At 56.3% G+C, this 130,300-nt stretch overlaps 11 protein-coding genes across 24 annotated transcripts; 7 read left to right on the top strand and 4 right to left on the bottom strand.

Annotated features, from left to right (window-relative positions):
- The first annotated feature begins 25,667 nt into the window (after positions 1-25,667).
- NHSL2 (NHS like 2) lies at positions 25,668-43,969 on the top strand. Of its 8 annotated transcripts, none has more exons than XM_015860211.2 (8): positions 25,668-25,950; positions 37,256-37,408; positions 38,007-38,143; positions 38,303-38,507; positions 39,275-39,406; positions 40,433-42,544; positions 42,643-42,775; positions 43,245-43,969. In XM_015860211.2, the coding sequence occupies exons 1-8, from the start codon at positions 25,713-25,715 to the stop codon at positions 43,546-43,548; spliced, it is 3,414 nt and encodes a 1,137-aa protein (XP_015715697.1). In that variant the 5' UTR covers positions 25,668-25,712; the 3' UTR covers positions 43,549-43,969. The 8 variants fall into 8 exon arrangements, with proteins under 8 accessions (XP_015715697.1, XP_015715701.1, XP_015715699.1 ...); XM_015860215.2 differs by lacking the exon at positions 25,668-25,950 and adding an exon at positions 28,401-29,566; XM_015860213.2 differs by lacking the exon at positions 25,668-25,950 and adding an exon at positions 31,557-31,678.
- A 1,329-nt stretch (positions 43,970-45,298) lies between these two features.
- On the top strand, positions 45,299-46,040 carry PIN4 (peptidylprolyl cis/trans isomerase, NIMA-interacting 4). Its single transcript, XM_015860061.2, has 4 exons — positions 45,299-45,433; positions 45,528-45,586; positions 45,661-45,780; positions 45,859-46,040. The coding sequence occupies exons 1-4, from the start codon at positions 45,394-45,396 to the stop codon at positions 46,015-46,017; spliced, it is 378 nt and encodes a 125-aa protein (XP_015715547.1). The 5' UTR covers positions 45,299-45,393; the 3' UTR covers positions 46,018-46,040.
- Positions 46,041-47,507: 1,467 nt separating this feature from the next.
- On the bottom strand, positions 47,508-52,107 carry ERCC6L (ERCC excision repair 6 like, spindle assembly checkpoint helicase). Its single transcript, XM_015860048.2, has 2 exons — positions 51,995-52,107; positions 47,508-51,771 (listed from the first exon to the last, which is right to left on the bottom strand). Exons 1-2 carry the CDS (start codon positions 52,030-52,032, stop codon positions 47,970-47,972), a joined length of 3,840 nt encoding a protein of 1,279 aa, XP_015715534.1. The 5' UTR covers positions 52,033-52,107; the 3' UTR covers positions 47,508-47,969.
- On the top strand, positions 52,016-72,150 carry OCRL (OCRL inositol polyphosphate-5-phosphatase). Its single transcript, XM_015860049.2, is given in 25 exon segments — positions 52,016-52,083; positions 52,085-52,155; positions 52,158-52,351; positions 52,353-52,468; positions 52,694-52,773; positions 53,549-53,587; positions 54,229-54,339; positions 54,906-55,026; positions 55,115-55,276; positions 56,137-56,238; positions 56,663-56,777; positions 58,269-58,385; positions 58,536-58,723; positions 60,159-60,270; positions 61,345-61,454; positions 62,392-62,527; positions 63,023-63,133; positions 63,414-63,579; positions 63,786-64,021; positions 67,416-67,439; positions 69,285-69,404; positions 69,632-69,716; positions 70,158-70,285; positions 70,675-70,786; positions 70,886-72,150. Coding segments are annotated over 25 exon segments (2,934 nt in total). The 5' UTR covers positions 52,016-52,030; the 3' UTR covers positions 71,011-72,150.
- Positions 72,151-74,085: 1,935 nt separating this feature from the next.
- APLN (apelin) lies at positions 74,086-75,612 on the bottom strand. The gene is made up of 3 exons (XM_015860062.2): positions 75,236-75,612; positions 74,569-74,740; positions 74,086-74,493 (listed from the first exon to the last, which is right to left on the bottom strand). Exons 1-2 carry the CDS (start codon positions 75,522-75,524, stop codon positions 74,574-74,576), a joined length of 456 nt encoding a protein of 151 aa, XP_015715548.1. The 5' UTR covers positions 75,525-75,612; the 3' UTR covers positions 74,086-74,493; positions 74,569-74,573.
- Positions 75,613-77,646: 2,034 nt separating this feature from the next.
- Positions 77,647-82,475, top strand: XPNPEP2 (X-prolyl aminopeptidase 2). Its single transcript, XM_015860055.2, has 22 exons — positions 77,647-77,709; positions 78,319-78,517; positions 78,598-78,671; positions 78,764-78,874; positions 78,943-79,006; positions 79,113-79,217; positions 79,287-79,373; positions 79,457-79,603; positions 79,674-79,775; positions 79,860-79,941; positions 80,177-80,369; positions 80,453-80,542; positions 80,621-80,730; positions 80,810-80,887; positions 80,962-81,033; positions 81,110-81,170; positions 81,257-81,326; positions 81,409-81,513; positions 81,591-81,650; positions 81,811-81,887; positions 81,997-82,095; positions 82,181-82,475. Exons 1-22 carry the CDS (start codon positions 77,647-77,649, stop codon positions 82,379-82,381), a joined length of 2,250 nt encoding a protein of 749 aa, XP_015715541.2. The 3' UTR covers positions 82,382-82,475.
- Positions 82,476-82,585: 110 nt separating this feature from the next.
- SASH3 (SAM and SH3 domain containing 3) lies at positions 82,586-86,851 on the top strand. Of its 3 annotated transcripts, none has more exons than XM_015860058.2 (8): positions 82,586-82,969; positions 84,060-84,155; positions 84,283-84,438; positions 84,510-84,648; positions 84,721-84,872; positions 85,100-85,306; positions 85,547-85,697; positions 85,783-86,851. In XM_015860058.2, exons 1-8 carry the CDS (start codon positions 82,697-82,699, stop codon positions 85,971-85,973), a joined length of 1,365 nt encoding a protein of 454 aa, XP_015715544.1. In that variant the 5' UTR covers positions 82,586-82,696; the 3' UTR covers positions 85,974-86,851. The 3 variants fall into 3 exon arrangements, with proteins under 3 accessions (XP_015715544.1, XP_015715543.1, XP_015715542.1); XM_015860057.2 differs by having other exon boundaries at positions 84,507-84,648; positions 85,786-86,851; XM_015860056.2 differs by having other exon boundaries at positions 84,507-84,648.
- A 1,259-nt stretch (positions 86,852-88,110) lies between these two features.
- ZDHHC9 (zinc finger DHHC-type palmitoyltransferase 9) lies at positions 88,111-98,902 on the bottom strand. Of its 2 annotated transcripts, none has more exons than XM_015860060.2 (10): positions 98,794-98,902; positions 97,934-98,200; positions 92,351-92,511; positions 91,626-91,784; positions 90,567-90,704; positions 90,385-90,433; positions 89,985-90,087; positions 89,723-89,826; positions 89,038-89,203; positions 88,111-88,739 (listed from the first exon to the last, which is right to left on the bottom strand). In XM_015860060.2, exons 2-10 carry the CDS (start codon positions 98,098-98,100, stop codon positions 88,635-88,637), a joined length of 1,152 nt encoding a protein of 383 aa, XP_015715546.1. In that variant the 5' UTR covers positions 98,101-98,200; positions 98,794-98,902; the 3' UTR covers positions 88,111-88,634. The 2 variants fall into 2 exon arrangements, with proteins under 2 accessions (XP_015715546.1, XP_015715545.1); XM_015860059.2 differs by lacking the exon at positions 98,794-98,902 and adding an exon at positions 98,462-98,548.
- Positions 98,889-103,846, top strand: UTP14A (UTP14A small subunit processome component). 2 transcript variants are annotated; one of them, XM_015860053.2, is made up of 14 exons: positions 98,889-99,065; positions 99,219-99,289; positions 99,389-99,453; positions 99,613-99,755; positions 99,920-100,075; positions 100,580-100,699; positions 100,782-100,876; positions 101,086-101,209; positions 101,299-101,376; positions 101,478-101,889; positions 102,322-102,701; positions 102,772-102,959; positions 103,032-103,131; positions 103,437-103,846. In XM_015860053.2, the coding sequence occupies exons 1-14, from the start codon at positions 98,916-98,918 to the stop codon at positions 103,707-103,709; spliced, it is 2,355 nt and encodes a 784-aa protein (XP_015715539.1). In that variant the 5' UTR covers positions 98,889-98,915; the 3' UTR covers positions 103,710-103,846. The 2 variants fall into 2 exon arrangements, with proteins under 2 accessions (XP_015715539.1, XP_015715540.1); XM_015860054.2 differs by having other exon boundaries at positions 98,916-99,065; positions 99,222-99,289.
- A 5,555-nt stretch (positions 103,847-109,401) lies between these two features.
- On the bottom strand, positions 109,402-110,916 carry LOC107312485 (translation initiation factor IF-2-like). Its single transcript, XM_015859953.1, has 3 exons — positions 110,596-110,916; positions 109,931-110,457; positions 109,402-109,813 (listed from the first exon to the last, which is right to left on the bottom strand). Exons 1-3 carry the CDS (start codon positions 110,914-110,916, stop codon positions 109,402-109,404), a joined length of 1,260 nt encoding a protein of 419 aa, XP_015715439.1.
- Positions 109,660-129,301, top strand: BCORL1 (BCL6 corepressor like 1). Of its 3 annotated transcripts, none has more exons than XM_015860173.2 (14): positions 109,660-109,830; positions 116,142-116,281; positions 118,572-118,662; positions 118,933-121,503; positions 121,810-121,975; positions 122,184-122,264; positions 122,429-122,860; positions 123,911-124,140; positions 124,253-124,459; positions 124,551-124,717; positions 125,199-125,344; positions 125,945-126,022; positions 126,858-127,011; positions 127,761-129,301. In XM_015860173.2, exons 2-14 carry the CDS (start codon positions 116,196-116,198, stop codon positions 128,035-128,037), a joined length of 4,686 nt encoding a protein of 1,561 aa, XP_015715659.1. In that variant the 5' UTR covers positions 109,660-109,830; positions 116,142-116,195; the 3' UTR covers positions 128,038-129,301. The 3 variants fall into 3 exon arrangements, with proteins under 3 accessions (XP_015715659.1, XP_015715660.1, XP_032300219.1); XM_015860174.2 differs by having other exon boundaries at positions 109,661-109,830; positions 122,429-122,851; XM_032444328.1 differs by lacking the exon at positions 109,660-109,830 and having other exon boundaries at positions 115,530-116,281.
- Positions 129,302-130,300: the final 999 nt, after the last annotated feature.

Raw genomic sequence — 130,300 nt, 5'->3', positions numbered from 1 at the left:
ACTGGCACCGCTTATTGCCAGAGGACTCAGCGCATCCAGTAAAGCACACGAGCCATTACCGTGACATTTGCACCTGATGAAATTGCACTAATCGCTGCGGGATCCCCGCGCGTCTCCTTCCCGTGGCGTCTGGGTCAACCACGTTGTCTTCTCCTGATTGAGGAAAAGCAAAACCCAGCACTTGCCAGGGAATGGGAGCTGTAGCCCCTTCCTGCTCCTCACCCCGCTGCAGCCTGTGCCCCCAGCCCATGTCCCACTGACAAAACCCGACTGGTGTGTGATGGCACATGGGCAGTTGTAGCCTATCTGGGCTCTGCACCCACAGTTATGAATGAGCACGTTTCCCACGGGTAGCGGGGTTGGGGTCCCATGGGACTGAGGGTGCTGCCAGCCCTGTTCCTCCCAGCGACCCCACTGTACAGACTGGGGACGTGGGAAAACCCTGGCTGCCATGTTCTCTTCCACATGTAACATACTTGTTTCAGTTCTGGTTTGGGGGAGGGTTGCTTTTCCTTTTTATGTTTTCTTCCTTTTTTTCTTTCGGGCGGGGGGGGAGGGCAACTTCTTTGTTAATGTGTATATATATATATAAATATAATATATATACGTTACTGAATGTGTCTGTGTGGCAGAGATTGTGCAGCGTGTGGCATCTCTGTTCCAGTAAGTGCTCCTCTTGGCCATCCCCAACCCTCTGACAACACAGTCTGCAGACCTGGGGGTTCCTGGGCCACGGGCACAGCAAGGAACCAGGCCCAAAACCAGAAGGGGCTTTGCTTATAGAATCATTGAGGTTGGAAAAGACCTCTAAGATCATCTAGTTCAACCATCAGCCTGTCTGTGTTATGAGCATTATGACCCAGGATGGGAACAAGGAGCTTGGCACAGCCCCATGAGCATCACACGCTCCATGGGGCTGCTCAGCTGGGGATGCTGGGGGTGTCTGTTCTCCCTGGGGACAATGCCACGTGTCCCATGCATCCCACAGACCACATTTCTCATCCTGGAGTGCTGCCCAGGTTTGAGAGCTCCCGGGGGCGGCAGGATGTGTGGGATGCTGGAGCCCCATCCCCAAAAGACTGTCCATAGGGATATTTTGAAGCTGGGGAATGGTGCAGTGACATTTCCCACTGGTCCCAGCCCAGGGGATGTGAAGGCACTCGAGCTGACAGCCGACAGAGAAAGCCTTTGTGGAGCAGAAGTGCCTAAAATATTCATGAAGGGGAAAACATATGGTGCAAACCAACGCTGTAAAATTAAATATTTCTTACTTTATTCCTTTGCTCCAGGCTTTTTCACATTAAACATTCAGTGCTGGCACATGGAAACTGACCTCAAGATTGAGGAGCTGCTTTCATTGTGGGGCCAATTTGCAGTGTGTGCAGCACCTCAGACCAGTTTAAATACAGGAGTGACCATGAAGGGGTAGGTTTAACTGGGCAGAATGTACAGCACTGTGGGGCTTCAATAATGATAAAGCTGTGCCTTTACAGTGCTGCTGGTGGGGTTTCCAAACAGCCTCCATAGGAAATGAACCTAATGCTTCTTTCCTGAGCATCCCCTGGAGCGGTGCTCCTCACATCAGCAGGGCTGGAGAGAAGCCTTAGCCCTTGAAAAAATATAACCCTTCCTTCATTTTTAATGGCTCCTCAGACTTTCAAGTTCAAGCGAGTGCTTTGCAGCCATCTGGGAGGTTCCAGCGGGTGAAATCTTCAGTGCATCTTCAGTCCTCCTTCTGGATGGGTAATTCTAAAGGAAGGGCGATGCTGTGCTGGGAGTTGGGGTGCTGTGGGTCTGGGGACACAGCTCAGCCTTCGGGTGACCAGGGGACTTCCATGGGGCACCTGAAGCAAGAGGAGGAGGAGGAGGAAAACTGAATATGGGCCACTGCAGCTTGGCAATACCCCAGCTGGAAGATTGATCCCACTGAAACGCTGGGTTCAGAGCCCACAGTTACACACCAAGGATGGGATATGTGCTGCAACCATCAAATGCTTCCAGCGATCTCCATAGAAAGAAAGGCGTTTTCTAATGGCAAAGACAACACATGAATAAGGAACACAAGGGGGTTTTCCATTTACCCCCACACTTCCCAAATTTCCCTCCAGACTGTACCCAGTCGGATATAATGTGGGTTTTCTCTTTTTCTCTCTTTTTCTCTCTTTCTCCATTATTTTTTTGCTTGTTTCTAAGACAAATCTTCACGTGGGTGCAATAACACCTAAGGTAAATCCCAGTCCCACTGCAGGTAATGCTGCATTCACCATTGCCATCACGGCATGGCTCCATGGTCCCATACCCACAGAGGGCATCTCTTCCCCAGGAGTAAAGCTGTTCCCTTTAGCAGTGGTGATTCCTCCCTGCGTTAATAATAGAAGCGTGGCATAGGATGGCCAAGACACGCTGCCCCATCACCATAGGGAGCAGATCCTGCTGGTGAGGCCATCCCCAGCAATGAGCAGGGCATGGCTCTGTGCTCCCCTCCTCATCTCCATCAGGGCAGAGGATGCTCTGCCCACCAAGCAGTTGTAATTGCTGCCTTTATTCCCACCCTGCAGCTGCTGCTACATAGGGCAGGAAAGAGATTTTTCTCCCTCCTTGCTCTCTTTGAAGCCTTTCTCTATTAACCTCTGGTTTCTAGGAAACAATATCTCTTGTGGATGGGCACCTGCGAAAGTCAATTTAAAACCATTACTGACGTGGCAGGTTGCTTCATAGAAAGAAAAAGATTTTGCTGAGCAGATGAAATCGGCTTCGCCGCTGCTTTCCAGGAACCTGCTTTGAAGCACACAAGGCTTCCATGTCACAAGCACAACAAATCGAGCTGGAAATTGCTTCCTCAGCTGGCCAGGAGTTCGTGAAATAGGAGATGCAAAAAAGCTTCATCGGCAGCATCCCCCCACAGGGAAGCTGCAAAGCACAGAGACAGCACAAATTATGATTTCTATATGGTATGTGACATCAAAAGGCTGCCTCATCTGCGGAGGTTCGCTAATGACAGCCATTGCACGGGGATGGGATAATCCTGCTTGGGAATATAAAGCTGCAGTCCTTCAAAGCACGAATGAAATTCCTTTAGCCGATGAATTAACTCCTGGTTGGGGGGAAGGAAATAGTTCACTGAGAAACGTGGTTTTGCAAGGGGTTGGAATGGAAAATTACGCCTTGGAGCAGCTGATTGACTGCAGGGGGTTAATGATTGGTGGGATCTGAACCGGCCCCAAATTAGTCCTCTTTACTCAAACTGTAATTGGGGTTTTAAATGCTCATTTGAAGTAGCAGCCCTAAAATAGTCATCTCTTGACCCATGAGCCATGTGAAAGCGCCACTTTCTTGCATGGCACAGGAATCATCCCTTGGCCTGGCCATGCAACGATGGACTGAGCAGAGTGAAGGTGTGAGAGCAGGCAGCCCCTCATAGAGGCATTTCAGGGTGACAGAGGGCTGTAATGGGGCTGACAAAGGTCACCACCTGGAGCCTGTGGTGCCTGGGAAGTGAGTGCAGGGAAATCGTGGGGCACACAGAACCTGTGTCCTCTGCTGGGGACAATCCCAACCAACAGGATTGCTGTGCAATATCACGATGGATAGCCCTACACAGATGTCCATGTTCCTCTTGTGTCCTCAGGGCAGCTCCAATAACATGCTGAATGCACCCCAAAATCCACCAGCAGTGCAGGACATGCAGAGACACTTCCAATCCCAACCAGTGCCACCAGTGCCAGTCTCCTGGGCACGCAACAAGGCTGGGAAACCACAAGCAAGCCCAGTTCTCCATGGCAACAAGGAAGAACTGGGTCAGATGAAGGCTGGGAGGAGGCAAGCGCTCCCTGGAGCTTTAGAAGCAGCCAGAAAGTCACAGCCCAGGGATGGGGATGGGGATGGGAGCAGAGACATGGCCCATGGCCATCCATGTGCAGCCTGGAGACTGTACTCTTTGCTCTGCAGCATCGATGCAGCTTTAGCAGGTGAATTAAGCACCAGCTGTATAGTTTGAGAGCAAAGCAAAAATTACCTGCAGGACCCACTGTGAATTCACCAGCATTATGTGTAGGCACCACCACTTTTTGGTGGGTCCTGTGTTTCAGGGGACAGTTGGGTTCTAGTGTGTATGGGAATGGCTAAGGCAGAGCCTGAACCAATGACTGAACACCTGGGGAAGGGACACAGCCAGCCCTAGGAGCACAGGTGGAAGCAATTCACCTTTGTGAACCAGTTTCCACCCCTCCCTGAGCCTCATTAAAGGGCTGGCTGTCACAGGGGAAGGCTCTCTACAAGGTGATCCCTCCTTATGAAGTGTTTAATGAGCCATGGTCCTTGGGGCAGGTAAGCTAATCTTTCTTTAACTGCATTGTGGCCATCACCCCTTTTCGGGTAATGTAGAACTGGCTGTTTGCCACTGCCTTTCCATAATGTCTTTAAGTACCTGTTATGTGGCAGTCACTTGTTGGATCTTTGCCCTTCAGTAGTCACTAGAAGTCCTTTGTTCTGTTCCTTGCTCTTTCCATATGTGACTTCGAGACAAATAACTTCTCCTGCTGGTTGGGGTACATCAGATGTCTCTTAGATCATTATGGGGAATAGCTGTATCCTAGAATCATATAACAACCTGAATTGGAAGAGATGCACAAGGACCGTTTAGTCCAACTCCTGGCTCCACACAGGACCACCCAAAATTCATACCTAGTGCCTTGAACTCCAGAAGCCTTGGGGCCATGACAGGGCCATGACTGTCCTAGGGCTCCCCAGTGAGGTGGAACCCTTCTGGTCTGCAAGCAGTGAGGGCAAGGTAAGCAGATCCTCCTATGCATGCAGTGATTCCCAGTGCTTCTTCAGCTTAGAAACAAAGGTGAGATGAAAGGAGCCTTTACCAAGACAGGAAAGAGAGCCAGATGTCACCGTTCCAAGAAATATTGTTGTGATTGCACTGTGCCCCTTTGGATGGGTTCTTGACCAATGCAAACAGCCTCCATCCCAGTGCAAGTGGAGGGAACAACTTGTTGGTCATCCTGAAATCCCACTTCTTGGGTCACGCTGTGTTTGACCCAAGAGATGCCAAACTACAGACCAGAGCAACCGGAAACAAAGGTGATGAAGGGATTTGTAATTAAATTGCCATTAGATGGATAACAGATTGTCTGACAGCTGACAGTGAGTGAAAGCGCTCTATCCTGTCATGTTTTATCAGCATGAAAACCATTTGCAAGTGCTCTAATTACATTCCTAATTGCCAGTGTGATTAGGGACCTGCAGCTGTTCATTAAACGTGTGTCACCCTCAGCCGGCAATCTGCAGGAGAGAATATTTAATTAATTGAATAGCACGTTGGATGAAAGCTGGAGGTGGACAACCTGGGAGCTGGGTGAGGAGCAGAGGAACCTTGCACCAAAAAGAGCTGGTGTGGCAGGTCTTCTTACACCAACAGAGCTGCTGCTGTGCAGATGTGCCCCAGAGAATCAGAAGGCTGCGTTACGGGTCAGAAATGAACAGACGTTAATAAGGAACAGGGTATCATCCATCCAATTTACCTCCTGCTTTTGGATGCTTGCTCCCTTGGCACCTCCATGCTTAGCAGTGCTGCTGTGAGGGCCTTGAGCACATCAGGGAAAGTTTCAGGAGGTGTCATCTTAGCCTCTCTTCCATTTCCACTCGAGAAAATGTCACTGTGCATACAGACCTGTACCTGGTGGATGTGTATCACCATTGGCTTTCATGTCCTTGCTCGGAGAGATGAACCACCCGGCATTGCTTCATGGGCACATACATGGGTGAGGACAGCAGCTGGCCACACTGCAGCCTAGAATAAGCAGAGAGTTGTGTTTATTTCCCCATTTCATACCGGCATTTTCAAGGAATTCCTGTCCCCCAGTCTCTATATATGGGCATGATTACTGGGGATGGGTTGATGGCTGGACTTGATCTTAGAGCTCTTTTCCAATTGTAATCATTCTCAGATTCTATGATCTGAACATAGAAGAATGAAGGCACTAGGCCAGAGAAGAGAGACCCTGCTCTCCTCCTTGTTGCACTCACAGGTTTTTCCTTCCAGATAATCTTCCTTCTTCCACATCCAGGCTTTACTTTCCTTGCCCTCTCCAGAGCCTGACTGCTCAGTGAAGACATCTCCATGGAGATGCAACTCTGGGGCAGCCACCCAGCTGTGAAGCAAGATGGGAATATCTTTGATGTCTTGCATGCTCTTGTTACCAAGCCTGACAGAGAGCAGCCCTAAACCTGTCAAATCGCATTGAGAATGCAGGGCAATGAAAGGCAAGTGGCTCTTGAGGTGCTCAAACCCTCCTTGTGCCTCTAAGGAATCACCTCTTCTCCAACACCTCTTTGGAGTTCCCTTGCCATGAAACCACTCTATTCTGCCTGTGCCTCCTTCCACTGAGTCTCCCTTCCAGTTCTCCTCCTCCCTGCAGCTTCTGCACTGAGCAGTGCAGAGCTTTGTCATGCTTCCGAATGAAGGGCGAAGCACAAAAATAAGTTGTGTGTTATTTACGCTCCTCTGGATTGTGTGTGAATGGGAGCCCTGCAATTTTAAAGCCTTTTAAAATCAGTTAAAGATTTAGATTTCTCTGTTGGCGACATTTGCGACTTGATGTTGCTAAACACTCGAGCGCGGCTCATTTGCAGGCATTAACAAACACATCAGAGGACTCTGAAGCACTAGCAGTGCTGCTCATCTCCTGTTATTTATAATACTCTGTCTCTGGATATTGCCCAGCCAAGAGCTGTTAGCCTGCAGCTGGAGCATCCATCTTCCTTCTGCAAAGCACCAGCAGCACATACCATGGCTGGGGAATGGATCCCTATTGCTGGCTCCTTGGGGGCACAAATCAACAAGTTCTCAGCTTCTGTGATCATAGCTTTCACCACCCAGCTCCTGATGAGGATCACCAGAGCCAGACAACATCCTCTTCACAATGGGGCCAATGTGCAAAGCAGCCTCAGAAACCTGCAACTGTTTTCCTCTGTGTCTGGGACCCAATTAGAGCCCGACATCTACCTGCAACCCAACCAAAATGACTGTTTTCTTCCACGTTAGAACGACTGCAGAGATGTGAAGTGGTGATTATTTCCTCTAATTAATGGTCAGATTTTCAGATCTACCCAGCAATTCACAGATGAGAGACTCCACCATCAGCCATAGCGCATGGCAGAGTCATCCCCTGTAAATAGCTCTAAATGAAGCTCTTTGAGCCACTAGTTACATGGGAGGAAATGAATTACTTGCTGTGTTCAAGACAGACGTGTTATTTACTGAACTCAGAGAATTAAGGCTTTCTGGTTTATTGGAGATGAACCCAAGCAGATGTGATTTAGGAGCCTGGAGTTGCTGGCAGCTCCTGGCATGGCGTGCAGCACGGGGCTGTGCCATTACATGGGGGACTTACAGCTCTTTGTTGCTGGAATATGATGCATTATTAATCAGTCATATTTTAGGAGATCCAAATTTACATTGGCTTTAATTAGACTGCTCTCTTTAATCTTGGAGTATGCACAGGGCTTAATGGTACACAGGAACGTAACATGGAGGGGTGTGTCCTGGGACACCATTACCTCCTCTGCTCTCAGTTCCATCTGCAGGTTGCCATTAGTATGATGACAATGCCATGCTGCATCCCTTGCATCTCCCGAGCCATCAGCCAGGTCTCTTTGCTTTGAACAGGTAAAACCAGGGCTATTAGAGAGGAGGCCTTGAGCTGAATGCATGGAGTGGGAAGCAGCATGTTGGTATGCAGCATGGGCACAGGGCTCTCCTGTGCAGGAAAATGAATGCTGAAATGGACTGAGGCATGTGGAATAAACATTGTTGCTATTGCATGGGAAGGAGCAATGCCTCTGCTGTGTCCCTGGATGAACCCTGCGCTGCTCAGTGCCAGCTCCACCAGCTGCTGCCTTGCTATCCAATGGGGGATGATCAACCAGGTCCTTTCCAGACAAGAACAAGCACGTGTGGGCATCCTGGACCAGCTGATGGGAGCATCCCTCTTAGTTGGGCAGCAAAGGAACCTGAGCAGGATTTGGCCCCAGGGTCTGCCCACAGCCACATTTGCTTGGCAGAGGAACCAGAGTCCCACAGCTGGTCCCCACGGCTTGTTTCTGCTGGAGCAGGGACAGCAGGAGGAGGTGGGAAAAGTGTTCTGTAAGGCACAGAGCTCAGGGAGTGTGTAAGGCACACACAGCAGCCAATGGCTGGGAATGTAGATGGAGGTATGCAGAAAGAAGCAGCTGATGGTGAAATGCTTCAGGACAGCATCGGGATGGTAAATAGAGCAGGGCTGTGCAAACGGAGCAGCTGTGGGAGGTTCCATACTGTGGTATTATCTCCTTCCCATTTAAGAGCCCTATGTGAGGTTTAAGCAGCATACCATGCTGGCTGCTTGGGAGGAAATGGGCTTTGAATGGATACAAACCACTGCAGTGCTGCTCCTTCTGTGCTCCCTGTGCTACTGCAAAGTGGAGGAAGCCGTATCCTCATCCCATAGGCACCTCCAAAGAAAAGGGGGTGAAACCTCCTCACAGAACCTAATGAGAAGTTCAGACAAAGCTCATTTACACATCGCAAAAAGAGGAAAGAAAAAATCAAACCAGCTTTCTCATTTTCTCCCTTTTTTTTCTTCCTCTCCATACAGCCATATGCATATATATATATATATATATATATATATATATATATGTATGTACTTAGAGGACTTCAAACAATTTTGCTGCTGTTTCCACTGATCTCCTCACTCACTGCTGAGCACTTCTTCAAATGGAAAAGCATCACAGCTCCTCCTCCTCGGAGCGCTGGGCCCCAGTTTTCCTATCAGCCATTTCAAACCACTTATCCACTCAGCAGCTTTTTGGATGCAGAACTCCCTGGAACTGCGCGCTCATCTCTGAGCACCTGTAATTCTAAATTAAAGGAAAGGGAAAGGCTCATCCTCCTCTGAGACTGCATCTCCCATCTGCAGTAACCAGGGCTGTCTATCCAGCTTGGTGCTCTCCCTGCTGTGCTCTGCCCATGGATGCAATGAACAGCAATGGCACAGAGAGCAAATCAGGGTATGATTGCTGGGTGATCTCATTGCACTGGCAAGCATGGCCTGGATGGATTGGAAACTGCTCCGGCTTCTTCTGATGTCATTGCACTGGGGCACTGTAGTTAATGCAGAAAAGCACAGCTAAGGAAGCACTGTCTCTTCTCAGGGATAAATAGGAGACATTTTTTCCATGTGAGCATGTCTGATGAGCTACAGGCCGTTGCTGACTGCTGGGTGCTGGTTGGATGGCTGTGGGATGCTCTGGGGCTGGGAAGGTGCCTCCAGCACAGTGAGTGCTGCTGAATAGCAGAGGAGCATTGAGAGGCCCTGCAGAGAGCACCCAGCCTGGTGGCATAGCAATTAGTTGGCAGCTGTGCTGAGTAATGGGCTCTGTTACCGATCTATTATTGAAAGTGATGGAATAATAATATACTGTAGGAAAAAGCGGCACCACGGCACAGAAGGGTGCAAAGTGACTTGAAATTATCTGGTATAAATACTTCAGAAGCCCCAACAGGTGAAGTCTGAATGTGCAGGGAGAGCCTATGGGAGGTGTTTCATAGCAGAACCCTGCAGGAAGCAAAAGCTGTTCTCTGTGCTGAGCATCAGCCATGGAAAACTATGTGGTGTGGGTGGCCCTGGGGGGCAAAGCAGTGATGCAGATAAATGCCCAGACACATTGCTGTGAGGAGGGAATGAAAGGAAGCCTTGTGTTAATGGGCTGGTGTGGGCTCATGGATCATATAGTAGAGAGAGCAGGGCTGGAAGGCCATATCTCAGAATGGTATGGCCTCAGAGCTGAGGGCTTTGTGGGGCCGCCTTTGTTTTGCTCTAAAAACAGTGGTGGTTCAGGAGAAACCCAGAATTAGAACCCCCTGCCTCCACAGATCACAGACCATAGAATAGGTTGGGTTGGAAGGGACCTCAAAGATCTGGTTCCAACCTTCAGGAGCTCTTCTTTGGGACAGGACCTACCAGGATCCTTCATGTGGTTTAAGAGTGCTTGTGGGGCCATTGGAACACGGCGCAAACATAAATACGACATATTAAATAGACAAAGGAAGGAAAAGTTGCTAATTACCCACAAATAACAAGCTGTAACCACGTAGCTCACTTAATTAGAAAAGAAATTAATCACAACATGGAAGGCACACTTTAATTATAGTTAGGCACTGCACTGAGAGATAATGAGCATCACCGGAGCTGGAAAGTGCTGCTGTTTGCAATCTCATTAAGGTCTTTCACTGCACACTCACGTGTCCCCTGCACAGCAGATAGCCTCGCTCTGAGCAAGGAATGGGACCAGAGACCTCCAGAGACCTCTTCCACCCACCCAGAGCTTCCTACTCATCACGTTAGACCAAACACAGTCTGCTCCAACCTGATTTGTTCTGTGATTCCACTGACGCAACGCTGTGGTTTCATCTTAATGCCTGAGAACCTCCTGGATCTTTTATTCCTTCTGCTTTCTGCATTTAACATTTTTCTATAGGGGAGAGAAAGAGGAGGAAAGAAGCTACCAAAATTTCCCTAAGCCTCTGAACACATCTCCCTCTGCCCATGGTCCCTTTCAGCCCTCAAATGTCCTCCATCACCCATCTCACACAGAAATGCCATCTCCTCCTTTGATAACCCACAGTCCTCGCACCCAGCATCTCTCCAATTCCAATGGATCTTCTTCCTCTAATGTGCCTGAGATGTGGGCTGTCCTGGTCCTCCATAGGGCTGACACTTCCCTGCTTACAGTGGCTTTGGCCAGCCCAAGGCTGGTTGCTCACTTTCCTCAGCATTGCTCTCCAGTTCACATCCATCATCTTCTCCATCAAACCTGCTTGCATGGCCGGGGCCTGGCAGTCTCTTCTCTTCCACTGACACGTTGCTACCACCTTGATGTGGCCATCAGTGTCCCCTCAGGTCATAAAGTCTCCTTACTCTTTGCTTCAGCCCCTTTCTATATGATCAGGGTACATCACTGCAGTCTCAGTGTCTGCTTCCCTGCATGGGAGGTTGTTCCTCCTCTTTGTTTTTCTTCCCTCTCTTAACTTACCAAAATCCACTGGGAAATGGGCAGTTTTAGAAAAGCTGAAGGGATGTGTCACTTCTGCCTCTGCTGACTGGAGGTTAATTAGATAATTACTCACACGTTGCCAGTTTGTCAGGCACGAGCGACGCTGTGATTGCCAACTGGGAAAGCCTCATTTCCCTGAAAACTCACATTGCTGGGAATGTTTTCCTGACACACTCACACAGGTTATGCCCTTCCACAAGTCAGAATTACCCTAATTTCAGTTTGGAGGGGGGTAACTTCTTACAGCTCATCATCTCAGCTTTTTGATGCAATGAGGGCCATGTGCACATCCTTGCAAAGATGCAGGTGCTGCAATCTAAGACTGGAAAAAACCTCCAAGGGTCCCAAATCCAACCCCCAAACCCAACCGCAGCCCACCCCACTGTGCCCATCACTATATCGCTCAGTTCCACACCCCCACGGCTCTGGAACCCCTCTGGGGAGGGTGACCCCACCACTCCTTGGGCAGCTGTGCTGTGCATCACAGCTCTTTGAGAGGTTTGTCCTAATATCCAATCTGAGATGTTGTTTCAGAATATGCTGTGTACTCTGTATTACCATCAGGGTAATGCAGGGCCACCAGCACTAAGGTCAACGGCAGAGTCTTAACAAATGGCATCACTGAGCCAGTGTTTGTGTTGGGATGGCCAAGCGGAAATGTGGCGTGGGAAGCCATAGAGCTGGTGCCATTGGCAGCATGCTGCCCTTGCAGCAGAGAAGCAGACACTGGAGAGCCCAGTTCAGGCTCCTCCTGCTCTTCCATCCCTCCTCCCATGAGGTCTGGGCATTGTTTGTCACTCAACACAGTTGATTCTCTTTGCTGCATCCGGTGGGGAAGAGCACAGCAATGCTAAAAATACCCACGTTATGCAACGCTGGCTGCAGACAGCTCAGCCCAGAGCATCCCAGCCAGGGCAGCTCGTCTGTCCCTTACAGCTCATTAACACAGAGTTCCAAAGGTGCAGCCTGAAGGGGATCATTGGGCTCAAAGATACCCAGAATCCAGCACGTCCCCAGGGACAGGGCAGGGCTGAGCATTGAGCAGGGTGCATTGGGGCCATGCGGGGTTAGGAGCTGGGCACAATCCCCCCATTCATCACAGCTCTCACAGCCTCCCTTCACCCTTTTGCCTTTGCATGGGCACAAAGCAGAGCCAATTTGGAAGGCTGCATTTCAAGACCTCTATTAGCTAGCTCTGACCTAGGCTCATTAATGCTAGAGAAAGCCACAGCATGCTTGGCATGGGGACAGAGGAAATGCTTTCAGTAATGTGGTGTACAGGAGTGCTTTGGAGAAAGAAAGTTTGCAGGGAGCCAGGCTATCTGGGATATTCAAGTTCACCTCAGTTCAGTCCTGGGAGAGGGGAAACAACAGAGCTGACATTAAATTTAACCATGAAGGACTCCAAGAGGCTGATTTGGGCACCTCCCTGTGGTCCAGGGAGAAGAAGAGGTGCATGAGGAAGGAAAATATTGTATGGGGGCTTGACAGATGCTGGCAGGCCACAAACCACAGCATGTTTATATTGCATCAGTCTGCAATATAAACATGCTATGCTTATATTCTTATTATATTTATATGTGTTTATAACCCAACCTGCAATTTCTGCTGGTCCCCAGCAGAACTCAAGTGGCTGCTTCCTTCTACACAGTGCTTGTCTTCTAGGTCTGGGCCAGACCTAGGGAATAGCTGGGCACAGCGTGCTGTGTGCTTTGGGGCTGTGCAGTTTAAAGGAGCCCATCATCAAAGCCATGAGCAGAAGAAATTCCCTCTGGATCTACATGGGTTGTGGTCACCCCAGCAGAGCTCTGGTTCCTGCAGCCCTGAGCACCCTCTGAGATACCCATTCCTGGGTAGCTCTGCAAGGGGAAGGCATGTATGTAGAAAAACAGCTTTTCCATGAAGACTCACACTTTCTCCAGCTCCACCGTGATGCAGGCTAAGTACTTGGTTTATCTTTAACAGCATCCATGCAGGGGATGCAAAAAACAGCGTGCTGCTGCGCACAGCGTCTGCCCAATGATGGCTGCAGCCCGCCCAGCCCTTCCCACAGCTTTATTTTCCATCTGACAGGGTGAAATCCCACTCATGCAGCAGTTTGCAATCATTTTCTCGCTGAAAACCATTCCCACTGACAGCGAGATACCCGATCCCAGGCCTGCTCTCCTCCCCCAGCTCTTCCCCTTTCATTTCTTTCTTCTTTATTTTCCTTTCCTGGCTTTGCATCAGAAAACAGAAATCTCAGTATAACCACCTCACCTCCTCCCAAACATTACCTGATTTACGAGCAGCCCTCCCCCTCTCCATAAATCACCGCCTGCTTTATTTCCAGCCCCCATCAACCCTCATGGCCCCGCACCACACAAAGAATGAGACTCCCAGCAGCAAGCCCACAGCCCCTGCTCCCCTAAGCCCCCCCAAGAGCCATGGGACACCCCGCTCCTTCTTCCACCAGTGTGACCCCAGCCCACCCCACCGTGCCATCCCCACATCCCTCAGTGCCACATCCCCACAGTTCTGGGGCAACTCCAGGGATGGTGACCCCCTGTGCAGCTGTGCTGTGCATCACTGCTCTCTTGGAGAAGAAAGCCCATTCCTTTTTCAAGTCAGCAGTGCTAATAGCGGCACCATTCAGAGCCCTTCTGCTGGCCACGCTCACACTCCATTCTCTCCAGACATTTCTAAGGAAGCTGATGAGCAGCAGCAGCCCTGGCTGGTTGCTGTTTTTGTTTTCTTTCTTTTTTTTGCCTAGCATGTATAATAAATGTGCTTTTGATTAAAATTTAACACATTGCCTAATGCATGAAACGGGGACCCGATATCCTGCCAGCAGCACAACCCCCCCCCCCCCAACACAATGCTCCTTTCCCAGACTGTTTCTGCAGCAAGTGTCACTTCCACACTACCAAAAGACGCCTCTGACAGTTTCCTGGGGGACGCTCCAACATCTGCTGTAAGGTTTTCAATCAACATGCCTTCGTTTTCACGACTCCAGAGCAAACATATTTATAGTAAATAACCCATCTCAGATGGAGCGAAACCAGGTAACCTCTCCAATCTGTGCAAACATACATTTGGTTCTGGCAGAAGCTTGGAAGCCGTTCCCTCTTCACGCTGCATAACGAAGTGAAAGCGAGGAGCTGTCTGAAACAGCTCCATCCAAACCAAGGGCTCGTCCAAGGAGATGGAGCTGTAGGGAGCATGGAGGGTACCCATGGCTGCCCATATCCTGCATAAGGACTAGGGATCTCTATGCTCACCTGTGAGCCACCTTCCCAAAGGCCAGTCACCAGCCTAAGCTCCTTCCAGCCAGGTTTTGTTTGCCAGAGGGGTTTACTACTGTAAATGCAGGCAGAGCTCCTGGGGAGTCAAGCAACATAAATGTATTTGGATGCAGAATGTCCACCTTTACATGGGACAGAAGGGAGTGGAGAGGACCGGGGGGGGGGCAGGGTGTTTGGGGGGAGGAAAGCAATGCCTTGCTGTGACCTCATTGCAGGTGGGCACTGAGGCTTTGTCTCTGACCTGAGATGAGCAGTCCCTGCAGCTGCACCCCCATCTGCAGCGTGTCCTGGGGCTCAGATGGTGGTTTGTGAGCTAAAGCCATAGAGCTGGAAGGAACAATGCCATGGAGATGGCTGTGAGCGCTTTCATTGGGAACAGGGGAGGCATTTCCATCAATGAATCACCTGATGGTCTTTTATTTCATATAGGTTTGTTTTTATGACTCAGGGCTTTGTGATTAACCTTGTTAACTCCCCCTGGCAATAAGCGCCAAGGCAGTAAATTTCATCTCACTAATGTTCTGTGCCAGCGGGATGCTCTACCCCATCAATGGCACAGCACACAGGGCTGCAGCAGTGAGCTGGGGTGAACTCACTGGCTGCGTGTGCCAGCAGGTCCATGGGGAGGGCAGCATGGGAAAAGAGTGGGAAGAGCTCAAGGGTTGGCACGTGTGCCCAAAAGCTGCGTCCCACCCTCTGACCTCACTCCCTGGAGCCATTCCCTGGCTCTGAGTCTTGTTCCCACTGGGAAGGTTTCCTGCAGCACCAGGAGCTCCATGCTGAGCTGTGTGTGGGAACTGCTTACCCCAATGCTTGGGCTGGGTCTCTCCAGTAGCTTTCCTCAGCCCAGCTGCCCCCAGGACCTCTCCGTCCCACTCCATCCCATCATGCAGTTTCCCACTGCCTGGGGAGCCCCACACCCCACCTTGGGCTGCAGGGGTGCTTTACAGGGGTCTGATGTAGCAGATGTTGTTTCTCCCTCCTACCAATAGACAGAGTCTTGGTCTGGGAGGAGATCTGCTCCGAGGGCAGCTTATTCTCTGCCACCCCTGAGGCTGGCCCTTGCTTTGTGGTGCAGCGTTGCTTCCTCCACCTGAATTTCATGGCTTAAAGGGAGTAGGAGAAATAGCAATCTGTAATTTAGGACCTGGTGATGGGGCACCAGTGGAGACAAGGTGGGGACTGCCCCCTCTGCCCATCCTCACAGTTCCCCATGCCCTGCCCTCTGCCAGCATTTTCCCCCAGCCCCACAGCTCTGCAAAGCCCTGAGGTGCACAGAGTCCAACCCCAGCCCTGTTTTGGAAGAGCCTTTATTTCCCCAAAGAGGCTGCAGCAGGAGCTCTGAAGGAAGAACTGTTAATGCTCCATTTAGTTCCACACGACCTAATTTGCTACCACTTATCCAGCAAGGGGAAAGCCAGCAGCTTGGGGTGTTCTAGGATTCATGATCCTGTGACTCCAGGGCTCAGGTGCTTTGTCAGGACTGTGGTATCATGTATCCTCCCTAGAGCCAACCCCTGGGATTGCTTTCCATGGGCATCTTGCAGAGCTACCTGTTGCATCCCTGCTCATCCCTGCTGACCTCAACTGATGGAGAGCAGCATATTTTAAAGAACCACAGCACCACTGAGGCTGGAAATGACCTGTCAGATCCCCACCATCCCCATCCCCACACCCCCCGGTGCCACATCCCCCCAATTCTGGGGCACCTCCAGGTGATCCCCTTGTTCCCTGGGCAGCCTGTGCCAGTGCATCACCGCTCTTTTCTACCCCCAAACCTTTAAATGCAATATTTCTGTGCAATGATGTAGCCACGCTTGCTGTCTGCTCCCACTCCCCTTTACACGCGCTCCCCAGACTGACAGATTTTTACACCTCTGAGGAGCCCAGCACTTACTGCAGGCGATGACCTTCTGCCTCAGGACCCACTGAGCTTCAGTGCTCAGGTAATACTGCTGCCTGCTGCGCTTGGCCATCCTGGCACACACCATCTGTCCTCTCGCCCAGACCACGGGAGGAGATACGTGTGACACACCGTCCTGGTGCCACCTGCCTGCCCCTAACCCCCCATGCCCTGGCCCTGGTTCACACTGCAGCACTTTGGCTCAGCTCCATCCTGTCCTCAGCTGTCACTACACCTCGCTCCTCCCATCCCCTTTCTAGAGGGGCTTTTGGACACCTGCACTTCCATTTGCATTCCAAGATGTTCTGTTACAAACCTCTTCAGCCCTTATTTTCCCCTTCCAGGCTTTGTTTTCCTCCAGGCTCAGCGTGGAGATGGAGAGGTGCATTGCCACAGTGGGAAATGGCTACGTTGGATTTCCCCTTCCAAAGAGCCAATGCCCAATGCATCACTCCTCCAACACACAGAGTGTCATCTTCTCATTTAAGCCAACAAGGAGGCACATTTGCTGGTAAACATTTCAGGGCAATGTGCCAGCGAGCGTATCCTCCTCTTCCTTACAGGAACACCAAACATCAGCACGCTGCCAACCGCAACCATCGCAATGTTTTCACTTTCCGACAGAAAAATGTCTGACTAATTAATCATTCTCTCACAGTAGCCAAAAATGAGGCAACTCTGCCATATGCTAATGTGCTGCCGGGGCTCCGCGAGCTGTGAAATATTCAATACTGAGCAGTCAGAGAGAATATCTTTCCCCCTCTGCTTCCGCACTGTGCGCTCCATTGCCTCAAAACAGAGGGCCATGACCGTGGTTTTCAATCCTCTGCCCATCTGCTCGGATGGCACAGGGTGCTCCGTGCATGGGATGTCTGTGCATGCAGCACCTGCTGGCTCACTGACAGCCCCAGGTGAGCTGATGTGAGCAAAGCAAGGCATGAGGTGAAGGTGGAGGACGTGTGACCCCACAGATTTGCTGCCTTGTGGGGCGTGTGAGAGCGCTGCTTGTGGGGAATGCATTCCAGAGCATTGCTCACCCTCCCCATGGACATCCTAAGAGGACAGGAGTGAGTCGTGACCCCACTGTACAGAGAAGAATGGGAAAGCCAGCCCCAGCAGGGCGAGCACTGAGCTCTTCTCATGTGGCCATGGGAAGAATAGGAAACTCCATGTGCTTGGGAAATAGAATTGCTTGAGTTGGAAGGGACTCTTAAAGCTCATTGCATCCAGCGCCGCAGTAGATGGGTCTGAGCTCCTTATCCCTTAGAGCAGAGCCATTCTGTGTTGGAATCTCCATATCCTGGTGGGTGTTTGTGAATAAATGCCTGAAAGTGCTCTTTTCTTAATTACCTCCATAAAGCGCAGAGGTATATCAGTCACCAGCCTTCCATTACAGCTATAAAGAGCATCACAAGCAAACCATTAATACACATAAAGATGGCAGGTCATTAATGTTCATATTAGCATAAATACCATCGTGTGACTTTATTATCAAGCCGACCTTCAGGAGGGGACATCAGTAGTATTAATTCAATAACATCATTCAGGTCAGTTACAGCCAGAGGCAGAAGGTGCTTGTCGAGGGCTCAGGGCTAAACCCAGTGTAGCAGAAATGCTAATTCATGGCCTGAAGCAATGATGGAGCACATGGTGGGAAGGCAGAGCCAACCCAGGGGAGCTCTGACTGAAAGAGGTGGAACTAGGATCCTCCCCTTCCCAGACCTCATTAACGGGCTGGCAGTGGAGGTGAGGGTTTCTTGTTGGAGATCGCTGTGTGCCTCAGGCCTTTTGGAGGTAAGTATTTTCTTTTCCTTTATTTCTGTGGCTGTTGTGTTTGAGCACATCCTCACTTTCTATAGCCTGGGGCCTTGCTGCTCTGCTGATGTTGCTGTGCTTTCAGCTGTGTTACACCCAGGGACTGTTGGGGTCTGTGCCCCTCTGCCCTCCTCCTGAGGATTAGACCCCTCCCAAAGGCAAAGCAGGCCCAGATTTGTTAATTGAGTGGGCACTAGGTGAAAAACAGAAGAAAAAGCCATCAGATCCCCATTAGAGAATAAGGGGAACAAGGGGAAATCCATGGTGTTCATCACTTAACTTCAGCAAGGTGCTGGGGCATGCATGGGATGGAAAAGCAGCCTCTCCACATCAGGCATGGAGAGATGGGTAATTACTTCTCCTGCACTGGGGAGAAGCAGTGCTAAAGAGGAGGAGGGCAAAGGGCCTTTTCTTTGCTTCTTGGCTTTGTGTGAAGGGTGGGAAGGGCTTTCTCCATGTGTCTCCATCTGCTGGGTAATGCCAGCCCAGTGCTCAGCAGTGAGTGGGCACGATGGCATCTCCTGCCTCATCCCATGCCCTCTGCATCACATGTCGGTGCTGGGTATGAAAGTGCTGCTGAGAGGTGACTTGAGGTGACTGACCTTGCGTGGGGACAGCTTGACGGAGAGCCAACACAGTGCCTCTGTGCACAGTGCTCCCACCAGGGCTCCTCCATGACCAGGTAGGTGGAAAGGAGCATCAACCAAAGGACCACAAGCCCACTCGTGTGTGGCTCTGTCTATTGCTGCAGCTCCAGCTGAATGTGCACACCTTCCTCCTGCTGTGCTCAGTCAGTCCAGTTCTAACACAAATAAATGGCAGACAGTGAGCGCTGGTTTGTTAGCTGTAAGAAAAGGTGATGAGGATAAAATAAAAGCAGCTCTTGGGCAGGAAAACAGAAAACCGTACCTGTGAGGCCCTGAGCTCCCATAAATCAGTCTGTGATGGAATGAAGTGTCATGAAGGCTGACAGCAGCTCAATCCAGGAGCAGTTATCCCGTGTTCAGGTATCAATTACAATCACTAATGTTAAAAGCGAAACCAGCTAAAGCTAACTGGGGACCAAGCATCAAGCTGCCAAGAGTTCAGGCACCACATGCACTCTATCCAGTTGTTTTTAATGGGAACACTCAGTTTGAAGGGACCAAAAGATGCTGGGCTACAATGTGCTTCAGGCATGGGGTCTTCAGCCCCCAGCTGCTCCAGCCTCATCCACATACCTGACCTCATGGGAGGGTATCGCACCCACTCCCATCAATGTTGGGCCCACTCGTGTAGGCATTCTCAGTCTGCGTGGCCCAAAAGAACTTGTTGCCCAAGGAGCTGTTGTTTTCAGGTAGGCAGGAGTGGAGTGAGAAGGAGCTGAGATGTTGTGCAATGTGTGGCTGGTGGGGTCAGGGCTTTTGTGTCTGCAGTGGTGAGGGGCTGAAGGTGGCTTTGTCTGGATGCTTTTCATGTGAGCTCTTCAAAAAGCAGGAGCTTTGAAAGTCAAAAGTGAAGCTGTATCCGAAGAGAAACTGGAGCAAGATCCTTTTGAACGCATGGGAGCCTCAGAAGCAGCTGAGTGCGTCAGAACAGAAATGAAAGGCTTCAGAAATAGCTGCCCCTGCCCTGCAGCTCCTCTCCCCACACTGCTTCCAGCTCTGACTCTTTAAAGCCCACCCCTGCCAGGCTCAGGGCTCCCAGGCTGTGAGAAGGGCACCATTGAGTGACCCCTGTTTTCATGGCAGTGAGGCACGAGGTTCAGCTTTCCCACCCCATGGGTCTCCCATCCCCTGTTAGGGACCCCCATGCAACCCTGCCCCTGGGAGGGGATGCTCCAAAGCCATATTGCCAAGGTGCCACCTGCTGCCATGGGGCTGATTCAGGAGCACCGTGTGATGTTTTATCCTGTCTCCTATTTATGAAACTTCAACAATTAATCTCTAAGAGCACTGATACATGGGCTGCTTAAGGAGCTGGGGTGGTCACCATCCCTGAGGTGTTCTGGAGCTATGGGGATGTGGCACTGAGGGGTGCAGTGGGGCTGGACTTAGGGGTCTCAGGGGCTCTTCTAACCTCCATGATGCTGTGATCTATGGCTCTTAGCAGCAGGAATAGCTCTGCACAAACCCCGGTGGATTCTCCTGGAGCCCTTCAGATGAACAGTGGGTGGCACTCAGTGTCAGCACCCAGCAATGCCACCACAGAGTGAGACCCACAACCAACACTTCCCCTCCTCTCCCCCCTTAAGCAGCCCACCCTGGTGCTGCCCACGTCTTACAGCAGAAGGGTAAATAAATAATTCATTTCCGCTCCAGAAATGCGTATTTCAGTCCCAAAAAGTAATGCTGTTTATTTCTGGGAGAAGCAGTTCCCCCCCCCCCCTCCTTGGGCCCTATGAATATTTATGTGAAGCCAGGCAGAAAATATGCTGGTAATTTAATACGTTTTTATAATAAATGTTGCATATAAACTAGCCCGAATCTAATTAAATACGTCGCCGAGCTGTGCACTGCTGCTGCTCGGCCATTTGCAGTCACAGCCACACATCAAAAGTTTATGTTACAAGAGGACTTAAAACACTGAATTTCAATGTGAGGCAAAGCTTGGGCAGGGGGGCTTTGCTCAGGGTCCCCCCCCCCCCATCTGCTCTTTAGAGTGATGTCTTCCCATCTTGGTAGAGCCCAGGTGGGGTGCATATGGCAAAGAGGGATGGGGATATCTCCTGCTTGGTTTGGGAGAGCCACAGCTTCACGCTGACCCAAGGTAAGGTGTTGAGTGCTGTTCCCTGCCGGGGGTGTCCTCAGCCTCAAGAACTCTTTAGCTTCAGTGACACCTGGTGGTGCTTCTCCTGCATGGGAAGAGTCCAGAGAGCATCGCTGCTGTGGGTGTCTGGAATTGAGGGCTGTGGGTGGTGACTGAAGTCCTCCCATGATGGAAGCTTGGGAAGCCAGGAACTGCTTACACCTCTGGGAATGGGGGGGATACTAAGAGGAGATGTATCCCAAAGCAATCTTGGTGCTCAATGCAAGCTCTGCCTTGAAATCCTTCTGGAGTAAAGCAGAGTTTGAGTGAACTCATTTAAAACTGGCCACAATTGGGCACTTGGGGATCAAACAGCCCATCCTGATGGAAAGGATGACATGGAAGGTCTGCATTAATGAAATACTGGGTTGGGTGTTCCAGACAGTGACGTGCACCGAGAAAGAAACTCCTTTTGAGCACTGAGGAATAACTACCAACATCAGTCAATGGATTGATTCTGAAACTCCCACTTAAGCAGGGCGTTAATTGAAGTGCTGCTGCCAGTCCTGCTGGTTGTGGATCTCTGTCAGTGCTTCTTGGGTCACAGCCAAAGTGCTGTGTTTGGTTTTTGTCCTTCAATTAAAGAATGGCACAGATGGTGGGGAGAGGGTCCAGAGGAGGACCATAGAGACAAGCAAAGCTCTGGATGACACTGAAGGAATTGGGTCTTTTCAGCCTGGAGCTGGTGGGGGCTCGTTGTGATGTTCCACCACTCAGAGTGTGGCCATGTGGAGAAGGCTGAGCAATGGGTACGAGCTGCACCAGCAGGGTTCGGGTCTTGGTATAAGAAAGTGCAGTGGGGACAAGGGGGAAGTTCTTTACTAAGAGAGGGGTTAGGTCCTGGAACAGGCTGCCCAGGGAGGTTGTGGATGCCCCGTCCTTGGAGGTGTTCAAGGCCAGGTTGGACGGGGCCATGGGCAACCTGATCTAGTAAAGGTGTATGTTTGGTGGCCCTGCCAGGCAGGGGGTTGGAACTACATGATCCTTGAGGTCCCTTTCAACCCGGGTCATTCTGTGATTCTGTGACAACCATTCACCAGCACAGGGCTCATGGGGCTGTGATGAGTCCCCATCACTGGAGAGGTTCTCAAGATGCAGTTGGGTTGGGTGCCCATCCATCTCACCTTTGATCCTTTCCCACAGCATTGGGCCCAACTGGTGAGGTGGTTTCCCACTCAGGCTGTGCTCCCATTCTGTGTTTCTATGCATATAGGAATGGCTCTCTGGCCCTATGTGCTGTCACACGTCCCTCCATCAGTTTCCCCTCCTCTCTGGGGAACCCCAGCTGCTGCTGAAACACCGATCAGTAGAAAACCAATAGGAGCATCCCAGCAGGATGGATCCAGCACCCCACTGCAGGGCTCTGGGGCTGCTGGGAGCCTTCCTGCAGCAGCCTTGGCTGGCACAGAGTGCTGGGCTGTGAGAGCTCTTCACTCCCCATGTTTTCCATGTGATCTCACTTCAGAAAGCACACAGCCAGTGACTGCTCTCATTGACTTGGCTGTAGCTCATGGCCCAGGTCCCGGAGTTTTCTGCTCATGAGAAAAACAGCCAAAGCATGCGCAGCCATAAGCAGCCTTATCTGCACTGATGTTAGCAACAGAACGTTGGATCTACCCCTCAGCCCCCCCTGTTCCCACCTCTCTGTGAGCTCCAGGCAGTGAAGGAGCAAAGCAGCTTCTGAGCAGCGCGTTGTGATAAGGAGAAGTTCTAACTGACGTTTGCTTAACTTACTGGGAGCCACTTAGCAAATGACACAGACAGTAATGACAACATTCTGTGTGTGTTTGATACGTGCAGGGAGCACAGCCGGGGCTGGCAGGACCAGAGAGCAGATTATGCAGCAAGAGACGTTTATTATCCTAATGGGAAGTGACAGTGATGGATCACACGGTGTGACGCTGCTCACTGATGGGAGAGGATGAGCTGCTGTGCCCCTGCTGGAGCCGCATGGCCGTCCTGCTCCTGTTGGCCCCATTGCTGGGATGCTGAAGTTGGGGACAGCAAAACTACCTCCTCCATGGTAGGAAGCAGCATGGCCACAGCCCTTCTTGCAGCCCCAAAGTGCTCACAGGGCAGCTCAGGGACTCTGCAGACTCCAGCAGCATAGCTTTCACTGTACATCTGCCTTTAGGAACACACAGCCTTGGCAGTGGGTTGAGGGCCTGGCCCCGGCACACCCCTTTGGGTCTGAGGGGTTGCAGCCCAGTATGTTTGTTCCTGGAAAATGGTTTTCAGTTGTGCTTAAAAATAGATGAGCGGAGTGCAGATGGGCTCTGCAAAGGGAAGACAGTCAGCCTGCCTGAAAGGTCTGTGGTGAGGATGGAGCTTGGCCGTTCAGACCTCTCTCTGTGAGGAGCAGCACAAGGGGGTGGGAGAAGAATGTTGTTCCGGAAAGCAAAGGCTGAGATGGGACAGAGGGGATCTCGGTTTGTCATGAAGGCAGCAGCCGCTGTCCCGTGGCAGTGCTTAATGCTTTCAGCAGCCATCTGGAAGGGGAAGGAGCCGGGAAGTGGAGCCCAGTTTGTCGATGACACAGAAGGGAGCTGATTGAATCCAGACAGACTCGTAAGCATCGCAGGGAAACCTCACCGAGCCAGAGAGTGGGGTGAAGGCTGGGGAGCCGCTTCAGCAGACAAACACCGTGACGCAACGGAGAGAATGTTTGGGTGGGAAATGGCATCGGACCCTGCAGGAGCCAGACCTGCCGCTCTGCCCGCTGAAGGGGAAGAGCTACAGCAAAGCTTGGCAGAGAGCACCCTCCAGTGGGCACCGGGAGCCCGATGGGAGCCGCTGTGCCAGAGGAGAAGCGCGTCCCGTTTGTCGGCCGGGCGTTGGGTGGGATGACCCAGCACCTGGTGCCATGCGCTCCGTGTTGGAGCCTCCCCAGCACCGGCAGCACCGTGTCTGTGCGTGGGTTGTCTCCGGGTTGCGGCGGTGCTGGAGCAGCATCTGGTTGCAATCAGGACTCGCAGAACTGGCCACGCTCCTGCCCAGCCAGTGGCCAAGCAGGATGTTTCCCACAGGATCCCCAGCCCGTCGCTCCATGTGCCGGCATCCTGCACGTCCGCGGCAGCCGGCTGCAGCCGCGACCCCATCGGGTCCTGTACGGAGCTGCCTGCGCCCCATAGAACCCCTAATGCTGCCCCACAGCACGCAGCGGGGTTTGCAATACACAAGCCTTAAGAAATGGAACGAATTCCTGAGAACAGGATGAGCACGGACCAAACCAGGGTCGGAGCCACCCCTCGCCCTGTGTTGCCCTTGTGGGTCAAACCTTGCGGGGTTTGCCCTGCAGCTGCTGAGCATGACTGCGGCTGCTCCTGTCCTGGCCAGCCCTATGTGGGGTGGACTGGTGAACCCCCAGGGCTCATCCAGCAATGGCTCAGCCCCACCACCAGCCCCAGCCTCAGCACGAACCACTGGTGCTCGTGGCAGCTGACAAGGAGCACGGCTTTGCTCAGCCTCTGTAAAGATACCTTGAAACAAGCAGCTCTCAGCTGGAAACAGAAATGGGCATATTGTCGTTGTGTATTCTCCCTTTTCTGGCAGCACAGAGGTCGGTGCTGGGGCAAGAGGGACTGGAGGAGTGTGACAACACACAGCGGGCTCCCAGAGCTCAGCACAGCCCGTTCCTCCCTGCCACACCTGCATGAGGGATCTGATGGGCTCCAGATGCTCTCCGCACCCCACAGGTGATTCATGGTCGGGGACTGACCTCACCCTCATGGCAAGACGTGAGCCTGTGCCTCAGTTTCTCCATCTGCAACATACAGAGCCTGGAAGGGAGGCACCACAACGAATGATCTGGGGTAAATATGTTGAACCCCACAACTGCAGTGCTGAATTTACCCTCTGCAGTTTAAAGGAGAGCTGAAGGGGAACCAAACTGGGAGTGAGGAGCAAAGGGAAGGGGCTGGGTTTGGATGAGTTCATGGCCAAGTAGAGTCCAGCACAGTGAGGCTCAGCATGCAGGCAGGGCGGCACCCAGCCCAGGATATTCCCAGCGCTGGAAATATTTGGATGCTGCAAGAGTGCGTGGGGGGAGCGGCTCTTTGTGCTCACTGCAGCCGTCCCCTCCCCCCAGCAATGATGCTGGGCTCTTCTCAGCTTTTGGGATGCATAGAAATCCGGTCCGTGCTGCCCTTGAGCTGTGCTTTACAGCCGTGACCCCACAAGGACGCAGCCGTACGGACATGCTGCCAATGCACTTTGCTTTCTCCTGAAGGAGGAGATAAAAAAAATCCCAGCATGAAGAGGGCAAACAAAGCTGTGGGAAGCCCGATCGGGGCTGTCACTGGGGTTGCACACGGGGTGTGTGGGTAGGGGAGAGGTGCACAGGACCCTCACGGCCATAAATGAAGCGTTAAAGTCCAGAGAGCCGTGTGAAGGAGCAGAAGCCTTGGGGGCTGCAAAGAAATCCCACTCCAGGTGCCCATCGCTGCCCGTGGGGCTCTGCCCTTCCATCACAGCACGTCCCAGCGGCGCTGCCCCGAGGCTCCCGACGCACAGAGCCCGCAGCTCTCGGAGAGCAGCACCCCGGGGCGGGCGGGGGACGGCTTCAAAGAGGAGAATTTCTGCTCCTGGGCCAACACAAATATTTGCTTTGGTGTGTGCTGGTTAGAGGGGACCCGCGGGAAGGTTTGCAGGGAACAACCGGGGGCTCCCCGAGCATCCCCGAGCGCGGCCGCCCCTCCCTCCTCTTCTTCCTCCTCCTCCTCCTCCTCCCCCCATCGGCCGGCCCAGAGCCCGAGCAGGCTTGGGGCTGGGGAAGCGGGGCCGGCCAAGCCGTGCCGTGCCGTGCCGTGCCGTGCCGTGCCATGCCGTTCTACAAGCGAACCGTAGTGGCCCGGCCGAGCCGCGCCGTGCCGCTGTCCGAGCTGCGGGACGTCTGCAGCCTGGCGGCTCTCACCCTGCTCCGGCAGCTCGCCGAGCTCTGCGGCCATTCGCTCGCCTTGCTGGGGGACATCGAGGGACACGTCGAGGCTTTGGGGCGCCGCACCGGGCGGCTGCACCGCAGGGCCTCCCGCCTGCAGGAGCTGCTGCGGGGACGGCCAGGTAAGGAGCTGACGGGGCTGTCCGCGTTTCGGTGCCCGTTGGGGTGGACTCCGTGTCACCTCCGCATCCGGGGCGGCACCTGCTTGGGGACAGAGTGCTGTACCAGGGTGACGTCGGGGAAGCTCAGCGGCAGCGCCGCGCTCTACCCGGCCGTGATTCTCCCCCCTGCAGCGGGCAGCTCCCAGGCTGACAGCTGAGGTTCGCGCTGCATCCCGTCTTCCCGAGGCTGTTCTATTGCAGCCTCCTCGGGAAAGAGGCGACGTGGGGCTGAGCAGATCCTCGCCTCCATCCTTGTATCCCTTACAGCAGCTTCCACTCGTGTTTGGCACAGCCGAGGTGACAGCCCGTGGCCGCAGCGTGCTGCCCGCTCCTGGCAGCGGGAGGGGTTTGTTTTTGCCCGAACCGCTTTCGTTTCCCTTTTCAAGCCCTTCTGTTTGGCAGCGGTTTCATCACCGGGTCAGAAGCAGGCAGCCTGCTTCGGAGGAGCTTAAAATAAGCTCATTTTGGATTTGTTTAGAAAAGTTTATTTTAAAACGCTTTGGGAGGGTTGGATGGAGGGGGGGGCGGGGGGGGAGGAAAGGAAGAGGAGGGTAGAGGGGGAGAAGGGGGATGTTGTTGCGGCACGTTTTCCCCAGAAGCACAGCTCATTTCTCAGGCCCCCAGTAAAATCTGTGCTGTCTGTAAGTGCTGCCCCGTCTGCGCGGAGCCGTGGGAAATGAGTGCTGGAGCTTCATGGCATGGCTGCACGCTGAGCCACGGCTGGGAGGAGAAACCATCAGAGGAAGAAGAGGCTCCTGTGGTCTCTGCCTTGGCTGGAGAGGAATATGGGGAGCAGGAGGCACTGAGATCACCCGGGCTGAGCCCAGCGATGTCACCGTCCCCAGGAGGAGGAGCTGGCAGTGATAGTGACCAGATGGTCCCACCTGGCCGGCAGGTTGGGGACACTCTGTGGCCACAGGGGCTTTGTGCCACTGTGATGGATGCTGGCACCGTGGACGCAGGCAGTGGTCAGGACAGTCCCCTTCCAATATCTCACTGGAGATGTGAACATGTGGGCGTGCATCAGCATCAACAGCTTATCTGGAGGTGCACACAGACCCAAATCTCACCTTTCCTCCCTGAGACTGGTCAGTGGATGGCAGAGACCTCACGCTCATTGTGTTCCCACCACCCCATAGGGCAGCACTGCCCGCTCCCATCCATCCACCACTGCCGTTCTGCAGCCCAGGGGGGTGAGTGCACTTCTGAGTGCTGCTTCAAACGATGTTTGTTTTTCCAAGTGCTCCACCATCTGCTGCCCCTGGGGAGATCGGTGCACGTGTCCGGAGGGTGCAAACCCTGCCAGCCCCATCCCTGCAGGGACAGCCCAGGGCTGCTTTGTGCAGAGTCCCTGGGTGGGGAGCTGTCAGGATGGGATGGGGTTTTTCCCCCCCTTTTTCCATTTCTTGAAGATGATCCACATTTCTCCTCTTAGAGTGGAACAAACCCAACGTCTCATCCATGGGGGATGGAGCAGGGAATCAACCAGCACCACGTGCCCCAGGGCAGCCTTCCTGCAGCCCTCCTGCACCCCAGCATGGGGCAGACAAAGAGGGCCAGGTGCCAGCGTCACCCTTCCCCAGGATGGTTCCCTGGTTGGAGCATCCTGGATGTTCCCACATCACTTCATCTGAAGAGACAGCGGGGCTGTTTCCACTCTTGGAAGCAGGGGGCTGCTGGATTCCTCAGCCCTTATTCATCCATTGGCCATCGTGTGAGAGTGGAGGGATGTGCAGCCCGGCTGCCCAATGGCGGGGACGTGTCCCTTGGGTGGTGGCAGCGGGGACATGAGCTGTGCTCCCTGCTCAGCCCCTCGGGGCCCGGCTGCTCCCAAAATAAACCTCAGTGCTGAATACAACAGGGCCTGGCGCCGGGAGGTATGAAGGCATTGTGCCCACAGAGCTGCGGGGATGGAACGCTGTGCTGCGCCTCTCCTGGGAGCTGCTCGTTCCAAAGGCAAGAAGGCACAAGGGGTCGGTGCCGTCCCGGTGCCCACTCGTCCTCCAGCCCTAAGGTTCTCCCCGAGGTTCTGCCGGCATTTCTGCAACAGTGCTGCTCCGTACAGGCACGCAGCACCTCCAGCCCCGTGCTGGCTCTGAGAGCGGCCAAGGTGCACAGGAACATGGCTCTGTTTCAGCTGGGTCTCCAAAGAGGTTTGCATCATCTTAAGCAGTCTGAAGGATGCGTTCACTTTCATGTACAAACAGAGCTCATTCTGGCAAACTGTTTTCCGGCTGCAGGGACCTCTTACCAGGGACCTCTTACCAGGGCTGCTGCCAGGGTAATTGCTGATTGCTGTAGCAATGAAGCACAGCAGCCCACAGGGAGCACCAGTGCTCCCTGGCACCCAGTGGCACCGGGCACATCCAGGTGTCCACCCTGCAGTGCTCAGCCCTGTGCTGGCAGCCAGCAGTGCCCTGGGTGGTCCTGGCCATCAGCTGTGCGTGGGCTGCAAGGACACAGAGGGGCTGGGAAGGGCTGGGGGTGGGGGGGGAGCTGAGGTTTGGCTGCAGGACAGCACTCATGGTGATGCAAAGGAACTGGGTTTCCTCCATACGATCCCACAGACCAGCTCTGTGCCATGTCGGTTTGGATGTGCTCTTGGCAGCACCAGAGGCACACCAGGTTCACCTGCACCCCAATGGTTTATCCCCTCATGCAGTGCACCTCAGTTGTTCTGTGCTCACCTGACCTGCACATGGGGACTGCTGGCTGCAGTGAGCAGAACGGTGAGAGGGAGGTGAAGCTAATGCAGATTTGCAACTTGCAAACTGCACTTGCACTTTGTGTTTGGATATTTGAAAACCCTCTTTCCATGGCTCTGCTGAGCTCTGGGGTGGGGTGTGGGCGCCCCATGTCTGCCTGGCTGGAAGCAGCCAGAAGGTAACAGAGGATTGGTGCTGGTGGGAGCTGCTCGGTGGCTCCAGGTGGCTGCTCACCTGCAAAAGGGCGAAGCAGTGGCAGCAGATGAGGGCAGGGAGGCAGGATTCCCTCTTGCCCATGCAGGGATCCATGCTGCAGCTCCTTGGGGAGGAGAGCACCATCACCCCATAGATGAACCCCAAAGAGTGGGGACAAAGGGTAGGGCAAGGAACGTCACCATGAGACCCCATGGGAGCCACGGGCTGCAGCCTGGAGGAAAGCCCTTCGGCCAGCCGCCTGATCCTCATTAACTAACGAGGAGGGGAGGCTCTGCCCATAGCACTCTGCAGGGTGAGCAGGGTCATCTCTTCTCCCCACATACACATCCCTGCTCGGGGGTCCCGATGAAGGGCCGTGGGGGGCCGATGGGACACTCCGTCCTCGCTCCGTCTCCATGGCTGCGCCGTGGCATGCGTCTGCAGCGGGGAAGTGCAGCTGCGTCTTTAAGAAGGGCCTGGGCTGGGGTGGGAGAAGCATTTCCACGCAGCCTTTCTCCCGGCGAAGCTGGAGCGAGTTAGCGGCCGAGTTTGCCCCGCTGCCGTCAGCCAGCTCACCCCCCTGGGGGCTGCGGTGCCATGAGGACACGGGGCACGGCGCAGCACTCAGCCTCCCCGGCCCCCAGCCCCGTTGGGAGAGGAAGAGGAGGCCGAGCTGGGTATGTAGCTCTATCCTCCACTCTGGGGAGGGTCCGGCAGCTCTGCAGGGTGAGGACAGGGAGCGCAGGGCGTCCCCAGCGCTGGGTGCTTCCTCCTCCTGCCTGCAGCTCTGCCTGGAGACTCCATTGGGAGGGGAGGTGCCCCCATACCCTCACCTCGCTGCTACATTCCTGGCTGCGGGGTGGGGGCTCCGGGTGGGATCAGGCAGCGGTGCTGTGCCACTGAGGACAGTGTGCCAGTGCCATGTCCTGCAGCCCAGCAGGGTCACTGCCACCACATCCTCCTCCATGGGCTCAGTGTCGTGGGGAGGACACGGCAGCATGTGGCACCTGGCCGGGTGGCATTCGGTTGTGCTCACTTTTCTCAGGCTGGAAGCAGCTCTGGTGGCAGAGGATGTAGGTGCAGTTTTTGGGGTGCCTGCCGCTGGGGTACCCGTTGTCCCCGTGTGGGCTGCATATTCCTGCACGGGCAGCAGAGAGCTCACAGCTGGTCCTGCACTCCTGGCACTTGGCGGGGGGGAGGGCAGGGGGGGAGCCGGGTTGAGGAGCGAGGAAACTGGCGCTGCTACGCGGGAGGAATCCCAGGAATGCAGAACCCAGAGGGGACACGAGGTGGCACGACAGCCTCAGCTCGCGTTTTGGGATCGGAGAGCAGAGCGGTGCCAGGGGCCGCTTGGGGGTCACCTTCAGTGGGGCGAGCAGTGGGGCGCGGGCACAGGGCTCCAGACCCTCCCCCCCAGCAGCCCACAGCCACCCACACTGCTTTGGGCTGCACGGGGCAGTACAGGGCCCAGGTCCCGCTCCCCCCGTCCTTGGCTCGGGCCCTGAGCCATTGTTCTCCAATGAGCTCATCCCAGCCTCTCGTTATTATTATTATTATATTTTTTTTTAAACGCTGTTTCTTGGCCGGAAAATAATCAGCTGGGCCACTTGGTGTGGATGGCCGCTTCAAAGGAGCAGCTTTCTCCTCCAGCTGGGGGCTGCTTTGGAAGCAGAGGTGCAGCACACAGGGATCCCTGCGCGGGATGGGGGCTACAAGATCGCAGTGCTCTGCTGGCCGGGCTGCGCATCACAGCAGGAGAAAATACACACGGGGATGGCATTTCTGCAGCCATTGCAGAGCCTGGCTTTGCCTGGGCGAGGCGGGGGCTCTCTGCCCCAATCCGGGGGTGGCACAGCTGTGCCCCCGCACCGCCGCAGCTGTCACACCCACCTGCTCCTTGCAGCACTCGTGCTGCTGCTCCTCACAGAGAGTACTGATCCAATTTGTGGCTGTTGCCATAACAACCTCCCGTCGCTTTCTGGTCCTTTCTGTCGCTCCGTGGATGCTGAGCTTTGCTGGGTGAAGGATGCTCCAGCACTGATGACCTGGGATGGAGGATGGCCTGGGATGGAGCAGGGTGACCCTGGTGCTTCTGGGTGCCACTGTCTTCTGGGTGCGAAGGGACACGTGCCAGCCAGGTCCCATTGCATCATCTGGGACAGCAGCACCCAGTTGTGGACAGTGACACCCAGCCTGGCACACGGAGTGCTCCCCGTTCCTCCCACCGCACCCCCCAGACGCCACCACCCACGAACCACAGACCACATCCCCATGGCTCCTACCGGCTTTACCCACCCCAAGAGCAGCCCCCACCGCACTCTCCCAGCTCCCACCGCACCCTGGGGTGCCCTGGCTGCCTTCGGGAGCTGCCACCCACGACCACCCTACACGCCGTGGTGCGGATTGCGGTGCAGGGGGACCCCCGGCTCTTCCCCCGCCCAACCCCTTGCCACCGGGGTGACCCCACCCCCCGTGCCCCCACCCATTCAGCCCCGCGGCGGGCGGGCCCAGGGGGGGCGGGCGGGCCGTGCGGATGCGGCGGGCGCTCGGCGTGGCGCGGTGCGGTGCGGCCCGGCCCGGCTCGGCCCGGCTCGACTCCTCCTCCTCCTCCTTCTGCTGCCCGCTCCCGGCGGCGCGGCGCGGCGGGGGAGGTATGGAGCCGGCGGGGAGCGGCCCGGGGGCGGCGGGGCTCTGAGCATCGGGGCCGGCCGAGCCGCGCCGGAGGATGGGCAACGCGCAGCGGAAGGCGCCGCGCAGCCAGCGGCGGGGCAGGATGCGCGCAGCAACAGGTATCGGGGGATGGGACGGGGTCCCCGGGAGCGATGACCCCCGGAGCGGGGTGGGACGGAGGCGGGGAGGGGGCGGCTCGTGCTGTGCCGCGGGCGGCTGGTCCCTGTGGGTCGCTTGGAGGACGCGGGTGAGGTCACCTCCAGCTGAGGCTGCAGGGGACGGGGAGAGATGGGGCCGTGTGTCTGCCGGTACCGAGCTGCGGGGTGTGGAGCAGGTGTCGGTGTGTGGCCTGGGAGCGGGGAGCAAGGTCTGGGTTGCAAGGAGCAAAGCCTGAATTGAGTGGAGTCAGCCCCAAATTGCAGGCTGTGAGCCTCGAATTGCAAGGAGCCAGCCCTGAATTGCAAGGAGCCAGCCCCGAATTGCAAGGGGTGAGCCCCACATTGCAAGGAGTGAGCCCCAAGTTGCAAGGAGCCAGCCCCAAATTACAGGAGCCATCTGTGTGGCAGAGGCCTACACTCACTGGCTCCTGAGCTGGGTCCTACCCAGGTGGGGAGCCTATTCCTGCACAGCTCCTGGTACCCACAGCTCCCTTCTCTCACCGCCCATGAGGGTGTTGGGTGTCTGGTTGGGTCTCACACCATAAGGCAGGCAGAACACCCAGCAAATCTGCACAGGGCGTCTGGGGGGAGCATGGGGGCAACCGAGCATAGCTGCCCTTGAAATAGATGGGTCTAACAGGCAGGACCTGCCTGGTCACCCCTCTGTCCCCACATGGCTGGCCTGGGCAGTTCCACAACCCTTCCAGACTCCGAGAAGCTTATCCTTCCCAGTACCTCATCCCAGCACCTGGGAATGCTGAAAACACAGGGCAGGAGGGCTGGCAGTGCTCCGAGGCTGTGCAGGATCCATTGCCTGCAGGCTCAGGAGCAGTAAAGGGTGCAGTGGGGAACCCATTCTATTGCTAGGGAGCCACATGAAAATGTGGAGTGATTGTCACAGCCCCAGCGACTGTCACAGCTTAATAATGAGCGGACAGAGGGGGTGGAAGTACAGCCTGTCTCCGTACCATTTTGCAGCTGCCATTGCAACGGGTGTCGCAGTGGAATGAAATGGGGCAAAGAGAGCCTGGGATGCGAGGGGTGAAGGATGCTGTGCTATGAGGTGCAGCGTCGGGGCCCTCCTGGGAAGGCAGGGTTGGCAAAGCCATAGTGGAGCTCCCACTTGGCCAACATGTTGGCACTGCCCTATTGCCCGTGGGGTGGGGGCTTTCGGGTCGCTGTGTTTCAGAAAGCTGTCAGTGGTGGATGCTAAGGAGGTGTTCTGACATGCCAGATAAGGGCCAGGGGAAATCTGCTGCCAGCTCCCCCAGGCTGCGTGCTGGAGCAGCTCTGCTTGGCCCCATCCATCAGGGCCATGTGCAAATGCTGCCAGAGCTGCCAGTGCCTGGGGAAAATGTGCTCTGATCTCATCTGCTGTGTCCCGTCCCTGAGCTCTACAACTCCGGGGTCTGCAGCAGTGGCAGGTGCAAGGCTGCCTGTCCCCAGCACTCCAGGGCTACGTTCCCATCACTGCTCCCATCTTGGCTCCCACGGGGCTCGCTCCCCTGGGAACAACTGGCTAAGGCACACGGATCCCCGGGGTGCGTGGAAAGTGGTCCCTCGTGGCTCAGGGGACTCCTGCAGCGCCCGGCGTGAAAAACTGACCGCATTCCGAAAGCGGCGCTATGGGAAGGAAGAGGGGCCGGGGCCGTACAGTGGGCGGCGGGAGCTGACTCAAGCAGCCAGTTCCTGGCCGTTTCCTTTTGCTCCGGGCCGCGAACGGGGCAGGTGGAAGCAGCCCGCTCCTCACCGTGCGCTTTGCTGTGCAGCCATGGCCAAGGCGGAGTGGCTCCTCGCACGGTGGCAGCGCGCAGGTAAGGCGCACGGCTGCAGGGATCGGGTGGCAGCTCAGGCGTGGGGACACAGAGCTCTGGGACACGGCGTCGGTGCAGGTCCCATCCTCCCTTCCCCAGCGTGGCTGCAGTGCGTGCCCCGCTTTCTGTTCCCTGCCCAGCCGGGCCGTCCTCACTGCAACGAAGCCGCAGCCGTGCCGAGCTCCCAGCCGCTCCGCTGTGGCTGCTTTCAGCTCTCGGGCCCCTTTGTCCCGAGGCCTGGCCGCGCTCCCCTCTCAGCCACTTCCTCGCATTGTCCCGGCCCCGTGGAGTGCAAATGCAGCAGGGCATGGGGGAAACGGCACTTTCCTGCGATCGTCCGCTCCCAGTGCGGGGCCACAGCCTCCATGCAGACAGACCCTGTCGGCTTCCACCCCATGTCCCTGCTTGCCGTGTCCCTGCGCCTGCCTGTCGCTGCACGAGTGACAGCTGGTTGCTGTGGTGACTGTTCCCAAAGCAGCACGGCACCCCTGTGTGCCCCCCCACAGAGCTGGGAAGGAGGGACCCCCCACCCATCCCCACTGGGGACCCCTCTGCTCCTGCCCTATGTGAGGTAAAGGAGGGATCTAGTTAGAGAAATGGGTTTGTGTCTGTTTCGCCTGATGGCACCTCAGGGCTTTGGCACAGTGTTCACTCTGAACCCTACTGAAGGACGGTGGTGTTTCCTGCTCTGCTGCTGGTGCTCTCTCACGCAATGCAGCCTTCCCCTGCACGCTGGGTGACCCCCTCGGCTGCTAACCCACCCACCCCAACAGCTCCTGCAGCGCTGCTGTCTGCTGTCAGTGCAAAATCAGCTGACAGCGTGTGAAACAGGGAGGATAAGGAAAGCCCAGATCTGCAGGAGCAGGCTGCTGCTGCTGTTGTTGTGCATCGCAGCCCTGCAGGAGGTGCAGGTGAGGGGTTGCAGTGTGGGCACCCACCTAGCAGCCTGCAGCCCCTATGATCTCACCCTGTGGCACAATATCTGTGGGGTGTTCTTTCCCTTGGGCACACCCCACCCCACACATTCTGTCCTGGTGTGGGGCACATGGGTGTTCAGTGGGGCACTGCTCTATGGGAATGCTATACAATGCACAGTGCTGCTGTGTCTCTGCGGGGCTGCTGGCCAGGCAGCTCTGAGTCCAGCATGGGGCGAGGTGGGACAGGAGGCACTTTGCATGGTAGCTGCCAGCTCCCACAGCTTACTATTTGCTCTTCCTCTCCATTCGCTGAGGAGCAGCGTGCACTCTGGCTCCAGCCCATAGGGAATGTCATCGCGCCACACACTGCGCCGTGTTGGGGCTCTCACTCAAAGCATTACAGAGCATTGCCGGCACTGCAGCATGATGGAGTTTGGGTCACTGTTGGGATTGCTTTGAGCTTCAAGATTTGCAGCCCGGTTCACCAGGGCTGGATGCTGCTGTGCCAGTGCCTGTTGCCATGGCCGCTCAGCTAACGCTGCCTCTGCTGCTGCTGTTCCATCACTTCTGGGGTACCTTTGCAGTGCTGGCGCTCCCTGCTTGCTTTGGGAGTGCTTGAGAAGGGGAAGTTTGGCGGCATCATCTCACCGTAGCTTCATCCCGAAACGAAGTGGCTCTCAATGGCTCTGTCAAACATCTCCCTGTGGATTCGGGGTGCCTGGGCAGTAGGTAAATGCGGCTGCTGGCGTGGAGCGGGGTGGATTGGAGATGCTGAGGGTGGGTGCGTACATTGTGCCCCATATTGCGTGGTGCTGGGGGAGAGCAAAGCCCAGTTCGTGCTCGATGCTGGTCCTAAGCTGGGGGCAAACTCCTTGTGGCTACAGCCCCACACCTCACACCTCCATCTCCACATCATCCTGAGCCTGAACACTTGCTCACGCTCTCTGCAAACTGTCCCCGACATCGTGGTGCTGCTGCGTGGCCATGCACACAGATGCTGCCCTTGCCCTGAGGTGTGGGGCAGAGCTGCCCGCAGGTGTGAGAGAACGCTGGGAGACATCGTGCCCCCCTTGGGTGACCCTCCCTTGGCTTCCCCCAGCTGTGAGGCATGTGTCAGGGATGCATGATGGAGCTGAGCACTCTCAGGAGTCCAGAGGGATGGTGCTGCTGGCTCCTCGTGCCATACAGCAGAGCCACAGCATGATGCCCAACACTCTGAGCACCCGCTCCAAGGAGCACCACCCAAAGCACCACGGCATTACATTCACTCCTGGCCCAAGGGGTGCTCCTCGTGCAGGCGGGGTGTCATGGTGTCAGAGCCCGGGGCTGGCTGTCACCCCCCCCCCCCCCAACGCTGCCCAGCTGTGCTTCCGCTTTGCTCAAGGGTGGTTCCAGGTTTCAGTGCTGCCGTTTGCCCACTGGGCTTCAGCGGCACGGTGGGCCCCCAGGGGTGCCGAGGGGGCCAAGGTGGAGGTAAGGTGCTCTGCTCGGGGCAGGATGTGGTGGAGGAGGGCGTGGGGAGGAGGATTGTGCTGGATGGGGTTCCCCGAGTCCCTGTGTAGGTGCTGTCCGGTCTGCCAGTGGGGTGATACCCTGAGCTTGCTCTGTGCACAGCGTGTGCTCCCTGTGCCATCAGCTCTGCAGCACCCTTGTTGTCTGTGGGCATCTTCTAGGAGGAACAACCATGTTCCTGCTGGAAAACAGGGAGCTGTGCTCACTTGGGGCAGAGAAATGCCATCCCTGGCCGATTGCTGCTCTGGGCACGGTGCTGCCCTGTGTGCCCCCTCTGGGATGGGGTCCTGCAGCTGGGCAAAGCTCAGCACGATTTGCATGCGCACACCCCGAAACCTCTTGGTTGATATGGAAACAAGTCAAATTATTTAAAGGGAAGGAGAAAAGGAAAAAAAAAAAAAAAAGAAAGAAAAAAAAAGAAAGGCTTGTGTTAAGGCACGTCGTTATGGTAACAAAAATTATAAAAGTAACTAGGCTAGGGAGCAGGCACGCTGCTTTCGGATGCTGGGCGTCGTGCAGGGGGCTGGGGGTAGAGAAGAAGCTGGGGTGATGCTGGGGGCACGCAGCCTGGGATGCTGGTGGCCCTAATGGCTGCAAAGGGCTGGAACGAAGCAGAAGGGGAAATGCAGCAGGGAGGTGCTGGGCACTGGGGCTGCCGTGGTGCAGTCATCCTTCAGCAAAGCCGCAGAGCTGCTTGCTCTGCATGCCGGGGTGGGGTTGAGGGTGCTGAGGCTCTCGCTGGGGACAGCACCCTCAGTGCAGGGATGAGAGGAAGCGTTTGCCACGCAGGAAGCAGGGCTGGGTGTGCACTGCCTGCACCCTGGGGCCACCCAGCAGCCCGCAGCCCCTTCCCACCCTTTCCTGCCAACGTGAGTTACTCTCGGGCGATGCTGGTGGATGAAGTGCTACAAACAGCACCGTGTCCCCTTGTACCCTTCCTTTAGGCTGTGGTTTCTGCTCTCCTACAGCAAGGAGGTTGCTTCACCACTGCCCTTCCTGCGCCCGACAGCAGCTGTGCAATCACCCAGGGCGGTGGGTTGATTTCTTCCTTCCTCAATTTCTCTCTGCTCCCTGCCTGGCTCTGGCCGCCCACAGAAGCGTGTCCAGCGTCTGCAGCAGCAACGGGCTCTGCTCCTGCAATGACACAGCCACATCCCCATCCCCATGTTGCTGCAGGGATGGATGGATGGGATGGGTGCGCTGTGCTGGCTCAGCACCAGCCCCAAACCCTCAGCAGCACTTGCAGGAAGCACAGTCCCTCACTTCCCTCTTATTCTGCTCCCTCCTGCTCACAGCCACTTCTAACCTGGACTTGGAGAGCAAGAAAGCCGCCCCCACCAAGCTATCATGGCAGCAGCCAGTGAACGTCTTCCTGGCCGCCGGCCGCCCGCCCGGCATGGAGCAGCTGCATCAGGAGGCTCAGCTCAACCTGCAGAGCATATTGCAAGGTACTGGGCATTGCTGGGTACAGCTCCGGGTCTGCTGCACTGAGGGCATCACCGAGCTGCTCTGTGCACCTTGCAGAGCTGTGAGGTCCCAGCCTCCAGCAGCCCATCCTCTGCTCTGCCCCCAAATCCCCGCACCCAACTAAGCCACTGTGGCCTAGAGCTGTGCCTGGGGCTGCCCACGAGGAGCGTGGGGCCGGCTAATGGAATCAGCGTGGGTGCTGATCTTGTTTCCTCCCAATTTCTCCATTGCGACGTCACGCGGCCTCAGATCAGATGCTTTACAGGCATCGATTAGATCAGCAGCCTGGCCTTCCCCCAGCTCGTAATCTCATTATGGCAGCCCAAGTAGAGCTGGTTTCCGCAATAGGCTGTAACGACCAGTGCTAATTAGCTCAACAATCACAGGACACGGGAGATGGGGAGCGCTGGCCATCCCCAGCCAGGCTCGCAGCCCCCTGGGAGCTGCAGTGTTCCCAGCCCTGGCCCTGCTGCAGGGCTCTGCACTCCCCTTCCTGCATCTCGAGCAGGACGGCTAGACACAGCCCAGGGACAGACATCAGTGGCTGGAGCAGGGTCCTACCATCTGCTTCCCTTGCAGAGGAGTATGAGGAGCAGTATGCTGAGAGCAGAGTGACTGGGCAGACCTTCCGCGCCACCGGACACCCATCCCCCAGAACCCCCACGGAGCCCTCACCCCAGCCCCTGCCCTCCAAGCGCCTCGAGTTTGTGCTTATGGTGAGTCCCAGGGCCGCGGTGGGGATGCACCTTTGTGCCTGAGCGCTCTGTGGGGTGGCAGGACATCAGCTGGGGATGATACATCGGCACTGCATTGCACAGCAAGATGGGGGGTGGCCCTTTCTGTCCCACCGGGGTTATTCATGCTTTTCCCTGCAGCCCCCAAGCCGGCGAGTGGATGAGGAGGAGAGCAGCAGTGCCAGCACGCTGGGTGTGAGACCGCCCGACACCTCCCTGAGCCTCCCCACCACCCCCGACAAGCAGACAGCCTGGCCCAGAGCCTTCCCCCTGCCCACCGTGGAGGAGAAGCAGCGGCACCAGTTCTGCTCTGTGCAGACCAACATGGTCCCCATCAATGTCTCGGGTAAGGCAGCACCCACGCTTGGTGGCTGGGGGAGAGGTGATAGAGCTGAGCTGGCACCTGGGAAGGATGCTCCCATCGGGATGCTGGGTGGTGGGAGGGCAGGCTGAGAGCCCGTGTCCCCGCCGGCCACGTGGGGACAGCAGGGGACAGCAGCGGCATGCTCGTGTGCGTCATTCCCTGCCATCTCTCCTGCCATCTGCAGCTCCGTGTGTCCGATCCGCGCCACCAGCCGGTCTCTTGTTTGTGCCGTGCTGCCCTACCAGCCGGTACTGTTGTCACCTTGGCTCACACCGCGCTCCGTCTGTCCATCCATCCATCCGTCTGTTCTCACAGGGCTGCAGCTCCCAGGCCCCCCATGGACAAATACAGCCTCTGACTGTGTCCCTCAGTGCCACATCCCCACAGCTCTCAAATGCCTCTAAGAGCGATGACCCCCCCATCTCCCCACACACCTCCCTGGGCATCCTGTGCCAGTGCATTATCACTCTTTCAGAGAAGAAATTTGTACTAATCCCCAACCTGACCCTCCCCTGACACAGCTTAAGGCCACCACCTCTCATCATTCCATGCATCCCGCCTCCATCGCAGCAGCTCTGTGTTCCTGCAGCCAGCACCACCCACCACATCTCACAGCACATGGCTCACCACGTCCTCCACCCCTGCCACCCACCCTCACTTTAACAAGCTGGGGTACAGCCGTGGTGCCACAGGTGGCCGTGTCCCACTGGCAGCAGCAATACGGTACGGCGTGTTTGTTTTGGCTACAGGGCAGCACTTTGCTAGGCACGCGAGTGCTCGTCACTCCCTGTTTAACACAGAGACCGCGATGAACCCCAAGTCCACCCTGCGGCGTAGACGGACCATTATTGGATTCCCTAACATGTCCGTGCGAGACCAAGGTGACAGCAAGAACCGCGCAGCTCTTTGCACCTGCACAGCCACCTCGGGGGGCTGGGACACCCCGGCCGTGGGGATGTGAAGGCCACCAGGCAGACCCCGTGCCCTCGTGGGGTCCTGGGTGTGCTGGTGACACTGGCCTGGCACTGGAGCTGGCGTGTGTTGGGGGACACTCCCACACCCCAAGTCAGGGTCCAAGATGCTTAAAAGGAGCGAAGGATGCTGAGAATCCAACCTGGCCCTGTGCCCTCCCTCACAGGCAGTAGGCTGACCCCATGCCACTGTAATGAGGGTGCTTAGAGCATCCCTGGCATGGCCATGAAGCAGTGCTTGATCCCATCAGTACAGCATCCATTCCGGCTCTGGGGCATCTCGGTGATGACCCCAGGAAAGGTTCTTCTTAAGTACATAGAGGGACTGGAAGTAGAGAAACCACAGCACCAAGGGAAGTCCACACTGGGTAGGAGGAAGGTTTTCCCTGTGATAGTGGCCAGCCACTGTGGACAGGACCCCAAGTGAGACTCCTCCTGTGGAGTTACTCAGAGTTCAGCTGGTCACAGCCCTGAGTTCCTGTCTGGCTGTGTGTGGGATCCCTGGGCCCCTTCCCGCTGGGCTGCTCAGAGATGACGAGGGGCTGCGAGCCATCTCATCCCTCCTGGCCCAGGGTGTGATGCCCACCACAGAACAGCACTGGGGCAGCACTTTGGTCCCTATGGGGGTACTGCCTCTTGCATGGAGACTCCCACCCTGGTTAAACTGTCCACACACTTGATAGCACATCTCAAATCCCAGCACGGGTGCTAACCAGGCTGGAACTGTACCCAGCTGAGTGTTGCCCACTCAGTAGAGAACATCTGGGGTCAGCCCTTCTCTTGCAGCCAGCTAGGGCACGCTGCACATGCAGGCAAGGAATGCAACCCAGAGCTGGGCCATGGGGTGGGAACCATCCTACACCCAATAGGGAAGGATGGTGGCTGCAATGCCCAGGGCAGTGCCAGCCCACGCTCACCCCACATTTGTCCCCACAGGCAGCACCAACGGCCCTGCGCACACCACACACCCACCCATCGCCGAGTCCCTGTCCTGCAGCTTTGAGACCACGGGTGGGAGGAAGCCCTGCCAGCAGACCAGCCCCCACCAGCCGCTCTCTGCCCCACTGAGGAAGACCTTCAGTGACCTTGGGGGCACGCTGCAGGCACGCTGCTGCCCACCACCATCCCCCATGGACAACGTGTCTGCCCCCAGCACCTGCAACGGACCACAAGGCTCCTCTTTTCCACCACCCTGGGGCGCCAACTCCTTCGGATACACTGCCACCCCCAGCCCTGCTGCCGGCCAGGAGGTCTCACCTGGCAGCTCTGCCATGGGCTCACCCACCAGCACCGAGCGGGCCGCCTCCTTCTTCATCACCCAGGAGGAGCACGCCGGGAGCACTGGGCCTGGCTCCTTCTCCGCCACAACGTCTGAATCTCCTCCTGGCTCTGGGAGCATCCGGAGATGTGATGGCCAAGAAGCCAGGGTGAACTTTTCACCCACAAACAAAGAGCTGGAGCCTGCACCAGAACCATCGCGCCTGGGGGTGGAGCGGGGAGGGTGCCGCTTCCGCGAGCGCTCGCTGTCAGTGCCCACTGACTCAGGGTCCCTCTGCTCTGTGGACATTGCTTATGCTGAAGCCCGGCGGGGCAGCACCAACTGTGCCCTGGGCTACCCCAGTGCCGGCTCCGAGGGCAGCACCAGCACTGATAACATCTCGCTAGGGCCAGAGCCGGATGGGCAGCGGCGGCGGCGCTCCAAAAGCATCTCCCTCAAGAAGGCCAAGAAGAAGCCCTCGCCACCCACCCGCAGTGTATCACTGATCAAGGAAGGGCAGGACAGCCCAGCTGCCCTGGGGCTGCCTCATGATCAGAGACCCAAGAGCCTTTGCATCCCGCTGGAGCCCGCTGGGCACCGGGTGGTGCATGCAGACCCCCAAGGCAGAGAGCCTGATAGCCCAGCTGCCCCCCACCAGTGGTACCTGGCAGACTGGAAGAGTGGTGAGCCCTACCGGTCCCTCTCCGGCTCCAGCACAGCCACAGGGACTACAGCCATTGAGTGTGTGAAGGCACGGGGCAGCTCAGAGTCCCTCATGTCTCCCTCTGTCTCCAGGGCCACAACACCCTCCCAGCTCTCAGCAGAGGCTGACCTCAAAACCTCCTCCCCTGGCAGGCCCACGGGGCTGATGTCCCCATCCAGTGGGTATTCCAGCCAGTCAGAAACCCCCACACCCACCGTCCCCACCTCAGCCATCCTCGGGCACTCACCACACCAGGTGCGGGTAAGGCCACTGGTTCCTGAGAGGAAATCCTCACTGCCCCCCACATCCCCCATGGAGCGGAGCCCCAAGTCCAGGCTGTCCTTCGAGCTGCCACTCACACCGCCAGCCCATCTCGACCACTCAGGGCTGAAGATCTCCCTGAAGGGGAAGACAAAGGTCAGCCGGCACCACTCCGACTCCACCTTCGGCACCAAGCTGGTCCAGAAGACCAGTCCCATCCAGCCCATCATGCCCGTGGTCACCCAGTCCGACCTGCGCTCTGTCCGTCTGCGCTCCATCAGCCGCTCCGAGCCAGAGGACAACACTGACGGCCCGGAGCGTGCTGAGGAACTGCCACGTGTCCCCTGCCCAGGGACAGAGAGGAAAGTGAAGCCACCGGTAGCAGAGAAGCCACCATTGGCCAAGCGGCCCCCATGCATCCTGCCCAAGCCCGTAGCCCTGCGGGAGGAGGGTCCCCTGCCCCCCACATCCCCACCAAGCATCAGCGTCAAGGACAGCTTGGTTCTGCGGAAAGGGGATCTGTGGAGGGGCCCGGGGCAGCCCCGGCGGCTCTCACAGGGCAGCCTGGAGGACAAGCCGCAGCCAGAGGCAGAGCGCAGGAAGGCCAAGGTGCCACCACCGGTGCCCAAGAAGCCCAGTGTGCTCTACCTGCCGCTCACCCCAGCCCCGGTGCAGCAGGTGGGGGGTGTGGGGGACCCAGCGCCCACCCCCAGCCCCATCATCACGCTGGATGCAGAGCCCAGCTGCTGCCAACCTGACACTGACGGCCCAACGCCCACTGAGGTCCCAGGCAAAGCGCAAGCTGTCGAGACCCCCTCAGAGCAAGGTGAGTGTGTGCCTGCCGTTCCATGCAGAGAAGGGGGCTGGGGGGTCCCTCTCGTCATCCCATGCATTTCATGGCTGTCTTCTCCTCCCCACAAGCAGGCAGCACGTCTGAGGCTGGCACAGAGGAGAAGAGCTTCGCCAGCGACAAGACAGCTGACTCCATTGCTGAGGAAGACGATGATGTCTTCATGGCATCCCGCACCACAGAGGATCTCTTCACCGTCATTCACAGGTAGAGAGAGTGCTGTGGTGGGCACGGCTACTCAAGCCCACCCTTGGAGGGGTTGTTGCTGTCTCATGCACTCATGAGGGTGTAAGGAATTAAGTTTTTACAGTGAGGGTGGTGAGGCACTGGAACAGATTGCCCAGAGGAGTTGTGGATGGCCCACACGTATGCTAAACTCAGAATCACAGCATGGCTTGGTTGGAAGGGGTTTTAAAGATCCTCCACTCCAACACCCTGCTATGTGCAGGGACACCTCCAACTGGGTCAGGTTGCTCCAAGCCCTGTCCAGCCTGGCTTTGAGCACCTCCATCCTGCCCCAGCAGAGCTGGGTGGGTGACGTGCCCCTCCCCCCCTTATGCACTGCTCTTTACCCCATAGGCACTGCCTTTCCCATCACTGTAGGAAATCATCCCATCCAAAGCAGTGGCGGCTCCTGCCTGGGACTGCTCCCACCACACATCTCTTTGGTGTTTAGGTCCAAGAGGAAGGTTCTGGGGCGGAAGGAGCCTAGTGACAGCTTTAGCAGCCGGCCCAATTCCCACTCTCCTGTGAAGACATCAGGCTCACCTACCGGCGAGTCCCCTGCAGCAACAGTGAGCACCGGGAAGTCCTCCAGCAGGAATGAAGATTTTAAGGCTCTGCTCCAGAAGAAGAGCAGTAAAACTAGCAGCGGTACCCGGCCGTCTGCAGCTGAACTGCTCAAGACCACAAACCCACTGGCTCGGAGGGTCATGATGGAGTTTGCCCCTGAGCTAGATGGTGCAAACAGCCAGCCCTAACCTTGCACAGAGCCTTCTGGCCACAAAGGGCTCGGGTTGGTGCAGTGAGCCGTGCTGCGGGCAGTAGCATTAGGCACTCAGGTCACTACAGAAGGAATGTCCCGGCTGCCCCGCTGGGGCTTCTTTCGTGCTTTCATTTCTTCCTTGTCAAAACCTCTTTGGTTCCTCTCCAGTGGGAGAGCTGCCAGCAGAGAAGCAGCGTTGGGACCTGAGGCTCCCATGTCCCTGGTGAGCTGCTGGCAGGAGGGGAGAGGCAGACATGTGGCACTATAGTGGGGAGACTGGGACCTGGGACCTCCTGTGCTGCTGGGACGCCAGCTCCTGCTGCTTGGGAACACACCTTCCAGCACCTGCAGCAAAGCTAGCTTGAAACTGTTTGGTCACTCGGCATGTGGTACTTTAAACGGCTTTTTCTAATGCACAGTGGTGACGATGTTTTATTTTCATTTGATGTGGTGCCATCAGTTTCCCAGGCAAAAGTCCCAGGTTTTGAGTTCAGCTGGAAACGTGGAGATTTACTCTGGGGGCCGGTTGGACTGGAGGTTGCTTTGGAAGAGCCACAGACCATTCCTGCTCATCTTCTAAAGCATCCTCCCTGCTGCACGGGGAGCAGGCGCCTGCTGTCTGCAGCCTGTGCCGTGACCTCGGGCCCCTCAAAAGCCCCTGACAATGCTGCATTCCAGAGAGCTCTTCAGCCCTTAGTGCAAACACAGACTCCCCACCTCCACCATAGGACTGAAGCGCCCTGCAAAAGCGGGGTGGTCTTGTGCCTCCTGGAGACATCTACAGCTTCCATTGCTGGAGTTCCTACAGCTGCTGGCCAGACCTGGCCAGCTGTTGGGGTGGAGGGCTGTGCTCTGACCCTCACCCACAGGACTCCTGCACTTTCCCAGTTTCTATGCCCGGGGCTGCACCCCACTGCTGTGCCTGTGCTGCTGGTTCTGCCACCATCCCCCTGGCACAAGCAGGACCCCACAGACCGTGTGCTGGAACTGCAGCAGAAGCCACAGTGAGGAGTGGTGGGGCAGGGATAGCCAGAGGGGTGGGGGCTGAGCAGAAACACCATCTCTCCTCTTCCTCCAGGTGAGAAAAGGCCAGACAGTAACTAGCAGAGAAACAGAGTTAGGAAAGCTTCTGGTTTATTTCTTCTCACATTTCTGCAAGCTCCCATGTACCCCAGCCTCCCTGCAGCAGGGCAGAGCAATGGAGCCGGGGCTGAGCAGCAGTGGGGGCACAGCCCCGGGAGACAGGGGCGGTTTGGGCACCCAGCGCCCTCCCAGGGAGCACCGCCTCTGTGGACCTGCCCTGTGCTGGAGCTGAGCTCTGAGAGCCTCTGCTCTCCTCGGTGGTTTGCTTTTAACCCCTCCTGTTACTCGCACTTGCTCCCTTCCCTCTCACGGGACGGCAGATTACAGCGATAAATTAGGGTCTGGGCTGAGAAACTCAGGAAAAGAAGGAATTAAAAAAAGAAAAGAGGGTAAAAAACAACAACTCTAACATATCTCCGTGCTTCACCCCAACCCTGCGGCACCCGGGAAGTTGGAACCGAGAAGGCCGCAGGCACCAGAGCACCACCTGCAGGCCCAAGCACCCGGCGCAGGCCTAGGGGCTGGGGGCAGGCCTAGGGGTTGGGGGCAGGCCTAGGGGCTGGGGGGCAGGCCTAAGGGTTGGGGAATAGACCTAGGGGGCAGGCCTAGGGGCTGGGGGCAGGCCTAGGGGTTGGGGGGCAGGCCTAGGGGCTGGGGGGCAGGCCTAGGGCAGGCGGAAACGGGCGGGCCCAAGGCCCAGGGGAGGGTCGCGGCGCAAGGCGTGCTGGTCGGCGTTGAGCGCGGCGGTCCTGCGGCGATGGCTCCGAAGGGGAAGGGAGGCGGCAAGGCTGGCAAAGGTGAGCGGGGCCGGGGGAGGGAGGCCTGCAGACCAGCTCTGGTGCCGGTATCTGCGCTCAGAGGCCTGGCCCGGTTTCATGGCGTTGTTCGCAGGCGGTGAGAGCAGCGAGGGCAAGGCCCAGGGCCCAAAGGGCGGTGGTAGCGCCGTGAAGGTGGGTACCGGTTCCCCCTCCTTGCCCCCAGTGCCGGCAGCCCTCGCGACCCGCCACGGCTCCCTCCTCCCTAGGTCCGGCACATCTTGTGCGAGAAGCACGGCAAAGCCATGGAAGCCATGGAGAAGCTGAAGGCCGGGGTGCGCTTCAGCGAGGTAGCCTCGCAGTACAGCGAAGACAAGGCCAGGCAGGGGGTAAGGCTGCTCCTAGCTCAGCACTGCCCTGCGGCCATGACAGGTCTGCAGCTTAACCTTGGTGGTTCCCTCCTGCAGGGAGACTTGGGCTGGATGACCAGAGGCTCCATGGTGGGACCATTCCAGGAAGCAGCGTTTGCCCTGCCGGTGAGCAGCATGGACAAGCCGGTGTATACAGACCCCCCTGTCAAAACCAAGTTTGGGTACCATATTATTATGGTGGAAGGCAGAAAATAAAATATGAATGACCGTGGAACTCACGACTGCTTAAATTCTGAGCGTTTCCCAGGCACAATTAGAAGCATATTGGTCATAACCACAGGGTGCTTGGAGACAGCCAGCCACTCCTGCAGGACATGCAGATCACAGCCAGCAGAGAACAGGGCCCCCTGCACAGAGAGGTTTCCTGAAAAAGGTAAAGTAAGCATTCCCTGAAAAAGGTAAAGTAAAAGTTGTGTGTAGTTGTTGAAATCTGCATCAGTTTGTAGGCCAGCCCCTTGGTTTTCCAGCTAGAGAGATGATGATGTACAGCTGTGAAAACTCAGGCTGCAAATATAGCCAACCTGGAAAGGGTAAGGGATTGCCTAGAGCATTTGCTTTTATCCTCACCAGCAAGGATGCAGGCAGCTCAGATGCTACAGGTTCAGCTCCAGAGTTCAGACTTAACATGGAAGAGCCTCCCATTGTTAGATGCCAATCTAATGCTACTACTGCAGCTCAGGGTCACTGCTCTGGGCAGGCTCCATGTTCTTTCAGTCAGCAGTCTTTACCAAGACTTGGAGGTATGAAGTATGTGCCTAAAGCCTAGTAAGGTGCACTTTGTCCTTCTGGTAAAATGGGATAAGTGACAGTGTGACTGATATGAATGAGATGGCCCTGTATGTCCCTACCTCTGGCATCTCAGTAATAAATATCCCACTGCATTCATCTTCTGTCTGCTGAAAGATGACTTAAACTGGTGCCGTCTTTGCTGCAGGTAAGCATGCCAGTATGTCTGCAGGCTTAGGGATGAGGGCAAAACATCAAATAGAACAAAAGGTCTTCCCACCATCAGACACAGTGAAGAGGTAAGGCTGAAATCAGGTCAGGTCTTTCTCCCACCCTGCTTTTGGGGACATTTGTTTCATTATGTTGAGAGAACAGAAGGTTTGTACATGCCAACCAGCATTTTCAAAGCTCGTTAATATTTTGTTATATAAGGCAGACAGGCCTTTTTACAGCATGAGCAGATGCGGACCCATTTAAGTGATGCTTTATTAATAAACTACTTGTTTCCAGGCTACCAGGGCTTTGTTTTACACCTATTAGCAAAAGCACATTGGTACATCTCCTGTACCAACAGGACCGCTGTTTGTATTTGGCATGTCATCTAGTAGAAAGAACTCAAATTCTCATGCCTAGGCCAAATTTAACTCACCATGGTGGCAGAGGGGGAAGTCAGATGAACAAGACATTGCTGAAAGCTGGAGTGAGGTTCTTGTGACTTTAAACTCAGATTCATTGTGCCTATTGTACCTTGTAAAGAGGTTTTCTGTGGTACTGTTTCAGTACTAGTCCTGATGCCAGGCAGATGTTTGCTGCTATAAATCCTCCGAGCAATGGAGGCCAGCATGCCGTCTCCCTCCACCCCAGGATGTTCATTCTCAGACCAGCTTAAATCCAGGTTGGGGCAGTTCTGTTCTCAGCTTTGTACCAAGCACTTGGTGTGCTTAAATAGCAGGGCATGGTTCAGGTAGGCAAATGGACTTTATTTACATTGAGAAGGAGAGGGACTGCAGCAGTTGGAATTTAGACTGCAGCAAGCTAACCACACCTTCAGCTTTGTGAGAGTCTCTCCTGCTAGATGAGAAACTGAAGGCCAGAAACACAAATCCAGAGTTGCGTTTGAGTACAAAGATAGGTATTTTAATTACATGAACAGGAACGTGAACTTCTTAATGAAATGAGTCCACAGTGAAATTCCTTTCCCAGCACCAAAAAATGTGACAACAGGAGGAGTTGCTGGATTTGTTCACTAAGCATGACTGAAAGTTTCATAACATGAAAGAAATACATATTGCAGCCAGTCTTAAGTTTATAAGATCAGTATAGTTTAACATCAGTATAGTTTAAACAAATATTTTGTGAAAAAAGTTAAACTACTTAACAAAGGTAGGCATGTTTCATTAGACTGTTCAAAGGTTTACATTTCATTTCTGAGCCATCTGTCTGTACAAGTTTAAGGTCATAAGCATGATTTCGGGATCTCCACTTTTTATATCAAGAGCTTGCAGGAAACAGTTCAGTGCCTCTTGTAGTTTTCCATTTTCCTTCAGATTCTTCCCTCTGTCCACCAAAGCATTGTAAGTACCTGAGCGAGGAGAGGAACTCTGACCAGTAGAGACGCTTTCCTGGGTGCAGTACTCCACCTGTTCATCTGACTGAAGCTCAGCATCACCAGTGGATTCCTCCTGAGAAGACTCTGTCTCATCTCCTTCAGACTGCAGACCCTCTATATGGAAGGACTCTCCAGTTGAATTCAGTGTTTCTCCAGCAGGTTCTTCTTCAGGCTTGACAGACTCCCCACTACACTCTTCTGCTTCTTCTTCTGCAAAGCCTTCTTGCTCCTCATCGCTGTTTTCTTCTTCACCTGTGGTTCCCATGATTTCACTAATATCCTCAACCTCATCCACCACCTTGTTGATGAGAGATCTCCTGGAAGCTGTAGACCTGTTACTGCTGTTAGTTAATTTGGGAGAAAAGATGGCTTTTGCTATACTTCTTTCATTCTTAGGAGTAGATGTTTCAATTCCTCCTATAACTTCACGCTGAGGGCTGTTCAGAGGAAAGGACCTTTCATCAAACCGTTCTTCCTCCAGGTTTATAACAGAATGGTCCTCATCTTCACTGTCCGAAACAATTCTTCTCATGTGCTTCTTTCTAGCTGAAACAAGGACAGCGCTGTCTTCCCCTGATGCTTCACTCCCTTGCAAAGAGTTATTTGGATCTTCTTCAGCTGTGTTGTATGTGTTCCCAGAGTTACTTTTCTCACTTAAGCAAGTTTTTGCTGATGATTTATGCAGGCTTTCTGCTTTTAGCTGGAACTCTTCATCTTCTGGGTGCTCCGTTGATCTTTCCCCATTTGAGGCATCCTGCAATCCACCTTCAGACTCTTCCAGAACCAGATTGAAGTCAATTTGATCCTGGGGAAAAGGCATAGATGTATCCTCCGAGCTGATTTCTTGCACATGAGACTCCTGGACCTCAGCATGGACTTTTGGTAAAACATCTGATAAATTTGGTGGTAGGGCACACAAAGCTAGCTCAGAAACATCTTTCTTTTCTGTCTCTGAGACAGCAAATGAATCAAGTACCTGATCTGCTATTTCTGTGTCTTGTAACCTTTTGGAATCATCAGTCATAACAGATTCATTAGAGGAATGCTGAGAAGGCCCAGACAGGCCATTCCCAGCCTCAGTCAAGCCATGTGAATTTATATGATGAAGAGAATGTTGTTTCTGTTGAGTCTCTTTATCAAGTGGACCAATTCCAGGTGATAATGGTGTAGTGTCTGAGTCCAGATTTTGTTCAGAATCTTGTATATTGGGCTGTTGCGCTTTCTTGCCACTAGTAAGCAGCTCTATATCCATACCCGATGTCTCTTGTGCCAGTTTCTCTTCACCTAACTCAATAGTCAGATTTGTCATCTTAGAGCTGACATCGAGAACCTGGACCTCCATGTCCTCTGTAAGATCAATAACTTTGTCATTTTCACGTTTATCAGCTGCTGGTGGTGAAACAGAGTTATTTATATTATTCAACCCCGGAGACCTCTTCTTTGTCTGTGAAGCCAGTTCTGCTGGTCTCACCAATGTCTCCTCAGCAGCATTTCGAATCCCTTCCATCCTCACATCTCTGAGCTGAGACTCTAACTGAACCAGCTCATGGGCCTTCTGTACCCTCTGTTGGATGTACTGATGGGCTTCCTCACTCTCAGCCTGTTCCTCATGGGTCACTTCTCTTGTAAATATTAAATCGTGATCAGATATGCCAAACATTTCCAGAGAGTGCAAATAAGCAATGTGCTCATCCAGCTGCACATCAGTCTGTCTCTGGGTGGCATGCAAAGACTGCAGCTGGATCTGAGTTGTGGATGTTCGTGTATCTTCTAATGTGAAAAGCTCCCTTAGTTCCTGTTTGGAGAAATACCTAAACGGGTTCTTTTTGTCACCAGTAGTCTGTCTTATTAATGAATCCTTAAATACTTGCCGCCTATATATTTTCTCTTCTACTGTCCCACAGGTAATCAGCCTGTAAATCACCACATTCTCTTTCTGCCCAATCCTATAAGCTCTATCTACAGCCTGAGCATCTGTAGCTGGATTCCAACTGGGATCAAAGATCACCACTCGGTTGGCTGCTGTTAAGGTTATACCAACACCACCAACCTGTGTCGTTAGCAGAAAGACAGAATAGTCTTTGTTACTCTGAAAGGCATTAATGCGCTTCTCCCGTTCTGTGAGGTGGGTCACCGTTCCATCAACACGCATGATCTTAAATCGTCTGCTAGACAAAACCCGCTCGATGATATCCAGCATCTTTCTTGACTGTGAGAACACCAGTGTTCGGTGTCCCTCTTCCCGGAGCCTCTCTAAGAGTCCTAAAAGAAACTGCATTTTCCCAGACTCCTGGATCAGGGTCTCATCAGACAGATGGTCTATTTTATTGGCACCTGAAAGTACAGCTGTTTGACTCTCGTGATCCTGCTCCAAATACTCCTGTCCATCTAAGTCCAGCTGGGTACACGCTCTTGCAGTCAGAAGCCTGGGGTGGTCACACAGCTTCTTCAAGACAGTCAGCTCAGCCAGAGGTGATCGGGTTGTCATCAGCAGTTCTTTCACATGATCTAGACAGAGAAAGTTCCTGTAGATTTTTTCCTGCACTGGTGCCAAGTACACCCACACAACAAAGTCATTTTTCCTAGTGAGAGATGGCATGACAGGAGCGCTAGGCTCACGTGGATCCTCAGGAAGAAGAGTGTCTGATTTCTCAGCATTATTTCTTTTTATATCACCTTTAGTCCTTCTGAGGAAATATGGCTTTATAATTGTCATTAGGTTCTCAGATATCTTAAGTCCCAGTGCTTTCTCACCTACAGTTGCATCCTTCTCCCTGGCCCTAGTAATGGGATTCTCGTACTCCATTCTAAATGTTCTGGCTGTTCCTAAGAGAGAACCCTGGCATGCAAAGTCAAACAAGGACCACATTTCCTGCAGGTTGTTTTGCAGTGGCGTGCCTGTGAGGAGGAGGCGATGCTTCGCAGGAATTGCGTATACACACTTGGTTGTTTTGTTGGATGGGCACTTGATTTTGTGTGCTTCGTCAAGGATGATGTAGTCCCAAACAAAGTCCTGCCCGTGGCAGCTGGCAAGTTGCTTCCAGTTGTTAATGAGCATCTGGTAGCTTGTGACAACAATGCCGTTCTTCCTCTGGATCTTCTCCAGGTTCCTGGTGCGCTCTGTCTTGCTTGTGCCATGGAACTCTTTGACACGCAAACCAGGGGTCCAGCGAGCAAACTCAGCCAGCCAGCTGCTGACCAGGGTGGTGGGCATGATGAGCAGGACGTGCCGGATGAGCTCGCTGTCAAACATGCCTGAGAGGAAGGCGATGATCTGGATGGTCTTCCCCAGGCCCATCTCATCAGCCAGGATCCCTCCAGGTCGGCCCTCCTGGTGCAGGCGGTACAGGAAGGCAACTCCCTCCCGCTGGTGCTGGAAGAGCTTCTCGTGCATCTCCCTGTAGAGCAGCAGGCCGCTGCCGCACACGTCCACAAAGTTGCCTTCATCCCCTTCCTCCTCCTCCGCCGCCGCCAGCTCTGCCAGCGCTGCCTCCAGTCGCTGAATGCGGCCCCTCAGCTTCTCACTGGGATGGATGGCGACCGCCTGCCGGAACAGCCGCAGGGCCTGCTCCAGGTCCCCGCTGCCTGCAGCCTCCTTGGCGTCGATCACCAGCCTGCAGCACCTCCGTTAGCACCGGGACCGAGCCCCCAGTCCCGACCCTCCTCCTCCTCACGACCCCCACAAAGCCCTGCAGGCCCCCAAGATCCCTATAGCCCTTAGGCCCCACAGGCCCCCACACCGCTATAACTTCCAGTTCCTCATCCCCCGCCCCACTAACCCCCTCAATCCCCACCGCCCTCGTTCCGCAGACCCCGCAGCCCCCCCCGGCCTCTCACCGCCGGTACCGCTGCTCCTCGGGGCTCAGCTCAGCCATGACGCCGTTCCGCTGCCGCCCTGCGTTTCAAACCCGGCCCTTCCCGCCCTGTCCCGCGGCCTTGCAGACGACAGCGGCGCTCAGCCAATCAGCGCCGGGGGGCGGGGCCGCGGGCGGAAAGCGCTGTGAATCGGCGCTGAGCGGTCCTCCCGCCGCCAGGGGGCGCTGTGACTCGGAGCTCCGCGCTCCGCATGAGGGGCGGTGCGGGGTCGCCGGGAGACGGAGGCGCCGCCGCCATGGAGCCGCCCGCCGCGGCCTGGGGCCTCGCCGAACGCACCGGGAGCCGCCCGGGGCCGGCGGGGAGGAGCCGGCCGGGCGGGGGGCAGGGCCGGCGGGGGGACAAGGCGGCGGCGCAGGGTCTGCTCGGCGCTGAGCTGCGGGCGGGGCGGAGGGAGCCGTGCGTGCTGAGCTTGGCCCGGCGGGGCGGCCGCTACGGGTGAGTGCGGAGTGCCGGGCCGGGCCTGAGGTGGCTGTACTGTGGGGTGCGCTGACGGGGCAGGACGGCGTCCCTCGGGCGGTGGGTGTGCTGCTCCCGGCAGCCTTTATAGCTGTGCTGACAGCCTTTACAGTGTGCTAACAGCCTTTATAGCTGCGCTAACAGCCGTGTGCTTGCGGGGACAGGGCTGGTCCGGTGTTTTATACGGCTTCGCTCTGTCTGCAGGATAGTTATCCACTCGCAGGAGAGAGAAAACTCAGAGCCGGATTACATTCCCATCAACAGCCGCTTTAAGTGCGTGCAAGGTACGGACTCCCGCAGCGGGCTCTTTGTGGCAGCCAAATCCACTGCCGTTCTTTGGCGAAAACGGAATCTCGTGGTTTCTCTTGACCTCAGGATCTGTGTAGACTTCATGCTTCCCCTGGAAGTAAAACTTGTGGCTTATGGGCTCCTGTGCCTTCCACACCTGAGCAGGGCTGCCCTGTCTCAGCACACCTGCAAGGACCCGATGGGTTCAGGTCGCACAGAACTCAGCAGCTCTCAGCAGTGTGTTCACCTCACTGCCTGCCAGGCTCTGCATGCTTTTCTGTGCTGGCAGCAGCTGGGAGCTGATTCCTGGGTGTTTCGTTCAAAACCTCCATAAACTGCCAGGTCCAAACAGCTGCACGTGGAGTGGGAAATAACTCAAGGTGTTGTCTAGGAAGAACATTGCCCCTGGGGGAAATGCTTGTTCAGCATCTTCTCCTGGCTTAGTTTATAACCTTTCGTATAACTCGGTGTAGTTCTGGCCATCATTTTGCTGTGTAAGAGAAGCTTTCAAGTTCATTGCCAGACTGGTGTTTCACAAAGGCGCTATGACTGTCCAGATCTGTAAGAGCTCTGAATATCAGCAGTCCCCCCTGTGATGGTCCGAGCTGTCCAGATGTGCCATTCTTTCTGCTGTAGCTGTTATTAGTAGCAGAGGTGTTTCTTCCTTTCCTAGGACTTCTGTGGCTAGAAGCAAGCAATGTGCTTTTTTGAGTATGCGCTACCCACAGTATTCAAGGTGAAGTCTCAGTGCTTTTTCCTCTTCTCTTCCAGAGGCAGAAGAAACTCTGCTGATTGATATAGCTACAAACAGTAAGTTTTATAACGTGTGTTAAGCTCCTTTCAGGAAACTGTGCCCTGTTTTGGGCACTAATGAGTGCTTCTTTTACCTGCCTCCATACACTGTGTCCTTGGACCAGGAAGGGGTTGTATGTCCTCAAGTCTTTTCTGGCTTTTATAGGCATCCACTTGTCACGACACGGTCTTAACTGCCCAAATAAAAGTATTGGCAGTTGGTTAAACTTTAACTTCTTAAATCTCGTCTCGAAGCCCTGAATTGGCTTTAGAACCATTCTCATCTCCCTTCCATTTCTTTGACCTGATCTTGAGCCCCAGTTGCTATCTGCCTTTAATGGTGTGCATGTGGCAGCTCTCTCTACTCACTCATTCTGCTTTCCCTTTCAGTGCCTTCTTAGTACTTTTAGAGCTCTTCTTTGTGAGATAGCAGTGAGGAAAAGTTTTCCTAAAAACAGGAAAACGTAACTGGTGGTATTGCAGGTGGGATAAGCTCTGAAGTGCTGCAAAACTTGGTAAGGTGCAAATTGCCATCAGAAACAGTATCTGAATGTTACCTTCCATTGAAGAGCTCAGAGAATATGGAGTAATTCTATTGGCTCTGAGGGCATAACATCTGTCAAGCAGACCTGACTGTGAGTTTGTGTTTATGCCTGAAGCAGGCTGCAAGATCCGGATACAAGGTGACAAGACAGCTGAGAGGCTCTTTGAAATCCCTGATGAGGAGCATTGCTTGGGGTTCCTCTCGGAAGTGCAGAGCATACAGGAAGGTAAGCAGAGTTATCGCTGTATTCCTGAAATCCTCAGGCCACCAGCAGTATCTGATAGGGCTTTCCAGCTCAGTTAAAAGATTCTCTGCCTGAACATAAGGACTCAGCCAGCTGGCATCAGATGGAGAAGAACCTCCCAGGTCTATTGCAGGCCTCTTCTCCAAGTGCTGAAGTGGCTGTCACCCTTGCATACTCTGTGATGTGTGTATGACTGGGCCCTTGGTGGCAGGGTGCTGTGACTGATGCTGCATTTGGCACTCTGCCTACTGTACCATTTCCTTACTTCACTGTATCCCATGCAAAACAAAGCATCTTTGTCCTCTGATTCTGTTGCCCTGGTCTGTTCATTCCTTCTTGAGTGCTGTCTCCTCTCAGTGCCTTGGCTTGCATGTGTTAAAGTTCTGTTTTGCCTTGACCCTGTCACTCATTTTCTGCATTATCAGAGCTGGTGTATTGCTGTTATCATTTGTTCTTTAGCTTCCCGTGGAGCTACATTCCTTCCTTTTTCTGTTCTGAGCTGTATTAAATTGTTTTTCATGGTATCGTGCTTGGCTTTTTCTTTATAGGAGCTCTGGGGTTTGAGGATGACTTCAATGCTCTAAGCCTAGAGAAGAAAAGAAACATGCAAAACCACCAAGCAGGCTCTCGCCGGGAACCCCCACCTCCTCCTGTGCCTCCAAGTAGGCAGTAAGTAGCATGGTGAATCTCTTCCCTTTTTCCCTTCTCTTCCTCGACAGCAGAACCAGTTTTAATTCTGCTCTTGCTTCCTTTTGAGGTTTCAACGAGAGAGAGAAGGTACATCAAGAGACCAGCCAAAAGTAACCAACACCATGCGCAAAATGTTTTTACCCAACACCCATTCAGGACAAAGAGAAGGCCTCATCAAACACGTGCTTGCAAAGAGAGAGAAGGAATACGTCAACCTTGAGAACTTCAGGTTAGAGCTGTGACTAGACAGCACTGTGCAGAGAGGGTGACAAGACTTTGTAATCTCTTCTGTGAGCTCAAATCCAGCCCGGGTTTGAGATCTGACAACTGTGGATGCATTGCCAGCTTCACAGAATCACAGAATCACACAGAATCACAGAATCACAGAATTGTAGGGGTTGGAAGGGACCTCTAGAGATCATTGAGTCCAACCCCCCTGCCAAAGCAGGCTCCCTACACCATGTCACACAGGTCGGCGTCCAGGCGGGTCTTGAATATCTCCAGAGAAGGAGACTCCACCACCTCCCTGGGCAGCCTGTTCCAGTGCTCCATCACCCTCACTGTAAAGAAGTTCTTCCGCACATTCGTGCAGAACTTCCTATGCTGTACTTTCATCCCATTACCCCTAGTCCTATCCCCACTTGGCTTGGGTGCCTGAACAGGGATTTGTGCAGTCTGAAAAGAAAAGAAATGTCTGCAATACAGCTTCTCCTTTTGCGTCATTCCCTTTGTGAGTGTCAGATCTCGGGACCTTCTAGTAAGACTGAAGCAGTTGGCAGAAGGAGAAAAAAGGGAGCTGTCTCACTGCACAGCCTTAGCATCATCCCACACAACACGATTTTAACAGAGCCAGATGTTTGCTGGCCCCATTGAAATGTATTTTGTTTTTGTAGCTTTCTGCAAATTTGGTGTCACTGGAGATGAGCCAAGCCTAGGAATATTTTCAGTTACCCCATAGTTGGCATTACCCTGTGCACGGATTACTCATGTGTTCTCCCAGCCTGGATACTGTTTTGTGTGCACTGGAAATACTGGGCTCGTGCACTGGTTATTGTGTTTTCTTACAGTTCAGCTGCTTTTGTATTGTAGATTTTTTGTGGGAACATGGAATGTGAACGGGCAGTCTCCAGACAGTGGCTTGGAACCCTGGCTGGTATGTGACACAGAGCCTCCCGACTTCTACTGCATTGGGTGAGGAGCAATTACCTTGTATTTACTTACAGTGCCAGGTTTCCTACTTGGTACTGGTGTGTTGTGTTTATCTGAAGCTTCTGTTGTGTTCTCAGAGGTTCCACAAAGCTGAGTTTTCTAAAGGAGAACTGCCATTTGGTTGAGGCAGGGTGTCAAGTTAAACAAGAGGTTACTGTCATGTAGCAAAAGAGATTTTACTTGGGGTGTCCCCAGAGCTCTCTGACTGTCCTCAATCAGAAGTCATGCTTCTTGCAGAGAGGAGTTTCCTGTATTTGTTGCAGTAGGGTCTCAGAGGCGCTGATGCTTTAGGAACAGAGAATGAGGTTTTTCTACCAAGAGAGATTCATGAAGGTTTCACGTTGGACCTTCGTGTAGAGAATGATCTGTGGTACACTGCACTTCTGCTAAGTTGGCTTGGTTTTAGATTCCAGGAGCTGGACCTCAGCACGGAGGCTTTTTTCTACTTTGATTCTGCAAAGGAGCAGGAATGGCTGGCTGCTGTGGAGAGGTCCCTGCACCCTCAGGCTAAGTATAAGAAAGTGAGTTCTGTTGGGTGGTATGGGGGGCTGTCAGAGGGTTGGAATTACTGGAAAGAGCATAGAAATGGGTTTCCCATTTCATCACCTGACCCAAAAAGCAGATTGGAGGAATGAAGGATGTGTGCTTGGCGTGTGTCTACCTGTCTGTGTGTCAGATATGCTGAGCTGCGTCTGGAAAGTCTGCTTGTCCTGTTGTTGTAGGGGAATGCTGTATTTAGAAGCAGAAATTAGTAAAGATAGAGGATGAAAATAGGTATAAAATAAGAGGTAGATTTCAAGGAATTAGTATGCTTAATAAAACCGTAGCAGCAGGTTCAAGTTATTTCTTTGTGTTACTCTCCCACCATTGTATAGAAACAAGGTGTGTCTTGAGCTGGGGAATGAAATGAATAGTTTCTCCCTGAAGGAATGGAATAATCTGTGAGGAGAAATGCTCTGGAGGCTGCTACCTTGAGGCAGAATTGGTTCAGTTGTGGCACCTGCTCTTTGCTCTGATTGCTTTGAAACAAACCATTGTATTTCATCTCTGACTGTTTTGCATGAGCTGCTTTCCCTTTCCTTGTTGACCTGTGTGTTCGCTGTCACACCCCTGTGCTGCTTGTTCTGTGTTGAGCTCAGAGCCGTGGGTTACAGGTGACAGCAGGAAAAGGGAATATCTCACTGAACTGAAGCTCATGGTGAAGGAATTAGGGATCACAATGGGAACTGCAAAGAGGCTGATGTTCCTTTGCCTTTGTGTTACATGAGCTTTTAGGCAAACTTCTTCCACCCTTGCAAAAGGGGGAGGGTATGTCTGCAGGCAGAGAGCAGTGGCTGAAACCATAGATAAGCCTTTGTGGTTGCATGTGAATGTCACTCCTGCAGAGTGTGCTGAGTTCTCTGGCTCTTCCCATTTATTTCTGTGGTTTCAGCTTCTTCCTTCGCTATATAGGCTTAATCCCAGCACATCTTAGTGCCTCTCAGGTGAGTGTGCAGGCCATGCTCAGCACTGGTTTTCAAGGTGATGACCCAAGGCTTATTTAGACAGCACAGGGAGACTGTGGGCCACAAAGTATCCTGGCCTTAATGTACCAGAGAGTCATCAGCAGACCTGTAGTCCCTGCTGGGAGTGCACACCAGTACTGTGTTAGCTCCTGTGAGCTTATCCCTCAGCTGAGAACTTCTTGGCTCCAGAAGGAGACTCCTTGCATTAGAGACAAAACTGCTGTGCGTTTGTGAAGTTTCTGTTACCCTGCAACAGTGTTTGTAGGGAAACACCACAGTGGGAAACGTGGTGAGCTCAGCGCTGCTGATGGCTGTTGGGAGATGACGGATTGTCTTCCAGAAGCTAACTGTAGGACAGGAGTATCCTTTGGGCTCTGTTGCAAGCATGGGTTGAGTACAAAACATAATGAGGAACTGAGAGGGACAGAGAAGTGAGGCAGAGCAGGCAGATGGGATGTGTGTTACCACTGCCCTTCTGGAAACTCAGATTTGCTTTTATTTTTGCAGGTGCAAATGGTCCGTCTAGTTGGGATGATGCTGCTCGTGTTTGCTAGGAAGGATCAGCTGAGTAACATCAGAGAGGTCGTGACAGAGTCTGTGGGCACCGGAATCATCGGAAAGATGGTGAGTCACCGAGGCCAGTCTATTGCTTCTGTGTACCCATGCAAGAAATGGCACAGTCTGATCCTGTTCTCATCGCTGTGCCATCCCTGTGTTCCCCCGATGCCTCATGTGCGTTCTCTTCTAACAACCACTGACACCTGTTCTGCCCAGGGCAACAAGGGCGGCGTGGCGGTGCGGTTTGTGTTCCACAACACCACCTTCTGCATTGTAAATTCCCACTTGGCTGCTCACGTGGAGGACTTTGAGCGGAGGAATCAGGATTATAAGGATATCTGTGCCCGGATGAGCTTTGTAACCCCTGATGGTACCCTACCTCAGCACAACATCATGAAACACGAGTGAGTTTTGCTGTCTTCCTTTCTTGAAGTGGTGTTCAATAACAGAGATCAAGCCAAAATCACTGCAGCAGGAAGTTTTGCTCAGTTTTTTGGCTTATTTAACAGTGTAACTAAGAATACCAAGGCACCTGGTGCGCTACAGCACCTGCAGCCAAGCTGCCAGGTCACCTTTCTCTGCAGTCACTCATGCATTCTGTAATGGTGTTTTCCTCATGTATAATGTTCTTGTTTCAAGCAAGCAGCATTTCTGAGTCAGTGGCTGAGTATTATGGGGCTTGAAAGCGTGGTGGGTTTTATCGTGGTAGTAAATAGAATATGAATATGGCAAGAAAAGGGATTGCAGCATGGGCAGAGTTCGTGCTTTTTAGGCTGTTTGTGTATAATGGGTGTTTACAATTGCTGTTTTAGTTTAAGTGAATCCAGTGGCATGCAGGCAATACTTGTTTTTTTTGTTGTTATGGAGTGACAGTGGTGCTGTATGATCCAAACCAAGCCCCATCACCAGTACAACAAAGCATATACATTAGCTTTTCACAAGCCTGCTACGAACTAACAATAGTTTTGTAGTTAATAATTAAGCCATTCAAAATGGCAAGTGTTGGATTGTCCTTGATAATCTCCAATGGAAAAGTTAGGGTTTAGTTGTAGACAGGAAGAGCTTTGATACTAAATGGAGGGTTAGATTTTAATCCTTGAACAAAACCTTTATGGGTTAAAGAGAGAATATTGGCAGGATGTGGAATTGTTTGGAAACTCGGATGGGAGCAGAGTAGAGCAGGTACTGATGAGATAGGGCCGGTAGATAAGATAAGACAGAAACATTCTAGAGATCATAAAATGAAAGGGAGCGTAGCCATGCTATTGCAAATTGTGCATCAGTCAGTCTGTGCTCAATGGGTGTTAAGTTCTGATCTGAAAGAAAGGCAGTGGGAAACAAACTGGTAGAACCATGGTGTATGGCATGGGCTGCAAGCATGTAGATATGTGCATGTAAGCCTGTGTAACTGGTTAACAAGCAGGAGCGAGTTCTGTGGTTGTCACCTTCTGTATGCAGGAGGAGTTTGAGTACCAGGTGGACTTTGTGTAGCTTGGGAGGTTTTGAAGCCTTGGTGAGACAGGTGGGTTTTGCTTCATTTAAGATTTGATAATGATCTCAAAGGCTATTTTCAGCCTGAGGCAAACTCTAGTATTTCTCATTAAACCAAGTCTACAGTCTCATGTGGGATTCCAAAGGAGATGCTGTAAAGGAGCAACAGGAGGGGTGGGACAGATGCCACTAGAAATTTCTACCATCAAACTCAGTCTTTCATGTTTCCTGTTTTCTTCTGTGTGTTTTGGTGTTAATCACCAGCAGCCAGTTCTCCTACCCACCCCTTGTTCCCTGTGTGGTTTATGATACTGACTCCTGGCTCTTCTTTTCCGTGTTTGTTTTCAGTGTTGTCATCTGGCTAGGAGACTTGAACTACAGGCTTTGTATCCCTGATGCCAATGAAGTGAAAAGCCTTATCAGTAAGAATGAGCTTCAGAAGTTGCTGATGTACGACCAGGTCAGTAAACTCCACCTTTGTTTGCTCCGTACTTGTGAGGTCATCTTGGTTCACGTTGTGCCTGTGCTTAGGAGGAGCTGGCAGGCTCTCTACAATAAGTGTCTATAGGCAGTGATGCTAGAACCTAGTAGAGCTCTGAGTGTCTTGGTGACATCAGCCCCTTAAACCAAACTAGCTTGTACACAGTGCTGGGGTTAGCTTTGACTCAGACAATTGCTATGGAAGTGTTTTTGAGTCTTGTTGGAAGATGTCTCCTGTAAAGACATGCTGTAAGCTGGAACACAGGAATTTGTAACAGCAACAGCAGCTCTTATAGTCAGTGTCCTGGAAAAGGTATTGATTTAGAGACCATGACTTGGCTGCTCAGCCACTTTGATCTAAATTCTGTGCTGTGGTCTTCCCCAACTTGGTGTTTCTTTGCTGTGTGCTGGAATGCAAGACAGCACCAGATGTGTCTTTGAGATGAAGGATTCTACCTGTGCAATGTGAACAAATATAATGTAATGGCATCTCTGACACACAATTTAACAACAAATCTGATTGTTTCTGTCCTGTAGCTCACTCAGTTGTGCTGTACTGCAGAGCTTCAGGCTGGAAACAACTGCAGCTTGGGTTTTTTTGTGAGAACAAAATCTAGAAAGCTTTGCAGCAGAGTAAAAGAGGAAAGGGAGGCAGTGCCAGGTTGTCATCTGAGCACAGTTCTGGATGCTTTTGCTGAACAATTGACAGTGAAATATTAATGATGGTGATGCTTAAGCCTGAAAACTGATGCAGGCATTTAGCACAGGTGGAACAATTAGTATTTCCCTGTGTGGTGTGGCAAGCAGCACTGTTCCTGGCTGTGTTCAGTCTGTTTGGAAAACACCCCACTAGTGTGTTGAATTTTGACCTTTGCTAAAGGTGTAATATCTGAGTTCTGGGATATCTGTGGTAAATCCTGTGTTGCTGTTGCTCTGTCTGTTGATCTGTTCTCGGACTCTGCTGGGGTTGTTTGGGGTGGTTTGAATTAGGGTTTGGTTTTGTTCATCTGGTTCTTTGGTTTGGTTCTGAAAAATGACCTTTTTCTGCTTCTAGCTGAATATTCAGCGTATTCATAAGAAAGCATTTGCAGATTTCATCGAGGGAGAGATTAAATTCATCCCTACATATAAATATGACTCTAAAACAGATCGCTGGGACTCCAGGTAAACTTGTTGCTAATTGACATTTCCTTGCAAAAGGTGTTTTCCTGCTTCTTAAAGGTAGAAATGCCTTTCAGTGGTGTTTGGAGGGCACAAGCATGTTTGTACTGCTTTGTCTTCCCTACTTTCCCTACCCATCCAGTGCACACTGAGCAGACACGTGCCTTAAACCTCAGTTGTTGTGATTCCAATACATGAAGGAAGGTAAACTAAACTCACAGATGCCTCTGCACTGGAGGTGGTTTTATTGCTACCAGAGACAAACAGCATAAAAGGAGTTGGAGAGGAAGGAATGCTCTCTGTGAGTCATTTCTGTCCCCTGACTTGCACACCCGCGGGGATGGCTACCTTGGGATAGCAGCAGGGGTTCCTCCTTGTTGCTGTCTGCTTTGTGCTTCCCACAAATGTTTATGTATCTGCTGCAGAAACTTGCTGTAAATTGAGAAAGTCTAAAGAATGTGTTCCAAACCATACAGCAATCAGATTTTACTCTGCCCCTGCTTATGAATCAGTACTGCAGTTAATCTGGAGAAGGAAAACCCGGGATTCAGACTTTGTAACGTAATAATAGTAACCGAGTCGACTTTTCCTAATGGAAGTAGTGGGTGATGGATCAAGCTATAATGTGCAGAAGGGTAGCAGAGCAGAAGAAACGAGTGCAGTTTCGGTCCTGCTGCATGTAGGCTCAGGCTGTGGAAACAGTGCTGTTTGTGGTCATAGTTTCCTGATGCTGGAAGGGATTTTATCTACCATAGAGGGAAGGGGAAGAAAGCAGAAATCCCGTAACATTCCAGCTGGGGGAAGTGTGGGAGTTCATTCCATCACTGCTGATGTGCTCATTGGTTGTAGAGGCGGGGAGAGATGCCTGGCCAGGTGGAGGAACTGCTTGAATGTTTATTAGAACTGTTGGATTCCCTTGTTAACCTGTGTTTCCTTGTAGTGGAAAGTGTCGTGTGCCAGCGTGGTGTGACCGAATCCTCTGGAGGGGTGGGAACATCAATCAGCTCCACTATCGCAGTCATATGGACCTGAAGACCAGTGACCACAAGCCAGTCAGCGCGCTTTTCCACATTGGGGTAACAACTTCTTTCTCTTGTGGGAGGGCAGGACCTCAGTATTGTCATGTGTTCCTTCAGGAGGTGGCCTTGTAGCCAAGGCACAGCTGTGAACGCTGTGACAAGAGGACAGAGAAAATAACAAATGAAGTGTGTCCACTCCATAGGTGTGCTGCTACCTGGCAGCCATGCCAGCCTGTACAGAGCAAACAGCAGTTGTAATTTTTGTGTGCTGTGTAGCCCCGGTGTGTAAAGTGCTGCAGGTGTTTGCTGCCCTTTACCTTAGCAGTTGTAGTTATGTAATAGGGAAGAAAGCAGTCTTATTGGCTGCTTTAATAATTCTTCTTATTTTCTGGGGTATAGACTGGAGAATGATGAGCAAGATGTTAATACTGTCCTAAGGAGACCACCCCCAGCAATTTCCTAGTAGCATGACCCGTTGCCCAGAAACACCCCATAAGAGTTCCTGTGAAAGCTGATCAGAAGCTTAGCTGAGCATTTTCTGATTTTCCACAGGTAAAGATTGTGGATGAGCAGAGATACCGAAAGGTGTTTGAAGATATTGTCCGCATGATGGACAGGATGGAGAATGACTTTCTTCCTTCGCTGGAGCTGAGCAGGAGAGAAGTGAGGATGAAATCCAAATCACCGTCCACTTCCCAAGCACATCAGCTTCAGAAGTGCTAGATTTCATTCACCAAACTGAACTGTAGGAAATGTATCTGTTACCTTGTGATCAGAAGTTAGATTAGAAGGAATGTCTTACCTTGCCCTCTTGACAGATCTTCTCTTTGAAGTTCCGCATTGTGTAGGCTTGTAGGCCGCAGGCTGCCATGATGAAGGCCTGGGTGGCATGTCTGTGCATTCTCTCACTACTAATGCGATCTGTTTTCTGCTCTCTTTGCAGTTTCACTTTGAGAACGTGAAGTTCCGGCAGCTGCAGAAGCAGAAGTTCCAGATAACCAACAATGGACAGGTTCCCTGTCACTTCTCCTTCATTCCAAAGCTCAGCGACAAGCAGTACTGTAAGCCCTGGCTTCGGGCTGAGCCTTGTGATGGTTTCCTGGAGCCAAGTGAGTTTTGCTGCTGGTGCAGCATGTTGGTGCAGGTTGCCATCCCATCTCTGATCAGTCCTTCCCTTCTTTCCTGGGTCTCACCCTTCCCACCATCATCCTTGTTTGGTCTTTCTGCTCAATTTTGTGGCCCTTCTCCCTGTTGTGTATGGTTTTGTCACTGTGAGAAGTGTGTCTCTGTTGATGCGAGCTGCTGCTTGTTGCAGATGAGAGTGTGGACATCTCCCTGGACGTGTACGTCAGTAAGGACTCCGTAACCCTGCTGAACTCAGGCGAGGATAAAATTGAGGATATTCTCGTCCTTCACTTGGACAGAGGGAAGGACTATTTCCTCACCATCAGTGGGAGCTACCTGCCCAGCTGCTTTGGCACCTCTCTGGAGGCCCTGTGCCGAATGAGACAACCCATCCGGGAAGTTCCAGTCACCAAACTCATTGACCTGGTAAGCAGCATTATTCCTGGAGCACAGGCTGCTGTCAGTGGGCATGTCCTATTTACCCTGCGGTTCTCTTAGCAGGGAGAGGACATACTCCCTTCTAAAAGCAGGAGTAATGCCTTCCGCTTGGGTCAGCTGTGCTGGCTCTTAGCTATTTTACTTCTTCCCAAGCATGAGATTGTTTTTTGTGATTTCCTTCCACCACCAGTGGCTTTTGGTAGCCTGTACTTGATCTGTGATTTCTTCTACCGAATCTTAAATGCTACGTGGTGATGAGACAGAATAATGATCCCATCTCCCAGTGTATGCATTGCTGCCTGTCGGTGCTGGCATGTTCAGCTGAGTGACACTGATGTGCTATAAGCTGTATGACTGAAATACTCTCTTCTGAGATGGCATGGAGAGGGCTACAGGATCCTTTTCCTTCTGGACAGCTGTGGTATTTGCATTGCATACGGAAAGGAACAGGCAGGATTGGGGCTGAAGAAAGGAACTTGGTGCTGTTAAGTAAGCTGATGGCTACAGCTCAGCAAATGGCCAGTCCTGCAAACCTCTCTAGTCACTTCCTGTCACGCTAACTACTGTGATCAAGCTCTTCTGCAGTGCAGAGATAACTCTTAATTTCCCTAAATTTCACCAGTCCCTAGTGTTAATGTACACACTTCTGGAACCACTTGTATGTGTACGAGGAGGTATGTTTGTGCACATCATCATCTCTCATCATCCTTTGCCTTTTTGGTACCTGGTGGCTATTTCTGGGTTTACATCCAGTTTTTGGGGATTAAATCTTGTTTTCAGCCTGTTTTCATTCATCTTTTCTCATGGTCTTTCCTGGCCTTGCTTCAGCACAGTTTAGCAGTTGTTGAGCTTTAGTCTACTTATCCATTCCTGTTCAGCCAGGAATGCCATTTATATTCTGTTCATGTGAACAGTTAGGGCAGTTCTTTCAGTCTCTCTGATGTCTTATAGCTGTCCTCTCTTCTCATACATTACAGTCTTGTCCTTCCATTCATTTCTTTGTCTGGTGAGCTGCTGCTTACTCACATCTGTAGATTGTACAGCTTCCACTCCTGCTGGCTTAAGCTCCTTTTTCTTCCCTTTAGTAGCTGCCCCACCCTTGCTGACTCTTCCAGTTCCCTCCCTTTCTTAGTAAACATCCACTTTTCTCCCTGGCCCAACATAGAAATGTTTTTTGTAATCACAAGATTAGGCTAAGGAGAATCCAGGTGGCAAGATAGGTTTTTTGCCTCCTCAGTTCAAGCAACTAATCCAGGCTTCCCTCCAGCTCCTCGTGCTTTTCAGGATTCAGCTGTTAATCATCCCTTTTTTTTTTAGAAATGTCTCAGACTTGGTCTGGAGCTTCTTGTCAGTCTTGGTGACTTCTCAGCCTCAGTGCTCAGTGCTGACTTCTTCCTCGATGGGTAGGAACTCAGGCCTGGCCTCTTAGCTTCTGTCCTCTTGGATACGCACTGTTGCTCTTCTGTCTGTTCTTTGACACCTCTTCAGTTCCCATTACCTCTAGATATCCTTCTTGTGTTATTCAATGAAACACAGAGAAGTACAGGAAGCAAAACAATCAGAGAAGAGTGAAACACAAAAGCACTCTGCCCCAGTATCTGCAGGAAGGCAGCAGTCTCTTCACTCAGTGAGGTCACTTTGACAGCAGTACTTCAGCTGGAACTTGTTAAGCAGACTGAAGGAATAAAATGTGTCACAGCCCAAAGCCAAGTTTAGTCACTTAGATTATAAAGCTAGTGTCATGCTAGAGCTATTTCAGGCCTGTTGTCTTTGATCTTACCTGTGAGCTGAGAAATTCTTGGAGACAGGAAAAGACAAGCACTTTCTACAAGGGAGAATGGTGAGTGTGTTAACCACTGCACAGCCCAGAGGTGTTTTGCTCCAGTTACACGTATTCAGCAAACGTTTAGACAGTGCAAAGAAGGCAGTGTGTTATTTATATATTAAACATTCTTTATCTTGCACCTACATGGCATGAGGGCTTCACCGCATCAGGCAGTTTTCTTGGCCTGGCAAAACCATTATCTTCAGCAGAGGGAGATTTGGAGAGTGCAGGTCAATGAAGGTGTGAGAGGCAGCTTGGTGCAGGATAGCAAAGTGAAGGTGGGAGTGTTTAGAAATTATTCTCCTGGCTTTCTCAGGAGAAGCTGCTGCCACTTGAGCATCCTGCTTTTGGGATTTCACTATTAGCCTCTCTTCCTCTGGGTTTGTTTATTTTTTTTCTTGGGGTCCTTCTGTAGGCTTTAAGAAGCCTCTTGAAAAGTGTTTTTCAGGTGCATGTTAGTCTCATGGAGCTAATTGTGCTGAATGCCCCAGGAAGAGAGGCAAGGAGCAGGACAGGCAGGCAGGGAGGTGGCAGTGAGGCTGTTGCCATGACTCATCCACTTACCAAACTAGCCATGCTTCTGTGCAGTGTGGCTCTGTGCTGTCCTCAGCCTGTGACTGCAGGTGTGACTGGTGCCTTGGAAGAAGATCCTGTGCTATCTCATCTTTGGAGCAAGCTGCTCTCTGCAGGGGGCTGATCTGTCCTAGTTGTGTTCAAACACAGCAAGTCTCCAAAGGAAGCAGGCACAGTACAAGTGGCAGAGGAGCAAAGGAGTTGCTCCTACCAGGCATGTCCTGCACCGTGGCTGCTGTAGCTTTGTATCCAGCTCAGCCCCTGAATGTTTTGTTTGCTCACAACCTGAGAGGTCAATCTGCCAAAATGTAGCTTGCTTCCTCTCCTGCTGTCCCCTAAGCAGTGTCTTAAGCATCCAGCCAGCACGGCACTGTTGAGCAGACACTGCTTCAGCGTTGGCTGAGGGATTGGACGTGCAGCCTGGAGGGGCTTTGGCATGCTCCTTAGTGCAGTGTACTAATGCTATTAGATTGAGACAGACGAGCAGCCTGGGGTTTTGAGCACAAACGCTTGTTTCCCTGACTATACACAAAGCTGCTTAGGGGGCCTGCTAGCTCCACAGCTGCCACACAGTCAGAAGTACAGATTTAGCCTGGTGTATGTTTTCTCTCTGGCCTGGTCACAGGAGAGGATGGCTGAAATAATACAGGGACATCTATTTCCGACAGGGCAGATTCAAGAAAGGGAACTTCTTCCTGGCTGAGATCTTTCATCTGCCCATGGCTCAGCAGTGAGCAGCGCTGCTGCAGGGCTGCTTTGAGGAGTTCACAGAAATCCTGGTGAAGCTGTGCATCATGTGAGCAGGATTTCTGCTAACTGGCAGGCAAATCTCCTACTGTAGGTTTAGCTTTGGCCGTGTCAGCAAAACGTGTGAAGGAGCTGGCGTTCGGTGGGTGCTCATAATGCCTACTACGTGTCTGCTTAACGTGAGAACGCATTCTCTCTCTTAATGATACTTTTTCCTCTCTTTCCCACTGCTCTCAGGGAGAAGACAGCTTCTTAGAAAAGGTAACGCAATCGATTGCTGGGGAAGTCTGCTTCTTGATGACTTGTTTGTAAAGAATGAGAGTTGGGTTTCTGCTTGAAAGGGAAGGGGAGGTGGGTCCAGAGGGAGTGCTTTTTCCAGCAAAGCCTCTTAGCGCAGCTGTGGGCCCAGAATAGAAGAGAACAGATAGGAGCACAAAGTGACCCCACAGACAAGATTGGGCCAGCCCAACTGAGCTGCTTAAACCTCACCAAATTTGCTATGGGCAAAACCAAACAAACAAAACGCCTCCTGATCCAGGCAGCAGTAGTGAATGCCTCCAGCAAAGACTGGTGAGCTGTCACGTGTGTGAATTAGCTCTAACCATGCATACAGGATGGGTTCACCACGGCAGCCTTACCAGATGTGGGGAAAGGGCTGAACTAATCAACTGCAATACTACGCTCTTTCCATCTTGACGTGCCCTCCTGCAGGAGGCAGATGTTCCTCTGCTTCCTGCAGCAGCAGTGCTTGGGCTGCCACTCCTTCCTAGCTGCAGGGAAGGGAGGATTTGGGTGCCTCCTGGGAGCATCCTTTCACAGAGCATCTTGCTTCCTGCGGAGAGAAGGCAGAGATGCCTTATGTTCCTCGCAGACAGCAGGAGAGGGCGCTCGGTGCCCAGCCGATGCTCAAGGACAGCCCAAGCCTCCCCTACGTGTGCTCCAGCAGCTGGGAAGGACTCTGCAGCGCTCGGGAGGGCAGCCTGGTGGAGTGAGTGCTGCTCTGCTGCTCGGCCCCAGCACTACAATGCCCCACAGTGGGGACTTGTTTGTTCAAGAGCCTTTAGCTCTCAAGGAGGGTCCACAGCTCTTGTCTTTTCTCTCTTAGAAGGAAGTAGTGAGTAATGCGCTTGCTTAACTGCTTCTGAAGCTTCCCTGTGTGTGCCTGGATGGGTGAGGCAGGCATGTAGCCACGACCCAGCGGGCTGAAACTGAGTGGTGTGCAGGGCAAGCCTGTGCTGTGCCATGTGGCAAGCATGGCCAGTGCCTGTGTTGCTGGGGCTCGAATCCAGGGAATGCAAACCCAGCCCATGCAGGCTGCGGGTGATTGTGTGCACAGGGACAGAGATTGCAGTTGTCATGGAAGCTAGCAGCAAAAATGAAGTGCTTTATTTTGGGCTTGTGGTGTTTCTCTGCTGGTGTCTCTACGATGCTTGTGTTGGTCTCTTCTGGGTGGCTTTGCTGATTGTGCTTTGGGAGAACAGTGTGTGGTATTTTCTTGGGAGCACATGGGAACGTGAGCAATTGTAATGTGAGAATAAAATGAAGCAAGAAAATGTTGTTAAAGATCCATGTGTGGAGATTTCTAAGCAGTTGAGCTCCTCAGCAGCTTCGCGTGAGTACAGCAGGAAAACATGAGCGTGGTGTTGGTGTAGCCTGTGTTCTGCAGGCACCTCTCCTTAGGAAAATCAGGAAGCAAACTTCAGAAAACCAAGCTGTTTGAGAGTTGTGTGTCATCATCAGAGTATGCAGGAGTCAGTAAAGACGTGTGTATCCGGAGATCAGCTGGGCTTAAACTAAAACGTGGAAGCTAATGCACCAGCAGGACTCGTTATGCTGCGATCCTCTGATGCTGGTGGGAGCGATGACTTGGACTTGTCCTCTGAGAGCTGGTGGCTTTGGGGACTGTCATCTGCTGCTTCATGGCGGGCCAGCAGGCTGTTCTGTGGGGTGGTGGGAAGGAGTGGGGCAGGGTCCTGATGTCTCTGTGCTGCTGGAGGGCCAGGTGAGTCCTGGGTGCTGCTTCTCCCCTACTCCAGGCTCTCTATCCCAAGACCCTTCCAGAGGGACTGGGGTTTCCCTGTAACCTTGTGTGCTCTTTACCACCAGGAGAAGTCTGTGCTGCAGATCAGTTTCCTGAACAGTGAGGATGCAAGTGAGATGCCCCTGCAGATGCCAAAGGAGATCTGGCTCTTGGTGGACCACCTATACAAACATGCTTGCCACCAGGTGAGGGAGAGGGCTTCTGTCTGCAGTGGGAAGCTTTTGAGAGCTTGGTGACTCAGAATATCAGTGGCACCTGCAAATCAGCTCCAGTTTGGTGTTTATAAGGCTTTTCCCCTCTGGTTGAGGTGTTGCCTGGGCACCATTTCTCACCCTGCCATCACTGTGTCCCTCAGCTTCCATGAGGAAGGTGACTTTTCTCATCCCTGTGCTGACACCACTGTCTTTGGCAGGAGGATCTGTTTCAGACTCCAGGCATGCAAGAGGAGTTGCAGCAGATCATTGACTGCCTGGACACCAGTATCCCTGAGACAATCCGTATCCTTGCTGCGCATGGCATTCCTGAGAACCTTCTGGATCTCAGTTCTACTGTGAAATCTCCCTTGGGAAAGCTTTTGTGGTAGGGTCCCACTGGGAGGTCTGGCTCTTCTCTGCACCCCAGAGGTGCCCTCTGCCTGGGCTGGCTAACAGCTGCAGGGAAGCTGCTGTGAGGCTGTGCTGAGAGCAGGAACTGACAGCTGGTTTCTGGGGAGCACGGCCTGGAGAAGGGGCTGCTGGAGCTGAGGGTCTCAGGGGTGGGCAAACGCAGTGCAGGGTGCATGGAACAGCGTTTTACATGGTTGGGGGAGAGCAGAGAGGGCTGTGGTGTTAGGAAGCAATTAGGTAGGCAGGGCTCTGGTGCAGCAGCTAAGCAAACAGAAAGGCAGAAAGGGGGGGTGGTCCATCTGCTCTGTGTACACCTTGACTCCCTCCGCCCAGCGGGCAGCAACCACTCTGTGGCTGAAGCACTCCTCATCTTCTTGGAGGCCCTGCCAGAGCCGGTGATCTGCTATGAGCTGTATCAGAGGTGCCTCGACTGTTCTCACGACAGCCGGCTCTGCCGACAGGTGTGGAGCCTTCCCTGCTGCTGAACTCAGTGCTGGGGCTCACTCTGTTCCTATGGGCTGGCACAGAGCTTTGTGAGGGTATGCTCTGGGGCAGTTCATGGTGAGTACAGTGAGCTGGGTGCTCTGGCTGTGCCCATCTACCAGAAGGCTGCTGCTGCCATCCTGGGGAAGCTGGGGGCTTCTGAAGAGACCTCAAGTGTGCATGGTGTCACCCTGAGCGCATGAGGAATAGCCCCAGGGATTAAAACAACCTCCCCTGGTCCCAAGAGCTTAAGCACCTGCAGAGCACCACGGTTCCTCTGCTTCCTCTAAGGACTGTGAGCAGCTCCTAGAAGCAGCTGTTGGGGCTCCTGGCTGGAGCAATGCACCCATCTGTGTTTTCTTTGCAGGTGATTTCCCAGCTGCCTCGCTGCCACCGCACTGTGTTTCGGTACCTGATTTCATTCCTCCGAGAGCTGCTCAAATACTCTGAAGACAACAACGTCAGTGCCACCATGATCGGTAAGGCCATGTCGGGATGTATCCCCTTCTCCCTGGGATGTATCCCCTTCCTGGCGCCTCTCAGGTCTCCATTCTTTATCTGTAACTTTGCCTCTGCAGCCACCTTGTTCACCAGCCTCCTCCTGCGGCCTCCCCCCAATCTGATGGCCAAGCAGACCCAGCAGGACCGCCAGCGTGCCATCAACTTCCTCTATGGTTTCTTGCTTGCTGGGGATGAGGAGTGACTCCTGCCTCTTGCCAAACTGGGCCCCGTGCCACTGGTGGCTCCTGAAGGGCAGAAGGCTCTAAGCTACTCTAAGTGCCGTGTTTACAGTTGCGAGGGAAGCTCTCTGCTCTCCTTCCCGCTGCTGTACCCCACTCTGCAGAGGACCTGCACGCTCATTGCACTGCCATCCATGACAGGAGCTTCCTGCTTTCTCCCCCCGGATCTGGGTGGCTCTGCTGGTAGCTGAGCATGGTGCCAGCAGCCATCCCTTAGTGTCACCAGTTCCCTGCACCACGCTTTCTCTCTCCTTGTCACCCCCTGAAGTCGTTGCAGGGAAGTTTGGAGACTGCTGGAGCCGTTGTCCCCATGGTGCCAGACATGAGAGCTCTGTGCTGTTACAGGTGTAAGGTGTGTGCCACCCTCAGCCATGCAGCAGACTGAGTAACCCAACACACCATCACTGTGCTACAAAAGGACTGTGCCAGGAGAGTTAGTGGACACGTGGCCTCCTCCCTTCCCTCTATTAGTGCAGTATCCTCTTTCCTGTTTCCCTGTCTGTGGGTAAGGCTTTGTCATTCCTGGCCCCTGGGTTTCTGGCACCAGAGCACTGCACCCCCTTCTCCCTTCCCCTGGCTTCCTTCTGGGCCAGTGGTGCTGGTGGCTGAGCAGAGGAGCCTGCATCAAACAGCACCATGGGCTGCACACGGTTTCCCTGGGGCATGGCACAGAGCAGGACCCAGCCCTGCCTGAGGAGCAGGTCTGGGGGTTTGTTCAATGTTGGGTGCCTTCCTATCTGTCCTGACAGGGAGAGGAGTAAGAATGGGCCTCAAGTGTAGCAGGACAGGAGCTGGGGGGCCTCTGGGGCTGAGGGACTGCAAAGGGGGCTGCAAGTGGGAGCCTGTCCCTGCTCAGACACTATGCTGAGCCCTGCCTGCACCATGAGCTGCGGGTGCCTGTGCTCAGCCTGAGACCCACATACCCAGTCACATCCCCCTGCCTGCGTTCCCCTGCAGCCGGGGTCCAGGACCTCGAGGCTCTTATTATTGTTTTTGTTTCATTTGGGGGTTTTTTGTTTTTTTTTTTGTTTTTTTTATTTTTAAATTACATAATTTATTGGAAATCTGTCTGTTACAAATAAATCTCGGTTGTGCAAGCAGCAGTTCAGCCAGGCTGGAGCTCAGACCAGGCCTGTACCCATCACATCACAGGGGGCTACAGCATCCCATGGCACAGAGCTGCCCCGAGTGCTGCTGCCTGTGCTGGCCCTCACCTCCCCCTGTGCTGGCCCTGATGCCACGTTGTGGAGCGGGCACAGCTCTGTTTGTACTGCAGCACAACACCAACCCCCCCCCCCAGCCCTCCTGGCTCAGCATCTCAGAGCAGAGCTGGAGAAAGCTGGCCGCATCCTGCCGCAGGAAACGGCCACCGGTGTCATCTCCATCTGCATCCTGCCTGCTCCTTGAGCGCAGGGCTGTGCCCGGGCAGCTGCTCCTGACCCCGGCCCTGCGCAAGGTGCCGGTATTGTTCCTTCGGCCGCCGCATTCCTGCCACTGCCGGCGGAAATGCCGGAGCGGGCGCAAAGCCTCGTGGCTCCCCAGGGATACAACGAGGGCTGTGCTCGCGTGTCCTCGAGGCCGCTCAGCTCCTTGGCAGCTCCGAGTCCCGCAGCGGGTTTGGGGATTGAGTACAACCGGGTCCCGTAGCGCTGATGTCCGCGCAGTGTGGGCAGCGCGGGTTCCCATGGCTCTGCAGCCACCCTCATCCCTCCTGCAGCAGGTGAGCGGCTGGCACGGCGCGCAGCGCAGGGATCGCGGTGCAGCCCGGCAGCCCCCACCTGCCTGCAGGCAGCCGGCCAGGCCAGGAAGAGCCAGAGATTCCTTCGTCCTCCCGGCCCAGGAGCCTTTTCCTCCAGCACCGCTGGCCACGGCCCAACCGGGGGGACCTCCCTGGCCTCCCCCTTCCAGGGCAGCCGCGAGGCCGCTGGGTGGGAGCAGCACATCCTAACCCTGTACTGCGGTACCCGGCGGCACGGCAGCCTCTGAGCCCCGGGGAGGGGAAAGAACCCAGCCGGGTCTCCGCAGCCGTGCGGCGTGTCGGGATCGCGCTGGCACTCGGCCGGGAGTGCATCCCTCCCGGTCCCCGAGGATGAGCTCATGGAGGCCAGCTGGGCCCAGCCCCGCTTCCCCCGGGCCCCTGCTCACAGCCCCGCAGCTGCAGGCTCTATGCTCCTCCGTGGCCCCGTTAACCCCCTCCCCCCCGCTGCTGCCTGCGGGACCCCCACCATCGTGCCTCTCTCGCTCTCCCAGGGCAGCCCAGCACCCCTCCTGCAGGAGATGGGAGGCTCAGGGGCTGCACACGAAGCTACCCTATGGTGCTGTCCTGCCTTGGGGGATTCCAGGGTGGTCCCGTTGCTTTGCACAGCTCAGCCCTCATCCAAGTGTAAGATTTGCTTGCTGAGCCCTAAGCTGCAGCCCTTCTGCATGGGCCTGGAGGGACAGCAGGGAGAGGTGCCTGCAGCTGCTTGCCTACCAGGACCCACAGCGATGGAAACACTGGGAACTGAAACAGCAAGGGCAGGGCTGTCAGGGACATCAGCAATAGGATCACCAGGGACGTGGATACCAGAGACAGGGACACCAGGAATAGGGACACCAAGAATAGAGATGGCAGGAGGACACCAAGAGCGCAGAGTCTGGGAATGGGGACAGCAGATGGGGGTCACAGGGACTCGGAGCTCACAGTGCACGGCTGAGGCTGGCTGGGAGTCCAGCAGCCACCGGAGGATGGCAGCAGCCAGAGGTGCCCAGGAGCAGCACAACCCCAGACAGGGGTGCTGCATCCAGTAGCTGGTAACCACGGCAACATCAGCGTCGTGGTGCTCACACCCGGAGTTACACACCGCTTCTGGCTAGTGAGATGCACAATCCCCCAGCCCGGCTGCTGTCACAGCACTGATGCCATCATCGGCACCACGGGGACAATGATGGGATGGCTGCATCCCTGCTCAAGCCACATCGCACCCCTCCCCAGCCCCACAGGCTGCAGAACATCCCCCAGCCCTTCGTTCAGTTCACACCACCACCACCACAAGCACTTATTGTCATCATAGCTCTTTATAATAAAGATGTATTTACACAGAACAATTCTTTACAGACGTGACAGACGTGGGGACCAGAAGGGCCTGGCACCGCTGCGGCCCTTTTGGGGTACATCAGTGCCTCCTGCAGACCCCCGGGGGTGGAAACCCCACAGAGCAGCTCACACGGGGTCAGCACCATGGGAATAAATAGACCCCTCCAGGAGGGGATGGGGCAGGACCCCACGGAGAGCTCCTCCGCCGGACAAAGTGCTTTATGCAGAGCCCCTGGACCGGGCACACCGGGAGGACACGGTGCCAGAGCCACCAGGGACAGCTGCAGGGAGGCGATGCCAGCTCAGGGGTGGGCTCAGGGACGAGCAGAGCGGGCAGCGGGGACGCATCCTTGGAGCGCTGGCGGCGGTCCTGCAATGAGAGCAAAGGCCGGTGGGATGAGCGCGCTCCCGGCACCGCCACGCGTGTCCCCTGCACGTCACTCACCTCCATCAGAAGGGCATGGGGCCCTTATGGGACAGCCGTGGCCGGGGACGGCGCAGCCTCCTCCACCCTCCTGGCCGCCGCACGTTCCCACGCCGCGCACCCCGTGGCCGCACCAGCGTTCGGATGAGGCCGTCCTCGGGATCCATCCCGTCCAGCCCCGCTCCCAGAGGCCCTGGGGGATGGCAGAACAGCGTGAGCGGGTGCCCTGCCCACACGCGGGGTGGGGATGCTCCGGGAGCTGGGCAGCATCTCCCGTTTCCTCAGTTACCCCCGCAGGAGCCACGCACTCGCAGAGCGCTTCCTGCAGCCACATGGCCGGGCCACCTGCCCGGTGCCACCGCTGTCACCAAAGGGCACGGCAAAGCCCCGACTCAGGCTTCGATCCCAGCCCCCCGCGCCCATCCCGGAGCCACCCGTGGCACACAGCTCGGGTGTGTGCTCCAGCACCACCAGCACGTGGATGGCACCAGCGATGGCACGGCCGCCTCCCGGCACCCGATGGCACCGGCTGCTCCCGGCCGTTCTTCGGCCTCTCTGCCCTCGGGACAGGCTGCGGTTTGTTGGCACCATGAAAAGCGCTTTGTCCTCTCTTCCCCCTGGGGCCGACGGCTCTGCCTCCCCCCGCCCTCCCCGACCCCGCACAGCGCTCAGCCCCTCACTCACTCACCCGCGGACGCGGCGCTCAGCGCGAGGCAGAAGAGCAGCAGCAGCGCCAGCAGCCAGCGGCGCGCCGCCATGCTCCGCCCGGCGCGGGGACACGGACACGCGGGGACACGGACACGCAGGAGGCGGTGGCCCCGCTCCGGGATCGCCGCATTTGTAGGCGGTGAGAGCCCGGCCCGGCCCCGCGCCCGCCCGGTCATGTGGCCGCCGGCACCGAAGGGGGGGCGGGGGGGTCCGCAGCTCGCTCCGCCCCCTCCGCGCTGCAGCCCCCCGGGGTGCCCAGGGGGTGGCATCCGAGGGGACGAGAGCACTGGGAGCGCCGAGGTTGGTCCTGGAGAGTGTCAGCCCCGCAGCCAGCTGGGGAGCAAAGGGAGGGACCTCGGAATTATTGAGGTCGGAAAAGATGTCTAGGATCCCCGAGCCCACTCCCCTCCACCCCCCACGCTCCCCGCATCAGTGTGGCCGGGAGCGGGACCCGGGGGGAGCTGGGGGTGGCGGTGCCAAAGCACTGAGTGAGGAATCACGGTGACCCGATGGGATCCCGCTGTCCGGAAAAGTGGTGAAAAGGGGAATAAGGAAGAGCCAGGAAGCTGCAGGCCGGGCAGTGTCAGTGCTGTGCACGGCGTGCTGCTCGTGTAGCAGAACCTCCTGGACGCTGTACGAGGTGCTCCAAGAGCCCAGGGGTGGTGGGGTCAGCGCACACGGGCTGGCGAAGGACAGGTCCTCCTGATCCACACCCAGAGCTCACGGTGCTGGTGGACATGGACTGACGCAGTGCATCTGGATGTGTGCAGAGCACCGGGGCTGTCCTGCTGCCACTGCATCGCAGGGATGTGGATGTGGCAGTTGGACTGCTCAGAGGATAAGGAATTGTTCAGGTTGCACACAGAGAGCTCTGCAGCTCTGTGCCAAGCAGGGAACAGTGACCAGTGGTGTTCAGGGCTCTGGGGTGGGACTGGAGTGATTTAACACCTCTGTGACAAGGACAAGAGACTGAGCGTACCCTCAGCAGAGCTGCAGGCATCACGCAGCTGTGGAGGAGCTGGAGGGGATGGATGCCATCCAAAGGGATCTGCGGGCCTCACGTGGGCCCATGTGAATCTAATGAGGTTTTAGTGAGGCCAAGGAGCTGTACCTGTGTCAGGTCAAACCCAGAGGTGGGTAGAGGAGAAAGAGAACTCCTGGAGAGCAGTGCTTGGGGCTGGTGGGTGTGGGCTTTTTGTTGGAGGTAAGAGGGAGATGTTTTGCTCGGTAGGGGGTGGGTGGACCCAGGGACACAGCAGTGGGCACAGACAGGAGCACAGAAGGGTCCCCTGCTCCTGGGAAGTGTTTCTGTGCTGTGAGTGTGGCAGAGCAGTGGCACAGCACCCAGAGGGGCAGTGGGTGCCCACCCTTGGAGCTGTGTTACATCAGGGTGTGCTCCTGGCACCTTGCTTGGGGTGTCCCTGCTGGAGCACTAGGCTCCTTCCAGCTTCAGGTGCTCTTTGCAGGTGAGGGCTGTGGAGGTGTGAGATGCCTGTTCAGGGCACCCCAGAACCACCTCTACAACGTTGCTGATGTGTGACTACTGATGTGCAGCTGGACACGAGTGGGACTTTTCTGGCAGATAAAGGCAAAGCGACAGTTCCCCATCCCTACAGAGCTCCAGAGCTGCTGCAGGCACAGCTGGAAGGTGCACCACCCCTTTGGGCTGCAGCTGGGTGCCCCGTGCCCTCTTGCAGTGCTCCCCATTGCTGGCAGATCCCCAGTCCCCCATTGCAGGGGATTTCCCCTGGACCCCAATGCTCCTACACTGCCTTCCGCATTCCTGGGGTCCCAGGGGTTCCCTCCCTCCCTCCCACCCCACGTCCTGTTTGCTTGGGCGCATCACCCCGGCCTGAGTCACCCCACGGCCCTGCAGGTGGCGGAAGGCTAACAATAGCCCACAAAGGGAGGATGTCTCCCCCAAGCCTTCCTTTGGGCCCGTCGTCGAGGAAAGCTCCCGGGGGGGGGGGGGGCCGGGCCCCACCGGACGCACAGTGGATGGGCTTCGTCCGGTCGAGGCCACTGTGCTCAGAGCAGCCCCCGGTGAGCGGGTCCGGGTCCCTGGGGATGGCTGGAGGAAGAGGAGGAGGAGGATGTGCAGCATCGTTAGCACGTTTCGTTAATTAGCGGGGAGGAAGCGGAGCGATGCCTGCTGGTCACCGTGGCAACCGCATGGCGCATCCTTGAGAAACTTTGGTTGCTGTGACGGTCGCAGAGGCTTCATGGCCACCGTGTCCCCCCACCCAGCGCTGTGCTGGGGCTCCCGCACGACCCCTCCTCATGGAGGGACCCACCAGAGGGGCTCCGGGTGACAGCAGCCTGACCGGGGGCATCAGTGACTCGAATGTGCCCGTTCTCGGCTCCCGTTCTCCCAGGGGCGGGGTGGCGGTGATGCCTTCAGGTCCCGCTGTCACCTCCCCACCGCGCAGCGCTGGGACGCGGCCGGGGCCCACGGTGCGGTCGTGGTGCCATCTCGTGGCCGACAGCTTCTCATTGACACTGCGGGACGGTGACCGCACGTGGGCAGGGTGGGCTGTTCCTAAAGCGATGCGTTGTTTATTTCCTGCAGGACCCACCCGACGGCCGCAGTTTGTGTTTCCATCCTCTCTTCGACCCCGGGTGGAGCCGCATCCCCCCCGAAGGTCCCCATCACCCACCGCAGCCGCGCAGCACAGAGCCCGTCCCGCAGGGATGTCCCCATAGCGGGAGGACATCGCGCCCCATCGGGACTCGTCCTTTAGCTGGATGTGACCTCGGGAGCCGAGCTCTGCCCTTCCCCGTAGCGGGGCCGGAGGGCGGCAGCTCCGTTCCGTCCCGTCGTGCTGCTCGCTGTCAGTTCCCTCCGCCGATGGCACGGGCCGGCTGAGCGGGATGCGGCCGTGACCCCCCCTACATGCCGCCCCTCTCCCCTGGCAGAGGGGGCGCGGGGCAGCGCAGCACACCCAGGTTCGCACGTGGCCAGCAGTTGTGTGCCAGGCTGAGCTGGCACAGACGCACCTCTGCTTCCGGGAGATCTTTGGACTCGGTGCTGACTGAGCTGTTTGCTGTTATCTGGTTATCTAGAGAGCAGAAGCGCTCTGTGGAGAGGACAACGACCCCCGGTCTCTGCCCGGGGCCTCGGCATCCCTCCACCCAGGGGGCAAAGGCGCAGGAGGAGGGACCCGTCGCTCCGCGGCACCAAACGTCCCCTCCGCGTCCCGCAGCCCGGGCACAGCCATGCCGCCCTCCCGCTGGACCGCAGCCTGGCTGCTCCTGCTGCACGGTACGGGGCACGCAGCGCTGCGGGCCGGGCTGGGGCCGAGCGGGAGCCCGAGCTCCGGCTGAGGCTCAGAACCCCCCCAGGTTGCTCCATGGGATGCTCGCAGCCCGCCGTCTCCCCCAGGACCGACATCAGGGACTGCTCCGTGGATCCACCGGTGAGCCCCTCGTACACAGCCCACACTTCCCCCAGGGGTGCTTCGATGGCCCCTGCTCAGCCCCACGCCTGTCTGTCCCCTTGTGCCACCAGTACCTGCCTCCCACGGCCACCAACAGCTCGGCACAGCTCAGCGCTCTGCGGGATGCCATGCGTGCCCGTAACATCCACGCCTACATCGTGCCCTCCACGGATGCCCACATGGTGAGCTGCCATCCCCACGTGTTGTGCCAGGGCTCCGACCTACTCTCACCTCTCCATCCCATCCACAGAGCGAGTACATTGCTGAGAGGGATGCCCGCCTGGCCTGGCTCACCGGCTTTACCGGCTCTGCAGGTGGGAGCATCCCTGCTGGGCTCTGTGCCCACCGCTGGGGGGCTGGGGGCTGATGGGGAGTGGGACTGTAGGGGAGGGGCGATGCCTGAGACCTGCTGCCCCCCAGGCACCGGCGTGGTGACGGAGGACAGAGCGGCCATGTGGACCGACAGCCGCTACTGGACGCAGGCAGAGAGGCAGATGGACTGCAACTGGGAGCTGCAGAGGACCAGTCAGTGCAGGGGGTGGGGGTGAGGGGCTGCCCCCTGCCAGAACCCTGACACACAGCTCTGCCTTGCAGCCTGGATTGAGTCCATCGGGACGTGGATCATGGAGGTGGTTCCTGCAGGGGGGAACGTCAGCCTGGACCCCTTCCTCTTCTCTATCGGTAGGGTAGGCTGGCATCGAGGGGGTGCTGCCCCATAGGGTGGTCGCTGGGTGATGCAGCCCCGTGGGCCGCTCTCCCTGCAGACACGTGGCACAGCTACCAGCAGGCCCTGCAGGGTTCCGACATCACCCTGCTGCCCATGGAGACCAACCTTGTGGACCAAGTGTGGGGCAACCAGAGGCCCCCTCCACCTACCAGCCACATCTACAGCCTCCCAGAGGAGTTCACAGGTACACCTCCCACACATCTCTACCCAGTAAGGGAAGGGCTGTGTGCTGAACCCTTCCCACCCCACCTCAGGGAGCAGGTGGCAGGAGAAGGTGGCCAGGATCCAGCAGCAGATGGAGGAGCACACACGGAGTCCCACAGCCCTGCTGCTCTCAGGGCTGGAGGAGACGGCCTGTGAGTAGAGCACCAGGGCTGTGGTGCTGCCCCAGGGGCACCAGGGTGGAGGTGGGCACAGCTCTGCTGTCTGACCCCTGGCAGGGCTCTTCAACCTCCGCGGAGACGACATTCCCTACAACCCCGTCTTCTACTCCTACACTCTTCTGACCACCACCAACATCAGGTGGGCAGTGGCTGCCGCGGGGCTGAGCCCCAACCCTCCTCCCTTATCCCATCAGACCACCCCCCTCCACCTGTTCCCAGTGCTCCCATCACATCCTACAGTGCCCACCCTATTGCATCCCTCCTCCAAGTCCTACATGTTCCCCAGAACCGATCTCACCCCTCCCAGTAACACCCAGGGGTTCCCCCCCCACACCCTCACCCCCTTCATCCCCATCACCATGCCCCCTTCCCAGCCTGTTCGTGGACTCAGCACGGCTGACAGCAGAGGCTCGGCAGTCATTGCTCTCTGGCTGCCCGGAGCGGTGCGTGGAGCTGCTGGACTACGGGCAGGTGAGTGCCCACCTCCGTCACTACGCACAGGGCAACGTCACCATCTGGCTGGGCACTGAATACACCACCTACGGCCTCTACAGCATCATTCCCCAGGTGAGGTCTGCCACAGAACCCTGCAGGTGGGGCTGGGAGCAAGGGATGGGATGGCTGGGTCACACCGTTGTCACCTTGTGCAGGAGAAGCTGCTGGAGGACAGCTACTCCCCGGTGATGCTCGCCAAGGCTGTGAAGAACACCAAGGAGCAGGAGCTGCTGCGAGCAGCTCATGTAAGGCTGTGCCCACCCCCTCAGCCAGCAGCTCGGGGGGTACGGTGGCACCCCCCGGTACCACGAGGCTGCCCACAGGTCCGGGATGCAGTGGCTGTCATCCAATACATGCTGTGGCTGGAGAAGATGGTGCCGCAGGGGAAGGTGGATGAGTTTTCAGGTGCCCGCCGCATTGATGCCCTCCGCTGGTCAGTGCATCCTGGGGGAGCAGCTGGCACGAGGCAGCAGGGACCCCCCCCGGCACCTCCCCTTTCCGCTGCCTTCCAGGGCACAGCAGCACAGCCGCGGGCCCAGCTTTGAGTCCATCTCTGCCAGCGGGCTCAATGCAGCGCTGGCACACTACAGGTGTGGGCATGGGGTGGGAGCTGTGCTGTGTGGGGCCACTTTGGATGGGTTCTCACCCCCCTCTTGCTCCCCAGCCCAGCCAACGGCAGCAGCCGGCAGCTGTCAGTGGATGAGATGTACCTGGCAGACACCGGCGGGCAGTATCTGTGCGTAGCATTCCCTGTCCCTGCTGTGCCCGTGGTGCAGTGGGGTGATGGGGCCCCTTTCACATCCCCTTTGCAGGGATGGCACCACGGACATCACACGCACCATGCACTGGGGCACACCAACCCCACTGCAGAAGGTACCGCACTGTGGGGTGGTCCCAGAACCATGGGGCTTGGGGGGATGTCCCACACACCACCACGCTCAGCCCCTGTCCCCTCCTAGGAAGCCTACACCCGTGTGCTGATGGGCAATATTGACCTCTCTCGCCTCGTCTTCCCATCTAACACAGCTGGTGGGTGCAGAGCCCAGTGCGCTGGGAGCAGGGCAGGGTCCCGCTGCTGCTCCCCACCCTGTTTCACCTCCTCCTCCTCCAGGGAGAACACTGGAGAACTTTGCCCGACGGGCACTCTGGGAAGTGGGGCTCAATTACGGACATGGAACCGGGCACGGCATTGGCAACTTCCTCTCAGTGCATGAGTGTAAGCACTGGGCGTGGGATGGGGGGTGGGACACATGCTGTCCCTGTGAGCCATATCCTTCCCTGTGTCCCCCACAGGGCCCGTGGGCTTCCAGTCCAACAACGTGCCATTAACTGCAGGCATGTTCACATCCATCGGTGCGTGCGCCCACCTGGCTCCTGCTGCCTTGGGGCTGTGGGGATGACCATAGGGCAGTGCCAAGGGGGCAGGTCCACAGCTTAACACCCAGGGCTCTCCAGGGCTGGGATGAGCTGGGGGTGCTGCCAGGGCTCAGGATGTGTTGGGTGTTGTCCCCAGAGCCCGGCTACTACCGGGATGGTGAGTTTGGCATCCGCATTGAGGACGTCGTGCTGGTGGTGGAGGCGCAGACCAAGGTACCGCTGTCCCCCTTCCCGGGCTCTGCGTGGGGCCGGGGGGCTCGGGCACAGCGAGGGGCTGGCAGTGCCATGGGGGCTGCACCCACCTTCTTCTCTCTCCTGGCAGCACCCTACAAGTGAGAAGCCCTTCCTGACCTTCGAGGCGGTGTCCCTGGTGCCCTACGACCGCAACCTCATCGACGTCAGCCTCCTGTCGCAGGAGCACGTACGGGAACGGGACAGGCGGAGCTGCGGTGGGTGCACGGGGCTGGGCTGGGGGCGGGCACTCAGCTGGAGCCGTCTGCCTGCAGATCCAGTACCTGAACGCCTACTATGAGACCATCCGTGCGCGTGTGGGGCCGGAGCTGCAGCGGCAGCAGCTGGAGGAGGAGTATCAGTGGCTGCAGCGCAGCACAGAGCCCTTCGCGCAGAGCAGCGCTGCCTCCACCGCTGCCAGCGTGCTGGCCATCACCTCCCTCATCTCCGTGCTGCTGGCTGAGCTGCAGGCCTGATGCTGCCATCACCAGCCAGGGATGTTTCTTCTCCGTGCCACTCACTTCCTCGTTGTGTCTTTTCTTTTTTAAACATTTGTGCTTTGCAATTAAACGGCGTCAATGCTGGGCGTGGGGCACCAGGGAGCCGCGGCTGCGCCCATCCCGTCGGGGCAGCTGCCTGATCGTGACCCGACCCTGTGCCCCGTGCAGGGGGTGGCCAAAGTGCGTGGCCATGGGGCGCGATGGGGACCGAGCTCGGGGGCAGCGCGGAGCCCAGCAGCGGCGGTGGGGATTAATGGTGCGAGGGTGCGCTAATGGTGCGAGGGTGCGCTAATGGTGCGAGGGTGCGCTAATGGCAGCGCTCCGTGGCGCTGGGCAGGGCGGCCGCTTCGAGGAGGGCTTCCTTCCTCCTGGCCCAGGCTGCGCGCCCCAAAGCTGCGCTGCTCGGAGCTCTCATGTGACCGCCGGTTTCCTGTGCGCTTCCCAGCCGCGGTGCCGACGCTTCGGTCCGTGCCCCGCCAGGCGCTGCGCCGTGCTCCGGCCGCCAGCACCATGCTGCGCCGAAAGCCCTCCAACGCCAGCGAGAAGGAGCCGGGCCACAGGAAGGTGAGCACCGGGCTGGCGCAGGGCTGGCCCTCCTTCACTCATGGGGCACCGGGAGATGCGGTCTGTGTGTCCGGGATGATGGGATGGAGCGGGGCGGAGGTGGCACTGCCAGCAGCGCCAACCACTCCGCATCCCCACGAGCACACAGCTCAGGCTGGGAGCTGCTGGAACGTGCGGCCGCCGCCATCCAGTGCCCGCACGGCGCGGTGCGGCGGCAGGGCCGCATCCTCGGGGTGCGGCGGTGATGTGGGGCTGGGGATGCTCAGACCCCCAAGTGACCGCGGGTGACCGTGGGCACCCGTGGGGTCGTGCCGTGGGACAGCAGCTCCCCCTCCTCATCGCTCTCTGCAGCGTGGGCGGCCGCTGCCGTTTCCTGCCGGGGGCTGGCGGTGCCGCCAGGCGCAGCTCCCAGCAAGGTGTCTGCGGTCGAGGCAGCGCGAGGTTGCAGCTCCATCACGTGCATCCGCCGCTTCCTCCGGAGCTTTGCATCGGCACGGTGCCTGCGGGCACGGCCCGCAGCGGCAGCGCCGTTGCTCTTTGCTAGTCCCCGTTGCAGGGTATTCCCAAACAGAGCGGACTGGGGTCACCGCGCCGAGGAGCCCCAGGCTGCTGGGCGAATGGGTGTGCAGCATCCCCACGGAGCAGGGCTGCCTCACAGAGCCCCGCTGGGCATCCCCACCGCTCTCACTTCCCTCTCGCTCCCTGGCTGCAGTGCTGCTGAGGGTGCAGCACAGGGCAGGGCCCCCCCCCCTTTCCCCTCCCCCCGCTCGAGCTCGCGGTTTGCCAACGCAGTGCCAGGGCTGTTGCAACACCGGCTCCTCCCCAGCGCGGGGCCGGGTGTGCAGTGAAGCTGCGGTGCCAGCTGCAGTGCTGAGAGCTGCTGTCACACAGGGATACAGAGGAGACCCCGAGAGCTTAAAGAGCAGGAGCAGGGAGAGAATAGAAAGGGTGCCCAGTGGAGCTGGAGAAAAGAAGGATGGGGTGGGGAAGATGCAAGGCCATGGCTGAGAGCAGTGCTGCCATGCTGGGGGTGAGCACAGAGCCTCCTCCGTCAGCACAAAGAGCCCTCACCCCCTCCCCACACCCCCAGCTCTCCCTGCAGCGTTCCAGCAGCTTCAAGGACTTTGCCAAATCCAAAGTCAGCTCCCCGGTGACGAGTGAGAAGGAGTTCAACCTGGAGGAGAACGTGAGCGCCTGTCCCCAACCACAGCCCTTCTCCCAGTGCCACGTGCAATGGGGCACCCAGGGGCCTGGCACTGCCCCAGTCTGGAGCCTTGGGAGCCCCCCATGCCCTCCCCTCTGTCTCCCTGCAGATCCCCGAGGATGAGCCCAGCAGCGCAGGCCCCGAGGAGGCGGCAAGGGGAGGTGGTAGTGGGATGAAGCTGAGCAAGAAGTGGAGGGCTGTCATCTCCCGCACCATGAACCGCAAGATGGGCCGCATGGCCGTGCGGGCACTGGCCGAGGGGAAGGTGAGCACAGGGCCTGGGGCTGTGGGGCAGCCATCCCTGCTGCCCAGCACCAAGCCCGCTCCACACAGCAGGCGGAGGTGGAGGAAGAAGGGTGTCCATCCCCCCTGCCCTCAGCTGGCACGGAGGAGCCGAGCTGTGAGAAGATGCCGCTGTCCTACATGGAGATAGAGGAGGATGCACGCCCATCTGTCAGCCGCCAGCTGTCCAGTGGTGAGCACAGCCCCAGCCCTGAGCTTGGCCCTGAGTCTGACACAGGTGCTGAGCCTTCCCATCCCCTTGCAGGCAGTGAGGTGCTCAGCCCCGGCCCCAACAGCCAGGACAGCCCACGACTGGAGGACAACGGCCCAGCCTACACCGGGCCCTTCTGCGGCAGAGCCCGTGTGCACACCGACTTCACCCCCAGCCCCTACGACAAGGACTCGCTGAAGCTGCGGGTGAGGGCCAGGGGCTGTGTGGGATGTCCCATGGGAGGTGGGCACGGTGGTGGGAGGCTGAGGTGGGATATCAGGCTGCCCAAAGTGTGGCGGGGTCACCATCACCAAGGTGTTACAGAGTGTGGGGATGCAGCACCGAGGGATGCTGTGATGGGCATGGTGGGGTGGGCTGTGGGGATCTGAGAGGGCTTTTCTGACCCTAATGGTGCTGCGATTCCTTGGATCAGAAAGGGGACATCATCGGCATCATTGAGAAGCCGCCTGTGGGCACCTGGACAGGGCTGCTCAACAACAAGGTGGGCTCCTTCAAGTTCATCTACGTGGATGTCATCCCTGAGGAAACAGCCCCCACCCGCAAGAGCCGGGGCCAGGGCAAGAGCAAGCGGCTCAAGCCCAAGACCCTCCATGAGCTGCTGGAGCGCATCAACCTGCAGGTGAGGGCTGGGGGGGGGGCCAAGGGCAGAGCCCACCTTGCCCATGGGGACAGCAGGGGATCACATGGGTAGCCCAGGGGAGCAGTAGGAATGGGATGGGGGTCAGAGCATCATAGGAAGGAGAAGCCTGCTCCCACTCTATCCCATCCTCTGTGTCCCTCTGCTTTGTGCCTGAGGGCAGCGGGGAAGCGTGGGGTTGGAGCAGGGCTGGGTTCTTCATGGTGCTGCTTGCTACCCCAGGAGCACACCTCCACCCTGCTGCTGAATGGCTACCAGACCCTGGAGGACTTCAAGGAGCTGCGGGAGACCCACCTCAACGAGCTGAACATCACAGACCCCCAGCACCGCGCCAAGCTGCTGACAGCTGCTGAGCTCCTCCTGGATTATGACAGTAAGGGCTGGGCAGGGAATGACCCACACTGGCTCCAGCCTTAGAGATGGGGAGCAAACTGATGGCCTCGTGTTTTGTCCCCCAGCAGCAAGCAGCGAGGCAGAGGAAGGGGACGGCACTGCAGAGCAACAATCACCCTCAGAGCCCAAGGGGGACATTCCCCGGGACTCGGGCTGCTTCGAGGGATCCGAGACCCTGGACAGCAGCCGTGAGGAGGCCGAGCTGCCCAGCCCTGATGGGCAGCTGCAGGCTCTGTCCCTGCCAGAGTCCTCCTGAGCCCCCGCCGTGCTTTACAGGCTCTGGTGTGGCAGTGAACAGAGGGGAGAACTCGGTGGGATGTGGGTGAGCCCCTGGGGTGAGGCCACACTGCAGGACCCTGCGCTGCAGGTGGGTTGGTCCCCCAGGCGTGCTGCTCCAGGATGTTCTGTGCTGCCTCACACCACCATCCCACGCTGCAGGTGCTCCAGGCACCACGGGAGAGTCCCAGGGACGCTGCAGGTCTGCTCGCCAGGGCTGGGCTGTCCCGTTTCATTCACAGTTTCAAGAGCTCCTCTGGGAGCTCACATCTGCCGGGCCAAGCAAACAGCAGCACAGAGCCTGTAAGGACAGGGATCGCATGGGCAGAGCAAATGCTGCAAGCAAGCAGAAGCATCGAGGCAACATCTCTACCAGCAGGACTTTGCTTTCCCCAGCCATCGCCCTCCCACAGCCAAAGCAGATGGGGAAAGTGTGCAGGAGGTTCAGCTGAGCCCTGAGAGCAGCTCAGCAGGGTACCAGGAGGCAGCCTGGGGGAGAACCCCTATGCTCCAGAGGGGCTGTTTGCGGGAGGGGGCTGAGCACTGTGCTGCCTGAAGGTGAACCCATGCAGGTCCAGACACGACAGGTTGGTCCCTCCCAGCATCAGCTGCTCTGGGCATCCCTGGGAAGGGGCAGGGGAGCTGCAGCACCACTGGGGCAATGAGCTGGGCAGGAGCATGTATCACCTGTAACCAAACCCTGGGGTTGCAGAGACAGCAGCATTCAGACAGCCCAGGCCCTTACAGCTGCACTCAATCACCTCCAACTCCCACACTGTGGGACCACTGTGTTGGACCTCTGAGCCTTGAGATTGTTCCTTTACGCTTGATCCCAATAAAAGCCTGCTCTGGCCTTCAGCCTGCTTCCTACCTACCCCAAAGGCTTGGGAATAGAGATGGGGACCAGGCAGTGCCTGTCAGTGAGGCTGCAGGCAATTTATCTTCCCAGGACCAAGCCCTGCTGCAGCGATGGCCATGTTTCAGGGAACAGCAGGACACAGGTAAGACAGGGGCTGGCTCCGGCACTGCATGGATGTGTGAGGTGCAAAGGGGGACAAGGAAGGAAGCAGCTCACTTGGGGAAGCACAGACAAACAGAGGCAGAGGCAACAGCTCAGCCATTTTCCAAAGCAATTAAGTTTCCTTTGTTGTTTAAAAAAAAAAAAAAAAAAAAAAGAAAAGAAAAAAAAAAAGAAGAAGAAAAAACAACCCTCACCCTTCCCCCACTTCCTTCACAAGAACCTGAACAGAGCAGACAGGAACCACAGGTGCAGGCAGCATCCGTGACAGCCCAGCAGGCAGCACTTGACACACTGAGTTAGAAAATAGATTAGTACACCCCCAAAAAGACACTTTGTTTTTTTTCCCCCAGCAATGACTTCGAGATTTGGCCAGTAGAGCATTGGTGCGGGCAGGAGAGGTGTGCAAGGGCAGTGGGACCGCTCCAGGAGGGACCCCAGAGCTCCTTCCAGACAGCTGTAGGGACCAGGCTGCCCTCCTCTCCATCCCACATCACTGCTGGAAGCAGCACGAGGCAGGAGGGCAGGGAAGGAGGAGTGTACTACACTGAGCACACCCAGATGGGAGGCGTGGTGAGCTGCTGGGACACAGACACCTTCCCTCCAGCTCCAGCCTCTGCAGGGCCCTGGAGAGGGAGAGTGGCAATGAGAAATGGGTACCAGGGTCTTCACCACCTCTCATCCTTCCTTGTGCAGTAGGAACAGCTAGCAAAGCCTGGGGGGAGGGTGAAGGCTCTGAAAGCCGGTCAAACATGGCTGAGAAATGGGGGGGGGGGGCAGGGGGACACAACAACACCACACAGAATTGGGCTGAGGTTGCGTGGAGCAGCGGCTGAGTGGTGCAACCCAACCCAGTGGGAAGGGTGCAGGCACCCAGCAGCACCTTCAGCCCAGCATGAGGCTGGGAGACAGCTGGGCACACTGTGCACACAAAGACAAGCAGCAGGAAGGCAGGCTGCCCTCTACTCCTTCCCCCCCACACCGGTACACGTGAGCTGCAGGGAAAGATGCCAAGGAGGGCCCACACCACCACTGCTCTCACACCTGCTGAGTCGTGTGAAGAGGGAGCACAGGAAGGAAACGACTTGAGAAACCAGTGTCAGCAGAACACCTTCCCAGTTTTTTGGGCCCTTTTGGCTCCACAATGTCTCCTGACAACCCCTGCCATGTTCACCAATAAAACAATGCCACATATTAGAGGAAGGAGGGAGGAGGGGAGAGAGAACATGACTGCCATAAATTGCTTTCCCCTTCCATCAGGATTCCTCAGCAGCAGGGCACAGGCCGGCCCTAATGTCACATCCAAGATATGGGGACTGCTCAGACCACCAAGCTGGTATTTAGCATTGAAGACAACCTGCAGAGCAAGAGTTCCTGCCTCGGCCTGCAGGGAGACCAGCCCCAGTGGTGGGGAGTGCCCCTCAGTGACCACGGTGGGCCACTGGTGCTCATTATCCTTGGCCACCATGCAAGGCCAGCACCAGCCTGCACATCGAGATGAATGACTAAAGCAAAATGGCTGTGAGGAATCATTTGCCTGCCATCCAGACCATCTCCTCCTCTCCTCAATCACTTCCAGCTTTGATTCAACAAAACAAGAAAGTTCTCCCTTTCAAGCAGAGGCTAGTGCTCTGCTTGCCCAGGAACCTGGGGTAGGGCTGGGAGCTCCCCACTTGTTAGCTGCTTCTCCTCTGGCATCTCAGTGTTGCTCAGGGATGGCACAGGGACCTGTCGAGAGAAGAAAGCAGTGACTTGCATGAAGGCACCTCTGTACAGAGTGTATCTGTGAACAAAGATGTGCCCCCGCTGCCCTGTAGCCCCTGCCTCCAGCCCCGCCAGGCAGTTCTCAGCTGTGCTTGGGAAAATGGGAAACAAAGGTCCACCACAGAGGCAGAACATCAGCTCCATGAAGATCTGGAGCACAGGATTGCTCCAGCAGGAGCAGTCTGGACTGTTTCTGCTACGGAAATAAGCAGCTTGAACCCAAGCAGGAGTAGGCCTAGCCTGTACAGAAGGGATCACTCACAGCACTCGGGTGAGGAAGGCTGCCATCCTGCTGAGTGCTGCTCTCTTCTGCCTGCCCACCAGGGCCCTGAGCAGCAGTGGGCCCTTGAGCACTGGGTCCCCGTGAGCACGTCTCCTCCTGAGCTGCATTCTCTTCTTGATGCAAAATGCCCCGTCTGTCCAAGACGCTGCAAGAACAGGATGACACTGTTAAGAGACCTGCACCTCACCTGCACCAGCTTCTCTTCCTAGCAGGAAAACTGCTGATTGAAGACAGAAGTCAAGGGAAGAGGCTCTCTGACTCCAAAACAGGCTACACACAGCCTCATCCTAGTTTACAGTGCCAATGCTTCTGCTAGGAAAATCAAGCCCACTGGAGAGCAGCCCAGTTCAGAGTGGGAGTTCACCAAAACAAGTGCCCTGGAAACAGCCTCCTTCTTCTCCACGTGCTGGCCCTGAGAGGGGGAATTCACCCCTCCCCTGCTTCCCAAAAACGCTGTTCAGGAGCACATCACTGGAAACATGCAAAGAAGGCAACACAAGGCCTTCCTCCTTGGAGCATCAGGCTGTAGCCCAAAGGAACTCCAGAAGCTCTCTGCACATGGTGCTGGGAGAAAGGCAGCCAGGTCTTGCACCCAAACAAGGGGAACTCCTCTGGGTCCCAGGATCTGGAGCAACAACAGCAAGGTTTTCCATCAGTAACGTACCTGGGGGGCAGAGGCCCACAGAGTACCTCACAGCAGTTCTTCACCATGTTGCCATGGCTGTAGGGATTCTGCACACGGTTCTTCCCAGTCCAGGAACCCTTGATCTGCAACAGACAGGACACAAGATCAGGGATGCTCCATCCACACCTGTTCCCGGCTGTAGCACGAGCAGGGCAGCTCAGCAAGGTGGATGCAATGGTTGACATGCAGAGGAAGCAAAGAGAAATGGGGTGACTCAGGGGAATGGAAAGACTCTACTTACGTCTTCATTGGTTGTCTGATTCAGTGCCACCAGGAAGGTGTGGAACCCAGTTAACCCCACCACCGACCACAGGGTAAAGAAACAGATGAGCACCTCCAGTACAGTGAGAACAGTTAAGGACTGGGAATCAGGCAGAGAGTCAAACCCCAGCTGAGTCACACCACCCCGGCGCGCTGGTCCAGTTTCTTTTCTTCACTCAGGCAGAGTTTTCTGTTCCATACCCCTCCCAAAAGCCACTAAATTTGCTTATTACCTTGTAAATCAAGGAGGGAAGGGGGGAAGCCCTGAAAAACTCCTTAGAAAAGCCTAGGCATCAGGACTCCATTCCCTCCATAATGCAGCCCACAATTACCCCACCAGCTTAGGAGAAGCCAACCCCTCTGCACTGTGGGAAGGATATGTCCCTGGGGTTTCCTTCAATGTGTTCAGGAACCCAATCTTCAGAGATTCTGGCAATATAAGGAAAGAGGCATTTGGTCTCTGGGACATCACACTGAGTCCAGCTCCCTTTCACAGCCTGTTAATTCTGGGTTCACAACATCACCATCTTCCCTCACCCTCAGCCAGCCCAGCCAGACTCACTCAGTGCTACGTAGACTATGTCAAAGGTGAAGATGTAGATGGTGAGGAGTGACAGCGAGAGGATGAAGAGGTAGAAATAGCGGTAGTTCCTCTTCCCCACGCAGTTGCCCACCCAGGGACAGTGATGGTCAAAGCGCTCTGTGAAAGCAAAGATGGAAATCAGTGCTGCTCCAAAACAATCCTGTCTGTCTCCAGGTGCTTATTTTTGTGCCGTGAACTCAGAAATGTACACAGTTGACAAGGACTCTTTGGGCTAACAAGGCAACCTCCCTGCTAACTCAAGGCTCTGTATCATGCTCCCTTCCAGAGGGAGCAGTGGAGGCCAGGTAAAAGAGTATGAAACTGTTCTACTGAGTCAGTTTGCACATTAAGCTAGAATTTAAGAGCTCAGCCCCATGCACTTCTTCTCTCCCAGAGACCTGAGGTGTAATAGCTTTTACAGCACATAGATTGGCTGAAAGTTTGGGGGTTCAGTAATTCTCATTTAACCCACATGCTGCTTCACTCCTACTGGAATCATTACAACAGGGTTCAAGAGACTGTGTAAATGTCAAACAGGTGATGGATTCAAAAGGGGAATATGAGCTAATTAAGGCACATACAAAGACTAAGGGAGCTGCTATGGCAATGGGAAAGGGACAAGACAAAAAAAGGGTTGAAAGAGCACAGTCTCCCACCTAACCCAATTAATTGTTTTCACACAAGTTGCAGCTCTTCACTGGAATCCTCCGGCCCAGCAGTTCAGTGAAACTCGAAAATGGATTGTGTATTTACACAGATAACTTAGACTTGTAGTTATTGCCAAAGAGATGCTGGCAAAGACAAACCATCTGGCTTCAGGTTTCTGAGCAAATCTCAAGCTCCTCGGGCTTAAGATGAGGCAGACTGTCCCCATCTGTTCAGACAGCACCATGCTGGTCTTCCTCCATCACTGCTGGAAGCATGTGCAGCATGAGACAGGACGCAGAAAGAGACTGCATCCGGATCTTCACCTGCTCCCTTCCAAAGGCTCTCACCAAGCACCCGGATGCAGGAGCAGCCACAGCCTCTTTTACTCACCCACACAGTTGTCACAGATGCTGCAGTGAGAGGCACGGGGTGGACGGAAGATCTTACACGTGTAGCAATACTTCAGCTTCACTATCTGGTTGTTGATCTGGAAGTTTTTAATCCGTGGGGGCGGGCGCTGACCTTGTGGCACAGTCCCATTGGTGGCCTCTGAGAGTGAGAACCAAGCAGAGATCAGACTGCTGCTACGACATGACCAGCCTAGAGCAGTAAACTCTCCTCCCTGCTTTTCCTACCTGCTGGCTCAGAACCTGCTGGGTCTAGAGCCAGTGGATACAGCTCTGCTCATACACTCCAGAGCCAACCTGCCAGCTTGGAGCCAGAAGAAGAGACGCCAGAGCTTTCATGAGTGTATGGGGAAGGTAAAAAACATAAAATACATAAATCACTGAGCAGACCTTCATCTGCCAAATTTCCTTTTTACTTGGAGAATTACAGGTCCTGCATCAAGCTTCCTGCACTCCTTACCAAGAGCAAACTGAGCTTATGTACACAGCTACTGACAGAGAAAACTGTGTGTGAAAAGGCTGCCAGAAAGGAACATTGCACCATCTCTCTGAGACTCAGCCAAGCAGAATTAGCCCTCAGGTTGTAAGATGCCCAGTCTGGGACTTTTGGAGGCTCAAAGGGGAATAAAGCTGTGCGGAGAAGTTAAACTATGCCAGAAACATTACAGTTTTTCCAGCCATCACCAGCTGAGCTGGTCCAGCACTCACCAATCTCCATCTCAATGAAGGCTGCTTCATCAGGCAGGGCTCTCGGGATCACTCCAGGATCACTGAAGCTCGTCCGTAGGAGTGTGGCCATGGCAAACAGGAAGAGAACAGCTGCAAACACGGGGATGGCTGGAGAGAGCTGGACTGCCAGGTACCGACACCTGCAGAAGAGGACAGGAAGCACTGAACTGGATCACAGTAAGAGCTGTCCAGGCCAGGACCTCAAATCCTGGTACATCATCGAAACGCAGACATTTCTGAAGTTGTTCAGAGCTTCCTTCTGATCCCACCACCAAGGACGCAGCATCGCTGGGGCAGCTCTAACAGCCAGCTACAACCAGAGGTGCACCATGCATTTAACCAGGCATAACACAGTAGACTTTTGATCACTTTGCTTTGTTTCCAGCTCCTGTTTTGCTCAGTCACGGGTGACAACAGAAACAAACCGCCAGCTCGAGGGATCCTGCCTAAAGGATATCCATGGTAGCCACTGCCAAGTGGGCATACCTTATAGGAGAAGCACCCAAAGGCTTTTCTGAAAGCCCACAGGCATTGACATGCACTGGAGCAATAGGAATCTCTGGCTGTCCCACATACAGGCAGCTTCCAGCACCACCTTTCCTTCTCAGGACAGATTCATGTACAAGTGCAGTGTCCCTGTGCACCAAGACACCTGGCTTCCCTGGACTTTTCTGAGGCACGGAACTCGAAAGAAGTTCCAAATGAAGTAGGAACGTTCTCCCGTGTGTGTTCCTGAGAGAGGAAACACGGCCTGAGGTTTGTTTGCTTTACGCATACAGAAAGGCCCAAGCAGAAATTTGTCTTGATAATCCTGTTGTTCGAGGCAGTGCAAAAGGACAAAGGAAAATAATCTCATTATGCCTCATGATTCTTCTGGACACCTGTAAATGTCTCCACGGGTGATTCAACACAGGCCACACAGAAGGTGTGTACAGAAATCATGGTTTAGAATGGCAACAGGCTGATACAATATACATTTTAACCTCAGTTCTTTCACCAAAGCCTGCTGTGTTGGGGTGAAGTTCTGCTCCCTTTGCAGCAACAAATTCTGCAAACTCACCCTCTGCTGCAGGAAGGCTCAACAGATTTCCACGTGCTGCTGCTCAACTCTGGCACCTGTCCCCTGTGTGCAGCAAAGCACAGCCAGACCACACACCACAGCACGCTTTGGCCACAGTGACACATAGGGCCCATCCCCTCAACCAGCACTGTTAATTTTAGACACTACCAGCTCTGCAGTTACTCAAAACAGCACAACCCTTGGAGTAAGGAGCTCCAAGTTTGCAAAGGCAGAGCGAGCAACGGGAGGGCTGGGCTTACTGCCTCAATGCAGCCCGAGATAACTTTGAAAGGACAAAGTCTAGAGAGAGAGCTGCAAGTCAACTTGCAATTAAACAGCAACCTTGGGTCCTGTTTTGGGAAGAAATACATTCACTCTTGCACACGATCTGTCCCAAAGGGCTGCAGAGTGACCCTTGTCCAGCTGACAGGACAGCTTTTATAGCACAACAGGAGCACGTTATGGGCTTAGAGAAAGGATTCATGAACTGCACTAAGCCAAGCTGAAACAGCGCCAGAGCTCCCAGCCTCAGCCACACACCGACACCTTCACAAGTTTCTTCAGCACAGAGATTTACTACCTGCAAGCACGTGATGTGTGCTGGGTGTGCTCCAGGCACAGAATGAAGCTTTACAGCAGAGTTCCTGTGCACAAGCACCAGCATGGATAAGATCTGCTGCTTGCCGACCACCTCCTGGGCACCTCTGCAAGGAAAGCAGCAGTGTGGGGAGGCAGAGCCGAGCCTGCACCATGCTGCTAGCACAGCACGTGGCATGGGAATGGGAAGAAGGCTGCGATTTTAGGAGATGGAAGATGAGTGCACGACTGTCCTCTCCGCTGCAGCAAGGGAAACAGCACCATGCAGAGCTGGCTGGGTCCCGGCTCAGCAGGGACGAGGAGGCAGCCAGGTACTCACTGTGCTGGGATTCTTCAGTTCATGTTTTGCAGCGTGATTAAGCTTGGTAATTCATTTACACTGCTAAGTAACAGACATTTTAAAGATCTTTTGTTTGGGAAAGCAAAGCGCCAACAGAGACATACTGTTGGGATGTCAGGATATGGCTCCTCCTCTCAGAGCAGTATCTGTGTTCTGGAGCATTTTGTCATCTAATATCAGACAATAACAGCACTATTACAACATGCCATGGGAGGGGGGTGAGAAAGACTGAAACAAAGAGACCATTAGAAAGGGGAGGGAGGAGCAGCTAGAAGCAACAGATGGAGGTGCTGCAAGTTTAAGGCTTGCTATCCTGGTGACATTGAGGCTACCTGGGAAGCCGTGCTGCAGCCAGCACATCTAGCACAGCCTAGAGGGAGGGGAAAACCTGAGCAGTGTTTGCAGCACAGCACTTTGGGCTGGGGGTCATTCACCATGCTGCGGCACAGCTGGAGCTGCTGGGAGAAACCATCCCCATCAGTCAGCAGGGACAGCAAAACCACGTATTGGAGTAGAGTCACACTGAGAGCACACGCTGGGTGCTCCCAATCTACCCAAACCCACATCAGCAATTAGGCAGCACCAGGGTCTGCCTGGGGAATGCTGGTGGAGCAGAAGAGTAACCTGCAAAGTGCAAGAGAAAGGGCAGGTAATGCAGAAACACAGGGGCAGCTCCACACAGACACATGTCCTTACAAGCAGCATGAACCGAGCCCTGCGTGCCATCAAGTTCAGAGTACAGAGAGCATGACAACACTAACAAGCACCGATCGGCTCCTGTGCAGCTTTGGACAACACGTAACAAGAAGAGAGGGGAAAAAGCAGAGAGGAAAGCTATCTCAGCTGCACCTCCAAACAGCACAAAAACCTGAATCTCTGGGGTTTACGAAAAGAAGGCAAAGTCACAAGAAGGGTCAGCCCTGGCTCCTCAACTTATCAAAAAACAAAGACGTTTTAATCTCTACATAGCTAAGAATGTAGGAAAAAAACCATAAAGATAAACGAGCTCGGTTATCAGAAAAGCAAACAGCAGCCCCTTCCCACAGCCAGGAGCCTGGCATGGAGGGCACTATCTTGCTGTAACGTTTACAAACAGTGAGTGCTTGTGCTGGAAAGCTGAAAACAAAAGAAAAAGAGAAGTGGGTGCCTGTCACTGCAGGACAGCCCTTGCAAGGGCACCAGCAAACCGCAAAGAGAAACCTGCACAGTCAGAGGGAACATTCTATCCCTTCCTGTCCTTCCCAAAGCCGTTTCAGTAGGGCTTCACCCGTCCTTCCCATTGCATCCAACCCTGTGGGCACAGCTGGGCACCAAGCACTCGAGCACAGCAGCTTGCACACCCAATAATTGCCTCAAATAACACCAATTAAACACAATTTTATCTAACACATTATGGCTGTAGAGCAAACCCAGTGAAACAACAGGGATCGACCCCACGGGGACCAGCTCAGCCTGGGAGCAGTAGGAGCTGTGCTCTGCCCTTGGGCTTGGTGCCTGGTGCCTCTGCTCCATCAGGACAGAGGAGCCAATCTCCAGGTACAGCAGCCGGTTCCATCCTCTGGGCCTCCTCCTCTCCCCTCTAACAGCATTCCTATGTGCAGCTTTGAGGTCAAGAGAAGAAAAACATCGGACCACCCGCTCACTGGCTCTGCTGAAGCAGAGATGCGGCAGACTGGGTGGGGGGTGGAGGGGGTGGGAAGCCACCAGCAGCAGCCAAAGCAGAAAGGCTGTCATTTGGTGGCTGGGGAGGACTCCTTCTGCGAGCAGCTTATCTCGTGACGTGTGATGCCAGTCGGCAACAGATCCACACCACGGCGTTTGTAATCGGAGCCAGCGCGGCACGGCGGTGAGCACTGAGCTGCGGTGCTGGCTGGCTGCAGGCACCTCCAGCCTCACTCAGCCAAGGTGTGACTGCGCAAGTGATTCAGCTGAAAGGAACAAGCGCTCCAAAGAGGCACCCTGCAGTCAGCACACAAGGACTGAAAGGACTCCTCCACCCAGCAGGCTGCTTGTCTTTGCAATCGAACCCTACCGACCCCAACTGGTCCACTGTAGAACAAACTTGGGGGGGGGGGAATGGTGGATTTCTGTGCAAATGCCAAATCTGAATCTGAAAGGAATGAGTAACACACCCAGCGGAACAGATAGATGAAAGCCAAGGCCCTCTGGCTGGAGCACCCTAACGCACACAGACAACACAAAGGGTAACCAGGGCACCAGCAGCAGACTGTCAGCCTCCGCAGCAGGGTTAGCAAAACAGAAACACTGTGGAATGTTTCTGGTTTGGAAGACAACATTGCAGTCCTCTCCCACATACAAAAAGCCACCGACAATTTCATAACAAAAGCATCTCGCTCAAACAGAGCGCTTTAAGGCATCGTGCTTCGAGATCACCACATCAATCTTTTGGGTTTCTCCAGCCTCTCCCTCACCTGCACAACCCCACATCGTTCTGCTCCTGGCTGCACTGCTGTCACTACCAGCGCGTGCAGGGCTATGGACATAGGGCACTTCTACTTTATAAGCAGAAAGAGGCACAGACTAGGGACAGGCTCCGCAGGGAGCGGGAGCAATTACCACTGCCACTAAGTTCTTCAGGAGTATTAACACTTAGTAATTGTTCCTGCAAGGCAGGAAGTCTTAGCCCCATTTTTTGGATAGGGCATCATCAGGAAGCAGTGTCATTGTTCACCTATGACACTGAGTCAGGAATCATTTCAGGAGCCCAGCAGCTTGTGTTACAGCTGTTACAGTGATGCTCGCTGCAAAGCCATGCAGCAACTAAGCAGAAAAGCCAATCTGGTACCAAACTGGAGCCTGACAGCAGGCACTACCCGTTGGCTGGGACATGAGAGAGTCTCCTTGGGGTTCCAGAAAGCCCTTCTGAGGCCACATCCATAACACAGAGGGCAATGTCAGGCCAGAGGAAGCTGAGGCCATTTCTCTGGGCTGGGGCAACCTGGCACCTGGGCTATTGATTTGGGAGAACAACCAGAAGAACAAACAGGTTCCTCCATCCACCTTGCTGCCTTAAAGAGCTTTTGTGTTACACAACACCAGGACTTCACCGCTCTGAGACCAACAAAAACACGCTGACGGAGACTGAGGAAGGAAAGTTCTCTTGTTGTAGAAGCTGACGTCTCCTGATCAGGCCAAAAAGCTGTCCTGCCCCCTCACACAACAGCAGCACTCAGCCAAACGCATGCTACGGACTATTTTTTTGGGGGGATCAGCACACAGCTAGGCTGCCCCCACAAGAGATGGCCCTGGGAAGGGGAGAGGTCCCATCCGTTGGGCAGAGCCCACCCGTAAGGGCTGCAGGGCCTCACCACATGCTGCCAGTGGTTCTGGGGTGGTGGGATGGGTGCAGACCCCTCTCCCTCTGCTGTCAGACTGCATCGATGCCTCGCCGGGCCCCATCCCCTCCCTCTTTGCCAAGGCCACAGGCCATCGCGGTGATGGGAAGAAGGGCACAAAGCCCCATCGGGCCCCCCCCAGCACAGCAGCATGCTGCCAGCAGGTCCCCACCCAACTCTCCCCCCCCTCGTCCCCCCCCAGCACTCACTCGAAGGCGAAGAAGAGGGCACAGGTGCCAAGGATGAGGAAGAGCGTCAGGTAGAAGATGCCCTTCTGCCGGGCCATCATGATGCGGCCATCGCAGCAGAAGGTGTTCCTGCCCGGCAGCTTCTCCCATTTCCGTACCACCTTCTTCCTCGCCACCATCACCGACATGGCGGGGCCGTCAACGGGGCCGCCGCTCGGCCGGGCGCTGCCGCTCCGCCGCCCCCGGCATCGTCGGGCCCGACTGGGCCGGGCTGTGCTGGGTCGGGAGCTGCGAGGAGAGGAGAGGAGAGGAGAGGAGAGGAGAGGAGAGGGCGGCTCAGCACGGGAGGGGGGGGGTCGTCACGCCAACATCACCCCCCCATCCCCCTCCTTTCTCAGGGGTGTCGCTATGGCAACCCGCGGTTGGGTGTGTGCTGGGGAAAGCCCCGGGCACAACGAGCGCGGCCCCGGCCCGCGGGAAACGGGACGGGACGGAAGGGACGAGGGAAGGGAGAGGAGGAGGAGGAGGAGCGGACGCGGCCCCGCTCACCCCGGGCGGTGCCGGCAGCCCCAGACCGGGCCGACGGCAGCTCAGCGCCGCGGGAGGGGCCGCCACGCCCCGCGACGCCGCTGTGGGAGCGGCCGGGCCCGCCATTGGTCCAGGGCCGCTCGGCGCCCCGCCTCCCCGCTGCTCTTCTCGCTCTCCCATTGGTCGGGCGCGGTGTCCATCTCCGGCTGTTACCGACGCTCCGGTGCGAACAAGGGGGGGCGGGGCTGGGGGCCGGGCCCGGCACGTGGCGGGGGCGGGGCCGGGCGATGCCGGGGACCCCGGAGGGCGGGTAGGAGACGAAGAGGAACGGGACGGAAAGGGAAAGGGCGAACCTGTCTCGTAGCGTCACGTCGAGCCGCTGCAGCCAGCAGTTCGCCAGCAGTTCGCCCGCCACACCCGCAGCGCGGCCCCGTGGGCCTAACGCCGCCGTTCGGCCGCGGCTCCGCCCGCTGCCATGGCAGCCGTGACGTCACGGAGCGGGCGGAAGTGCGGCTCCTCGTGCGGGGCGGAAGCGGCGCGCTTTACGGCACTTTGCGACGCCATGGCGGAGGAGTGGCTGGGCGCCGAGGCGGCGGGGAGCGGCAGCGAGGAGGAGGAGGAGGAGGTGAGCGGGATCCGCGGGGCGGGGCGGGGCTGCGCTCACCGGCATCGGGCGCTCCGCTGATCCGCGGGGTCTGGTGGGAGCAGCGAGTGGGGCCGGGGCCGGGCCTCACCCGCTCAGGCGGTGACCCCGGTGACCGTGTGCTTGGTGCGGCAGCAGCAGGAGGATGGAGAGCGGCGGCACCAGCAGCTCCTGGAGGCGGTCAGTGCCCTCACCGGGAGGAAGCGGTGAGTGCGGGGCTTCGAGTTCCTGCTGCTGCGGCAGCACGTGGCGGGGCGCTGCGCTCCCAGCGGTGACTCAACGTGTCGTATTTATCGTCCCGGCAGGAGGAAGCTGGCCGAGCGCTCCGAGCCCAGTGCGCAGGTGTCCGAGTTCAACGTTAGCTGTAAAGGTGGGGGCCCTCCCTGCTTCCCCTATGGAGGAGGATGCTCTCCATCTGCTGGGGAGAACACTGATACGCTGTGGTGGGCTTTGGGGTGAAGGTGCCTCTCCATGGTGCTGCCCCACTCGGTGGCACCGTGGTGGTGCTGATGCACGAGGTCTCTTGTAGGTGCCGGGGAGAAACTTGTCCTGTCCGAGCTCCTGCAGCCCATCCATGGCCGCTCTGCCCTGAGTGGTGTGAAGAAGGAGTTCAGCAGAGTGAAGCAGAAGAAAGCAGTGGAGCTGCCGCTCAGCAAGGAGGAGGCAGAGCGGGTATGCAGGGCTGCAGGCAAACAGCACAGTGAAGGCATCCCAGCCTTAAGGGACGCTCTTTTAGCCCCTCTGTGCTATCTGCATCTCTCTTATTGTCTGACGTGTCTTGTTCCACAGATCAGCTTCTCTGCTCACTTTTTTTTCTTTCTTGCTCTCATCTGCAGGTAGTGAGGGAGGCTGCCTATGTCAAGAGCTCTAAAGATGTTGGCAAGTGGCAGCCAGTTGTACTGCAGAACCGCCGAGCAAAGCAGCTGGTTTTCCCTCTGAAGGAGGAGATTGTGGCAGTTGCCCCCCTGGAGCAAGTGGTTTCAGCATGGAAGGTGGGTGCTGCCACATGCCCATCATTGCCATCTCTTGGGCACAGTTTTCCCCCCTGCCTTTATTTAGCACTCAGCACATCAGCTAAGCCTGTTGTTTCCTAGTCCCTCTCCTGACCTAGGTGCCTGCTCATAGCACTCAGCCGTTTCTCTTTGAGATGAAGGGTTTGGTTCACAAAAGGCTGTGTACCTATAAATTTTGGCTATTTTTCTAGTGTTGAACACAAGTTCCCTTGAAGTTTGCATTGCTTCTCAGGAGAGTTACTCATCCCTGGAGAGCTTTCCCAGGTCAGGGCAGTCTTTATCAAGCTCCCAGCTCAACAAGCACCCTTCTGTCTGTGCAAGGATTTCTCCTTGTCCCCCGTTGGGCCTGGGACTTTGGCTTGTTTGTGCCCTCCTATGGGGGTGCTCTGGCATCAGGAAGGATGGGAAGGTGTGTGTGGGTGTCTCTTCCTGCAGTCATTTGTGTCTCGTCTAGTCTCACTGCCTATTCTGTCCCACCAACAGCCTCGAACTCCCCTGGAGCAGGAGATCTTTGGTCTGCTCCACAAAACACAGCAGCCCATCACAGACCCGCTCCTGACACCACAGGAGAAAGCCTCACTGCAGGCAATGAGCTTGGAGGAGGTGAGTGTTTCTTTCTTCTGCTGCACTGTGGTTATGAAGGCTTCTTCCTTCATGCTTTCCCTTGCGCTGTGTTTGCTGGCAGGCCAAGCGGCGGCGAGCAGAGCTTCAGAAGGCTCGAGTCCTGCAGTCCTACTATGAAGCCAAGGCTCGTCGAGAGAAAAAGATCAAGAGCAAGAAGTAAGGCTATAGCATTGCTGGGCTCGGTGATCTGGGGCCCAATGCTTGAGAGAGAGTGGTTAAAGGGTGGAGGGAAGCAGAGAGTCACAAGTTGAAATGTTGCCGGGAAGCTGTGCTTCTTCATGCACAGAACAGTGCTCCCTTGCCAAAGCAGAGGCTGGGTGCCTGTGCCAGGTCTCACTCCTCAACTGTCTGCTCTTGTGCTGCAGGTACCATCGTGTGCTGAAGAAAAGCAAGAGACGCAAGGCCTTAAAGGATTTTGAGATGCTGCAGAAGTCAGACCCTGAGGCTGCCTTGGCAAAGCTAGAAGAGCTGGATCAGCTCAGGATGGAGGTGCTGCTTGCTTGCTTCTCCTTCATTGTTTGGGAAGTCCCTACTCCTGAGAGTGTTCTTTCTGATGCTTCTCTTTGCCTCTGCCTCAGGAGCGGATGAGTCTCAAACACCAAAACAAGGGGAAATGGGCCCGCTCGCGGGCCATTATGGCCAAGTATGACCTGGAGGTGAGGTGCAGCTTGGGAAAGGGGAAGACAGCTGAGAGCGGGGCAAGTAAGTGGGCATGTTTTTTCTGGCCTGTGTTGGAAACATCTCGATCCCATGCCAGGCTCGCAAGGCCATGCAAGAGCAGCTGGCCAGGAACAAGGAGCTGATGCAGAAGGTGCGGGTGGAATTGCCTGAGGAGGAGCCAGCTGATATGCCTGAGGAGGACCTCACTTCTACAGCCGTCGTCCCTCCTGTCTCTGTGGGAGCAAACAAAGCAAATCCCTGGATGCTGGGCAAGCCCAGTGACCCAGCCCAGGAGCCTGACATGCCAGAGGACCTTGGAGATGCTGTAGTGCCAGTTGCTGTAGAGAGCAAGGAGATGTCAGAGGAGGAGGAAGAGCTGTCAGAAGAGGAAGCACTGCTACAAGACTTTCAGCAGAAACGGCAAGCATGGCGGCAGCAGGCAGGGAGTCCTGAACAGCACAGCAAGGAGCTCACAGTCCTGCCTGGTGTCTGCAGTGTCACAGAGCAAGGTGGGTCATTAGGGCTTGTATTGGCAGTAACTATGCTGGTATTAACAAGGATAGCAATTACAAGCAAAATGGTAGAAATACAGAAGATATAAGGAAAAGGGAACTCACCAGAGCTGAGGCAATCCTCCCTGGTGAGCAATCTCCAAGAGATGCTGCCTCAGTGAGGGTCAGCCCTTAAATGAGGTCTNTGCCTCAGTGAGGGTCAGCCCTTAAATGAGGTCTCAGAGGAGGTGGAGTCGAACTCCACCCCTCCAGGGAGCACAGCTACATAACTTTCACCTGTGCTCCCACAGCTGACCCCACACTTGCCTCAGCTGATCAATCAGTGGTTCACATTGTGATCTCCCATACAGGGCTGCATTTTCACTCGCAGTCCTTCTCTTTTCTCTCCTGTTCATGAGGTGGATGTTTCTCCACTGTTCCCTTGTGTAGGTGCTGATGAAACAGAAGTTCCTGAACAACTGCCAGGGGATGGCTCCATCCACCCGGTCAGTGTTGAGGAGCAGGCAAGCCCAGTGATTGAGGTGCCTCCTCAGGCCCAGGAGGAGCCCTTGCTGTCAGAGCAGCTTCACCGTGTGCAGACAATGGAAGACATTGAAGCTTTGGCCTCCGAGGAGCTCATAGCAGAGCAGGAGAAGCCACAGGCTGTGGGCACGGAGAAGCCAGCACACCCTCAGGAGAAAGGCAGAGCTGCACCAAAGCCTGCCAAGAAACCAGCAACCAAGAAGAAAATGATCAACTTGCAGTCTGTGCTGTCTGGAAAGGTCCAGGAGGCTCAGTGCCCCAGCTTACCTGTAGTCATCGTGGAAGAGGTGAGCAGTGTGGGGCTGTCCTGGGCTGGGGGCCATGCTGTCTGCAGAGCTGTAACTCCCATCTCTGCAGGAGGGTGGCTTTGACCAGCGAGGAGTGATCACGGAGGCCTTTGCTGGGGACGATGTGGTCGCTGACTTCAATCAGGAGAAACGTAAAGCAGAGCAGGCTGCGAAGCCACAGCCACTGAACCTGGTTCTGCCAGGCTGGGGCGAGTGGGGAGGCACCGGCCTGAAGCCCAGCAAAAAGAAAATAAAACGGTATGTGTGGATGGGCTGCAGCAACATGCCTCAGCCCTGCTGCGGAATCTGATGTCCTCACCTGTCTGGCAGGTTTCTGATCAAGCCGGCCCCAGCACCTCCCAGGAAGGACCAGCATTTGCCCCACGTTATCATTAGTGAGCAGCGCAACATCCACGCAGCAGCACATCAGGTGGGTGCTGGAGCTGGCCTGAGCTTTGGGCAGAAGCTTCCCTGCTTGTAAAAGGGCCATTTAGTTTTGACAGCCCTCAGGGGACGGTGAAAGAGGTGGAATTTACAGACCTGTTCCCTTGAGTACTCTTGTATCAGCTGTCCTGAGGCTTACCAAACATCAGACTTAAGGGAGGAGGGGATCGTGAGGCAGGGGCTGAGCAGGTCATGGTGTGGTGGATGTCGATGTCTGCATGGGATGAAAGCAGCCCCAGAGTGCAGGGCCAGGTCACTGGCAGCGTCACCCTCTCTGCTGTCTCCCTGCAGGTCAGCGAGCTGCCTTTCCCCTTTGAGAAGCACCAGCAATTTGAGCGATGCATCCGGACGCCTGTGGGCTCTACGTGGAACACACAGCGTGCCTTCCAGAAGCTCACCACCCCCCGTGTTGTCACAAGGGCAGGCCACATCATCCAGCCTCTCTCTGCTGAGGATGTCCCTTCCATGGCCACCACAGCTGACAGTGGAACCAAACTGGCACTCGAAACCCCACCTGAACAGCACAGGCAATTCTCTCGCCGCCTCCGCAAGAGAGCACGATAGTTTGTGGGTGCCAGGCCTGGCCCCTGTGGCACTGGGGAGCAGGTGGGGGCCATGTTCCAGGGCTTCCCTCCTGCAGAGAGGCTCCTGGTTTGTCTTAGGGCTTTTTAACTCAGCAATAAAAGTGCTGGGCTGCCGTGTGTGTGCAGTCTGTGTGGCTGTCCCAGGGACAGGACAGCTGGTGCCCTCGTGCCTGTCCTTGGGGCCCGACGCAGGGCAGGCCTCTGTGTCCCACAGTAATGTGAACAGCTTGCTGCAGGTCAGGCTGCTGGGGTGTAGCTTGGGAGTGGAATGGAGGTGGAGCCACCACTGCCCCAGCCCTGTTAGCGCTCGGCTGGATCTCATCTGCCTCTAGCTTTTGTCTTTAATACTTCATTTTTTTCACATACAATTTCATCTGACTTCCAGCCTGCTCCACGTGGTAACGTTTCTCCTGCCCTGCTGCTGCTCCACATGCCTTCTTGTCCTGCTCTCATCACTATGGTTAGGTGAACAGTGGGGTACAGTCCTGCTCCTGACCTGCATGAGCTGGGAGTGGGCTCTGCCCCAGCACAGCCATCTTCCCTACAGCTCAGCCTGACTGGAGCCATGCATGTTTTCCTCAGATGGGGGCACCTAGGGTTGTCCCTGAGAGCCAGGGCCTGGCTGGGCACTGTGCTGCAGCAGTATAATGAAACAGGAGCAGGCTGGGAGCCCTCCTACCTCATCCCACGTGTGCTGTGTTTGTGCCAGCTGCAGAAACACTCCCTGTCCCATACGAAGGAGGGGACTGGAGCTGGAGCTGCTGCTGTTCCAAGGAACCACATCCCTGGCACTGGGGCCATCTCTTTCTGCCTCAGCACTGCAGCCAGGCTTGCTCCCCATATACTCCCTACAGCTTTGTGGGGTGGGGGCATGTCCTTTGTCCCCTGGACCTGGGGCAGCCCACCCCACAAATTGTGGTCTCCCTTACTCCTGGATGTGCTGGACTCTCACTGCCCATGTGAGGCTTCTTCACTTCAGGGCCATGTTGGAGTCAGAGAGGTTGGGATACAGAGTGGATGCTGCCTCTGCCCTTGTTGGGGCATCACTGACCCCATGCAGTGCCCTGGGGCTGTTAGTTAATGCTGGCTGCAGACAGGAACACGGTTGTGTTGTTGGGAAACACAACACGGGGCTGAAAAAAAAAAAAGAAAGGAAAAGGCAATTGTTTCCATACCACGATGCTGAGGAGCCCCTTGCAGGGCTGGTGGCCCCAGGTCCAACCCCAGCTTCTTTCTGCCCAGAATGCTGTTGGAGACCTTTGCTGTCAACCCCTGGGGACGTCACAGGGCGGATTTATTGTTTGCTTTGGTGAAACTTGAAATGCCCTGAAACCAGGGGAAGGCAGTGCCGGGCTGGGGTGTTTGCAACTCCTATGCAGCCAGCTCAGCCTCCCTAGTGGAGTGGCTTGCTGGGGTCATAGAGATAGTGGGACCTCAGCTCCCCTGTGGCAGAGGCTGTTGTGATGGTGGCACTGTTAGGGCCTCCTGGGTGCTGATTCCACAGAGGATTGAGCCTGAAAGGTGCTGAGGTCCCTGCAGAACAGCAGGGTTAAAGGTTGTAGCAGGCTGTGCCCACCCGAGTCAGTACCTCACTCTGAAGGTGGCTTCAGTGCTGAGTTTTGGCTGCCGGTGCCTAATCCTGCCAGGAATGGCCCGATAAGTCTTGGGTTGAGGCTTCCAGTATCCAGCAACGCTTCGAAATAAATACAGAAATGAGGAGCTGCAACGTGCCGCAGGAAGGGCGCTGCTGGGGGTCCCTCCGGGCAGCCACCCGTCCCATCCCCACCCCGCACACCGCCCCAGCAGCTCGGGCGAGTCCAAACGCACAGAGAGGAGAGAGCACCGCGGTCCTCCGCCAGGCGCGGAACCCTCGGAGAGCAGCAGCGTTGCTAACGCGCACGCCGTCCCCGGAGAGAGCTGCGAGCGGCTGCAGTTTGCTCTTACTGGCCTACTTTCCGGGCGACGTCAAAGCCAGGTTTACAACGCGCGGAGCCCGGGTGAGGGCGGCCGAGCTGCCAGCGGGGCCGGAGGGAGTGAGCTGAGCCCGGTGCGGCCGTGCGCTCTGCTCGTAGGGTGCAGCGGTGCCCCGGCATGGGGGACCCCACGGGGACCTCATGGAGGGATGTGGGGGGGCTGTTTGGCCATCCGGTGCGTGTCCCTTGAGAATGGAATGAATGGAAAAGGCAGATTTAAAGTCAATAAATAAAGGGGGGGTTGCTGTTGTTTTCTCTCTCTTTCTTTCTCTTTCCTTCTTTCTTTCTTTCTCGGTGTGTCTTCCGGAATAATAATATAATAATGTCTCCTTCAATATTTACATAATATACATTTACAATAATAATATAATAATATATATATTTCTTTCTTTCTTCCTTCTTCCTTCCTTCCTTCCTTCCTTCCTTCCGTTCCTTCCTTCCTTCCTTCCTTCCTTTCTTCCTTCCTTCCTCTCCTTCCTTCCTTCCTTCCTTCCTTCCTTCCTTCCTTCCTTCCTTTCTTCCTTTCTTCTTTCCTTCTTTCCTTCTTTCCTTCTTTCTTTTTCTTTCTTTTTTTTTTTTTTTTTTTTTTTTTTTGTGAGGGTAGGCTATAAATAACCTGCAAAGTACTTCATCCGGGCTATTCCTCAGGGTGAAATTTCAGCCCCCGCTGGAGGCCCCCCGGCTTCCCATGCTATGGCACTGCCGGCATCAACCATGGGTCCCCGTGGCCATCAGGGGGTCCCGCACTGCTCCTTCTCACAGCAGAGCTCCTCCGGACCTCCCGATGCCGGGGTCCACGATGCCATCCCCGTCCCGGGTTCCCTCAGCCGCAGCGGTGACACCGCTCGTCCCACGTCACCCCACGGCTCAGGACAGCCCCTGTCTTCAGCATCCAGGCACCGTCCGCGCATCCCGGCCTGCACAGCCCCGCGTTTCCGTGGAGATGGCATCTCCCGAGCCCGCACAGCCTGAGCGGGAGGGTTTCCATGGAGATGCCGTATCCAGCACGGCACAACCTGCGCGAGAGATTGCCGCTGCGATGCCGGAGCCGGGACCCTGGTGCCTGCAGTGGAGCCGATCCCCCTGGGGACAGGCAGCCGCCACCCATGTGGCTCCTGGGGTGGAAATGTCCTTCCCCACGGAGCTCGGTAGCTGCCGGTGGGATGCGGGCTGGTGGCCACCAGACTTGTCACTGCTGCTCGGGTCACTTGGGTCACACCATAGTGTCACTCACCGGGTGTCCCGGAGGTGACAGATACACGACTGTCCCCACACCCCGAGTGTCCCCATGTCCCCGTGTCCCCCCGGGAAGCTGAGCAATTAGGGGAAAGCCCCTGCATCCCCCCAGTAAGCGCATCCCAGCTGCCACCTGTACCTCTCAGGGCTCTGCATCCACAAATGCTCACCGGCAGGGATGAAGGTGACAGTCCTGGGACGGCAGTGTGACACCAATGCACGACTGGCCCCCTCCCATGGGGCCGAATGTCCCCTGAAGACAAAGGCTGGACACAAAGCTGCGTGCAGCCACATGCTGCAGGCACTATGAATGGTGGCCGACACGGAGCTCATCGCTGGGCGCCGTCAGCCTCTGCCCATGGCACAGGGCTGGGAGCCGCTCTCACATCCCGGGGCAAATCCCACAGTCGGGCACCGGCAGCGCTCCTACCCCCAGCTCCCCGTGTCCCCGGGGCTGCCGGCAGCGTGGCAGATCTGCAGGCACGTGCTGCCAGACGCCGCGTGTGCCGCCTTCAAAGGCCGGCTCTCTTTGTCTGCGATCACAATTAGGAGCGCTCGGTGCCTCCTGAAGCCAGTCCTGGGGATGAGACGGCAGAGAGCCGGGCTGCAGCAGTGAGAGGCTCAGAACTGTAGTACGTCCCGGGCATCCCAAGCCTCTACCGCTTTGCAGCGTCTTCTAAGGCCGAGGGATAGTGACGGATATGGTGGCAGTGCAGCGACTTTGAGCTCGGCCTCCTGCAGTGAAACCTCCTGCAGGACGCAGCAGGAACGAGCCCTGCTCGGAGCTGCCCGCAGCACTCGCGGATGGCACAAAGCAGCACAGCCCCCAGCTGGGAGCAGGGATCCCCCTCCCCAGCACAGAGCCACGAAGGTGTGGGGGGTGCAGGGAGGAGGAGGCGGTGGCAGCCGCTCCAATGAGGGAAGTCATAATTCTGTAGTTGTAGCTGGGATGGAAAACGGCACGGCAGGGTCTGCAGTGGGAGCTGACACCTTTTATTGCTGTCGCACGCCAATAAAACCGAGCCGAGCCGTCTGCCCGGCGTGGATGCAGCCTCACTCTTTGAAGCTGGAGGAACAGCCCCAGAGAGAACCCAGCACCCCCCCACCCCTCCCCCGGCAGCAACGGCTCCCCGAGCACAGAGCTCCAGTGCTGCTCCAGCGGCCGCAGCCCCACCTCGGGCCACGCTCGGCAGTGGGGGATACGTGGGGTGGGATGAACCCCGTGCACAGCACCAGGAGCACAGAGCAGCAGGGGGCTGCGAGAGGGGAGCGGGGCTCACGGCGGGGCCGGGGGGGGGGAGTTGCACCGTGCAACTGTCAGGATCTCCCGTTTCACCCAACGGAGGATGCCCCGTAGAGTTTTTAGCGCTTCATCCCACGGGGTTCGCTCCGTACTCCTCAGATTTCTCCATTTTTAAGCAGTGTCTGTTTTTAAGGAGCTTCTATCCCCCCCCCCTTTTTTTTTCTATGCGGAAGAGCCGCGGAATTTTTCAGCAGCGCCGAGCTCCCGGGTGTCGATTCTCCCAGCCCGGAGATACCGAAGCGTGGGCCAATTCCAGCGCCAGGCAGCGGGAGCAGAGCTCTGCTGGGGGCCGCCCCACGCACCCCGAGCGCTGCGGGACGGAGAGCCGCAAACCGCGACGGCGTTAACGGCACCGCCACGCAAATAGGGCAGCGCTTCGGGAGCGCGGGGGCAGCTCCGGCCTCCCAACCTGGAGTCCCGGCTCCGTTCGGCCGCAGCGCACGGGGCCGCGCACGGCCCGGAGGCGGCGGGGTGTTGCGGTGCGGGGCAGAACCCGCGTCATCCCACCCCGCGGGAGCAGTTCCCTCCCTCCGGGCCTTCTCGGGCTCAGTGCCCTCCCGAGTAGCAGAGCGCAGCCCCGAGGCCTCGGCCGCCCTCCTCCTCCTCTCTCGGTCCTCGCACACCGCGAGGCGCTCCGCACCGCCCCGCCGCCGCCGTCCTTTCCGCCGTTCTCCCGCACGGCGCTGCCGCGGGGCCGGGGAACAGCGGGGACCTCCGCGGGGCGAACCCCGGGTGGGGCGGGGGGCGACACCCGAGCGCCATGTCCGCCGCCGCCCCGGGGCCGCGCTGCCCGAGCCCACGTCGTCCCGGCGGGGCGGGGCGGGGCGGGGCCGCTCGGACACTCCACGCCCGTTCCGCCGCGGGGCTGCGGGCGGCGGAGGTGCGCGGTGCGGAGCGGAGCGGAGCGGTGCGGGTTCCGCGCTCGCCGTGTGCCCGTCCAGCACTGCCCGCTGTGCAGCTCCCGGCCTCCGCCCGCTCCTCCTCCTCCTCCTCCTCCCTCCCCGCACCCACCCCCCGCTCCCTCCCCCTGCGGGTGCGGGCACCGGTGCCCCGGCTCGGTGCGGGTGTGCGGTGCGCGCTGTGCGTGCGCTTCCCCCGCGCCTCCACCCGCCCGTGGGTGCGGAGCGGCCCCTCCCAGCCGGGGAGTGACCCCCCCCCCCTCAGCCCCCCCCGATCTCCGTCCCTCCTCCCGCTCCCTCCTCCCCCCTCGTGCCGTGCCGTGCTCGTTCCCCCTCCTCCCGGCTCGCTCCCTCCCGCCGCCCGTTCCCTCTCTCCGGACTCGGCCGGCTCCGCACAGCGCCCCCCCCCCCATCGCGGGCAGGGCGGGCGCGGGGCACGCCGGGAGCTGCAGTCCGCGGGGCGGCGCGGCGGGCGGCGGGGCGCGGCGGGCGGACTACGGCTCCCGTCATCCCCCGCGGCGGCGGCGGCTCGCTCTCGCCCTCACACTCCGGCTGCCGCTGCCAGTGTCTCCGCCGCCGCCGAACCGCCGCTCGCCGCGCCGCGGTCCGATCCGCCGCCCGCTCCGGGCAGGGGCCCGCCTCGCCCCGCCGCGCTCCCCGCTCCGCCGTCCGCCTCGTCGAGGGAAACAGGTGCGCGCCCGGCCACACAACCGCCCCCCCCCCCCCCCCTTCCCCTCCTCCGTCTCTCCGGCTCCGCCGCCCCGCTCCGGACGCCCGGCCCCGCTCTCACGGGTAACCCCGGGCCCGGTCGCTCCGCACCCACCGCCGGGGCCGGGCGGACGGCGGCGAGCGGACGGCCCCGAGCGGCCCTCGGACGGGGGTCTCCATGGAAAACCGGTCCCGGGACGGCGGGCGGTGGGGGGGGGTACCGGCCTGGGGGGGGGCGGTGCGGGGGGGAGGCGGCGTCCCGCTCGGACGGCGGGCGGGGGCGGCGCGCGGTGACAGCGGCGGTGCCGGTGCCGCTCCGTTCCGTGTGCCCCGCGACGGCGCCGCGTGCCGCTGCCCGACCCCGCGCGGAGGCTCCGGCACCGACACCGACACCGGCACCGGCGGCACCTGCCGCTGCCGGGGGGTCCCGGGGCCGAGCGGGGCGGGGCGCGGCGCTCGCGGTGCGGTGCGGTCGGTGGCGGTGGGACGGCGGCCGCTCCGCGCGGAGTTTGGCGGCGTGGCCCGCGCCCGCCGCGGAGGAAAGTCCCGGTGTCGGCCCCGCTCGGTGGCGGAAGGGCCCTCCCCGGGGACAGCGCCCCACGTCCGGGGCTGCCCCGCGGAACAACTGTTGAACGGCGGCGGGGTCTGGGCCGAGGGGTGCCCGGGCGGACCCCCCCTCCCTCCCTGCTCCCCCCCAGCAGCGGGGCGGTGCGGGGCGGTGCGGGGTGGGGCGGGTGGGGGCCGAGCCTCGGCGCTGCCCCCGCTGCGGCCCCGCGGCTCCGGGCGGGAGGGGCCGTGCCCGAGGTGCGCGGCGGCGGCGGGACCGGAGCGGCGCTTCCTGCCGGGAGGGCTGCGCGGAGCTCCGGCGCCGTGTGTGCGGCCGGCATCCCGAGCGCCGCTCGGAGGGCTCTCCCCGCCTTCCTCGCCCGAGCGCAGCCCTCGGGGAAGGGCACCACCGTTCGTGCTCCCTCCGAGCATCCGCTCCCAACGAGCGCCGTTCTCGGCGGGGACACGGCCGGGACGTCGCCCCGCGCGGCCCCCGAGCGCCGCCATCCCCGCGTCCCGCATCGCTGTCACCGCGTCGGCTCTCCCCGAGGCCGCGGCTCCGCGCTGCAGGGCCGGGCTGCTCCCCGCTCTCCGCGCCGTGCACAACGTGGGCCTGTTAACGTCTCTTTGCAGATATCCCCCACCCCCTTCGTGCCGTTTTCTCTCCCCGTCCCTTTAAAGACCCGCTCCTGCCGCGGGTGCGGCGCGATGCTCGCTGTTGTCCGTGTCTTGCAGGAACCGACGTGCAGCAAACTTTATTTTTATTCCACCCGAGGATGGATTTTCTCTTTTTCCTCTCTTTATTTTTTATTTTTTTTCCCCCTTTTCCTTCCCAATTCATCGCGCCGAGTATCTATAATTACTCGCGGTGCTGCTGTGTCTTTAAAGCAGCTTAAGCAAATGCGTTGGGCAAAGCCTGGCTCAGCACCGCAGCGCTCCGGGGCTCCACGCAGCCCCGGGGGGATCCCAAACACGGCGGGGTCGGGGCTGCACTCAGTACTTTGTGCCCACCGAGCCGGGTTGGGGCCGATCCCTGCTGGCTGCTGGTGCCACGCTGCTGCTGCTGCAATTTGTTGCTTTTCTCACCTATTTTTTTTCCCCTGGATGCCCCACGTAGAGATGACCGTCACGATTGGTTTTACTTTTAACATTCTTTTTGCACGCAGTCCTCTGGAAAGGGTTTTTTTTCTGAGCTCCTGCTCAGGGCTGAATCCCCTCTGGGGTGTCGGGGGCAGCTTTGGCTCCGGACCTCTGCACCTCAAATGGATGCCTGACGATCGCAGCTAAAAACAAATACAATTTCTCGCCCCTGTTTCTAATGGCAACGAAGATTGCCAAAGTGAACAAACTCTCCGGAGTGAGTGAGGCCATCCCTGTGGATGCACATCGCTTCCTCCCGGCCCTTCCGTGCCCCACCGAGGGGCAGCCCCTCTGCTCTGGCTCTCATTGGCGGCAGCAGCTCGCGGTGAGCGCAGCGCAGGCAGCGAGTCCCGCCTGGGTTCCCCCCATCCAGGACTGCTTTACGTTTTTGAGTCATCGGGGTGGCAAAAAGTAGCATTTTGCTCCTCTCCCGGATCGTGTTCCAAAGGTGTCTCCCTGGGTGTGTTTCCAGGGTCAAAGTGCATCCTGCCGGCCGCCCACAGTGCCCCCTGGCCAGCCGTGCCGCGCAGCGCTCCCGGTACCAGCAGCTGCGTCCTCCTGCTCTCGTGCTGCAGAGGGATGTGCCGGACTCGTGCAGCGCGCTCAGATGGGAAAAGCTCTTTCCCTTTTCTCTTTTCCCTCTTCCCTTCCCTCCCTCCGTGCTGCTGTCCCAGTTATGCAGCGTTTCACTGTGCTCGGCCCCCATCTGGCTGCATCCCTTTGTCTGCGTCGCACCAACTTTGAACTGCCGCAACCCAAAGCTCAGCGCGGGGCTCTGCGGGGCTGCTGCTCACCCGGGGGAGCTCTCTGCAATTCACAGCCCCGCTGCTGTCAGTGCCGTGCATCGCGGCTCGCCGGGGCTTTGCTTGATGGTGCTGTGCAGCTCTCATCCCTGCCCAGAGCTCGGCTTGGGGGTTGCTGAAGTGTGTTGGTGCCCGTCGGCTCCTGCCTGGCTGATGGAGGGTGGTGGTGTTGGGTGGGTGAGTGGCCTGTGCTGCATTGGTAGGGATAGGGAGAGGGAAGGTGAGCGTCTCAAAACCTGAGCCATTTTAGGATGGAGCTTGTTGGGGGTTTGAAGCTATCACTGGCCTAAAGCTGAATGCATTCACAGCATTAAGAGGCTGGCATGAGGAGTGGGGAAACGCAGCCACTCCGCTCCCCCCTACATGGGTGCACCCAGGGCACTGCAGCAGGTGAGTGCTCAGAGCCAGCAGTGCTGAATGTGCTTTGTGGCTGTCACACACCTCTGCTGTGCTAATGCCAGGGGGGAAGTGCCATGCGGGGGGGCAAAAGCTGCATTAGGAAACCTCGGCCCAGGCAGCTTGAGTTTGGATCGCATAGGATGAGGAGAAGGGCTGCTGGCAGCACAGGGGGCTCTGCTCAGCTGCACGGAGCTGATGCGTGAAGCTGGGAGCAGCCCATTCACCATCCACAGCTCGGCCTGTGCTGTGGCTGCAGTTGTCCTGGCACTATAGGGGGATTTCTTTATAGATGATTATTAGAAAGGATCTGTTCCCAAAGAGCTTCACCTCAAGGAAGTTGTTTTTGGGCTGTATTTCAGAGGAGAGAGTTGTGGCTTGGCTCACTCCAAGGGGTCTGCCAGGTGCAGCGAGTTCAGTGCTAACTTGAGCAGAGCGTGCGTCTCCTGCAGCAGAGACATCTTCTGCTGTGCTGACTTGGAGACTGGTTTGCATGGTGGTGTCCTGCCCAGCTGAAGGGCAGTGAGGGGGTTTGACGTAGGGAATAAAGAGTCCCTTTGCTCTTGGTGAATGTAATCCATCCGTGGTAGTTTCATTGAGTATCTCTCGCAGGGCTCACTGTTGGAGGCAGCGTTCAGCCCCTTTCTCACCAGCAGTTCTAGAGCATGTTTTGTTTGGAGATGTGAAGGAGCTCATGGAACCAGCTTCTCTCCGAGAAGAATGGGATGTTGATGGTCTTATTTCATTCTAAACTTGTTTTCTTTGGAGTTAATTAGAATTGGCTGGGCACCTATTTAGCTACATCAAAATAAGGCTGTGGTTTCATATAGGCTTCTCTTGGCAGAGGTGCTGGATTAAACGGATTCTGTGCCAGGCTGCGCCCTCTCTCCCTCCTGGTGAACCTGATCTGGGAGCTGCTGTGGGATAAAACCCTTCCAGGAGGGGAAGAAACCCTCAGCACTGTTTTTAAACACAGATGTGCTTCCAGGTTGGGCTCACCCTGCCACGCCAATGGAAGGAGTGAGGGGTCAGGAGGGCTTCAGTATTTCCTTCTGCTGTGGGGGTACGTGGAAGCACGCCCTAGTTGCATTCTCCAAGGTGTTATGCGGGCTTAATTACAGTTGTTTAAAGTCATTCTGAGCTGAACCGATGCAGATGAGAGGTTGTCTCACGTTGACTCTACTCGAGGTCTCTTTGGGTCCTTGGTCCTGCTCTGCCCATTGCCCATTGCAGCTGCTCTTAATTGTGTTTCCCAAGCATCCTCCCTTGTCTCTGTGCTCTGAAGGATGCTCCTCTTTTGCCGGTTGCTCCCATTTGTGTTGGAGATCACGTCTGTGGTTCTCCCCGTGTTGAATTCCTCTTCCTTGAGTTGAAAATGTGATTTTTCTTCTTCTCTCTTCTGTTCCTTCTGGCTCCCTGTGGAATGCCTGTCTTTGGCACATGTCCCGTGTCGTCCATAGAGGGTAGAGGCCAAGAATTCACAAAGCAGGGGCTGCGCTTGTTCTCCTGCCCTTCCTCTGGTGGTCATCCTGCTCTATCAGCCAGCTCTTACTCCAGACATGCCATCCCTCCCTGCTCCCCACGCCGCCTTGTCCCTGCTTTTCCCACACCAGACCTATTCCTGGACCATGCTCTGTGCTTGTTTTGATGCTTCAACTCTTCCCTGAACTCCTGTCCCATGTTGCACAGCCCCTTTCCCACTCACACGGTGGGTCCCTTGCCATCTTTCCCAAAGCATCAGTCCCACCTCTGTGCTCGGGGGCAGAACCGTCCTCCTGCCCTTCTTTCAGTTTAGCCTAAGATGGTGAAATCCCCACAGATTGTTTGTTCCCCTATTTCCTTTATGTTGCATTTCACTCCAAGCATCGCAAGACTCCTCCCCTTCCTGCTCCTAGCCACCTCTCATTCTCTTTGGGTATGACCCTGCTCTCTGCCTTAGAACCGGCCCTGCTCCCCTTCCCCCGTGCAGCCCTTCTCCCCTTGCACCGTGTGCCCTTGGCTGGACGTTCCCCTCCATGGGTTTCCATGGCTTTGCTCAGATCTGTGCTCACATGTCTGGATACGTCCATCACTTCTTTTGTTGTAATTTTTTTTTGCAAGCAAACTGCCCTGTCCCTGTTTCTCCTATGGCCCCGCTGTTCTGCTTCTGGATGTTCCCCACGGGCTTTGAGGGGATAACTGGCAGCAGCTGTGCTCAGAGGGCACGTTCAGCCCGGCCTGTACATCCCTGCACTCATCTCAGCATCGTGCAATGCTGCTTCTGCTCCCGTCCAGAGCTCGTGTCCCCACGAGTTTGTCAGGGCAAAGACAACGGAGGGAGGCTGCGGTGACGTGCTGCTTTAGCCTCTTCCTGCTCTCACCGCTGCACCGAGGACGCCCGGTGCCTCTGCCAGCTTTCCCTTCGTGTGTTCGGAATGTCTTTGTATCGAGAACCTCTCGGACAGCATCTCTGCCCTTCGCGGTCCGTCCTCCCTCCTCGCTTCCACCTCGCCCTCCGGTTAGCGCAGGGGATCCTCTCCTCCCTCCTTCCTCGCGTTTTCCCTGACACGACTCCAGCAGCAAAGCTGCCTTAATGCTCGAGCACCCAGCGCCGCACGATTGGCTGTAACATCCTCCCCCGAAAGCTCCACCCCGCCGACGGTGCGTCTCGGATGCTCGCAAGTCTCTGGATTTCCTCCTGTTTTCTACCCGTAACACCGCCGAACACCATCATCCCCTCCGCAGCGCGCCGAGGGGACGCCCGCTCGATGACACGTTGGTGGCACACTTGGCGATCCTCCGCCCCCTCCTCTCGCCCCCCCCCCCCCGGCTTCTTCCCCGTTTGAGGTTTTCCCCGCTGAGCCCGGCACGTCCTGCTTTATCAACGTAATGCGAAGCCTCGGGGAGGGGTCAGCGTTCTAACAGCCGGCCGCTTGGGTGCAGCTCTGTCCGGGCTCGCTGCACTGCGCTGGAGACCTCTGGGGTGGGGAGGGAAGCAGGGGGGTCTTGCAGGAGTGATGTGTGTGTGGGAAGATTGTGGGATCACAGACCGGCTGGTTTGGAACGGACCTTAATGCCCACCCAGTCCCAAGCCCTGTGCCGCGGGCTGGGTGCTCCTTCCAACCCAGGACCCACTCATGGCCTTGGGCACCTCGGGGATGGGGCACCCCCAGCTCTGGGCAGCACGGCCTCAGCAGTGCTTGTGTGAAGCTCTTGAGGTGGGCTGAGGTTTTGGCAGCCGAGCTGGTTAGCATGAGGATGAGCAGATCCTATCCTGAGGCAATGCTTATTCCCTGCAGCCCTCTTCCAGACATGGAGCATCTCAGGCATCGTGCTCGCTCTGCCTGGTGCTGGAGCTGGGGATAAGCGGGGATGCCAGCGTCCTACAAGAGTCACCAATTCTCTGTTTTATGCCTTTTTTTCTTGCAGGCGGAGTGGCCCCTCGAGCCCCAGCAGGTCCCGGGTTGGTGACAAGCAGCTGTCATGATCTCTACGGCACCTCTCTATAGCGGGGTGCACAACTGGACCAGCACAGAGCGGATTCGCATGTGTGGCCTCAACGAGGAGAGGTGAGGTGCGTGGGAGGCTCGGTGGGCCCAGGAGGGGCAGGAAGCCATTGAGGGATGTAGAGAGGCTGCAGGAATGGAAATGGTGCCAACGTGGCTGATTTTACTGGGGAGTCAGGCTGGTGGATGAGGACTGTTGCTCTCCAGAGTGCTCACCAACTGTGTGCACTTCCTTGGTGACTCGTGCACACAGTGCTGGCATCATCACTTGTGCCGTTAAGTGCTAGGGAAGGAAAAGAGCTTGACCCACTGTGAGCCAAGCTGCTAAGAAGAGCTTTCAGTGACCCGGGAGGGTTAGTGCAGACCGAACGATTAGATGGGAGAGTTGTGACATGCCACCAACCAAATAGGAGATTAGGGAGGATTAGTGGCCGGGAGGCAGAATTGATCAAGGCTGGTTCCTGGCCTGTCCCATGGCTTGCCATCGCCTTTTATTTCCGACGCCCTGGGGTCTCATTCTCAGAACCAGCGGGTTGGCAGCTTCAGCTTCGAGGCAATGCATGTTTGTTGGAGCCAGGCAGGTTCTGGGTGCTTGCAGCACTGTGTGCCCTCCCCTGCTGCCGGAGCACGAGGCTTTTGGCAGCAAACCCTCCAGCAGGCGGTCAGGGCAGCGGGATAGGGGAGAGTTCAGGCTCTCTTGTGAGGCAGAAAAGCAGAAAGAGCTCATCTCCGTGCCTCAGCCCCGCTGTGCAGCTCCCAGATAAGAGCCGGCAGATGGTGTTGCCCTCTGCCTTCCTAAACCACTCGGGGCTGCCCCTGCTCGTAACGAACACCCGGCAGCCCGAAGCATCGCGGCAGGCAGCCCCGGCTGCGGCAGCGCTTTGTCCCAACCCTCGGCCTTGCGCAGGGGGAGGGCAGCGCGGCCGCGGTGCCGCTCGCTGGGCCGCCCCGTGTGCCGGAGCACCGCGGGCTCTCGAGCCAGCCCTGACCCGACCATCCGTCCCCGGGCGCACGGCCCGGCCGTTCCGCGGGATGGAGGCCGCGCGGCAGCGGCACGTTCGGCGCTTCGTGCTGCGGGGCGCCCGGCGCGGCCCGCGGGGAGGCTCGGGGACGCGGCCCGCCCCGCCGGCTCGAGGCCTGGGCCTGCGGAGCCCCGGGGCCGGGCCGGGCGGGGCGGCCGTCCGCTGCCCGGCTCCGCTCGCCGCCTGCCCTCGGGCGCCCCCTGCCGCCGCTCCTGCCGCCCGCCGGGGTGGAGCTCGGCCTCGGCGCTGCGCTGGGCCCGGCCCCGGCCTGGCTCGGCCCGCGGAGCTCGTAGCCCGGCCGTCCCTGCGGCGGGCGGCCCTGGGCGCTGCTCTGCTGTCAGCCGCGGCGCGCTGCGGAAACGCCGTCTGCCCCCTCCCCGTATTAATAACGGATCCTCCGGAGCCTTTTGCGGCCCGACCGAGCGGGGAGGGCGAGGGGACAGAAATGCTCGGGCTGCGCGTGGGGAGGCCGGGCGGGTTCCCGAGGTTTTGGGGTGGAGCACCCGCCAGGCCTTCAGCCCGGCCCCGTGTGTGAGGCGGCCCCAGCCTCTCCCGGTGCCCGCACTGAGATGTGCGGCCCTTGGGGCTGGGGCTGGCAGCCATCGTGTGGTTGTTGTGGGAGCCTGTGGTGTGAGGAGGGCAAAAGCAGAAGTGGTGCTGGGGCTCTTGAGGTCCCTTCCAACCCCTGCAATTCTGTCATCAGCTCTTGGATCCCGACAGCAGTGCTTGTCTGTAACAGGGCTCGGTCGGAACAAGACTGGAAGTTGCTGTAAATACATAAATAGGGAGCATGTGAGCTCTGCTGGTTCTCTGTCAGATCGTAAGGACAGCCGTGTGCTCAGTGCGTCCCATTTCTGTGGATCCTTGTCCCGAGTTCACACTCTGCACTCAGGAGGTGTCATGCAAAGGTTCACATACTCTGGCCAGCAGGATGCATGGCTGTGCAGCTCGCAGACACAGCTGCTGTGCTGGAACAGCAGGAACGTGGCTGGGAGGCAGAGGATCGGGACAGGATGTGTGTCCTCCGAGGAGGACAGTGCTGGAAGAGTGTGGTAGAACTGAAGGGGAGACAGAAGGGACAGGAGCAGGTGAATGGAGCCCTCTGGGAGGGGGAGGACAGTGATGGACAGCAGTGCGCCTTGTCTCCACAGTCCTGCAGCAGTCAGCACCCACTGCTGTTGTGGGAGGTGGAAGGTGCAGTGAGCTCACAGCTGTCTGAAACGTGCTTCTGCTTGTCAGCCATTCTGCTGTCCCGTGTGGGGACGGGGAAGGTTAGGATGCTGGGGGAGCATCCCGGGGTTTTGTAACACTATGTCTTATTCCCCCCTTAGGAGAGCCCCACTTTCTGATGAGGAGTCTAAAACCAGCAGCTCCCAGCATTTGGGATCTCAAGAGTTTTGCGTCAGCAGCAGCCTTTCCAAGGTGAGCTCCGTTTGTGCCCATCTGGGTCCTCTGGGAAGGCCTTTATCTGATGGAACAGGTCAAGCAAAAGCAGCTGCCCTCGTGGGTCCTGCAGACCTTCTCTCAAGAGGGCTGCACCAATATGCACAAGGGGCAAACCAGTCTCCAGGTTGGAAGGAGCATCTGCCTGCGTGGCCTCTGCCTCCTCGAGGCAGGGCTGCAGGTCCTGGCTGCTTTGCTAGGAGCTGCTTCCACAACTTCTCAGGTTTGCTTTCTCCCTTCTTGTTGCAGGTGGAGCTCACAGCAGTCAGCAGTGGTGGCAGCGGTGCCCAGGATGCAAGTGGCAAAGTGGAGGAAAAGATTGGACCCAAACTGGAAGAGCAGCCACCTGATCCTAACCCAAACCCAGAGTGTGTGGGAAAGGCTGTGAAAGACGATGTCCAGGGCCCTCTGGCAAGCCAGCGGGATGGCAGAGGGCAGGAACCTGCAGTCCCCCAAGCTACTGAGCAGGAGAACAGCAGCGCTGATGTTGCCAGGATGCCAGCAGATCCTCCCAGCGACAAGCAGGCTGACGTTCCTTCCACCTGCTCTGCAGCTCCAGAGAATGAACCTGCTGGGAAGGAGAAAACCGTCCCAAACTCTGGAGCACAAGGGCCAGCAGCGCTGGCAGAAGGGACGTTATCCGTGGTCACCTCCAGCTGCAGCACCTCAGCCTCCACCCCTGCAACTTTTACTTTGAGTCGAGTGTGCTTTCCCACATCTCAGGCCCCTGCTATACACAAAGTGCCCCTGTCCTTTCAGCCTGGGACGGTCCTGAGCCCGAGCCAGTCTCTAGTGTACATCCCACCGCCCAGCTGCGGGCAGCCGCTCACCGTGGCCACGCTTCCAAGCACTCTGGGGGTCTCCTCCACACTCACCCTTCCCGTCCTGCCTTCCTACCTACCCGAGCGTTGCGTGCCAGGCATTATTGCTTCCCCAGAGCTGCGTTCCTACCCCTACACCTTCTCTGTCACCAGACCCTTAGCTTCAGATGCCAAAGTGGTGTCGGTGGAGGTGAACCAGCTTAGCTGCTCTTCGCCTTCAGGTGGAAGCGGTGCCCAGGCCGCTGCCGATGGCGCTCCCTCATCCACAGCTGGCCCTGCCCTCTCATCCAGCCAGCCTCAGCTGGCCGCACCGTGTGGAAGCGCTGCTCCCTCTTCTGGCACTGGCACACAAGCCAGAGCACCGGCAGCTCCCGAGCCGCACGCACCAGGGGCCGCAACTTCGCTTTCACCTCTGAAGTCCCCTCCGCAGCTGGAGCGTGAGATGGTCTCCTCTCCGGAGTGCAGTGAGATGCCTCTCGATCTCTCCTCCAAGTCCAATCGCCAGAAGCTGCCTCCACCCAGCCAACGCAAAACCCCTCCAATGCCCATCCTCACTCCTGTGCACACCAGCGGCAAAGCACTTCTCACCACGGTCCTGTCCAAGTCCCAGCGCGCGGCCCAGAGTGCCGGCAGCAGCGTCACCTCATGTCTCAGCACCACTGCGCCCTTCGTTATCTTCCCCGAGTTCCTGCGGAACAGAGAGCAGGGCTCCTGGATGAAGAACACCACTCTCATCAGCACCATTCCAGGCACCTACGTTGGCGTTGCCAACCCCGTGCCTGCCTCGCTGCTGCTCAGCAAGGACCCCTGTGTGACCTTCAGCAGGGACCCCCACCACCTTCCCAAGCAGGAGCCAATTTCCATCATCGATCAGGGGGAGCCCCGAAGCGCTGGGGCTCCCTGCGGGAAGAAGGCCAACCAGGTGGGCACGGAGAGACAGCAGGATCCTGCCAAGAGACTGCTTCATGGCAAAGTTGCTCCGGGAGCTCCTTTGTGTCAGTCCAAGGACATCTCCACCTGGAATCCTGTCCAGGGGAGCGTGTACCCGCGATGCCCTGTGAATGGCAAGCCTTCCAACCCTCAGCTTTTGCCTCTCGGCTGGTCTCCTTATCATCAGACCCCTCTGCTTTCGATCGGCATCTCCACCACGGGGCAGCTGCCCCCAAACCCAAACAGCTCCTGTAAGCCTGTTGGCACAGGAGAGCTCCCCACCTTCCTGAGCGTGCAGCCTACAGAGCCCAGTGCGGCAGCCCAGAGCCTGCCCGAGGGGCTGCCCAGGCTCCCATCTGTGGAGTGTGAAGCATCCAAGAGCAACAAGGGCTGCCGGCCCCTGCCCAAACCCGGTGAGGAGCAGGACAGTGCCGTCCCCTTGAATGCAGGTCCGTCTCCTCAAACCAGCACTTTGGATGCAAAAGGAGGAAAGGGGAAGCTGGACAACCCTCCGAAGAGTCAAGAGCGTGGAGAATCGGAGGCTGACGCCAGTAAGGAGGGCATGGTACAGACTGAGGCTCCCCAGGGGAGCTGCAGCCTGAAGCAGTCGGATGCAAAGCCTAAAAACCAAGTGTTAGCTGCATACCTGTCACACGACGTGCCCGTGGTTGGGCAGCAGGCTCTGCGGGTGGTTCCGGAGGTGCCCACGGCACCCGTGGATGGTCAGCACAAGGAGCCGGGCTGTGAAGGCTCCCAGCAGCCTCCAGCTGCAGAGCCCCTCCAGTGTACACATCAGGTGGATCTATGCAGGGTGAAGAAGGAGCGCGTGGAAAGCGATGTGTCGTTGCCTTCGGTGACTTGCTTGCGGGCTGGGGCTGCTCCCCAGACCTTGGCAGAGGCCAAACTCACAGCAGCAGGCCAGGTCAAGCAAGAGAGTGGCACACGCTGCAAGTCCAAGCGGCAACACGATGGCGATGCCAGGCAGGTGCAGAAGAGACTGAAGTGCAAAGCACAGGATGGTGAGGAGCCCCCGAGCAAATCAGGGAGCCAGAGTGTGCACGGTCGCAAGGTGGGTGAGGTTGGCTGGAGCTGGGGCTGTGGGGTCATGGTTGTGAGGCTGGGGCTGGGGCGGGAGTTTTGTTGGGCTAGAACAGTGCATGGGGCTTCCTACTTGTGCTCTTTGGTATTGCCTTGCAATGGATTAATGTCTAAAATGTCTGGATCTGTAGGTAACAGAGAAAACGGATCTGGAGTGTCAAAAATGCTGGAGGGCACCAGCATTATGAGTGGGGGGTGGTCTTTTGTCCCTTCTCTTTTGCTCCTCCAGCATCATTAGTCAGAAGCTGAATCTTCAGTCTGTGTCCTCCATTCACAGTGGCAAAAACACCACGACAATCTGCACGAGCTCAGCAAGAGAGAGGGCCGAAGTGGCCTGGGATCAATGAATGATCACAACAGCCTCAGGGTAAAGCGTAAGCGCAGGAGGCCAACGAAGACAGAGTTCCCTTCTCCCGAGCACCGTGGGGACAGCCATGAGGAAGGTACTGCTGCCAAAGGCACTGTGTTCTCATGGGTTCTGGCTGTGGCAGTTTGGGTCGTGCTAATGCTGTGGGGCTGAGCTGTTGTTGTCCTGAAGCTGATGGCTTCCCACTGTAGATTGGGATCCTAACAGAGCTCAGATGGGTTGGTGCGCTGTTGTGTGAGCAGAGATCCGTGACGTGCCTTCTCAAGGGCTGGTTTTCCCCATAGGTTATCTTGAGAAGAAGCCCAAGAACAACTTCCGGGACTTCATCCCAGTGGTGTTGAGCAGTCGGACGCGCAGCCAGTCGGGTGAGTTGGTGCCAAGCACTGGGATGGTCCTGCCAGGAGAACTGGGTGGACTGTGAGCCTTTCCCTCTTCGTGTGGATCCGTGCCTGTCTTTTGTCCTGCCCAGCAGGGTTTTTCTTGTAGATGGCCTTGCCTTTTTTTGACACTTGTTTCCACCTTTGTGCAGGAAGTGTTGCTGGCTCTTCGGCCGGCGTGATGGGAGATTGTGACGTGACCGGGCAGGATATTTTACCTTTGCTGGAGGACGATGAGGAAGAAGAGGAGGAGGAAGAGGAGGAAGAGATATCCTTGAAACATTGCAAGCTGCGGAAATCCCACCAGGCATCACATTATCACAGCCACAGGGCCAGGGACAGGTCTGTGTCTGAGAGAAGCAGCTGTCACGCCAGGAGGAGCCGGGAGCTGCCCTGGAGAGTGGAGTCACCCAGGCAGCTGTGGGAGCCCAACGAGGAAGAGGAGGATGACAGCCACATCAAAAGAAAGAAAAGGAGACGACAGAAAAGCCGGAAATACCAGACTGGTGAATATCTGACCGAAAGGGAGGAAGAACGGGTGGGCTTCCCTCACAAGAGGCGGAAATCCAAAGCAGGTATGACAGGTATGGGCTGGGAAGGGATTTCTGCTATCAGGCCGGGGTCCAATGCTTTCAGTTTTATTCCCTCTTAAGCATGATGGGGTTTTGTCACTACAGTAGGGATGGTGATCTTGATGTCCGCGGTCTGGGCTGCTCCATAGATCAGCCAGGCCTTCTGCAGTTCACTTATGGTCCTCGTGGCCATGAGTTTGACTCAATCCTTTTTTGGTCCCGCTGATGGCATCTGCCTCCACCACCTCTGGGTGGCAGCAAAGCCCTGAAGTTCCCCCCCTTGCTGTGCAAAGCACTTCTTTCTGTGTATTTTTTAACTGCTCTCTTAGTCATTTCATCCCGTGCCCTGCTGGGCAGGATGGGGTGAACAAGGTTCCTCCATTCAGCTGCTGCACCCTTTTGTGATCTATTATCTTTTTTCCGGGCTTTCCTTTCAGCCATCTCCTCACCAGCCCACAGTGCCCTTGCTACGGGGTGTTACTATTTCAGTGAAGCAGTGTGTGTCCTTCCATGGCATGTTGGGTTCTGCATTTCTGTGTAATGAAAGGAAGAAAAGCTTGGATTTCCCCCGGGGCATCCTGGTGCTTCCCACCTGCCTGCACGTCAAACTGAAAATTTAAAGTGCTACTTAAGCTAAGAGGAAGACATGGGGTCTGCTTCTGTAGGCAGCAGAGCAGTGGCTGTCCATGGGTGTCTTTCCAGAGGGTATCCCACATGAGTCCCACTTGGCCCAGGAGATAGGAAGGGATGCACTGTATGGCAGCACGCACTAACCAGGCCACTGGGAAGCAAGTTGTGTTCCTTGACTGTTAGAGCTAATGAGAAACCCTAGTGAGTCATGTGGAAATCCCAGTGCTTGGTAAGCTTGGTCTTTTCCAACCATGCTGTTGTATTTCATGTGCCCACGCTGAGTCCATCTGCGATGAAGAAAATCTGCATGTTCATTGCTTGTGACTCTGCTGCGAGGTCTGGGTTTGTGGCCATCAGAGAGCTGAGCTTTGCTTTGACTGGTGCCGAAGGCCCTGTACCTACAGCATTTCCTCATTCCCATTTCTCCTGTAGATTTTAGGTACCGAAAGCAGAAGGAGTCAGCGCAGGGTAAAGGCACAGAGCTCAGGCTGAGGAGCAGGCATTCCCCATCCCCCCGGAAATCTCAAGGACGCCCAGACTTTCAGAACGGCTTCTTCTTGGAGCACTCAGACAGCTCTCCTGTCCAGGAGGAGCTGGAGAAACCATCAGGAAAACGCAAATGTAAAACCAAACACCTGGCAGGGATCTGTGATGAGGGGAAGGTACGGCTTGGATCGACGAGGGGAACGTGGGTGGGGAGAAATGAGAGTGATTCCCATCATGTCAGTGAGCCAGGTCAAGGTGTGCTAAGGTCGTATTGCTTTTTGTTTCCAGGTGAAAGGACGCTGGAGCCAGCCCAAAACACCATCTCCGAAGAAGCCCCAGGACTCGTGGACTCCTTGTAAATCCCATCGTGTCAGCCCAGGGAGCTCCCCTGAGTTGCCTACAGCCCAGCACATTCCTCCTGAGGCACGACGGCTGATAGTGAACAAAAATGCAGGGGAGACCCTCCTGCAGCGAGCGGCTCGCCTGGGCTATAAGGTGAGCCTTGATGCTGCTGCCCTCTTTGTGTGCTGTGCTGCCTTGCTTTGGTCTGTGTGTGACCCAGCCTGCAACGCTCTTGTTTCTGTAGGACGTGGTGCTCTATTGCCTGCAGAAAAAGAGCAGTGATGTGAACCATCGTGACAATGCTGGCTACACAGCTCTGCACGAGGCCTGCGCGCGAGGCTGGATCGACATCCTGCACATCCTGCTGGAGCATGGAGCCAACGTGAACTGCAGCGCACAGGATGGCACGAGGCAAGTCAGGAACATGGGGCAGTGAGCAGGGCCTGTGTAGTGGTAGTGCTAAGTCAGGGCCTGGAGCAGTGATGGAGCACCTGGTGGGAAGGCAGGGCCAACCCAGGGGAGCTCAGGTGCATGCAATGTGCCTGAGTGACAGAAGGGATGGAGCCAGGGTCCACCCCTTCCCAGCCTTCATTTAAGGGTTGGCAGTGGAGGTGAGGGCATCTCTTGCTGGAGATCCCTGCCTATCTGAGCCCTTCCAAAGGTAAGCTGCTCTTTTCCTTTATTTCTGAATCTTTGGCTGCTACATTTGGGCTTGTCCTCATTTGCTTTAGCCAAAGACTTTGCCACCCTGCTGTTACCATCCCATTATACCATTACAGTGTACTTTAGGAGAAGAGCTGGTGGTCATCACTAGATTTGTCTCAGCCCAGAACGGATTCTTTGCTATGCCCTCTCTTCCAGTCTCTTCCTGCTAACACTCCTATCCTTACAGGCCTGTCCATGATGCGGTAGCCAATGACAACCTGGAAACCATGTGGCTTCTACTCTCCTATGGTGCTGATCCCACTCTGGCCACTTACTCTGGGCAGACAGCTGTGAAGCTTGCCACCAGCGACGTGATGAAGCACTTCCTCTGTGGTGGGTGCTGGGGGGAGGCTGCATTTCCATCCTTCCTGTCTGGCAGCGCTCAGGACCACAGATCTGGGTGTCAGAGGGTTTTTGATGACTGGCTGAGAGTGAAGCGTGCCCACTTTCTGTACTGTTAAAGTAGAAGTGAGATGAGTGTCCTGGCTTCTATATAACAGTGAGGCAAAGACAATTAGAGGAGATGGTGGTTCCCAGGTAGATACAAGACAGAAAATCTCCCATTTCTGAAGTCTTGTTTCCCAGTTTATCTGCTCCTCCAGGCTTACCTGTATGTGCACCTGTTGTGGATGCAGTTTTGAGCATAAGAAGACCCTAAGAACCTTGCTTTCCAACCCACCTAGTCCTATCAGTTGGTTTTCCCCCATTAGCTTCTATTTCATGTTCTCAAAACAGGGCCACATTGCTTTCTCCTTTGTGAGGTTACCCTTCTTGCAAGTGGGTTGTGGTTCAGGTTCTGCGATAATGCCTAGCAGTACAGCAGAGGAAGAGCAGCAGAGATGGCATGGCTTATTCAAGATCAATGGATATGTATGCCAGGACTGTGGTGTGGCCAGTAGATAAGCATTCACCCTCTCAATCGTTCCTCTTTAGATTACCTGTCCGATCTCCAGGGGCGCACTGATGGGGATCCTCGAACAGCGTGGGACTTCTACAGCAGCTCTGTGCTTGGTGAGTCCAGCCAACTGATTCCATGTGCAGCAGCAGAGCAGGGAGAGGTGTGTCTGTGAGGTGTAATCATCATTCTCTCAGTCCTGTCAGCTTCCCTCTGAAGTCATTTCTTAGATATCTCACCACAGTGTTACATGCTGAGAGTTCCCTCTGCTCCCAAAAGGGATTTCATTGGGATGATGCATTTGTGGATCCTTCTGGCCTGTTGTCCCACGTGCTTTGGTGGACGCTGCTTCAGGACTGTGTGATCAGAGGGCTGGGGCAGCTCTCCTATGAGGGCAGGCTGTTAAAACAATTGAGTTGTTCAACTTGGAGAAGAGAAGGCTCTGGTGAGCTCTTACTGCAGCCTTCCAGCTTCTAAAGGGACCTTCAGAGGTTCAGTTCTTCCAAGTATCCCTTGCCATCAGTGCTGAAGCACAAAACATAACATGTCACTGAGGGTGGAGGAGAAACTCCAGGCCACTGCTCCATCTATTTCTATTCTTCAAGGCAGGAAAGCTGTCCACAGTTTCCCTTAGTTCTTCACATCTCTTGGGGCCAAAAGGTAACGAGAGAAATGAGTGTGGGATCTCTAAGGTCTGGGTATAGTAAGCTCGCCAAGGGCAGTTTTCTCTGTGTAGTGCAGCTCTGTGCTCACTCAGAGTTTCTGGGAGCTGAGGGGCTGGAGCAGGAGAGCAGGAGGATGTTGGGACTGAGCAATTGAATTCATTGTGATGTTGTGGGAATATACACGTGGGATTGTAGTGGTGGCCAGTCTGGATGGGCAGAGCTGTTCCCCTGTGGGATGATGGAATGAAAGTGTGAGCAACACTAACATCTGTTTTCCTTCTTGCAGAGGGGAAAGACTGCATTGGGTGCGATCTTCTGCTCAACCCTCCAGGGAGTTCAGACCAGGAGGAGGAGGAACAGGAACCCGACAATTTCATGTTTGAGTTCTCAGACAAGCCCCTGCTGCCCAGCTACAACCTCCAAGTGTCCGTCTCTCGGGGGTGGGTATCTTCTTGTGGAATGGAGAGCCTTTAATTAATGACGTTAACACTACATTGGAAGGGTGGGGGGTGCTCATTAGCCTGGAGATTGGCCTCCAGGTTGGAGTTGATGTGCAGTGTTCTTGTATTGAAAAAGCATGCGTGCTTGAGGAACTCTTGAGAGCCTAAAGTGACTGCGTGCCAAGGAGACAGGCAGGACAGCGTTTCATTTTGGATTCCAAACCACTTCCCCAGGGGAGGAAAACACCTTTATTCTGCAGGTAGAAGCACAGGGTCGTGGCATTAGGGCAGCTTTCCTCATAGCAGGAAATAGCTGCTGATGGGGCACCTCTTGTGGCTCTCCTTGTCTTATGCCACCTCATAATGAAGCACAGCACACTTATTTTTAGAAAGAGAGGTTTCTATCCTCAGTGTTGTTCTAAACCCCACGTCAGTGAAGCGAGTAGAAGCCAGGCCAGGTGTGATTTGACTCTCAGAAGTCCAGCCCTGAGGTGGTCACCTTGGGGAAGGAATTGGCAGCGGGATTTGTTCAGCCGGGGGCAGGAAGGGAGCGTTGGGCTGAGATGGACCACGGTGTGCAGCTCTGCAGTGATTGCACTGCTGGGGGACTGGCTTAGGTTGGCTCTCCTGCGGCATAGATGTGCTTTGAGAAGCCCCAGCGTGGGATTCATTGGCAGCTTTAAGCCCCGCTGTGGTTCCTGCTGGCTGGGAATGCTGCTGACGGTGTGACCTTCTTGCCGTCCCTGCAGGCCCTGCAACTGGTTCCTCTTCTCCGACGTGCTGAAGCGGCTGAAGCTGTCCTCCCGCATCTTCCAGGCCCGCTTCCCACACTTCGAGATCGCCACGCTGCCCAGGGCCGAGTTCCAACGCCAGGTTGCCCTCAGCCAGGTGCTGGCCCAGGACGAGGCGCAGGAGAGCCCCGAGCCGGCACAGGGCGCTGCAGAGACTGTGGAGCTGGTGCACTACGAGCCCGAGCTGCTGCAGCTGCTGGGCTCTGCGGTGGAATACGAGGCGTGGAGCAGCTGACGGGGGGGCGGATCGCTCCCTGCATCGCGAGGCAATAATAAGGACCAACGGGAAGCAGCCCTCTTCGAGCCAGCAGCGAGGAGCCGAGGCTTCGGCCGGCCGATCTCCTCCCGGCAGCGCCTCGGTGCCGGCCGGGGAGGAGGACGCCGCCTCCAAGGACTTCCTGGGGTATCTTTGTGACCGAGCGGCGGCGGTCGCGGCTCTGGCGGCCCCATCCAGCAGCAGCAGAGGGAGGTGGACCCTCAGTGCGGGGCGCTGCGGGCAGCGATCGGCTCGAGCTCCGCTGCAGCGCGGGGCAATGGGTCCCACCGCCCGGCCCCGCCTGACCCCGTGGAACCGCACCTCTCTGTCTGCCCTCCACCCCGCCCCGATGTCTTCCATAGTATTTATTTAATTAGTATTTAATTTGTTACGTTTCCTTTTGGTTTTTTTGTTTTGTTTTGTTTTTTTTGCAGTCTGTATCACTGTGATGATGTGAGCTCCGGACTATGGGACGAGGGCTTCCCCCTGCCCCTCTCCAGCACTCCCCAGGGCCTGCGCTCCCCTGGAGCACCACCCCGAGCTGCACAACCGGGCTCTGTGGCTCCGGCACCTCGGCTGAGAGCCTGGGGCGGTCCCATCTCTTAGCATTGGAGCCGGCTTCTGCTGAAGGCAACTCTCACCCGCTCTGCTCCGCCCTCACCAGGCTCCTCCGTGCGTTTCGGTCACTGCTGCTCCTGACCCCGGCAGCTGGCACAGGCAGCCCCCACTTCCAGCAGCCCAGCCCCACTGGGGTCTCTCCCCTCTCATCCCGCACTGTGTCTGCTCGGCCTTTTTCCACCTCCCGTGTCGTTTGGAGCAGTTCTACCGGAGAGAGCAGGCACAGGGCAGGGCTGCTGCGCTCCTGGTAGATGGTACAGTTTTATTGTACAGGTGCTAACAGGGCTCTGAGGATGGGACAATCTGTTTTTTGGTTGGGGTTTTTTTCCTGTCTCTCCTCTGCTCGGCAGTGGGAGCGTGGGCTCTTTGGGGAGGGGTTTGGTTTTGGTTCCTTTTTCCTTTGTGTTGTGTTTCTTCCCAGCCAGGGCAGGTGTATCTTTCCCCTTGGACTCCCAGCTGCTGGCCTTCCCTTCTCTGGGGTCAGGCCACTCCTTTTTTAAGCCGAGGATTTTTGCCTTTGGGTGTGTATTCTGGCCGCTCTTTCTGATTTCTGTTTTATTATAAGCAACAGGCTGTGGTGTCAAAAACACTTATGTACAGAAAAAAACCTGCATCAGGCCCCCTGTCTCTCGCCTCTTCTTGTTTGTCCGGTGCCTGCTGTGCCCACAGAGCTGTGGGGCTGTTGTAGGAGGGACTCCAGCTGCCTCCCATCAGCCAGGGGCCAGAGCTTGGGGAGGGGACATGCTGCTGCTGTTATGAGGGCTGGGGGAGCTCTCCATGCCTGCTGCTCTCCAGCCCTGGCTCGGCACAGTGGGGAGCTGCAGCACTGCAGGACGTGTGCTGCTGTTGACATGCTGGTGTTGGCACGCTGCTGCCAGCAGGATGAGCCCCAGGACTGCAGCAGCCTCTCGTTGAGTGGTGCAGGACGGCAACATGTGCTGTAGCCCCTCACTTGGGTGACAGTGCCTGCTTTCACTTCCTTGGGCTTTGCCAGGGGCAGGAGGAAGATGCAGCAATTCCACTGCAAGCAAGGCTGCCCTCCCCCTGTGCCCACGTCTGGACAGCGTGGTTTGCCAGCTCCTCCTTCTCATCATCGCTGCCACCCCCTTTTTTAGGCATCACCCCCATTTTATGAACCCCCCCCACCACAATTATGTCCCTCTCCAAGTACTTTACGGCCATGCAATCAGATTTAAAGGACCCCCCAACCATTTAAAGCACCCCCTGCATTTAACTACCCCCCCATTTAACCCCCCCCCCCCCCATTTTAACACCCCCACCCATTATAGGGTCCCCCCTATTTAAGGACCCCCCACAAATTTATGATCTTCCCGCTATTTAAAGGACCATCACATTTTAACCCCCCCACACATTATAGGGTCCCCCCCATTTAAAAACACCCTCCCATTTAAAGAACTCCTACCATTATAAACCCCCCCCTTTTAAGTCCTCCAAATTTATTGTCTCCCACACATTAATGAACCCTTACCCATTTATATGGATCCCCCCCCAATTTAAAGGACTCCTCCCATTTTAAAGCCCCCCCCCCATTTAAAGACCCCTCCATTTTAATGTCCTCCTCCATTTAAGAACACCCACTTTTAAATGCACCCCTTTAAAAAAA

Source organism: Coturnix japonica, chromosome 4, assembly GCF_001577835.2.
Source record: "Coturnix japonica isolate 7356 chromosome 4, Coturnix japonica 2.1, whole genome shotgun sequence".
NCBI lineage: Eukaryota > Metazoa > Chordata > Aves > Galliformes > Phasianidae > Coturnix > Coturnix japonica.
Note: the sequence above shows the minus strand (reverse complement) of the source record. Positions and strands in the feature narration are given on the sequence as shown.

What these genes read in the sequence shown, in the direction of transcription:
- XPNPEP2 (XM_015860055.2), top strand. Translation starts at nt 77,647, where the DNA reads ATGCCTTCAGGTCCCGCTGTCACCTCCCCACCGCGCAGCGCTGGGACG. An exon ending in CTGACCACCACCAACATCAG is followed by an intron (nt 79,942 to 80,176) that starts GTGGGCAGTGGC and finishes CCCCCTTCCCAG; the next exon opens with CCTGTTCGTGGACTCAGCAC. An exon ending in TGGTGGAGGCGCAGACCAAG is followed by an intron (nt 81,888 to 81,996) that starts GTACCGCTGTCC and finishes CTCTCCTGGCAG; the next exon opens with CACCCTACAAGTGAGAAGCC.
- UTP14A (XM_015860053.2), top strand. Translation starts at nt 98,916, where the DNA reads ATGGCAGCCGTGACGTCACGGAGCGGGCGGAAGTGCGGCTCCTCGTGC. An exon ending in AAAAAGATCAAGAGCAAGAA is followed by an intron (nt 100,877 to 101,085) that starts GTAAGGCTATAG and finishes CTTGTGCTGCAG; the next exon opens with GTACCATCGTGTGCTGAAGA. An exon ending in CTGTAGTCATCGTGGAAGAG is followed by an intron (nt 102,702 to 102,771) that starts GTGAGCAGTGTG and finishes CCATCTCTGCAG; the next exon opens with GAGGGTGGCTTTGACCAGCG.
- ZDHHC9 (XM_015860060.2), bottom strand. Translation starts at nt 98,100, where the DNA reads ATGTCGGTGATGGTGGCGAGGAAGAAGGTGGTACGGAAATGGGAGAAG. An exon ending in GCCCTCTTCTTCGCCTTCGA is followed by an intron (nt 92,512 to 97,933) that starts GTGAGTGCTGGG and finishes CCTCTTCTGCAG; the next exon opens with GTGTCGGTACCTGGCAGTCC. An exon ending in CATCTGTGACAACTGTGTGG is followed by an intron (nt 90,705 to 91,625) that starts GTGAGTAAAAGA and finishes TTGCTTTCACAG; the next exon opens with AGCGCTTTGACCATCACTGT.
- ERCC6L (XM_015860048.2), bottom strand. Translation starts at nt 52,032, where the DNA reads ATGGCTGAGCTGAGCCCCGAGGAGCAGCGGTACCGGCG. An exon ending in GAGGAGCAGCGGTACCGGCG is followed by an intron (nt 51,772 to 51,994) that starts GTGAGAGGCCGG and finishes GAGGTGCTGCAG; the next exon opens with GCTGGTGATCGACGCCAAGG.
- PIN4 (XM_015860061.2), top strand. Translation starts at nt 45,394, where the DNA reads ATGGCTCCGAAGGGGAAGGGAGGCGGCAAGGCTGGCAAAG. An exon ending in GCGGTGGTAGCGCCGTGAAG is followed by an intron (nt 45,587 to 45,660) that starts GTGGGTACCGGT and finishes CCTCCTCCCTAG; the next exon opens with GTCCGGCACATCTTGTGCGA. An exon ending in AAGACAAGGCCAGGCAGGGG is followed by an intron (nt 45,781 to 45,858) that starts GTAAGGCTGCTC and finishes TCCCTCCTGCAG; the next exon opens with GGAGACTTGGGCTGGATGAC.
- NHSL2 (XM_015860208.2), top strand. Translation starts at nt 33,033, where the DNA reads ATGTGCAAATGCTGCCAGAGCTGCCAGTGCCTGGGGAAAATGTGCTCT. An exon ending in CATGTCCGTGCGAGACCAAG is followed by an intron (nt 39,407 to 40,432) that starts GTGACAGCAAGA and finishes TTGTCCCCACAG; the next exon opens with GCAGCACCAACGGCCCTGCG. An exon ending in CGAGACCCCCTCAGAGCAAG is followed by an intron (nt 42,545 to 42,642) that starts GTGAGTGTGTGC and finishes CCCCACAAGCAG; the next exon opens with GCAGCACGTCTGAGGCTGGC.
- SASH3 (XM_015860056.2), top strand. Translation starts at nt 82,697, where the DNA reads ATGGTGCGAGGGTGCGCTAATGGCAGCGCTCCGTGGCGCTGGGCAGGG. An exon ending in GGGCACTGGCCGAGGGGAAG is followed by an intron (nt 84,439 to 84,506) that starts GTGAGCACAGGG and finishes CGCTCCACACAG; the next exon opens with CAGGCGGAGGTGGAGGAAGA. An exon ending in AGGACTCGCTGAAGCTGCGG is followed by an intron (nt 84,873 to 85,099) that starts GTGAGGGCCAGG and finishes TCCTTGGATCAG; the next exon opens with AAAGGGGACATCATCGGCAT.
- LOC107312485 (XM_015859953.1), bottom strand. Translation starts at nt 110,916, where the DNA reads ATGCGGGACGCGGGGATGGCGGCGCTCGGGGGCCGCGCGGGGCGACGT. An exon ending in GCAGCGGGGGCAGCGCCGAG is followed by an intron (nt 110,458 to 110,595) that starts GCTCGGCCCCCA and finishes TCCGCGGGGCAG; the next exon opens with CCCCGGACGTGGGGCGCTGT. An exon ending in GACCGGGCCCGGGGTTACCC is followed by an intron (nt 109,814 to 109,930) that starts GTGAGAGCGGGG and finishes TCCCTCGACGAG; the next exon opens with GCGGACGGCGGAGCGGGGAG.
- APLN (XM_015860062.2), bottom strand. Translation starts at nt 75,524, where the DNA reads ATGCCACCCCCTGGGCACCCCGGGGGGCTGCAGCGCGGAGGGGGCGGA. An exon ending in GCTGAGCGCCGCGTCCGCGG is followed by an intron (nt 74,741 to 75,235) that starts GTGAGTGAGTGA and finishes GCCATCCCCCAG; the next exon opens with GGCCTCTGGGAGCGGGGCTG.
- BCORL1 (XM_015860173.2), top strand. Translation starts at nt 116,196, where the DNA reads ATGATCTCTACGGCACCTCTCTATAGCGGGGTGCACAACTGGACCAGC. An exon ending in TCAGCAGCAGCCTTTCCAAG is followed by an intron (nt 118,663 to 118,932) that starts GTGAGCTCCGTT and finishes TTCTTGTTGCAG; the next exon opens with GTGGAGCTCACAGCAGTCAG. An exon ending in TGGGGACAGCCATGAGGAAG is followed by an intron (nt 121,976 to 122,183) that starts GTACTGCTGCCA and finishes TTTTCCCCATAG; the next exon opens with GTTATCTTGAGAAGAAGCCC.